Source organism: Equus quagga, chromosome 13 (genome assembly GCF_021613505.1).
Source record: "Equus quagga isolate Etosha38 chromosome 13, UCLA_HA_Equagga_1.0, whole genome shotgun sequence".
NCBI lineage: Eukaryota > Metazoa > Chordata > Mammalia > Perissodactyla > Equidae > Equus > Equus quagga.
The window spans coordinates 54,796,277-54,940,455 of record NC_060279.1 but is presented as its reverse complement, the minus strand read 5'-3'; the positions used below and the strand labels follow the sequence as shown (position 1 = coordinate 54,940,455).

General features: G+C 38.7%; 1 pseudogene; it reads left to right on the top strand.

Moving 5' to 3' along the window:
* Window positions 1-38,614: 38,614 nt before the first annotated feature.
* On the top strand, window positions 38,615-91,194 carry LOC124250203 (Y-box-binding protein 1-like; annotated as a pseudogene).
* Window positions 91,195-144,179: the final 52,985 nt, after the last annotated feature.

Sequence of the window (144,179 nt, the reverse complement as noted above, 5' to 3'; positions counted from 1 at the left end):
AGAAAAAATAAATGGCTCTGATTTGGGGGGAGTCAGGAAAGCGTAATAGGAGAGGTGACACTTGAGGACTAAATAGGAGCATTTTCGGTGCATGTGTAGGGGAGAAGGGGAAGAGGCAGGTGCAAAGTGGGGAGGCCGCAGAATCATAGTGGATTTAATAATCCACAAGTTGCCCAATTATGAGTGAAAAAGAGGGCAGGAGTGGAGAGAGAGAGCAAATGCTATTCCTATTCCTACATACTAGTACCTATGGCGTATACGCAGTTCTTCAGGTAAAGAAGCCATCCTTGACAATTAAACTGTCACCACTTACGGTAAAGATGATTGGCCTCTTGCAAAATGGCACAGAGTCCCAGTTTTTCCTTCCTCTGCTCTCCATTATAGCTTGTCCTCCCCCTGCCACTCCTATTGCCCAATAGAAGCCCCAAGGCCCTTTCGCAGTACTTGTTATGCAGAAGGCTGAATGATGAAAAGTTGTTCAAACAGCTTTCCACAAGCTAACTATTCCAAGCATATCTATTGACTGAAGAGATTTGCATTATGAACTAAGTCAGTGCAAAAAGACAATGGTAAATAGCAGCAAAAACAAAGAAATAGATCATTTAAATAAAGGAAAGGCCCTAATGCCACCGTGTATCCATTTCTCCTCAGAGGAACTAATATAAACTAATATGACAATATTACTTTCATTGTTTGAGTACAATGGAAAGGAATGCTAATTCTATGCCTCTAGTGGTCAAACAAGAAAACGAGAGATGCATTCAGCTGCAATACATCCAATTTTTGCTGTCCACACATTGTAAAATTCTGGCAATACAAAGATAAACAAGACATAGTCATTGCTCTCAAGGATGTAAACAATTCTTTAAAGGACACAAATAAGTAATTGCAATGCAAATTGGTAAAGTGTACAGAGGATGGAAATACAAAATGTCATGGGAGCATAGAAGAGAAAGGAATCATCCTACTGTATTTGGCTGATACTGCTTGGGGGAGAGAAGATAATTAACCATGAAAACTTAAGAGGTTACATTCAAGCCAGAAGGTTAATAAATGGAAATGCTGATGGGGCCTGCAGATGATCTGGGAGATGGAGTAGCCTTTCAGAAAGAGGGAATAATGTACAAAGTCTCAAGAACATGAAACAATATGACCATGGCAATTATTTCTACATACAGAAGGAAAAGGAGTACCAGCGAGGCCTGACAGAAAGAAGCCAAGTTATAGGGGAGGAGAGATGGGCGTTTAAGCTGAAAATACTGCATGGAACCAGTTTGTAAAGAGTCTGCTTGCCACACTAAGAAAGTTGCATCTGATCAGACGCTTTAAATGATCAGATTTGCTTTTCAAGAAGAACAGAAAAGTAGAGACAAGGTGAGACAAAAGGATTTTAGTTAGAGAGACTGGGAAGAAGTTATTTCAATAATTTGGGATGGGAGATGCTATAATCAGGATTCATATTAACAGGTAATTTTTACAATTTAATCAAAAAGCAACAGCTAAAGAATGTTTAGTAATGAGGTAGTGCTAAGCCTTTCTCCTGGCCTAAAGCACTTTTTTTTATCTAAGTAAAAGCAGTAAGAAGCTCCACAGGAATCCTGTCTTCAGGAATCCCACCATATTCTTAAGATCTTGAACAGTGCCTGGCAATTGGCAGATGTTAATACTATCTGGAAAATAAATGACTGAAATTTTATTTGGCGCCTGACTTAGATCAGGTTCCCCAGGAAGTGGACTTTGAGGCAGAGACTGGAATGCAGGAGGTGTTTGAGGAAGCTGCCTCAGGAGCAATACCTGTAAGGGGGCGAGGGGAGCAGGACTGCGCGGAGGGAGCAGATCAACCACGAAGACGGCTCGGCCAAAACTAGGTGGAGCGGGGCAGGCTCCTCAGAATTATCCCGTTCTTTCTGTACTCTACATCAACTAGCTATTGCATGAGGACCACCCACTTGGCTGAGGGAAATTCCCAGAGACGGATTCAGTTCTGAACGGTTAGCGCCAACCCTCCCGGCATCTGGAGAAATAAATGCCTCCTTCTTAAGCGGGAGGTGGGTCTATGTTGTGCACTGCAGCTTCCACTATATGTCAAAGTACAAAGGAGCTAACAAATGACTGGCTCAAGTTGATGACAGGAAGGGGCATAGGAAATCAAAATCCCCGTTCTTCTAGTTTAGATCCCAGGACAATACAGAGCGTTTGCAAAGCACCGCATTCACTTTGGACACTTCCCACAGTCCCTTTAGGCATTTGTTTCCTACCATAGAAGTCGAATATAACAGTAGTGCTTGTCTGACAGATAATTCCTGAGGATTAAATGAGAAAGTATATTGCATGAGGGGCCCGCCCAGTGGCATGGTGGTTAAGTTTGTGCGCTCCACTTCAGTGGCCCCGGGTTCGCCAGTTCCGATCCCGGGTGCAGACCTAGGCACCACTTATCAAGCCATGCTGTGGCAGGCATCCCACATATAAAATAGAGGAAGATGGGCACAGATGTTAGCTCAGGGCTAATCTTCCTCAAAAAAAGAAAAAAGATGAGAAGATAATATACTGCATCGTGCATGGCACGCAGTAAGCATTCACTAAATGATTAAAGGTTAAAATTATTTCAGAAGCCCTGGGATTACAAGAGTGATTTCCTCCCCATTTCTTTCCCAATTAGTCTCCAATAAGTTATTTTGGGGAAGTAAATTTTGCAAGTCCCAATTATCTGAAGTTCAAAGTTGCTTGGGGTCAGGAGCCCAGATTTTCTTCTACACAAATTCCAAATGTCTTCTACAAAGTGCATGTGAAATAAATAGAAATTCAAGGTTACCGAGAAAGGGTTAATTACCCTGATGAGCACGGTTCTCCTGTTCAAACATGTCACGGGAGTGGGGAGACACACGTTTCCACACCACCAGTCTGACTTCAGGGATAAAACATCGTAGGAGACCTGTGGGTTTAGAGAAGTCGCTTGAGCTCTCAGAACCTGAGTTTCTTCACTGACAGTAGGACCTTCCTCGAAAGGTCCATTTGAAGAAGAGTACATGAAAGGTCACCCACAAGCAGAAGACCAAGCGAACTGTCAGGCGGCGCCGGCAAGTTAAGGGCTTCAAATTCCAAATAACAACTTCTTTTTTTGTTCTTGGTCTCTGTTTAGTTTTCAGAGACCTGGTCCCAGTTCCAGTACTTAAATATTCTACCCATTGAGCTGTGTGGGATTACACCCCCAGTGATTCAAAATCAAACAAAATATCATGAAACCGCTTTACCTTATTATAAAGAGGAGGAGGTATTCGTTAATTCAACAAAAAAGGATATAAAAATTATATACAGTACATGAAAATAGTTGTACTGTATTGTATTACCTCTAGTTGGAATAAGGTGCCAAATCATTGGTTTTGCCAAGTCAGCTTCCTTGGACGCTAACGTTGGGCACTGCTGTACGGTTGTACTAATATTAGTACCGCCCTTGAGGGCAAGGATTATAGCATAAGACAAGCTACACTCAAAACCTAGCTCTGACACTTTACTAGCTATATGATGAATCACTCAAGAGCCCTAAGCCTCAGTTACCTTATTTACAAAGTGAACACAAGTAGTAGCATCAAATTCATTAGACTTTGTGATGAACAAATAAGATAGAGCATGTAAAGTACTTAGTCCAGAACCTGGCATTTGATAACTTACCAATGTAAGCAGCCATCATTTTATGAACACTGTGTTAGTTTTGTTAGGGCTGCTATAACAAAGTACACAGACTGGACGGCTTGAACAACAGGAATATATTTTTTCACGGTTCTGGAGGCTAGAAGTTCAAGATCGAGGTGTCGATAGGTTTGGTTTCTCCTGGGGCCTCTCTCTTAGGCTTGGAGATGGCCACCTTCTCACATGTTCTTTCCTGTCTGTGTGTGCGTCCCTGGGGTCTCTTCCTCTTATAAGGACACCAGTCACAGTGGATTAGGACTCCATCATAATGACTTCATTTTCACTTAATCACTTCTTTAGAGAACTTATCTCCAAATACAATCAGAGGTACTGGGGGTTGGGACTCCAACATATGAATTTTGGAGGGACAACATTCAGTCTATAACAACGACTTACTATTTGTTATCTACTGTGTGTCAGGCACAATGCCAGAGACCACTTTCTTCTGGACTTGCCCCAAGTGTGCTCTTAGCTTTACTTCATAAATCGTTTTAATCTTTAAGTCAGCTCCTTTAGCAGCTAACTTACCCTAATGGGGTTTTTTTTCCAAAACAGAAATAGAATTTTTTCCTAATTATTTTATGTACATAATAAATGTTCATTATAAAATACTCAGACAATACAAAATGCATAAAGATAGAAGGAAATCTACCCATAGCGCCACAGAAAGAAATAATCACTGTTTCCAATTTTGTCTATGGTCAGATGTTTTTTTCTTTTTTCTACTCACACATCACAGATTTGTTATTTTCCAAAGCTGGGATTATACTCTGCTTCTGCCCATATTTTTCACTTAAAATATTTTAGACATTTCTTTCATGTCAAGAAGCATAAATCTACATCACGACTTTAACACTATGTAATATTTCATGGTAACTCTGTTTTCCAACATTAACTTGTTGACAAATTTTTTGTTATTGTAAAAAAAGCTCCATGAACACCCTTGTTAAAGTATCTTTGCCCTGATCATTTCTTTCATATACTTTCTTAGATAAAAGAATAAAACATCTCTGGATTTGTTGATAAATACTTCCAGATTGCCCTCCAGAAAGATGGTCCAATTATGCTTCTTCTAAGTACTAATAGGTTGATCTAACTGCCAGGAAACATGCTGATTTTGCATTGACCGTCTTCTACTCCTGCTTCCTCCAACCATCACCAACCTTTTGAGCAGCCATGTGATATTAATCAGACTAATATAACATGGCCCTTCTCCCTCAGAGCGAAAAGGCTAAACAGATGATACAATTTTCAAGTAACACATGGAAACATGTATCTCAGTGCTAAATTGCACGTAGTACAGACGCTAAGCACCCTGGAAAGCTCAACTTATTTCCTTTGGCTTTTAGTCCCCAGTCAGGGTAGAAATGAAACAGGCCCATGAGTTGAAATGTGTTTAATACATTGTACTAAAGGAATACTAATTTTATGGCTCCACTTTAGAGATATTGATGCGAAAACAGCTCCCACCAACCACTCTCTACCTTCACGTGGGACTATGATTACCTTACCCAGTAAACACCAACCATATTGGTTTTCTTTATGTTTCTCTACTATCAAGCTCACTTCTAACCAAAGATCTCTCCACTTACTCTCTCTCACTCAAATGCCCTTCCCCCAGGTCATATCCCAATGGTTTACTCTCACTATTTAGGTGTCAGTGTCATTCATCTCACTCACGATATCCTTGGAAAACTCTTCACTGATAGCCCAAGTAAAAGTATTTTCATTCCACCCCATTAACCTATCACATCATTCTTTCTTTTCTTCCTAGTACAAACCATGGATGAGAATTATCTCGCTTATTGTGTATTTGTCTCACATCGGCCTCTACACAGTACAATGTAAGTTCCATGAAGACGGTAATCTTGGCTGTTTCATCCATCACTGCACAGAATCCTATAATCCTATCTAACATATTTCTTAAACTTTAAGACGCATTGTTTTTCACATTTAAACATCAAGGTGTATGTTACACTTAATGCCGTTTGTACTGCAACTGAGGTGTAATTAGCGTTGCCTGCACAAACTCAACCTTGACCACAGCTGCTCATATTGTCATCTCTTCATCGGAGTTTGTATATTTTTGAAACTATATGTGTAGAGCTAATTGCATGTAAAACATCTTTGAAAATATTGTGCTATGATTCAGCATTGAATCGAAAGATTGAACATATAGAAAGTCATGGAAACAGAGCACTAGGAACAGAGAATATGTTTGATATTAGTCAAACAAATAATTGTAGCAAGGGGAATGACCACATTTTATATTTTCCTTGAAAATAAAGGGAAGTGCCTTATGGGGACTTGAAATAAAGATTCCCACAGGAAGATTAATTTGTGTTACATTTTGCTACGGAGATACATGCAAAACCTGCCAAGCAATAGACTTAAAAATTATAAACATTTATACACCTAATAAAAGAGCTTCAGAATACATGAGGCAAAAAAAAAAAAATTATTGAACTTCAAGTAAAAGTAGATAAATCCACAACTACAGTCAGAAATAATTGATAGAAAAAATAGAATATCAATAAGGAAAGTATTATTTCAGCAAGACTTGAAAATCACGAAATTGACAGTTATAGAACATCCCTCCCAACAACAGCAGAATACACAGGCTTTTCAATTGCACGTGGAATATTTACAAAGATAGAGTATATTCTGTGCCATAAAATGTCTCAATAAATATTTGAAAATTCAGGTCATACAAATTATATTCCCTGAACACAATGAAGTTAAAATATAAATCAGGGGCCAGACCAGTGGCACAGCGGTTAAGTGTGCATGTTCCGCTTCAGCAGCCTGGGCTTCACCGGTCCGGGTCCCGGGTGCAGACATGGCACCTCTTGGCACGCCATGCTGTGGCAGCCATCCCATGTATAAAGTAGAGGAAGATGTGCACAGATCTTAGCACAGGGCCAGTCTTCCTCAGCAAAAAGAGGAGGATTGGCAGCAGATGTTAGCTCAGGGCTAATCTTCCTCAAGAAAAAAGAAAAAGAAACAAAATAGAAATCAATAACAGAAATACCTCTGGAAAATCCACAAATATTAAGAAATGAGTGAACACTGTTACAAATAACCCATAAGTCAAAGAAGAAATCAACAGAAAAATTGGAAAGTTATTCAATTGAATGAAAATGAAAACACAACATCAAAATTTGAAGGATCCTTCTTAAAGCAGTAGTTGGGACAAAATTTATTGCATTATTTAAGAAGGAGGAGAAAGAGGACCAGGAGGAGGAGGAGAAGAAATGTCTCAAATCAATGACCTCAGCATCTATCTTGAGAAATGAGAAGATCAAATTAAACCCAAAGTTAGCAAAAGAGTGAAAATAATTAAGATTAAAGTGGAAGTCACTCAAATAAAAAACAGAAAAAGAAGAGAGAAAGTCAACAAAACTAAAATCAAGTTGTTCAGGAAAACCAAAAATATGGATAAACCTCTACCAAGATTTTTCCCAAAAAGAGAGAGAGAACAAATTACCAACATCAGGAATGAGAGAAATAAAATCGCTACAAATTCTAAAAATAAGGAAATATTATGAATAACCTTATGTCAATAACAAGTTAGATGAAATGGGCAAATTCCTTGAAAGATACAAAGTACCAAAATTCACTCAAGAAAAAATAAATAACCTGAAGAACTCATATCTATTAAATAAATTGTATTTGGATTTAAAATCTTTCCTACAAACAAAATTCCAGGCCCAGATAGCTTCACTGGCAAATCTGCCAAATATTTAACAAAGAAATAATACCAATTCTACAAAACTATTGCAGAAATTTGAAAATGAGGAAATGCTTCCCAACCCATTACATGAGTCTACCATGATCCTAATACAAAAATAAGACAAAGATATTATAAGAAAAGAAAACTATAGACCAATAACTCTCATGGTCTTGAATATAAAAATTCTAAGCAAAATTTATAGCAAAATAATTGCAACACTATACAATAATAATAATACATCATGACCAACTTGAGTTTAACCTCAAAAATGCACAGTTGGTTCAACATTCAAAAATCAATATAATTCACCATATTTACACACAAAGTAAAAACCTATATGATCATCTCAGTAGATACAGAAAATACATTTGACAAAAATCCAATGTTAATTCCTGATTTTAAAAAAAACTCTCAGCAAACTACAACTTCCTAAACCCGATAAAGGCATCTACATAAAACTTACAGCTACCATCAAACATAACAGTAAAAGACTGAATACTTTCCCCTAAAAACAGGAGCAAAATAAGGATGTCCGTTTTCACCAATTCCATTCAGCATTGTACTGGAGACTCTGGCCAGGGCAATAAGGCAAGAAAAACAAATAAAGGAAACCCAGTTTGGGGAGAAAGAAATAAAACTGTCTTTATTCACACATGACGTGATTGTCTTTGTAAAAAACATGACAGAATGTGCAATAAAGCAACTAGAACTAGTAAGTGAATTTAGAAAGGTTGCAGGGTACCAGATCAACATACAAAGTCAATTCTATTTCTATTTACCAGCAACAAATAATTGGAAGTGGAAATTTTTTAATATATCATTTATAATAGCATCAAAAATATGAAGTTATTAAAGATAAATCTGATAAAATATGTGCAAGACCTGGACACATAAAACTACAAAACATTGTTGAGAGAAACTGAAGAAGACCTAAACAAATGAAGAGAGAAACCACGTTTGAGTCAGAAGACTCAATATAGTTAAAATATCAGTACTCCCCACACTGATTTATAAGTTCAATAAAACACAATCAAAATCCAAATAAACTTTTTTTTAGAAATTGACAAACATTCTAACACTCATACAGAAATACAAAGAACACAGCATATCCAAAACAACTTTGAAAAAGAAGAACAAGGGCCAGCCTGGTGGTAGTAGTGGTTAAGTTTGCATGCTCCACTTTGGTGGCCCAGAGTTAGCAGGTTTGGATTCTGGGCGTGGACCTACACACTATTCATCAAAGCCATGCTGTGGTGGCATCCCACATACAAAATAGAGGAAGATTGGCAATGGCTATTAGCTCAGGGCCAATCTTCTTCACACACACACACAAAAGAACAAAGCTGTACAATAAATACTATTATTACAAAGCCACAATAGTCAAAAGAGTGAGTTATTGCCACATAGATGAACAAATAGGTCAATATAACAGAATAAAGAGTTCAGAAATTAGACCAAATATACATAAACAGTTGATTTTCAACAAAGGCACAAAGATAATTCAATGGAGAAAGAACAATCTTTTAAACAAGTGGCAATGCAACAATTGGATATCCATATGCAAAAAAACAAGAATTTTGATACATACCTCATATCACATACAAAAATTAATTCAAAATGGGTCACTGAAAGTTATAAACTTCTAGAAGAAACAATAGCAGAAAATCTTTGTGACTTGGATTAGGGAAAATTTTCTTAGCTATGACACTAAAATAATGGTTCATAAAAAAGCAAATTCATAAACTGGACTTTGTAATTGTCAGTGTTCTCCAAAGAAACAGAACCAATAGGAGAGACAGAGACAGAGAGAGAGAGAAAGGAAAGAAAGAAAGAGTAGGAAAAAAAGAAATTTATTGTAAAGAATCGGCTCACACAATAATGGAGGCTAAGAAGTATCAAGATTTGCAGTCAGCAAGCTGGAGACCCAGAAGAGCCTGTGTATAATTCTAGTCTGGTCCAAAGGCTTGAGAACCAGGAGAGCTGATGGAGTAAGTTCTAGTCTGAAAGCCGACCAGCTTGAGACTTAAGAAGAGCTAATGTTTCTGTTTGAATCCAAAGTCAGAAAAGACCGAGGTCCTAGCTCAAAGCAGTCAGGCACGAGGAGTTCCCTCTTACTTGCAGGAGATCAGCCTTTCTGTTCTATTCAGACTTTCAACTGATTGGATGAGGGCCATGCACTTTGGGATAACAGCGCAATCTGCTTTACTCAGTCTACTGATTGAAATGTTAGTCTCATCCCAAAACATCCTCATGGACAGACCCATAATAATGTTTGTCCAAATATTTGGGCACCCCATGGCCCAGTGAAGATGACACATAAAATTAACCATCACAGACTTCATCAAAATTTAAAATTACTCCTCCTTGAAAGACACTCTTAAGACAATGAAAAGGCAAGCAAAAGCCTGGGAGAAAACTTTTGCAAAGCATATACCTGGTAAAGGACTTGTATTCAGAATATATTAAGAACTCTCAAAATTCAACAAGAAGTCACCAAGCAAACTAGTTTTTTAAAATGAGCGAAATATTTGAACAGACGCTCAACAAAGAAGATATGTGAATGGCAAATAAGCATGTGAAACAAGGTTCAACATCATTAGTCGTTAGAAAAATGCAAGTTATAACCGCAACTAGATATCACTACACATGTATTTAAATGGTTAAAAACTTTTTAAATGGCTATAACAGGTTTGGAAAGGATGTGAAGGAACTGGAACTTTCATATACTGCTAATGGGAAAGTAAAATGATAGGATCACTTTGGAAGTTGTTGGGTATTTTCTTTAAAAGTTAAATATGCAACTACCATATTGACAAATAGAAATGGCGAGCAATAGGATATATTGGAGTATATGAGGAAGCCATTTGGTGTAAACCTAATTCGGCCTGACTTTGTTTTTTCCAAAAGGGCCTGACTGTGGCCATTGAGCATGCATTGTATATCTGCCTTAAAACATTTCCTATGGCAAGAACAAATGGCCTTAAGATAAAGGTGCAACTTCCCCCACATTGGCATTTCCTTAGGGATAAGCATCTTTCCTCAGGCTAGGAACTGGTTGCTGCACTCACCTTTGACCACCCAGCTCACCTGTGACCACCCAGCTCGAGACCACAGACCTGCCACCCTGCTGTGCCCACAGAGACAGCAGACCTACCTGCTGTGTCCATCAATCGCTGTGCCAACAGAGCAGTCTCGCGACTATTGTAAAAGGGACATTTCAATCATGTGTGAAACATCCTGTTTGGGGGTATATAACCACCCTGTACACCTCACTTCTTTGGTGCCCTTTCTTCCTTCGGGAAAAAAGGCCCTGGGCCATGGTCCTCACATTTTAGCTCAGAATAAACTCATCCCAAATTTTCATTTATAGATTGGTTATGGATTATTTTCATTGACATTTCGATCCAACCATTCCTCTCCTACTTATTTACCTAAGAGGAAGAAAGCGTAAGTCCATACAAAGAGTTGTGCCAAACTGTCCATTACAGACATATTTGTAGTAGCCATAAACTGGAAACAACACAAAAGTCTATCAATGGGTAAATGAATGAACAAATTGGTATATCATACAATAGAATACTCCTCAGCAATAGAAAGAAATGAATTTTTAATAGACACTACAAACATGGATGAATCTCAAAATAATTAAACTGAATCCAAGAAGCCAGACCACAAATAGTACTTAGTGTATAATATCATTTACGTAAAATTATAGAAAATGTAAACTCACATATATTGACAGAAAGCAGATCAGTGGTTTCCTGAGAATATGGCAGGAGTGAGGGGGAGGTTTGTGCAGCTTGGGAGATGGGGATTACAAAGCGGCATGATGAAACTTTTGGGGGTGATGGATGTGTTCACTATCTTGATTGTGGTGATGATTTCCTGGGCGTAACATACATCAAAACTTATTGTATACCTTAGGTGTGTATAGTGTATTGCATGTTATTTATACTTCAATAAAGCTATTACCAAAAGAAAGCATGCATCTCTAATGTGCCAGTTTTGAAAAGAGAATGGATGAGAACAGGAAAGAGAGTATAGGTTAGTTCCCCCATATTATATATAAAAATATTTTACAGGCCTACCTCATTTTATGGCACTTTACTTTATTGTGCTTCACAGATCTTGCCTTTTTTTTTTTTTTTGAGGAACACTAGCCCTGAGCTAACAGCTGCCAATCCTCCTCTTTTTGCTGAGGAACACTGGCCCTGAGCTAACATCTGTGCCCATCTTCCTCTACTTTGTTTGTGGGATGCCTAGCACAGCATGGCTTGCCAAGCAGTGACATGTCTGCACCCGGGATTTGAACTGGCGAAACCCCGGCTGCCAAAGTGGAATGTGTGCACTTAACCACTGCGCCACCGTGCCAGCCCCAGATATTGCATTTTTTACAAGTTGAAGATTTGTGGCAACCCTGCATCAAGCAAGTCCATCAGCACTACTTTTCCAATAGCATTTGCTCACTTCCTGTCTGCATCATGTTTTGGTAATTCTTGCAATATTTCAAACTTTTTCATTATTATTATATCTGTTATGGTCATCTGTGATCAGTGATCTTTGATGCTACTAGTGTAATTGTTTTGAGGAGCTACAAACCACACCTACATAAGACGGTGACCTTAATCAATGTATTGTTTGTGTTCTGACTGCTCCACTGACCAGCTGTTGCCCTGTCTCCCTCTCCTTGGGCCTCCCTATTCCCTTAGACATAACCATATTGGAATTAGGCCAGTTGATCACCCTACCATGGCTTGTAAGTGTACAAGTACAAGGAAGAGTTGCACATCTCTCACTTTAAATCAAAAACTAGAGACGATTAAGTTTAGCGAGGAAAGCACGTCAAAAGCTAAGAGAGACCAAAAGCTAGGCCTCTTGCACCAAACAGTTAGTCAAGTTGTGAATGCAAAAGAAAAAGTTCTTGAAGGATCTTAAAAGTCCTCCTCCAGTGAACACACAAATGGTAAGAAAGCTAAACAGCCTCATTGCTGGTATAAGGAAGGTTTTAGTGGTCTGGATAGAAGATCAAACCAGCCACAGCATCCCTTTAAGCCAAAGCCTAATCCAGAGCAAGGCCCTAATTCTCTTCAGTTCTGTGAAGACTGAGAGAGGTGAGGAAGCTGCAGAAGAAAACGTTGAAGCTAGCCGAGGTTGGTTGAAGGAAAGAAGCCATATCCATAACACAAAAGTGCAAGGTGAAGCAGCAAGGGCTAATATGGAAGCTGCAGCAAGTTATCGAGAAGATCTAGCTAAGATAATTAACGAAGCTGGCTACTCTAAACAACAGATTTTCAATGTAGATGAAACAGCCTTATATCGGAAGAAGATGCCATCTAGGACTTTCATAGCTAGACAGGAGAAGTCAACGCCTGGCTTTAAAGCTTCAAAAGACAGGCTGGCTCTCTTGTTAGGGGCTAATGCAGCTGGTGCCTTGAAGTTGAAGCCAATGTTCACTTACCTTTCCAAAACTCCTAGGGTCCTTAAGAATTCTGCTAAATCTACTGTGCCTGTGCTCTATAAATGGAACATCAAAGCCCGGATGACGGCACATCTGTTTACAACATGGTTTACTGAATATTTTAAGCCCACTGTGGAGATCTACTGCTCAGAAAAAAGATTCCTTTCAAAATATTCCTGCTGATTGACAATGCACCTGGTCATCCGAGGGCTCTGGTGGAGATGGACAATGAGATTAATGTTGTTTTTGTGCCTGCTAAGACAACACCCATTCTGCAGCCCACAGATCAAGGAGTAATTCCAACTTTCAAGTCTTATTATTTAAGAAATACATTTTGTAAGAAATAGCTGCCATAGATAGTGATTCTTCTGATGGATCTGGGCAAAGCAAATTGAAAATCTTCTGTAAAGGATTCACCATTCTGGATGCCATTAAGCACATTTTTGATTCATGGGGAGAGGTCAAAATACCAACATTAACAGGAATTTGGAAGCAGTTGATTTCAACGCTTATGGATGACTTTGAGAGATTCAAAACTTCAGTGGAGGAAGTAACTGCAGATGTGGTGGAAATAGCAAGAGAACTAGAATTACAAGTGGATCCTGATGATGTGACTGAATTGTTGCAATCTGCAACCTCGTGATAAAACTTCATCATGTTACGAGTTGCTTCTTACAGATGAGCAAAAAAAGTGGTTTCTTGAGATGGAATCTACACCTGGTAAAGATGCTATGAAGATTGTTGAAACAGCAACAAAGGATTTAGAATATTACATAAACTTAGTTGATGAAGCAGTGGCAGTATTTGAGAAGACTGACTCCAATTTTAAAAGAAGTTCTACTGTGGGTAAAATGCTATCAAACAGCATCACATGCTACAGAGAAATTGTTTGTGGAAAGAAGAGTCAATCGATGCAGCAAACTCCATTGTTGTCTTATTTTAAGAAATTGCCATGGCCACTCCGTCCTTCAATAACCACCACCCTGATCTGTCAGCAGCCATCAACATCGAGGGAAGACTATCCACTGGCAAAAAAGGTTATGATTCACTGAAGGCTCAGGTGATAGTTCTTAGCACTTTTTAGCATAAAGAATTTTTTTTTCTTGCTGAGGAAGATTAGCCCTGAGCTAACATCTGTGCCAATCTTCCTCTCCTCTATATGTGGGTTACTGTCACAGCATGGCTGACAAGTGGTGTAGATTTGCACCCAGGATCTGAACCTGCAAACCCAGGCTGCTGAAGCAGAACATGCCAAACTTAACCACTATGCCACAGGCCAGCCTCCAACATAAAGTATTTTTTAAATTAAGGTATGTGCATTTTTTTAGACACAGTACTACTGCACATTTAATGCATTACAGTATAGTGTAAACATAATTTTTATATACAGTGGAAAGCCAAAAAATTCATGTGACTTGCTTTATTGTGGTGGTCTGGAACTGAACCTGCAATATCTCTGAGGTATGCCTGTATAATGAAAAAAATATGGCAGTAAAAAAGCTTACCTATAGAGATTCAATGAGTATCTTATACAAAATATCCTCTTTATATCACTGTCCTATGATATGAATTTCTTCTTTTAAATTAAAGATCCAGTTCATAGCTTAGCAAAAGAGAGTTTCTAGTTTCTGAGTTCTTTACATAAAAGATAATATTTAAAGTTATAAAATTAAAATCACATTGAATATAAATATCTTTAATGGATTTTATAAAAAGTAAAAAATATGAAATGATATATGAAGATACCCTAGTATGTTTATCAGTGAAATCTTTCAGATAGTTAAGGAAACATAATCATGTAAAATTTGTGTAAAGTATGCAAATTTAAAAAGCAGGAATATAATAATACATAAATCCATATCCCAAAGACAATTGCTCTTTGTTTAAAAACAAAACTAGAAAGATATCTAAATGTATTTAAACACATAATTGAAATCATAACCACTATGCAGTTTTGTCTTGAAGTCTATGTTGTCTGATATAAGCATGGCTACACCTGCTTTCTTTTGGTTATCCTTTGCTTGGAGAATTATGTTGCATCCCTTCACTTGAGCCTGTGTTTATCTTTGGAGCTGAGACGCATTTCCTGGAGGCAGCATATTGTTGGGTCTTGTTTTTTAATCCATCCAGCTATTCTGCATCTTTTGACTGGTGAATTGAATCCATTTACATTTAGAGTGATTATTGATATATGAGGGCTTAATTCTGCCATTTAACTTTTGGTTTCTGGTTGTTCTATATTTCCATTGTTTCTTTTTCCTTGTATTTCTGTCTGCCATTTAAGTATGGTGGTTTTCTGTGATGTGTTTCTCAGTTTCCTCTTTTTTTATGTTTCATGGTTCTGCTCTGGTTTTGTGTTTTGTGGTTACCATGAGGTTTGTATAAAAGATCTCCTAGATGAGACAATTTTTTTCCTGCTGATAACATCTTATCTCCATTAGCCTATGAAAGTTCTATCCTTTCCCTCTTCCTTTTCTATGTTTTTGTTGCTACAAATTATCCTTTTTTGTATTGTGAATTTCTTACCAAATTGAAGTGGTTATAATTATTTTCCATGCTTTCTTACCCTTTACCCTTTTTGTTATAATTGAGTGTTTACTAACCTATTCTGATACAGAGTTGCAATTTTCTAATTCTGTCTACTTACCACCTTGCTCAAAGCTTTGTATACCTTTGCCTTTTTGTTTCAGGTAGCAGGACTCCTTTCAACATTTCTTGTGAGGCAGGTCTAGCAGCGTTGAACTCCCTCAGCTTTTGTTTGTCTGGGAAAGCCTTTATTTCTCCTTCATATTGGAAGGATAACTTTGCTGGATACAGTATTCTTGGCTGATTGTTTTTGTCTTTCAATATTTTTAATATATCATTCCATTCTCTTCTAACTTACACTGTCTGCTGAGAGATCTGCTGAGAGCCTGATGGGAGATGCTGTGTAAGTTATTTTCTTCTCTCTGGCTGCCCTTAATATTCTTTCTTTGTCATTGACCTTTGGCAGTTTTAATATAATGTGTCTTGGAAAAGGTCTTTTTGCATTGTGATAATTAGGAGTTCTAGTCACTTCATGTCCTTGTATATCCAGTTCCTTCCCAATATTTAGGAAGTTCTCAGCTATTATTTCTTTAAATAAGCTGTCTGCTCCTTTCTCCTTCTCGTCCCTTTCTGGGATACCTATTATCTTTAGTTGCTTTTCCTAATTGAGTCAGATATTTCTTATAGCATTGCTTCATTTTTTAAAAATCTTTGTCTCTCTCTACTTCCACCTGAATCATTTCTAGATCTCTATCTTTGAGCTTGCTAATTCTCTCTTCCACATGGTCTGCTCTATTTCCAATGCTTTCTACTTTGTTTGTCATCTCATTGTGTTCTTCATCTCCAGAATTTCTTGGTATTTTAGAGTTTCAATCTCTTTAGCGAAGTATGCCTTCTGTTCATTAATTTTATTCCTGAGCTCATTGAATTGTCTGAGTATTCCTGTAACTCTTGGAGTTTCTTCATGACAGTTATTTTGAATTCTCTATTAGTTAGATTTCAGTCCTCTGTGACTTCAAGTTTGATTTCTGGAGAGTTGTCATTTTCTTTCTGTGTTACTGTATTACTGTATTTCTTCATGGTGTTTGATGAGTTGTTCCTCTGCTGGCACATTTGTGGTAATAATCACCTTTCTTATTTGGGTGAGGCTTTGGTTACTTTGATTCTGAGCTGCTTCTGGTTGTCTTTGAGACTTCGCACTTTCCATCCTCCACTATCTCTACCAGAAGCATTATCAGTGCCCTCCTTGTGCTGCTTGTGCCTCTGAGTGCTGCTGATGCCTTGCTGCTTACAATGTTGCTGCAGTCTCAGGTTTCACCACCAAGATCACCAGGCTGCTAGCACCAATGCTGCTCCCAGGCTCACCTAGGTCTCGTGTTCCCCCATTGGCTGTCTGCGGGCTCAGGTGCTGGTGCCTTGTGTACCACCTGTGTTGCTGCTCCTGAGTTCTCTAGGGGTGCCAGCAGTGCCACTGCTGGGGGTTCTGGGTTCAGAGGGGTTGCTGCCCTGGACCTGGGGTCTTGTATGTAGCCTTCACTGCTGGCAGGGCCAGTGTTGGTGGTACCACAACTAGGGTCTGGGTTATGGGTATGTCTGTGGCTCTTGAAGCCTCAGGTCACACATGCCACCTGCCACTGCTGGAGGAGTGGGAGGGAATAAGCCATGAGTACCACTGCATTTCCTGAAGCCCCCCATCACCATCTGCACTGCTGGGGATGGGGGGAGCTGAACCATGAGTGCCACTGTTGCTCCTGTAGCCTCTGATCTCTGCCTGTGCTGTACTTTTTGAAACCTCAAATCAGAGCACCACTGCCACTGCCTAGGGTATCCCCATTTTGGATTCAGTACTCCCTGCTGGAAGGACTGACATTGGAGTCACCACTGCCAGGGGAAGACGAGGAGGGTGCTCCCCTAGTTCCACTGCCTCCTGGAAGTCCAGTCCACCCACCTTCAGATATATAGATGTACAGATCTCTCAGGCATTCTGGTGTGCAGTGCAGGAGGTCCTTTGTTGGTCAATGGATGCCCTACTGGTTGTAACTCAGAGGGGAGAGAAAAGGGAAAAACTCACTGTGCATTATGCTGATGTCTATACAATCTTATATTATGATTTTTTTTCTTAATATTAAATCAAAATATTTCCTCAATCACAATAGAAACTCTGCGGTAAATTTGCTATTTAACTGTTTGCTCTGGGATGGTTTTAGTAAACTCTAGGTGTGTGGCTATTGTTCTTTGACTTCTTTAAAGCTTTGACTGCTCTTAATAAACAATGTAAATTGCAAAGATAGAGGCATGATCTTAATTCCACATTTTGTATGCCCGTCACCGCAGACAGCCAATGGGGGAACACGAGAGCATTAGTAGGACTAGAGAAAGTTTCCAGTATTTTCTCTGCAATTTGAAGTGTTTTCATGTTTAGTGTAAATAGTTGTAGGTCAGCATCTCAACAACTTTCCTATAAAACACAAAATAAAATATGTCCAAATGTAATATTTTTCAAGACTATTAAGTTCCAATGTTATTAAGCTCAAACTTGAACTAGTCCTGTAGGGTGAATTGCAAGAATAACACTCATCAATTCTGTGTGAATTCAATAGTATTCACTTGGACAGTCTGCATGCTTCTTGAATATTCCCAGGAGGCTCGTTTGTGCTTTGGATTTTTCCTCCATGCATATATACTTATTTATAAATTTGATATATATGCAAGTCTATTTATATAATATACATGATTAATACTTGGAAAAAAGATGTTTTTAAAAGATGAAATAAGCCATATTTTTAAAATAATTATTTTATGTATTATTGGAATAGGTAACCTTGTTATCGTCACTGAAAATATATCACTATGATTGAAAGGTCTGGCTCTTAATTCAACTTATTTCAACACTGTGTTTTAGTAGCCAGCATAACTAAATAAGCTATCTCCCACAACACAGAAATCTTTAAAAAGGGAAAAAAGAGTATCATCTGGTAGCCAAATAAGTCATGATGCTCATTGACCAATTGCATAGGGTTCACTCCATGTTTTGGATGTGTCATTTATAAATATCTTGCTAAGAGTGATGATTTCATACAAGCTTTAGTCACTATCTCAAGCTAAAATAAAAAGGATGTGGTATATTGATACTCATGTCTGCAATCCATTTACCAAGTAGTTTCCTAGAAAATTCTTTTTTTTTTTTCAGTCTACTTCTTGTTTGACTTGATTTGCTTGTTTGTAACCTTACTGTGTGCTCCAACAGGCTTGTCCTGGGAATAGAAGAAATGTGACTCTGTTATTCTCTAGCATTTGCTGTTTTCTCACATTACTGATGTAACTTGAAATTCATTTCTTTGCAGTAATCATTCTTAACAGCTTTATTGAGGTATAAGTGACATACAATAAACTGTACATACTTAAAATATACAAATTGATTAGTTTTGACATATGTATACACATGGGAAACCATCACCACGCTGTCTTCATTATGCAGCTTTATAGTAAGTCTTGAAATCAAGTAGGATAAGTCCTACAACTTTATTCTTCTTTCTCAAAGGAATTTTGGCTATTCTCAGTCTTTTGTATTACCATATGAATTTTAGAATCAGTTTGTCTATTTCCACAACAAAGACTGCTGGGGATTTTGATTGGGATTGCATTGATCTTTGGGTCAATGAGAGGATAATTCACATCTTAACAATTTTGAGTCTTCTTTACCAAATTTCTGTCTAATTTTCCTATCAAGCATTGAGAGAGACGTATTAAAATCTATGACTAAAATTGTGGATTTGTCTATTTCTTAGTTGCTGATCTATCAGTTTCTAGTGTCATGTATTTTGAAGATCCGTTATTAGGTACATAAACATTTAGAATTATTACCTCTTCTTGATAAACTAACCCCTTTATCATTACGAAATCACCTTTTCAAATACTCTTTCCATATTTCTGATGATCAGAGTTAGCATGGTATATGTTTCCATTCTTTTACTTTTAACCTGTTTGCTACTTTATATTTAAAGTATATTTCTTACAGGCAGCATACATAATGTCTTGCTTTTTTATTCAATCTAAAACCTCTGCTTTTTACTTGAGTATTTAGAGTATTTACATCTAATGTGATTACTCACATGATTACATTTCAGTCTTACGACTTGTTTTCTATCAGTCCTCTCTCTCATGTTCCTTTTTTTCTGCCTCTTTTTGTATAAATTCAATATTTTCAAGAAATTACTTTATCTCTTTTGTTGGTTTATTAGCCATAATTCTTTATCTGGTATTTCAGTGGGATTTTTATTGCTTTAGAGTTTATGGTATTCATTTAGGATTTATCATAGTTACTCTTCAAGTGATCTTATACCACATCCTACATACTGTCATGTGTCATACATACTGTCATGTGTCACTTAACAACAGAGATATTTTCTGAGAAATGCATCATTAGGTGATTTTGTCATTGTGCAAACATCTTAGAGTGTACTTACACAAATCAAGATAGTAGCCAACTACACATCTAGGCTATGCGGTGCTAATCTTATAGGATCACTGTCATATATGCAATATATTGTCGTTATGCAGTGTGTGACTGTAGTCATATCCTTGTAATAGTATAATTCCTATTCTCAGCATTCCCTTTTATGCTATTGTTGTTATATTTTTTACTTTTACATATGTTATAATTCCACACTATGTTGTTATTTTTGTTTTAACAGTCAATGATCTTTTAAAGATAATTAAAATTTATTTTTAAATTCTGTATTTGCCCATACAATTGAATTTCCAGTGCTCTTCGAAGTTTTCCTACAGCTCACTGATGCTGTATTCATTTTCTATTCTTGTTTGTGTCTTTGCTTTATTTTGTTTAGTTTCTACTGTTATGTCTTTTCATATTTACTAACCTTTTCTTCTGCAATGCCTAATCTGCTGTTAACCCAATCCAGTGTATTTTTCACCTCATCTCATATATTGTGATTTTCACTCTCAGAATTTCAACTTTGGTCTGACTTTATACCTTTTACATCCCTAATTAACTTTAGACCATATAGAATAGACTTATAATAAATGTTTTAGTGTCCTTGTCTGATAATTCTGATATATGTCGGTTCTGAGTTGGTTTTGATTGATTTATTTTTTTTCCTCATTTTGGATCATATTTTCCTGCTTCTTTGCCTGCCTCATAAGTTTTTATTGAATGCCAGACATGGAGAATTTACCTTGTTGGGTCTAGGATTTTTTGTTCCCATAAATATTCTTGAGCCTTGTTCTGGGATACAGTTAAGTTACTCCAAATGGTTTGATATTTCTAGATCTTTCTACTGATATTCATTAGGTAGTGCTGAAGCAATGCTTAGTCCAGGGATAACTATTCCCCACTACTGAAGTAAGACTCTTCTGCGTACCCTACCAAATGGAGAGTGTGGTGGGTCCCGTAAGTGTTCCATGACAGACAAGACAGAAGAAGCTAGTCCCCTGGACAGCCTATGGTAAATTTGGAAGATCTGGGCATGCAGTCCAACCCATTCCCTCCCCGGGGATAAGCTGAGATCTGGGATTTTTCACCTACTTGTTCTGCATGGAGCCTGAGGGAGGGGCTATGGCGACTGCTTGCATATTACTTTAAACCAGTGTCTTCATTCTCACTGGCCCCTAGGTATCTAGAGCATTCCAGGACCCATTGATGCTCCAAGACAGACAAGACAGAAACTAGTCCCTTGGGCAGACTCCAGAAAATTTGGAACATTGGAGGCATGATCCAACTTTCTCCTTCCCCAGGGAGAAGCTGGGATCTGGGAATTTTCGCCTGCTCACTCTCTTCTGAGCTGGGAAAGGGGCTATAGTGACTGCTTGCAAGCTATTTCAAACCACCATCTTTGTGCTCACTGGCTCCCAGGCTCCTAGAATCTGCCAGGTCCTATCAGTGCCCAGAGACAGGTGAGATGGAAGCCAGTATCTTGGGAAGCCCCCAGAAAAGTTGGAATCTTAGACTCGTGGTCCAACTCTTTCTCTCCCCGGGTAGAAACTGGGAGCTGCAAGTTTCCTTCTGATTGTATGGCGCTGTGCCAGGGTTATGGTCAGAGTGTCTTGAATTTTCCTACCAGCTTCAACGTGGCTGGTTTTGCATTTGCCCAGAGTGAAGAGCCTCTCAACTAGTTTACGGATTTCCCATCAGGGGAGTTTGTCTATACACTGCTGTTGAATCACTGTGTTCATGGGGAGAAGGAGGGTCCAGGGCTTCCAATTCCACTATCTTGCTGACATTACCCACTCTTTCCCTCTTAAATGGTAATGTGTATCTTTTGTGTGATGGTCAACAGATGCACAGAAAACACAATAAACTGAGCTAAATGCTATGAAGCCATGCAATGTGTTTCACTTAGAGCATTTAACCAAGGAAACTGATTGACTCTATGAGAAGGAAATATTTTCTTGAGAAAGTTAATTGACGAGTAGAGAAAAACTTCTCAAAGAAAAGGAAGTTTCTCTAAAAGACCTATAACAAGAAGAAGTGTGGAGCATTAGAACCTAGAGCAAGTGTGAGGCAAGATGGGGCCAGGAGGGTGGCACGAGTCTGATCATGCAAAGTTTGAAAACCTTAGGAAGTATTTCAGAGCTTATTCTGGGAGCAATCAGAAACCACTAAATGATGTTTAGTAGAAAATAGCACAATCAGATGTGTGTTTTGAAAAGACTGGTTTTTTGGTACCTTCTAGAAAATTGAAAGAAAAGCAAAGAAGCAGGATGGAAAATCTAGTGGTCTTTGACCTAAATTAGTATGTCGGAAGGCCTCTCAAACAAATATGGAAAGGGAGAAGAAAGAATGCACCAAGCATTCAGCCCCCACAATGCAGAGTTGAGATGCCCTTGCAGGAAGGGGTGAGGGAGAGAATGGAGAAAAGATAGGCCTGTGTGCGGGTAAAATTGCCCTTGACCGTAGAGTACAGCAGCCTAGGGTTCAAGTCCCGACTTGGCCGACTGCTAGCTATGAAATTTTAGACAAGTTAATTATCCCTATTTTATGGATGAAGAAACTGAAGCTCAAAGAGGTTAATCACACCTGCCTCACACACTTACACTGTAATATGTAAATTAATACCAGCCCCGTAATAAGTACACAAAAATGTCAGCACTTAGAGGTAGCGATATCATAAAACTAGTTGACTCAGAAAGATTAAGTGGCATGTGCCCCAGGTCACACAGCTGGTACACTTAAAATTATTTTTTAAAAATTACCTTTTTAATTTCCATAGATTATTTAGCTTAAGAACTATACCAATTTATACCCCCCACAAAAAATGCCAATTTCACACTCTGGTACTAATATTAAAAATTGTCATCTAAAAAACATTATTTTATTAAACAAGATTTTGAATGATTGTGTTCTATTTCTGGATTTCCTAGAAAAAAGGATTTATTTCATACACAGATGTTCACGTCTGTGGTACCACATAACTGTAAAAGTCTAGAGCAAAGTATGTGCTGAGAAACCGAATGTAGACTACAAGATTACAAAGTCCAGATATTCTGCTGCCGTGTGTGTTATGATCTATTATCATTTTGCTTTCATTTTTTGACATGACTTGATAAGGGGTATATTGTTACTCAAAATAATCTATACTTGCAACTTTAAATAGGGAACATGGCGATTACAACTACATGAAATCCTTAAAGAGTGTGTGCATGGTCAGTGGGCCTGCGAAGTCAATGCACATTACAGTTCATCCTGCAAACACGCTGTCCATCATCGAACTGACCGTCAGTGGAAAATTTGGGGGCGTGGCCGTTTCAGGTGGGGATCCTCCCCACTTTCACTCGATCTCATCTCTACACAGCACGTCAATTTCCTTGGAGAAATTCCAGAAATTGAACACCATGAAAAAATGTTTAGAATTAAAATGACTGTCTTCTCTGATTAAAATCCCAGGAGATTTGCCTTTTAGGGAGAAAATTTTTCAAGTGCTCTTACAGTTGGACATGTTTTAAGTTTCTTAATTATTTACATTTCCTATGTTTGATCCAATGTAACAACAAAACCAAATGAAAGCTAAAGCGCTCCCTTTTATTTGAGTGTAAGGATCAAAGTCCATGAGGCTGGAGGGTGATAGCTCCCTGTGTTTCCACTTCGATTCATTTTGCTGCCTCTAGACAAATCACATAAAGCCAAAAATTCACTCTGTTTGTAATCAACAGCTCAGCCTCTGATACCATCACAATTTTCCTGTAAATGTTGCCCACGTACTTGAAAAATCATCATCTTAAAACATATTTTTCAAGTGGAAAGCATAATTGCTGTAACATGAATTAGTCCGACTAATATTCAGACTGATGATGTTTATTTTGATGTTGTTCAGACATTCACCACACTCTTGGGTGTAACACGTGTCATAATTAACTACAGTGGAGCCATTTTAAAATGGAGTCGCAGCTGCCCTTCCAGAGATGCTGTCTTGCTGTCTTGAACCTTGGGCTGGGCCAAACCTTTGGACTGGGCCCAAACAGCAATTGTTCAAGACATCAGCAGGAGAACGGACATCCTGACCACAGAGACTTATGATTGTAAACTTTCTGAAGATAACATCAATAGTCAATCAATGTTCAGCCAAGACTAGCTCTCTGCCTCCAACTTCAACCAAAACTCTTTGTAATACAACTTCCCTTGCCTGACTTGTACTCCCTAGCAGGACACTCTTTGGGTTTCTACCTGAATCTGTGCTCCTGGAGTTGCAATTCTCTGATCCCAAATAAATGCTTTGCCTCTTAAATTGGTTTCTGTTTTTGTCGGTTGACACACGGATATGGAAGAAGAGCTGATTAATGATAATGGATGATCTAACTTTCAATGCTGACCCTGACCCTCGAATTTTTCTTTTTTTACAAAAAAATTTTTTTTTGAGGAAGATTAGCCCTGAGCTAACATCTGCTGCCAATTCTTCTCTTTTTTTGCTGAGGAAGACTGGCCCTGAGCTAACATTCGTGCCAATCTCCCTCCACTTTATATGTGGGATGCTTGCCACCGCATGGCTTGACAAACAGTGCGTAGGTCCACACCTGGGGTCCGAACCGGCCAACCCCAGACCACTGAAGTGGAATGTGAGAACTGAACCAGGCCGGCCCCCATTGAATTTTTCTTTTAGTTTAAAAAAGTGAATTCAGCACTTGAGTCAGGGTTATGTAAAATGGGGTTATTATTTGGACTAGGTGTTATCTAAGGAAGTTTTCAGTTGATGTTTTATGAATCCCTGACAAAGGTCATGTTGATAATAAGAGACAGGTCCCTGCCGTGGGGGTAAGATAGGCTTATGCAAAGATGAATCTAATCTTAAAGGTGTTTTTGTATGCATGGTATAGAAGATACAAGTATATTAAAATGGATATGTCACAAAGAGAAATTTGAAGTAGACAGGCAATTATTTTTTTCCTTCTATTGTTTTTTACTACCGCAGGCTTACAAAGCTGAATTAACCATGCTCCTCAATTGTTCTGTGCAAAGCCCCTCTCTTGCTTTACTTTACTTTTATTTTTATTTTTATTTTCCCCTTTATCGTCAGTGCCCGTTTCCTTTCTCCCCCTCTCCACAGTCTTGGCTACATATCTAACTTTGTAAAACATCTAATGTTATCTTATTTGTGTGTTTGTGTTTTCAGTTTATGTAAACTATGCTGAATTTCCTTAATTTATAATTCAAAACTAAGCCTTTAAAGTCTAAGTTTTACTGGATGTAACCAGTTCATTGATTGTGATTTTTTACTTATTCATACCAGAAATAGACACATAAGTTACCTCAAATTTTTCGCTACCACAAATATTCTGTAACCCAGTTGAAATCTAAATATCAACACAAAAACCGTGTTAGCAAGGCTTGAACTGAGAGAGTATGATAATCTTGAGCATATTCCGTTTATAGACCTATGTAACATTTGTAATGGGGTATATGACCAAGAAACAGTGATTGTTATCCATAGATCATGTCATTCTTAATTTTATTGCTAACTGCCAAATTGCTCTCCGAAATGGCTGTATCATTTGTTAATATCTCTGCCAGCAGTGCAAGAAGGTTTGTGCTGTTCTGCATCTTCATGGAAACATGGTGCTTTCTGGTTTTCCATTATTTTTTCAATGTAATGGGTGAAACGGTATCTCATTGTTTTACCTTTTTCCTATTATAGTAAGCTTGAGTAGCTTTTCTTGTACTTGTTTGCCATTTCAATAGTAGGATAAGCTAGGCCACGCTGAAATATCAATGGCATAATTCAACAAACGTTTATCATTTATGTTGGGCAATGCTCCAGGGCAGCTCTCCTTCTTGTGGTTGCTATAGGCGGCTTCCCACTCATGACTCACGACCTCAGTCGATGACCTCCAAAGCTGCCACTGAGGGAGACCGAGGATGGAGGAGGCATACCAGTTTGTTCTGGCCTTAGCCCAGACGTGACATATGCCACTGAGAGACCGTCAGCCAGAACAAGTTGCCTCACTCCAAGAAAGCCTAGGAAATGTGGAAGACTCCAAGAATATTGTGAGTACTGTCCGCCACAGCAATTTAACCTTCCCACGAGTCTGTACGCTTTGACATGTTACAATACTTTTTATGCCTTTATAGTAAAGGGGAAAAAAACATGTAAGCAATGACCAAGGAATGAATTTTGTGTGTCACTGCCAGATGTAATCATGTCACTCCTCTGTCCACAAGCCTTCGATGGCTCCCCACTGTCTAATATGCTGAACTTCTCGGCCTAGTTTTCTCTCCAGTAATAGTAGATCAAATTTAGCATGACTTTTCAATCCCATAAATTTTTGATCAGTTTTTATTCAATCTTTGGTAAATTGGAAGATAGTGAGGGTCCCTTAAGAATTGGTATAGAACTGAATGAAATTTAATAAGGCGCCTGACAGTTATGTGATTGCAATTTGTAGAGTTTTCATTTTATAACCTTAAGCAATATTGACCTCAGAGAAGAATAGACAGAATGAGGGACAAAAAGAATGAATACGTTATTCGTCTTTGTTCTAGTCTTCCCACTTGATAACTGCCCCAATGAAAGTCTAAATTAATTTCTGAATTAAACTTGCACCAATTTTCTTTTGAGAAAGTTGATTCACTACCAAGACATTTCATATACAATATGTAAGAAAAGACGACACGTAAATGGATTTTATAATGAGCATCTTGACAGATAATATAAAGGTATAGAAATAAACAAACAGAAGATAAATGTCATGGGATGATTATTAAGAGGACAGCCTGGGGAATTTGGGAGGTCCCTCTAACATAACCGGGTTTACTTTGAACCCCAAGAGATGGCCCTGATTCTCTCAAGCAGAAAGAATACATTTTGAAACTATGCTCTTCAATTATTTCAGTCGAGCACACAATACAAATAGCTCTTAGGGTGGGCTGAAGTATCTGGAAGTTTGCAGGCCTGTTTTTTTAAAAAAAAATTTACCTTTGCTAGATTTTTTAAAATGTCATTTCAATTATTTTTGCACAATAGCATTGGAGAAACAATGTTTCCTCTGATTAGCTTGACACGTGGTAATTTGGGTAGAGTTTAACTTTATTTATCTTTGACTAGAACAAATTGTCTCTCTGCCCTTGTTTATACAAAATGCTGTTATTTTCGCTCCTTTCATTTGTATAATCGGTGGCTTGGTTTCATCTTAAATGCTTGTAATTATGCACTGAGGCAGGCTTCAGCTGCGTCAGACTCACCGCTAAGAAAGCAAAATGGTGCGCGGAGGAGAGATGGGAGGAGACGGTACAAATATAAAACTTGTTAAACAAAAGCCAAGGGTAATTTTTTTTTTGAATACTCTGACAGAACAATGAACTAGCAAAGCGTTTCCAACACGAAGACAAAGGAAAACTGAAGAGGAAACATTTCCGGTGCACCTTGGTTTCAATTCGACTTCACATTGAAGAGCACTTCCCGAACCTCAAACTTCTATCTCTAAGTTTGGGTCAGAGAGACTCTCTAACAATTTGATTTCACTCTAACAGGAGAAGTTCACGTGTGAAGAGCGTTGGCACATTAAATGATGTTCAAAAATGGCAATCAGCCTTGAAACGTGTAAACACATACACTACTGTGAACGTAAATGTGAATTTTATTCCCTTAATTATGCTACACATAATTGGACCAGACTGGAGTAGATCATAGAATCAGACAAAACCTAGAGTCACTCGGAGGGTGCTTCCACCCACAGCGCTTAATTATTTTCTGCCTCCAACACGCTGTATTTTGATTCTGTTGACTTAAATTTTATTCAGTGTCAATTTGGCCTTTGTATGCAATATCCTCACAGATTATTTCCTATAAGGGCGCAGCGCTGAACAGAGAAAATAAGAAAGAAAAGGGAACTTATTGAGTACCTACACTCTTTTAAGCCTTTTGTATGTATCAACTCTCATAATCCTCACAATTAGCAAAATTTACACCTATTTACCTTAATAGTCATAGTTATATTTTTCTTTTATATTTTAGTTTTTATAAAATTAATAACGTCCCTCATATAAATTGTGGAAAGATGTTCAGACGAAATTACAAATCATCCATAATCTACAGTCTAGATATAATTACTATTAAGCTTTTATTCATTTTCCACGTGGAAGTCTTGGTTTTTAATGTAATTGGAATCACACAGGTTATGCAGTTTCTTGCCCTTCCGTTTTCACTGAAATTATATCATCAACATTTTCGGATGTCATTATAAATCCTTCATCCATGATTTTGAAGGGCCCATTATGTTTCATCATTTGGATGCACCATAATTAGTCTAACCTCTCTGGTATTTGGGGGGACATTTAATTTGCTTAGAATCTGACTTTCTGTGAAACCTGTATGCATCTGCAATGGAGGTACTGTGAACTGCTGTGGCCACAACCTCCCTTTTGATGCTATTGCTGCAACCCAATTGAAATCCAAAGGTGGGCGCAAAAAGTGTGCTAGCAGAGGATGAAGGGGCGGGAGAGTTTGGAGAGATATTTAAGAGTCGGCAGGCTATACAGTGCTCTGCTCTCTTATTTGCTCTATTATTCCAGCTGAAATTTAAAAGGGTAAGGCTCAAACATTTAGGCATTTGTGTACTGGGCTCCAGATCTTCCCGAAACCTAATCAGATTTGTGCACACTGTGGTAAACTCCTAGTATAGATTCTTCTGTTTTGGTAACATTTTTTTACTTAGATTGTTTTACAACTTGCAACTAAAAGAAGCCTAATACATATTTACTAATGAACAAACATATTTAATGTCTATAACAAAGACGATAACAGGTCCACTCTATTCTGAGCAGACCACATTGAGATTAGAGGTGGTTAGTTCATTTAAAACAGATATTGAAGAAGTAGGGTCCCTCTGCCCCCAAAAGACAAGAGACAAAGACATGGAAGTTTCCAAACCAGTTCCTACAAAGAATGGTAAAAATAAATGGAAATAGTTAGTTTGGCATACCAAGAGTTATCCATAAATGTTGAAATATTGTCTTGTGTAAGAAGAAATAAATTTGTTCTGTATGGTTACATAGCTAAGAATTTAGACCAATGCAACATAATTTTGTCTAATATAAGGAAGAACATTCCAAAAGAGTGGAATAAAACACAGATTGGGCTACCTTAGAAACTAAAAAGTTCTCCATGACTGGAATACTTAGGTACATACTCAATAATCGTTTGACGGATATGTTAAGAAGGGAGGTCAAAATATTGGTAAGAAAAAAAAAACAGCTCTATTATGTGACATTCCAATTGACTTCCAATTTTATTTATATATTTATTTATTTTTGGTGAGGAAGACTGGGGCTAACATCTGTTGCCAATCTTCCTCTTTTTGCTTGAGGAAGATTGTCACTGAGCTAACATCTGTGCCAATGTTGCTCTATTTTGTATGTGGGATACCACATGCTTTATGCCAGGCATGGGTCTTAAAGAACGGTGGAGGGTTCAAAAAAAGAGGAAACTTGTTTGTGGAGACCACGGTATAGTAGCATTTTTCATCTCAAGCATTTACATAAAATTACAAAGATAAATTTTAAGGATTTTGATATATTAATGAACACAGAATGTGTGATAGAAGTTCAAAATGCTCCAAAGAAAACAACTGAATTTCTTAAAATTTCAATGTAAGTGCAAACTCACTTATAGAAGTAAAAACCCAGACAGAGGCAGTCTTGTTGCAGTGTTCACCTCTTTCATAGTACGTAACTCTCGAGCACTCAATAAGAGAATCTTTGCTAGAAGACATTTTGTGCTTCTTTCAGTAAACTGAACCCATAGAAATGTCATGAGTTGGTGACACAAGAGCAAAGAGCATGAGCTTTGCAATTATACAGGCATGAGGTCAAATTTCAGCTTTGCTTTTACTGTTATCTTGTGGAAAACGGCATGACTTCCCTTTATTTCAAAATTCTCGTTTGTCAATTGAGAGTTGTTCTGAGGGTTAAATGAGAAAATATATTTGATGCATTTAGCACAGTTCTTGGAACCTTATAAGTGTGCATTACATGTGTAGCTAAAGTTCTTTAAAGAGTTCTTTATAAGAGTTCTTTAAAGGTCTGGTGAGTGCATCTGCCCATTAATTAAAAGTTTACTAGCTGTCAAATCTTGGCCTGATCTATTCGGCCACCACGATTACAGAGGCTAGAGATCTTCAGAAAATTCACGCAAAAAGTGAAATCAATGATGGCATCCAAATAAGAAGGAATATCCACAGTTAGAATTTGCAGCTGTGATGAACTTTTCATTCTGCTTTGTGAGGAGAAAAACCAAATCCATTTTTGCCATAAACAGATCTCTGTACGTTGCAACGTTGTAGTGTGAAGCGAGCGATGGTGTCGTCCAGGGGTTCATTAGAATAAAAAAGAGCCCTGTAGGAGAATTTGGGCTTCTCTGGACCAGCTGGGTTTCCTCTAAACCTGTTACCTACAACTGAGTTAAATAGCAGCCAAAATTATTTAATTCAGATCATTTATTTTGATAAAATGTCTTCTAAGTTCAGCTTCCTGGCGTTCAGACAGTCACTTTATTTAATTTACAACTCTGTTAGCTTGACAGCACACCAAAGATATAGCAAGACTTGGCAGTTGACCAGGGATATTGTGCACATGTTGAGTCAATTTTCAAAAAATGTTTTCAAATTGCAATGAATCTGTGCTGCACTTCCTGACATATAAATGATTGTAATGGACTCAGAAACAGGAAACTTGCGAGCAGAGCAAGATGCAAATGGTGGAATGGGATTAGAGAAAAGGTTCTTGACCTTCCAAGGAAGGGTGGGATGAAAGAGTAGGGGCTGAAAAAGAAGCACTTCAGCAAGAAAAACAAGTGTACAGCCAAAATCTCAGCCCCTCAATCACCATATCATCCATAAATTACGAGAACGACAGCGATGTAAATAAATTTTTTAAATATTGAGTTCCATTTCTATATGACAGATTAAAAAAAGGAAGTCCCAAGAAGTGAAATGACTCACCACTTTCCAAAGTGCACAGCAATCTTCTGACAGAACCAGAGATAGAACTAAACTTTTCCCACTTCAATGCTATTTCCATGCGACATTTTCAAAGTGATACTACGTCATGAGGACCATACCTTAGAAATGCACCTTCAGAAAAACATATGGCAGACACAGAAGCAGTAGGAAGTAAAACCTGATGGCTAAAGCATTAACACCAGCCACAACCCAACCTACATCAGATTTTTTTTATTATTATTATTGGTAGTTGTGTGGCCTTGAGTGGTTTGCTTATGTTTTCCGCATGCTGCTTTGGTTTTGTTTTCTCATTATTTCTAAAAGATTTGTGTATTAGTTGGTTGTATCAGCTTTTGTTGTTATAATATTAAATTATATAACAGCTGTGAGATACTTAGCATAGTCCCTAGCTCATAGAGGGTATTTCATAAAAGGCAGGTCTTATTCTGAAGGTCAGAGTCAAATACATTTTCCCAGACTGTTAGATCCAACAGATTCACTTTATTCTGACATGAACACTGAAAATCTTAACTACACAAGAAGGCAGAATCTGATATGTTCATTGACCAACTGGAAAAAGAAAGAACATCACAAATATAATATATTCATTTTCACACAAAGATGAGGTGTTGAAGCTGACTGAATCAGACATTTGATGTTAGGTGAAGATTTGGTTTGATTTTTTTTTCAAGTATGTAAAAGCAAAGAAAGAAGGTTTGAGAAACCCCCTGAGGGAATATGCAGGAAAGTGCTTGAGCAGAACATGACCCATCCAGGTCTACCTGTTGGTAAAGACCTTAGTCATGCTTACTGATGACCATGCAGAAAACTGAAGGTCAGAAATCTTCCAGCCTCCACCTGAGCATTCATAGCTAAACTGCTTGTTTTTAATATCAAATAAGACAATAGGAGTTTAAAATTCAAGTAAAAAGAACCTCTGGCAATCAACACACTCTTGGAGGAAGTGGGTGTTAAATCTGCCTGATGCAATTTTAGCCAGTCTACACCTTAAATCAGAATCAAGTCCATGCCAGGGAAGCATAGGTTTTGCTGTTGTCAATGATTTTCTTCCTTCAATACAAACTTGGAAGAACAAAAAGAAGCAGAGGCAAGAGTCTTCCATTTTTTGAGTAATATTCCTGCTTCTCATTTGGAAGATGAGCCTGAAGGAGCTAGATCAACACATTCTCCAGAGCTAAGCCACGGCAGCACCATGGGCAGAGCTAAACTACAAAAGCCTATATGCTGGGGAGAGGTTTAAAGAAATCACTCTCAATAGACTGACATTTTCTGTGTATTATTTGGAGATGATAGGTAAGAGAGGAAAAAGATGTGTACAACCTTTAATAGTTTTCTTAATATTCTGCACTTTCAGAAGTCAAGGTGGAAACAGAGGCAGGGAACAACAAATTTGTTAGTAGCTCTGTTCTGAATGACGTTACAGAATGGCTTCTGAATCCCCTCAACTCACTGTCTGTCTCAGCCACAAAGGCCGGAGACCCATTCTGTGAACCTCCCATCCATGTCCTCCTAGCTTGACCGCTCAAAAACTCCATTTTGAAAGGCTAGTAATAGAATAAAAACAGGTAAAAATTAAAAGCCTCGCCTCTTATCCTCTAGAAACTTGCTATTTAAAGTGAGGTTTTTGGAATTATTTGGCAGCTTGTTAGAAATATAGATTCTCAGAGGGGAAAATATTTGCAAATCATATATCTAAGGGGTTAATATCTAAAATATATAAAGAATTCATGCAACTCAATAGCAAAAAAAAAAATCCAATTAAAACATGGGAAGAAGATCTGAATATACATTTTTCCAAAGAAGACATACAGATGGCCAACAGGTACATGAAAAGGTGCTGAGCATCACCAATCATTAGGGAAATGCAAATTAAAACCACAATGAGATATAACCTCATCTGTTGGAACGGCTATTATCAAAAAGATAAGAAATAACAAGTGTTGGTGAGGATACAGAGAAAAGGGAAACCCTGGGCACTGTTGATGGGAAGGTAAATTGGTGCAGTCACTATGGAAAACAGTATGGAGGTTCCTCAAAAAACTAAAAATAGAATTAGCATATGATTCAGCACTTCCACTTCTGAATATTTATCCAAAGAAAACAGCAACACTAATTCAAAAAGATATCTGCATCCCCATGTTCACTACAGCAGTATTTACAATAGTCAGGGTATAGCAATGATCTAAGTGTCCGTCAATGAATGAATGAATAAAGAAAATGTGGTAGATCAGATAGATAGATAGATAGATAGACAGATAGATAGATATGCACACACAAAAGAATATTATTCAGCCATAAAAAGAATGAAATCTTGCCATTTGCAACAACATGTACCTTGAGGGCATTATGCTAAGTGAAATAAGTCAGAGAAGGACAAACAGCATACTATCTCATTTATATGTGGAATCTAAAAAAATACCAAAAAGAAAAAAATTCATACAGAGATGCAGAGAACAGATTGGTGGTTGCCAGAAGCAGGGAGTGGGGGGGTGGGCAGGTGGGCCAAATGGGTGAAGGGGCTCAAAAGACACAAAGTTCCAGTCATAAAATAAATAAGTCATGGAGATGTAATGCACGGTATGCTGACTATACTTAACACAAGACTGTATTGCATATTTGAAAGTTGCTAAGACAGTAAATGGTAAAAGTCCTCATCACAAGAAAAAAAATTTTTGGAAACTATATATGGTGATGGATGTTATCTAGGCTTATTGTGGTGATCATTTCACAATATATACAAATATCAAATCATTATGTTGTACACCTGAAACTAATATAATGTTATATGTCAATTATACCTCAATAAAAAAAAGAAATACAGATACTCAGGCCCCACTCCAGATGTAGTAAATCAGAATCTGTGTTTTAAAAGGATCCTCAGGTGATCCCAAGAACAGAAAAGACAGAACAGCATTACTTTAGATATTTCCATCATCAAGAGAAACACAACAGCCTTCCGCCTATTCCTCCATTATGTCCAAACACTGGCACTGGTGGCCCAAATTGCAAAATGGTTATTTGTTAATCGTGCAGGCATTAGACAAGCCCAGCAAGCAATCTGATCCAAATGCATCCAGAATGACTCTGCTCATCAGTAAGAGCACAATTTGTCCATTTATACCTGGCTTGCAGAAACCATAACTATTAATCATTTGCAGGCATCTCCTAAGTGGAGGGACCTGCAAGAGGCTGTACATTCATGATGATCATGGTTTAACGGTTTGTTAACACCCATATTTTGAATTCTACACTGACCTTACAATAACAGGCTTATATTTCCTGTAGTCAAGCTTGTGCCAGCAACCCTCATTCTTACTCATTAACATTGGCATTTCACGCCTGCAAAGATCTATCTTATGTTATACAGGACGTCTCTAAGATTTGCCCATGAGCTTCAACCGTGCATATGTTGTAGATGTCTATGAGAGAAATGCACTCTGGAAAAAATTTCAATGTTTATAGAAGAGAAAAGTCATTACTGATACATTCATACCTTGATTTCTTGTGTGGTAAATATTTCTCTTTTTTTTCTCTTTTCCGTCTCTTTTTTTCTTTTTCTTTCCAGCTTTATTCGAATGGTAAATATTTCTTGAATGGTTTCCACATGCCATCTTGGTAACAAGACACACCCAGACTTACAATTAACCTTGGGGAGAGAGGATAAATTAACAGATCATTATGATGCTCACTCACATGCACTAACTAGGGAAAGTTTAGGGTGATGTAAGTACAGGAAACATTCTCTAAGAAAATCCTCAGTGACCAAAGTTACCTAGAGAACATGACGTTTAGGTCAATGTGGACAAATAGCAACTATTTAATGAACAGAGAGAGGAAAGGAAAGAATGTACCAGACATGGAGGGAAAAAGCCAAAGTGTACAAATGCATAGAGGGAAGAGGGAACGTAAAACAACTGAGGTCACAGAGAAGGGACACAATGGATGAAGTCGTAGGGGTAGGCAGGGAACACACCACGAAGACTCTCACACACCAGGTCAATGAGTTTGCACACTGAATGACACAGCAGTCGGAGGTTTCTTAGATTTCTTTGGTTGCAGTTTGTGGGATAGAATGGAGTAGGGCAAGACTAGAAGGGGGGAGGCCAGATGAGAGAGACACAGGTTCAGAAGTAAGGAGGGGTCTCCTGACAAGTGTCTGCAGAGCGGCTACATAAGGCTCAAGAGGTAAGAACAGTAATGAGGAAACGAAGCAAAGACGTGGAAGCCCTGAGAGATCTGATTAGTGCAGCCCTGAAAGGATTAGGAAAGTCAGAATGGAACGGGAGCAAGAACAACCATGAGGTTGGTAAAGGAAAGGGGGAAGTTGGTGACACAAGGCAATTCAGGACCCAAGATCACGACTACTGGACAGGCACTGGCTGTTCTTTCGGGGCACGACTACTTCTCCTGGCTGCAGCAGACCCTGAAAGAGGACAAAAAGGGATGAAGAGGGTGCCCATTTAATTTTTTTGGATACCACGTCATCATTGCCAAAGAGTAATTCGAAGTATTTAGTAAAGTAAACACACACAAACACGTGCCATTTTGGGTGTAGAACCAAAGTTGATGAAAATATGTTGGTCTAGTGTGGGTTAGCCTGTCGTGGAACACCCAGGCAAATGCAAAATATTGATTAGCCAGGGTTGATGAAAGTCTGGTTCCAGTAATCCTAGTATTTGAAAGTTGCATCCTAACGTGAAAGTGTAAAATAACGAAGTCCACACACATTAAACGTGGACATATGTAGTTTGTTGAGATGTGCTTGATTTCCCACAATAAAACTTGTAAATTGAATTTTGAGCTACTAACCAAATGTTAAATACATCTTTTTGGCATAAAACACTTCTGTCATTAATTAATCCTTCGGTATTATGAATTCTCCCCATTCACACCCTCCCATGAAGACTGAGCAGACCAACATATGTTATGTGTGTGCTGTGTGTTTTGTTTTCTTAGAGCAGAGAACAACTGACTTGGAAGTGTTATTGTGATTTCTGGGAGGTAGATAACATCCAAATCCAACATTCTGTAACTCTAAACTAGTCACTGTCTCCTTTGGTGACATAATGAAAACATGATTTTTATTCTACTGCCTTAAAATATTGTGAAATATTTCATTAAGTTCTAAGAGTTAAACCTCAATCACTTTGGTTTAGCACCACACAGACAAAAACAATAGATTAATCTTTTGACCTGTTTAAACGAGAAAACCACGATGAATTTGAATAATGTATTAAATGTTTCCTTAGGTGCTTAATCTCTCTTTGCAAAGCTACAGTAGGAAGCAAACATCACGTCTGTAATGGGCCGAAGAATGTCCCCTGAAAAGCTTATGTTCACCCAGAACCTCAGAATGTGGCCTTATATGGAAATAGGGTCTTTGCAGAGATAATTTGCCAAGTTAAGGTTAGGTCATACTGTTTAGAATGGCCGCTAATCCAATGACTGATGTTCTTCTAAGAAGAAGGAAATTTGGACACAAACACATAGAGAGGAGAATGCCATGTGAAGACACAGACAGAACGCCATGTGACAACGGGGGCAGAGACCGGAGTGATGTGGCTATAAGCAAGGAAAGCCAGGGTTGCTGGCAACCCCAGAAGCCAGGAAGAGACAATGAAGGAAGCCCCCCTAAAGCCTTCAGAGAGAGCAGCGGCCCTGCCAACACCTTGCTTTCAGACTTCTAGCCTCCGGGAGCAGAATAAGACATAAATTTCGAAGACAATGCATTTCTGTTGTCCTAAGCCACCTAGTTTGTGGCTGTTACAGAAGCCCCAGGAAACTAACAAAATATCTTCTTACTATTGTCTTGGGTCAGTTAAATAACAGTCCTCTGGAGACTTCCTGAAGTACCCGCTGTCCTGACTTTGAGAACTAACCCTTCAAAATCTCCTGAGTGGAAAACATAGCAAAAGGAAGAACCCTAACCACAGTAAGTCCATCCAAATGAAATTTTGGTTCAAGGCGCATGTTGTTACTTCCTCCACCCTCGAACAAAAAGATCGATGCTCTTAATTAGAATCTCTGAAAAGTGATCAATTGTCCAAAAAGAGTGCCTCATCCTGACACCTGAAGAAGTGAGGTTGAAGATACCACAGGGAGATTCTTCAGTGCCCATCACAACAGCTTTGTGTTCATTTTCTGTTGCTGCCACAACAAATTGCCACAAACTGAGTGGCTTAAAACAACACCTATTTCTTATACCTGATTCTGTAGGTTAGAAATCTGGTGGGCTCCACTGGTTTCTCTGCTTCAAGTCTCGGAAGACTGGAACCAAGATGTCAGCAGGGCTGTGTTCCCTTCTGGAGGCTCCAGAGAAGAATTTATTTCCAGAGTCATTTGGTTGTTAGCTGAATTCATCTATATGGTTGTAGGACTGTGGTCCTGTTTTCTTGGTGAGTGTCAACTGGGGTCACCCTTAGTTCCCAGAGGCCTTTCTCCAGTCCTTGCACATTGCCCCCCTAGATGTCAGAACCAGAAACAGTGAGGTAAATCCTTCTCACACTGCCCATCTCTTCTGCCTCCTCTTCTTCCACAGCATCTCTCTGACTGGCTCTTCTGCCTTCCTCTTCTACTTACATTTTAGGGCTCATGTGTTTACACTGGGCCCACTCTGAGACTCCAAGATAACCTCCCTATTTTAAGGTCAGCTGATTAGTAACATTAATTACACCCACAAAATCCCTTCACAGCAGTACCGAGCTTAGTGTTTGACTGAATAACCAGGGGACAGGAATCTTTGGGGACCTCTTTAGAATTCTGCCCACCACAATGTAATAAAATGACTCACTCAGGGAGACTTCCTGAACAGCACCATGAGCAGACTCCTGGCACGACAAAAGCTGTGCTGTCTATCTTGTGGTTGGTCAGGCTGGTGGTCTGAATATCCTTGGAAATCCTGGATTCCAGCAGCATTATAGTGAGCACCAGAGTTCCCTGCCAAGCACTTCCAGAACCCTATCTCTGTCCTTTGTCACACTGGAGCTTCAAGCAATCTAACTACTAGCTAGAAAAATGCAATGAACTAAGAAAATACCCAAACAGAAAAAGGGGGGGGAGGAGGTAATTTTCTGCAACCCTAATATGATATAGTTGGGCAGCATGCTCTCATTTCTGGATCACAAGGGTGATTGCCATGAGCATGGGGTTCCAGTTTCTTTTCTGATACACCCAGAACTCACACTAACAGTAACGGAAGGAGCCCCAGTGCTGAGAGAAGAAAACCTGATTTCTGCGCTCAGGTTTATTACTTCACTGCAATGATGCTTTCAAGAGAGTGTTGCTTTAAGAACCGCCCATTTAATTTCTTAGACTTTGAAAACCTTCTGGTAGAGTAATCTCCTGACATAGGACACCTAGGAGACAAATTGAAATAACAAACCTTTTACTGAGTGGCAAAAAGAAAGTATTAAATGCTTGATTAGTTGTTCTTTGTCACTAATAGCGAATGCAAAAAAAATAAATAAAGCCGGAGACATGCTCCTTTCTCAGTCCTGTCTTCCCAGTCTGCCTTTCGCTTCTCTGTCATTGTGGAACATGCAAATTCCCATCCTACATTGGACACCCCAAACTGGCTTTAAAATTCTGTTTTCCTTACTGAAAACAAGGAAGGGTAATTGATTGGTTTGGTCTGTTGAGGATTTTCTCACTGAAATCATTTCCTTGAAAGATTGCTTTATAATGCTCCAGCTTCATATCATGTAAAGACTTTGAGCCTACATGCCCAGGTTCTGCCACTTTCCACCATGATGATGGCAGGTAAGTCATGGACACATTCCGAGCCTCAGATTTCTCAACTATAATATGGTAAATAAAAACAAGCATTTCTTGGACAGTTTAGAGAATTAAAACCCAGAAAATTATCTGGCACTAGGAGATGCTCAAACATTAAATCTCTTTGCCCTGTTCTGCCGTCTCCTTCTTTATCCCCTAATTAATCTCCAGCTTGTGCTTCCAGGAGTATTGCAAATAGATTATGAATCCTCCAAAAGCAAGAACTATACCAATGGCATTCCATGAAAAGATTCTTTGATTGGCATTCAAAAGATTTAGGCCCAGCAGTGCAAAAATGACCTTGATTAAGCCAATTGCCCTCTCTGTGTTGCACTTTCTACAGGTATAAGAGGTTATTTAACCACATGGATTGCCCAGCTCTAAAATGTCATGTTAACACCTATTTTTTTTTTTTTTTACCTCTTTGAAGATTCTACTGAGCAGGCAGCAGATATTCAATTAATGCTTGCTGATTTGCTGAATGAATGCACTCAATATGATAGGCATTGTGGCAATAGGTACCGGGTAGGAATGGGAATGGATCCAAGGCAAACCATTCTTAATTTTAACCAAATATTTCTAAGAGAATTTGAAAACGAGACAAAATTTCCTCTTGGGAGTTAGAAGATAGTAAATTATGCTAATGTGCAATTTTTCTCATAAAGTGGGTTTGGATACAGTCCAGTATAGCTTCTTTTTGTTCCCAGAGATGTCATTGATCTATTTCTCACTTTGGAATTGGGTTGCCATTCATCATGGAGAATTACATATATGAGAAAACAATGGAGAATTCCTAAAGGTTATGAAATCTTATAAAGTTCTTGTAGCCTATGATCTCACATGAACTTCTGAGATGGTAACTAGGAGACCTGGTGCATTTTCTTGGGGGTTATTTTTTATTGAGTTTTAGTTTACATAGAATCAATTGCTCATTCTAAGTGTACATTTGATGTGTTTTGATGACATATACATGCTCATAACTAACATCCCAATAGGGAAATAGAATATTTCCCATCATCCCAAAGTGCCAGGCACCTCTCCAGTCAGCCTTCCCTCTTAGGCAACTACTGCCCCAATCCGATCCTTAGTTTTGTATGTTTTCTAAGTTAAGATACAGAATATAGAATTGGCAGCTTTTGCATCTGGCTTCTTTTGCTCAACATGTTTTAAGATTCATCTATGTTGTTGTGTACATCAAGAGTTCATCCTTTTCATTGCTGACTAGTATTCTATTGTATAAAAATACCATAGTTTATATGTCCATTCACCTGTTGATGGACACTTGAGTTGTTCCCAGTTTTAAACTTTTATGAATGAGGCTGTGATGAAAACTCTTGCCCATTGTAGACATATTGTGTATTTCTCAGCAGTGAATAACCAGATAAAATTGCTGGGTCATAAGGTGGAGGTATGTTCCAATGCACTTTTGTTCTTTTATTCCTGAGGGTGACGCTCACAGAACATTTTTCCTTCTTCTGGCCTCTATCCCATTACAGGAAAGTTCACATTAATCTCCAAAAATAGGCAACATGTATTTAGCTCTCACTGTGGGTCAGGACCAGGGATAAGCTTTCTACATGCATTATCTCATTTAATCCAAACAAAACCCTATAATTATACCATTTACAAAGGCCCTAGGAGGTTAATAAGGTAAGCTGCTGTTGAGCTTGTGTGAGAGTTAGGACCCAACAGAAAATAACTCCAGAACCTGCATTCTTACCCATTTTACTATATTACCTCCTTTCTTCCACAGAGTTCTCCTCAACAAGAAGAACTATTGAGTCTTTGGAACAAAACAATGAGTGCTCTCTCAACCAAGTGGGAATGTTTCATCTCTTAGAGCCTCCAAACTGGAAGGCGCCAAGGAGCCTGACCCACGAAGATTCATTTACTTCCCCAGCTATTATGGTTACCAAGTGAGAGAGTGTTGATAGCTCAGCAGGACACCCAAACCTTCTAACAAGAGTGAAACTTACAATTGAATAATCCTGGCTAGGGGATAGCCCCATAAGATAATGGTTAAGTTGGGCACACTCTGCTTTGGTGGCCCAGGTTCACAGGTTCAGATCCCAGGCACGGACCCACACCACTCGTCAGCCATGCTATGGTGGTGACCCACATATAAAGTGGAGGAAGATTGGCACAGATGTTAGCTCAGGGCTAATCTTCCTCAAGCAAAAAAAAAAAGAAGATTGGCAACAGATGTTAGCTCAGGATTAATCTTCCTCAGCAAAAAAATTAAAAAGTAATAATAATCCTGGCTATAAATCTTCTATAATCAAGAGTATCATCTCTGTGAGATAGATTAGTACTAATTCACAATCTTTAGAGTGTATCAAAATCACCTGGAGAACTTGTTAAAATACATCTTTCTGGGTCCCACCACCAGAATTTTTAACTCAATAGGTCTGGGATGGTGCCCAAGAGGTTGCATTTTTAACAAGCACCCAAGTGATGTTGACGCTGCTGGTCCTCAGAAGACAATTTGTGTGTAGCACTGGACCAGATTATCTATATCACTGTAATAAATCTCTGGTGAGAAACTGAGTTTTAGTTAGAGAAAGTAGACTGAGAAGGTTATCTAGCCAATTAACAGTAGGCCTGGAGCTACAGGGTAATCCTTGAAGTCTTGACTCTTTATCACTGGTACCCAGAACTGGAATTTCGAGGACCAGTTAAATGAGAATGATGGAGATTTGCCTCCACATTTTGAGATAGAAAAACGATGATGATGATGATGATGGTAAAGATAGGTAGGTAGGTAAATAGAGATAAAGATGATATAACCTCAGAATGTGTGCCTTTTAAATGGAGCAAAACTTATTCTGAGAAAAACCCACGATCTTGCTCTTCCTTTTATGCTTTTACCACAAAAGAGGGAAACCTACAAAGGGTTTTGGTATTTTATGGGGCTGCATGTTATTATTCCTTTTTGAAACACTTTTTTCACTGGCCATATAGATCCAGCTTTACATGGAACCTTCATCTGACTTCCAGAATGAGTGTTTAATTTCTTTACCAAAGCAAAACTTTGGCGATTACTTGATTAATTTAACCTCATTCTTCTTTGTCATTAGAACAAATCTAAACATCTCAGCTGACAAACACCACTTTAGAAACATCCTGATTCTGATAAATGGCTTCCTTAAACCTTCTAAATTATTATTAGCATGGATGCTTGTTGCATTCGGAAGTCCTGCTCTCCTGAGATCCATGGAATGGGAACCAGAGTCCAGGTTGGGGAGGATTGCCATGGCTTCAGGCAGAGTTCAAGATTAGTATGCAGAATCTGTATTCATGACTGTGAATTTTTAAAGCCCTTTTCCTTTTTTTTTCTATTTTTCCATTTTCAGGTTCCCAAAGCTCAATTATTCACTGTTACAAAAACGGCCATTGATTATCTTGAAAATCCAAGGAGGAAAAAAAAAGGTAACGATACTGACTGTTCAGCTGCTTAAATAGTCAGTTTTTTATTAATAGTTATAATTGTTTTTCACACCTTACTAAATAGCATGAAGAGCGGAAAAGAAACAGTATTCCTGGTGATTTTTAATCAGGTTTCTATAAGTCTCAGTCATAAAGTAATTATTCAAACAAATGAAGGAAGACAGCATAATCCATAACTGCGGTAAATATCCATTAAAGGAGTAATGTCTCATTTTAAGATAAAGTACATAAACGGTACACAATTCAAGTAAAGCATCTTTTTTACGCACTTTACTACTTCATGAGAAACAAATTACAAGTAGTTCTATTTAATGATTACATGTGCATTTTGTACATTGCAAAATAATGCGCAATTACTATTTCTAATATCTTTATCATTATGATGGCTTATTGTTGATATTAATAATATTATTAACTATAACTAAAGCTCATTTTATAAAGCAGTTTTTCTGGGCAAAGTATTTTGCAGCGTTGCTAAAGACAGTCCACACAACCTTGGGATTAGAAAGTCTTCATTTCTTTTTGAAGAAACTGAGGCTCAGAGAGTTTAAAGACCTAGGCGTCAATCAGCCAGTGACTAGAAGGTCTGCCTAGGAATTAAATTACGGTCAGTCTGACTCCAAAACCCATGTTTCTAGTCCCTCCCACACTACCACCAGCTATGAAGTTAACGATAACACACTTGATGTAATAATGTTCAGTGCTCAAGAAGATGACAGAGGTGTTTCTCCATATGTTCCAACCCAAAATGGCATCTGGGGGTAGAAGAGCTTTGCATTCAGTATACCCTACACTCAGTTTCCTGTTTTCCTTTTCCACGCATCAACCCTTGGTACCTGATGTCTGGTTGACCAATGTTCCCACTTCTTTAACCTAATTCCTGTTCCTCTAACCTTACTGGCAAAGAAAAGCTGTACTTCTGCTTTGTCTGGGATAAACGTTTTACTATTAAAATACCACTCAACCTCTTGTTCTCTCAACAGTCTATCAATGTAGGTTTTGTCCAATAGCCAGACAGCTACTCTAATTATCCCAGGACAAGGAAGGGAATGCACGAAATGGAGGAAACCGTGAGTGAGGTTTCCCCATCAAGTAAACATCTTTCTTAATCATTCCTAAAGGTAGTCCCTATTCTTTCACCGCTTCCCTTCCACAATAAATGTTTCCAATTACTTCACCAATACAGGTCACTCTGGTATCATGGAAAGAAGATGGCCTCTGGAATTAGATGGACCTGGGTTACAATGCTAGTTCTGTTTTAACAGTTTTTTGGTTGGTTTTTTTTCTAGGAAGATTGAGCTAACATCAGCTGCCAATCCTCCTCTTTTTGCTGAGAAAGACTGGCCCTGAGCTAACATCTGTGCCCATCTTCCTCTACTTTATATCTGGGATGCCTACCACAGCATGGCTTGCCAAGCGGTGCCATGTCGGCACCCAGAATCTGAACCAGCGAACCCCAGGCCACCGAAGCGGAACGTGCACGCTTGACCACTGCGCCACCAGCTGGCCCCTGTTTTAACAGTTTTGATTACACCATTAACTTCTCTGAGCCTCAAAGGTCATGTTTGTAAACTGCTACAAGGAAATGTTTTGAAGATTTAAGATCAAAAATACTCAGATAATTAACATTTGTTCACTTCCCCTCTCCTTCTGGGGATGTAATAAAAAAAAAAAAGCACATGCTTAACATCAATAATATCTCAAAGTAGGGGAGAGAAAGACTGGAGGGAAATCAGTATAAAAATGATGCTAAATAGGCCAGCAACTCAACTGCCTCTGTTTCTTTCCTTCATTCAGAAAGTATTTAGGTTTGTCTACTACGCTCCAGGAACAAAGGATGACAGTAATCCAGACATGTAAAGACCTATAAGAAGAGAGTTCCAGAAGAGGGGGCAGTAGGCACAAGAGCTCAGAGATAGAAATAGCTGATAAATTCAAAGATCAGGAAAGAACACAGTTGCAATGTGCTGAACCTGGGCAGTGGTATGAAATGGCATTGAAATCAGGCAAATGCCAAGCTATGGGAGATCTAATACAGTCCCTTCTCTGGTCATTTTCTTAGATCAACATGGCTTTAGTTTTTACGGAACGACATGATATGAATCTTGCTTTACTTCTGGATGATCCTGACCCTGTCGCTTATTTGTTACAGTGGTCTGGTTTCTTTTACTATTGCTGCTGTAGAGATTCCAACATGAGTGCATATCACAAATAAAACGTATGACCAAAGCATTTTAGACTTTTCAGATGACCAAATCTGGCAGGACTGCGTAATGGTTAAAAGCATAGCTTCTGGAGTAGGAGCAGCCGAGTTTAGATCCCCAACTGAGGCATACACTGGCTCTCGGACACAGAGCAAGCCCCTTCACTTCTCTAATCCTGTGTCCTCTGCTGTAAATGGAAGCAGGTGGTTCTAAGAATTAAATTCTGCTACAGTGGACTTGGCACAGCACCTAACACGTAGGGCCCAATGCAAGATAGTTACCGATATTATCAAGACATACGCAGTACCACACTTCAAAATAAACCTCTCACTTGACTATTGCTCTCAAAAACCGGAAGGTATAGAATAGTCCTTATTTTTAATATGTTTGTAACTGCCAACATCTTTACCTATGCCTTCTCTAAATTAGGTAAAATTATGAGATAATCAAATTTAAGCAATGATGAGTTTCTCTGTTTTCGTAAAGTCTATCTTACAGTAACAGGCATGATTCTAAAGAGAACTGTGCAGTAATGTTTCAGCAACACAACCTTGGGCTGGAAGAGCTCTGGTGTGTGCATTTATTCATTCCGTCATTTCTCTATTCATTAAGCACCTGTTGTGCGCAGGACCTCATGTTATGTACTGGGTGTGATAGGAAAAGGGTAAGTCCCACTCCTTATCCTTAAGAGGCTCACAGTCTGACAAGTTTAACAGACATTAAATAAATACTTCCATTCAGTTGGTTATGATACCCAAAGAAGCACCAAATGCCAAAAGAAGCATTTTAGAAGTGAAGATGGAAGTCATGACTTACATCACACAGGGCCTTGGGAAAGGCTTCCTGGAGGAATCACACATGGACCAACTTTTAACGGGTAATTAGGAATTTGTAAAATAATGAAAGGAGAAAGTGTATTCTAGGTGGCCCTGGTTGGAGACCCAGTTAGTGGAAGAGTGGTGATGAAATGGGTCATAGGGTTGTACTCAGAAGGTTAGGCATGAGTGTAGGACTCCCAGGGGACATGGGAGGTGCAGGTTGAGAATGGAGAGATCAGACTTCCCATGGAAATGGTGGTCTTTCTGAACTCAGATTTGCGTCCAGCAACTGCAAAGTCCATATGAAGACCAATCGATCAGAAAACTTCTGGAGAAGACAGCTATTGGGGGACATCCCAACCCACCACCATATTTAATTCTCTCCTTTTTTATTTTGGAGACTCCAGAATTTGAAAGCTGTCTCTTTTCCATTTAGTCCAAATATGAAGCAGAAGCAAAACACTGGGAAGCCCGATTCTCTGGCTTTATTTCTCTCTTCCGTGCTGGGTTCTCAGTGGGTTTAATCTTTGGAGGACATTTTGAAGGCTCAAGGTGGATCACTCATCCTCTCTTCTCGAATAACACATGACACTGTGCCTCCTGATAAAGTCCCTGGGGGATATCAAGGTCAGCCAAGATGTCTATGTCCTCAAGAAACATATACTCAATGTGCTTTTGACTACACCCCGAAAGAGGCAACTGCTGTTCTATACCTTTAGAGCCTCTGTTCTCACTCGGGGAAATCCTGCAACACTCCTCTTAGATTTTCAGCTTAAACTGTGTATCTGGTAGGCTATCATGCCTCGGCAAGTCTGGAAGACAGTACTAGCGCAATCTCAAATTGCACAGTTGCCCGTTCCAGCTTTAAAATTAAAGGACTCAGGGTGGATCTCATTTCTCTAATCTCTACAAACAAACTCATAGAAGTCTTCCCTCCTGAAGACTTGTATAAAGCTGGTCTCTGAGTCATAAACTTGAGCATATGGCTTGTTAATATTAAACAGGAAAAAAAAGTTGTAACTAGCATTGGAAGGAAGACTAGGCTTGTTATTTCTCGATTTATACCCCCATCTCACATCAACATGATATGCCCTAGCCTATAGAACATACATACAATAGTTCATCTTCAGGCAGTATTTTTAGGAGACTTTTGAAAAAACAAGACAAGCCATCTTGTTTCTAGTAACAGTAGAAAGAAACCCTAAATTGTATTCTTAATTAATCCGTATAACTCTACCATCCATTAACGTGTCTAATTCCATTTTCCCAGATTGCAGGTTAAGTGTAGAAAAGAAAGTAAAGTTATAGAACATAAGTGATGTCTCACTCCCCTGAACATGTCTGATTATTTCTGATTCTGTTTCTAAGTTGCTTATATTAACTATCTCATCAGATAGTGTGGTAGACACAATAATGGCTCCCTACAGATGTCCATGTACTAACCTCTGGAACCTCTGAATATAAAAGAACTTGGCAGATATAATTCTGGATCTGGAGGTGAGAAGATTATCCTAGATTGTCAGGTGGGCCCAGTATAATTTCAAGGGTCCTTATAAGACTGAGACAGGAAGGGGGGAAAATAAATGTGCATATAGTTAATATTACCATACTGTACACTTAAAAATGGTTAAGATAGTAAATGTAACACTGTGTGTTTTTTACCACAATAAAAAGGGCAGGGAGAGGAGTGTTAGAGTCAGAGAAGGCAATGTGACAACAGAAGCAGAGATTGGGGTGATGCAGGGCTACAAGCCAAGGAATACTGACAGCCCCTCTAAGCTGGAAAGGGCAAGGAATGGATTCTCTCCTAGAGCCTCCAAAAGGAGCAAAATAGGCCTGCCAACACCTAAATTTTAGCCCCATAAGACTCATTTTGGACTCTGATATCCAGAATATAAGATAATAAAATTGTTTGGTTTTAAGCTCATAAGTTTGTAGTAATTTATTACAGCAGCAATAGGAAACTAATACAGACCATAATAATTCCTTCCATTTGCCCATCAGTTGGCATCACTTTCTTATATATTATACAGTTTTGCTCTTGTAACCTTCCTCTGAGTTGGGCAAAACTTTTATGATTTCCATTTTTTAGATAAGGACACTGAGCTTTAGCAAGTTGAATAAATGTGTCCAAGGGCAGACAATGCATTAGGGCTGGAAAGCAAATCTGATTCCTTGTCCAATCAACTCTTCACTACACACACTGTCTGAGATAACAGGTTGCATCTTCACCAATCCTTCCTTTTGTTGCCTTGTAGCTCTCTGAAGCTGTGAAATAGTAGTAAGGGACATCCTGGTCCTATTCTTCTGGAAGTTCCCCTTTGTATACCTGTCATGACTTATAGGCTTTAATGATATGCCCTCATCCCCTTTGTTCTGGACTGAATGTTTTTGTGTCCTCAAAATTCATAGGTTGAAGTCCTAACTCCCAATATGATAGTTTTAGGAGGCAGGGCCTTTGGGAGGTAATTGGATTTCTATGAGGTCATGAGGTTGGGGCCCTCATGATGGGATTAGTGTCCCTATAAGAAGAGGAAGTGACACCGAGCTCAGCCTTCTTTGATTGGAGACAACCTCCCCAGGGGTCGGAGGGGCTTTTCACTGCATCACTTCATCCTAAGCGGACAAAGGCCAACTGACTGACCACCACACAACTAACTCTGGGGCAACACCTTAAATGTCACTTTCCAGATAGAACAAACACAAGATTGGGTGTTGTATACACTTCATTTCATCTGATCTTCACAACCATCTGGCGAGGCAGGTGCTCCAGGAATGCCAGATTGATTGATTAAACAACCAATTGATTTGACTATTTTCTCTACTTTAAGACAAACTGCTTTTTGAGAACATCGGATTCTTAGCTGCCTTCCTATATCCAGGGCTTACCCATCAGCATTAGCCACGTTCGTAAGTTTTAGGCCTTACCTGCTTCAGCCTTTATGGTTACACATTGGAAGAATAGCAGGATGCCTTGCAATTAGATCTTTACATCAGAATAGATTTGATTTTTGACATCAGTGAACAAACCCATTTGTCTATCTCTGCTTTTCAGTACTAGAAATCCATCATAGTGATCTGCCAGCTGTTCGTTCACCCCAGTCATGGTTTCTTACTGAAAAATGCTTCCTAACCTCCAGCAAAGTCCTTGCGACATTTGTAGTTTGCGAGAAGCCGAAAAGCTTGCATTTTTAATGAATTCCTAATGTACTCACTCAAGCAAACAAGGAAATTATACCCACGCAACATTACATTTCAGACATTAATCATAATTGCTTAATAACACCAAACAAGGAGATTTTATTGCAAACTGAGACTTTTTATTTAACTTCAGAATCAGAATAATTGTCACATTTGCACATATTCCAAATGATATCACTACTTCCAAATGCCGACATTAAACAGTTTAGTCATAAAGAAACATTTTGTCAGCCAATTTAATTTAATTACATGGCATCATCATTTCACCTATTTCTCTAAAAACAGATATTTTAATAAGAGAACTGCAAGGAGGTTATAAAAATCTCACTTTCTCAATTGCCAAGAGAGGTCCCTGCTGAAAGTTAGCAGACACTCACGGATTCCGGGGGTTTCTATAGTTCTTCAATGTATTTGTTCTATCCCATTAGTCACCAGGTGAAGCCCTTCACTGATAGCGACGTCCTTCAACAATAGCCCCAGAAAATTTAACACTGATTGATGGTGGGTCACCTGGAATTGGTTGGCAGAATTTCCAATTTTCTGTTGGGAAATTGCTTATTTCTCCAAGTCTATTCCCATTTTTACAAGTGGACAGCAAGCTGAGATTATACATTATTATGTGTCTAAATATCAAATTGTGATGGATGGTGTCACACATTTAAAGAGAGTTAAGCATTTAATTTAAGATTTAAAAAGTTTCAAGCAGTTTAAAATGTATTTTTAATCTTTCTTGGGAATTCATGGGCTGATCCATATTGGGGGAAATATTGAGAGATTGCCTAAGGATTGTCTCTTCCATGAACTGTTATTTTCATGAAATTACCCTTTTAGATTCTCAAAGCGGTAGCACCATAACTTTCTTGTAAATATATCGAAGGATCTCAGGCTTATCAAAGAACTGAAGGAACGAATAGGTTCTTTTCAAAGGGGCACAGATGCTAAATTTGGCAGAGAGGAAAGTAAACAACCAAAACTCAAAAGCCACATTAAAACCAGAAGACAAAGTCTGCTATTTACATTAAATTGTTATTTGTTTGAAAACATATTTTAGGTGTCAACTTTAAAAGTGTATATTTAGGATGCTAAAATATTGTATATTACGATAACATCACTCTGCAAGTACTTTTGCACATAGAAACTCTATCAAATTCTTGAATTAAGCATTAAATAACTGGCTGCCTATGTAAAGATATCAGAGGCAACAGGTAACAATCCAATGACAAGTTTGAAATTTAGGCAATATGGGTCACTCCGCAGAAACAAACCAGCAAAATCTTCAAAATCCTAATGCTAAACACAATTGCTTAATCTATCTGAGGATTAAAAATGCCTTTATTACTTTAGATTATTTTACCCCCAAAAAAACTTGTAAAAAATAGAGAGAAGCACAAAGAACAAATTTAAAATATTTACAGAAAATTCAAAGAAAAACAAATCAAACTGAATTCTCTCCACTCGGACTAATTACCATTAACATTTTTATTTCTTCTTCATACACACACGAAAACACACAAATATGTACATATATGGAGGGAAAGTGAGAATAACACTGAACAGCAAAAAGCCTGCTTTGCAAATATACCTTTTCTTACAATCTGTTATGAACATCTTACCACATTTTTTTAAAACTACATACATTTATTTCTAAAAATACCATTTTAAAGGCTGCATAGAATTTCATTATGTGGTTGCCTAATACATTTGGTCAATAACTTACTGATGGACATTTAGCTTGTTTTGGCTTTGTTATTTATTTATTCATTCAACAAATATTTGTGGAATGTTTGTTCATTGCTCTGCCTTGTCCCAGACGGGGAGCGCAAAGACTCTGTTCTCATAAAGCTTACATTTCAGGGACTGAGGGCTAAAGACAGACAAGACAAACAATGCACACAAATAAATATGGCAGTTGGTGATTAAGTCCCACAATAAAACCATAATAATCATAATAAAGCAGGAGAAGACAGAGGGGCAGGAAGTAATAGATGGTCTCTACGATAAGATGATCTTCGAACAGGGATCTGAGTGAGTGTACGGCATTAACCATTTGGCAATCTGGGCAACAAATCTTCCAGATTTAGTGAAACAAAAGGCAGAAAAGGGAGTACGCTTGGCATGTTAGTATAATAAAAGGGAGAAAGTGTGAAAAAAAATTTTGTGTCTGAATCTTTACACATATATCTTTGGAAAGCATTCCCAGGAATATATTTATGAGATCAAAGATATGCTCATGGTTTCTTTATCAGAATTCTCTCAATATTTTCTGAAAGGAAATTTTTTTACTGAAATAGTTTTAAAAAGAAAGAAACCCTCAATGCTATAGCTCATTGCTTAGTGAAGTATTGAGAATCTCTGAGAATTAGTGCACTCCCAAGAATCTACTTTGTATGTTTCTGTCATTTACGTGTACAACCAGGCCTATCATCTGACGCTATTCCACAGTTGTTGGTGATAAATGTCAGCATGCATGATTTGCGTGACAGTTACTTTGCATATGTTCCCTACCAGACTATGAGCTCAGAGAGGATAAGACCCTGACTGCACCACCATACATGACAGCACTACACATTCCAGAGATTCTATAGCTGCGTGACTGATGTGGTATAACATTTCCTTTTTTATAGGAAATTTACTCCTTAAGCAGTAAGAACGGCGAGCACGCCGTGTTCGTCTTTGTCACCGCAGCCTCGAGCATACACGCACACCTCGCAGTACGTGTTCTATATGTAGCTTGGATGAATGAATAAATGAAAACATCTTCACTGGTATTGTAATTGACGCAAGGACTAGCTAATTGCCAAAGAATAATAATTAATTACTTGTAAATGTTTAGTAAGTTTAAAGTAGTTTAAACGTTTAGTAAATGGACCAATAATCTTCAGCCCCAGGAGTCTCTCTTTGTGATTTCTAGTTGCTTAGAGGTCACTCAAAGACCGAACACCACGGTCTTAAAAGTTCTTATCTTAAAAACCATTTCAATCCTATGTACTTATCCTACAGTTCCAAGTATGCCTAATAATACAGGAAACATAAAATACCTTCCAGTAATTATCAATCATTTGTGTCTATATGCATTGAATGCCTAGTACAGGCCAGGCCTTGAATGAGAAGCTAGAGATGGGGTATTGACATGGTTCACGCGCGTGGAAGGAAGACAGACATGGGCACATAGTTCCAGGAATATGATACTTCTTCCTCTAATTTTAGAAAGATGCAGTTTTTTTGTTGTTTGTTTTGCATTTCGGAGAGGGGATAAAAGAGGCAAGTGAAATTTACTGTCTACATAAACACCAAACTGGCCAACTGAGTAAAAGCAGCGCCTGAAGGCCCTGCCTGGTCCAGCTCCTGCCAACCTTCTCCATTTCTTCTGACACTCCCCACCCTTCACTCACTGATCTATTAAAACTAAGATATGTCAAGCCCTTTCCAGACTTGGGATCTTGGTATTGGCTGTCTTCTATGTTCATGCTCAAATAATCTGCTCCTGGCTTTTCAACATGGAAGGTCCTTGGTCCTTAGGAACCCACCGTAAAAGTCCCCTTATCAGAGACGCATTCTCTGACCATCCAACAGCGTGTCGCCTCTCCCCACATGGTTATTTCTCCTTCACAGCGCCAGCTTCATCTCCCATATAATTCTCACAACTAGCTGTGATGATTTTGTTGATCAGTTCTTGCTTCCTTGTCAGGTTCTCCCCCTGGAATGTGTGCACTGGTTACCACGTCTCTCTTGCTCATCCGTTTGTGGAATACACAGTCCTCAACGTCATATTTAGGAGTCTAGCTGTAGAGAAAAGTAGAAATTCCCTTTTTTTGGAAACTATGGCCGTCTCTGGTGCTTTGACTAATTACTGGTGGTGTAACTAGTCACACAGATACTAGTCGCAATTATAATTTTATTTTATTCAACATATTCATTGTCATTTGAAATTATACTATTTATTTACTTTGTTTCTCTTTCCCAACACCATGTCAGTTCCATGAGAGCAAAAATCTTGTCATAATTGCTCTCCTTATATCCCCCACCCCATCCCATGCTCACTGCACAAAACAGTACTGGACTCAAAGCTGGTCCTTAATAAATTTTTGAATAAAAGAACAAATGATTGAATGAGTGAATGAACAAATGAACTGTGCCTCCGTGTTGCCTACAGATTCCGTGTGTAAGATGTCTTTTTATTTTTGTCTGTTTCATCCACTTTAGCTGTACTGGGGTTACCTGTGTAAACACAGGCAGAATGCAGAAACCTAGCTTCAGTCAATGGTCTATATTTCTAGAATAAATCCAAATTACATGATGTTAACTTTGTGTCCCATGTTCCTCATACGCAAACTCAGTGAAGCAGATGCCATCACTCCTCGGACACCACCTGCAGCTCTTTACACACCAAGGACAGCTTCTTGTATCTCTTTCCCTGAGGATGCTTTTGGAATGTGGTAACATGACAGTGCTTAGGAATTAATGCCCCAGAAGCAACCCTCAACCAATGAGGGGTAAGAGTTGGTGGATAAAAATCCCCAGCTTCCTCGTCTCTCAGTGGAACAATTTTGAGGCATGTTCTATGCAAGATCCCCAGCGGTATTTGAGCCCTGCTTGCCCCTGGCAGACACCACCAATTAACAGAACTTTATTGCATTTTTCTCCCGTCCTTGTCTCACTTCAAATAGAGAACCTAGCATCATTTCTCTGAGAATGAACCCAAATCCTTGTCTCTGGGTCTCCTTTTGGGGTAATACAAGCTAAGACATTGGGGAATAATGTAAGTATCTATCACGTAAAGCTACTGAAAGGATTCATTGAGTTAATACAAGTAAAGTGCTTAGAGGAGTGGCCGGGATATAGTCTGTGCCCCATAAACGTTAGCTATTAGTATCATTACCCAGGTTTATTAGTTGTTATCTAGTATTATTTGTCTCCTCTGACCATTTCCCCTTAATTTTGTCAATCTTGGTTTTTTATTTGGGTCCACAGCTTGCATCTTGATATTTGTCTCAATCCCCAATCAATCTCTGAAATTTCTAGACAAAGTTCACCTATCTCCTTTTGAACCCACTTTTGGTAGTTGCCTTTCAACTTGTCTTTCTCTGAAATGAACTGACCTGGACCATCTCCAACAGCATCAGAGATAGGAAAGTGAAATTGGACAGATCGGATGAAAAAGACCTACATGACTGCTGAGAAATGGCTGCGAGGACTCAGATTTTCCAGTTTGGCCCTTTTTCCTCTGGAGAAATATATTACAAATGCAATTCCTAGGTGGGCATTTAAGGCCAATTATAGCAGGCCAACTGATCATGTGTATGTGTCACTGGGAAGCTCATTCTCCTTTCATACTGTGTCAGTGCTCTGAATTTCTTGAGTTAGTTTTGAACTAGGGTTCGTTCTAGAATAATTCCAGAATATCTGACTTTACAAAGCAGCCGTGTCAATTCCCTTAACCACGTCACGAGCAATGACTTCACTACATAGAACCCTCAGAATGCAGTCAGGTAGTCACCTTCTTGATGTTCATTTTTATCCCCTCTCCCAACCACCAAAGGCTATGAAACATTGTGAGTATGCAATAAATACATCTTGATGGATTGGTATTAAAATTATAACACAATAAATTCTTCTCTGCATGTGGATGATCTCTAGTTAGACTAGCTGCCCAAAAATTTATAATTAAAGTTACAGACATTAAAATAGATTTGTGATGGATTGGTCTGACATAATTGTGATGTGCATAATGAACATGACTTCATTGTTTTCAGTTTTTTTTAATTGTGGTAAAATACATGTAACACAGAATTTACCATCTTAACCGTTTTTGAGTGTACAGTTCAACAGTGTTAAGTACATTCACATTCTTGTACAACCAATCTACAAAGTCCTTTCATCTTGGAAGGTGGAAATTCTATACCCAAGAAACAACTCATTTTCCCTCCCCTTGAGTCCCTGGCAACCACACTTCTACTTTCTGTCTCTGAATCTGACTACTCTAGGTGCTTCACGTAAGTAGAATCATAGAGTATTTGGTTTTTTGTGTCTGGCTTATTTCACTTAGCATTATGTTCTCAAGGTTCATCCATGTTGTAGCATACCTCAAAATTTCCTTCTTTTTTAAGGCTGAATAATATCCTATTATATTTGTATCTACCACATTTTGTTTATCCATTCATCTGTCAATGGACACTTGGGTTGCTTCCAACTTTTGGCTATTGTCAACAAGAGAGTTATGAACGTGAGTGTGCAAATATCTCTTTGATACCCTGCTTTCAATTCTGTTGGGTATATATACAGAAGCAGCAATGCTGAATCATATAGTAATTTTATTTTTAATTTTTTGAGGAACTGCTATACTGTTTTCCTTAGTGGCTATGCCATTTTACATTCCCATCAACAGTGCACAAGGGTTCCAATTTCTCCACAAGGTGACTCCATTTTTTAAGCTCTCTGAATATTACCACATCTTGGACTCCATTTTCTTCTAAACTTCCTGATTATCTGTAAAGATCCTATTTACATAATTTTATTTACCTTTGAACAATTTTTAAAAACTAATTCACTGAGTGCCTACATTTGATCCTGTAGATTTCTTTTGTGTGTGTGTGTGTGTGAGGAAGATTGGCCCTGAGCTAAGATCTGTTGCCATTCTTCCTCCTTTTGCTTGAGAAAGATTGTCACTGAGCTAACATCTATGCCAATCTTCCTCCATTTTATGTGGGATGCTGCCACAGCATGGCTTGATAAGCAGTGCTAGGTCCACACCTGGGATCCAAACCCACAAATCCTGGGCCACCAAAGCAGAGGGTGCAAACTTAACCACTATGCCACTGGGCCAGCCTCCTGCAGATTTCTTTTTAATGAGTGAGTGCTAGCTCCTAACCTCTAAGATCTCTCTGACTGGTGTGAGAAACACAAAGATATTTGTAAATTACAATGTAATATGAAATTGCCATCAAATACATGTGTAAAAAACACTATAAGAACATGTACAAAGTGATTACCTTTGCTGGAAGAATGTCAGTTGACATTTCACAGAGAAGATAGCATTTTGTGTGGATCTAGACTGCTGAGAAGGAGTTTCAAGTTGAAAAGAAAGTGTAAGGGGAAAACATTGCAACCTGGCAAGGACATATTATATACTAAGGCAAGTGGGTTTGAGAGGCAGGGACAAGGTTGGTCCCAAAGAGTATTAAATATCAAGCAAAATTCTTTTTATGTTTATATCAACAATGCATGTAACTAAGATTTCATTCATGAAAATACAAAATGGAATGGACATAGAGTCTACTCATCAGAGGTTAGTTGCCTTCTGTGAGCCAAGCCCAACCCAGACCCAGGATTACAAAATTTAACATTGTTGTCAGAGCACTCTGATTCAGTCAGTCATCTGGAATTGGGACAGGGGCAGAAGACAGATGTCCCATGATCAATCTGATATGGAGTGTTTAAAAAATCTAATGAACCATGCTTCCATTAATTTGGTCATGTCACAGGATCATTGCTACCCTAATTAAGGGCCTCTCTGTAGGGGGCACTATGATAGACATTCCTGAGAAAGAGTCCTCACCACCCCTGCATGATTAAAATCAAAGTCACAGAAAACTGACGCAGACACATTCCAAGGATGTCTGAATGCAAAGTACCATCAAAGTATAAACCCATAGAAATGTATATGACATGGATACTTATATATATAAGCATATTTTTTTTCCGAAAAATAAGATATATATAGGATAGATAGACAGATGATAGATACTCTAATGAAAGAATGCATACTGTAGAATAGAGGATAAGTAGGTGTCATTGGCAGGTATGTATACTAATAGAGTGGATCAGTGGATCTTTGGGGAAAAGTTATTACTTCTTGCATTTACCAGGAAAGTTCAATCAAGGATGTTTGGGGAAAGTTCAATTTTTAAAGATAATCATCTCCTTTCTACACTTGGTTCATAAAAAGCTAACTATAAAGATAGAAAATCATGGATTACAGTTAGTTAGCATAATCTAGATAGCAGAAAAAGGCATTTTTCACATGTAAGAAGTAAGAAATTTACCAATGTTGTCAGGCACCTGATCATTTTTACCCATGGAAAGAAAATACGATTCACAAACCTTTCCATAATATTTGGGTGCATATGAGCTAACCTTATTTTCTCTGTCCCCAGAGCCAACGCTTGTGTAATTATTTGATAGATATAATTTTTTTTTATCAAAGGCGTTGGTGCACATCAGTGAGAACTTTCAACCACCTTGAAAATGACTTTTAGAATATTTCATTAGCAGCCTGCCTCTCAGAGCCTGAGTTGACATTCACGTTTCTTCATACCAGTCTTTCATCCGTAAAACCCTTTGTTCTGCTGAACAGTTTCCAGACAATGTGGGCAATCAGAAAAAAAAAGAAAGAAAAGAAAAGGAAAAAAGCATTCATTCCAGCATTTGATCAGTCTTATTCAAATCTCATCTATTAATAATCTTTTGAGATCTTTCTAAGAATTTTATTTCCTTTCTTTCAGTATCATCATATTATTTTCTAAAAAAAAAAAAGCTCCCCAAATTTAATGAAATAGAAGCTTAATATTTCATAGGAAATAGGTACAATTCATAGTTAAATTTTATCCATTCTTATCACTTTCAACAAAGTATATGGGAAAATAACCGCTGTATTCAGTTTGTAGATTTATTTTTAATTACAGAACATTGAATTTTCAGCGCTCAAATTATTTGAAAAAACCACTCAATTACTTAAATAGCATTTTAAACACACCAAAAAATAATAGGTTCAAAATGAAATAATCCAAACGGTCAAATAGGTATTTTTCAGTATTTTAATAAAAATAAAATGTTGAATGAGTATTTTGAGGAGCAACTTATTTATAACACAGCCTATAGATTCGGTGTGTTTTGGAACCGCAAAGACTTAGGACTATGGACAATGTAGAAATCCATCGTGTCTAGTCCCCATCACGCCAGAATCATGTTGGCTTCTTCAATCCTTCCAATATTTATGTGCAAAGTGTATATCATTTCAGCCGATCTACTTTGGAAGCTTGAAAACAAAGCTGTTCCTAAACAAGTAAAACATTGATGCATCCTGGCGTATGAAAATACTTAGTTTGTGAAATATGCACATTTTAGAAGCAGAAAATTCTGCTTTTGCTGCACAACTCTGCCTACCAGTCCTACTTTCGTAATTGAAACAACCATTTGGAGAGACGGTCTTAAGGGTTAAACGCAAACCGTTAAAATCAGAGAAACACTAAGCTCGACTTGATTTACCATCTTTTATATATTATGCTTCTGCCTATCATGTAAAGGACTCCAGCAGTCAGACTGAAATTCGCCATGACAAGTCATGATAGAGATTTTTATATCACCTTTTGTTCTTAGAACTTAGAATTTCCCAGTTTCACTATGCTTAAACATTTTGTTGTTCAAGCTACTTTACTTTTATCATACTTCATGATATTATGTATTGTGAATGAAATAAGAAACAGAATTTGGTTTCTAATAATGTAACTTAGAAGAGAGAAATGGGAATTGTCAAAAAATCGAAAGATTGGAAGAAGCAAGATTCTTTTTACACTTTTCTTCCCAAAAACATTACTGAGAACTTCTAAACATGTCAAAGTCTTCTTAAACAAGAGAATCATAAGTCATAAAGTACCTAAAAGCAACCGTGTACCCCAAGTTAGACAGGAAATATTTCTTAGTCAATCTGGAATTCAGACATTATAATATCAGGTTGGAGATGCAACCAGTTAAAACAGGAGGAAAACTACTAGAAAAGCCTTTCAAAGAAACTTCATGGAGAGAAACAGCTTAGCAATAAACTCAAATTCACACAAGAAATGTTCCAGCATTTGCGCAAAGCTGGTATGACTTGTCAAACAAGAATCAAACTCTTTCCTGTTAAGAAGGATTAAAACTCACTTAAGGAAAACTACTTATTTGAGGAACAAAAGGGGTGATCAAAGTGAGATGTATAGTATATAATGAAGACGGATGTGGCTATGCTGAAGAGCTAGATAGTTTTTTTAGCTCTCCTTAAACATAACCAAATTGTGTTCATGCGTCAGATTCTGCCTTTGGAATGTTTTCATGGTTTTGAACATTTGAACATTTTTGTATTCAATAATTTTCACTGAGCATCTTCTACGTTTCACACACTGAACTAGGCACTGAGCTTATAATGACATTTAAGGTACAATCCCTACTCTCCAGGGGGAGAGACAGTGTGCACAGAGCTTACGCGCATAAACAAGGTCCACTGAACATGGAGTGAAGAGAACATACATCCCTCACAGATTGGTCTTAACGTACGCCTCTATATTGATCTGGCCTTTATTGTCCTCACAATTCTGGAAAATTACAGGGAGACCATGGGAAATTCAGGCATTATTTTGAGTCAGTGACTTTGTGTATGAATAGGGTCTGCCATCTTAACTCACATCGGCCACCCGTTACCCAAAACTTATTTCCAGTCACTCCACAAACTCTCTTAACAGCAGCTCCTTCTCTTCACTACTGTTTCATCTTCAATTTACTCTCCACAAACTAACTTCTGCCCTGACCTCAGTGAGGGGTCAGTGACCTCTTGTGGGGAATTCCAACAGATATTTCTCAGTCTGTGCTCTATTTCATTTGTCCCTTTCAGATCCACTCCCATCTCCCCTCCAACCTGCTCTACACCAGAGGCTGATGTATAGGGATGACATCAACTGACTGGCTTGCTTCTCACTGAGTTTGGTTAATGGAGAGCAGAGGCAAGAGAAGCAAGGGGAGGAGTCAAGAGCGGGTCATTTACCCTCCAGCCCTTCCCTGCAAAGCCCCTCAATCAAAGGTCAGAGCTCCTTCAGCACAGTCTCCCACAGAGCTCTCTCATTGCCAGGTTCTGGTAACTGCTCCCTCTTCTTGCTCCCTTTAGGCTAAGGAGTAGTCATGTCGTCACCCTCTTCCCAGCCCTGATGAAAGGCATTATTACATGCAGTTTCCCTACACCTTGCCTTGGTGAACAGTCTCTTTATTAAGCTCTCCTCAAATTACCCAGTTCGAGTGCAATCTGTTTCCTGCTGGCAACCTAAGAAACTATGGTCCTTATCTTACTTGCCTGCTTTCCAACATTTGAGGCCAATGTCCATTCTCTTCTTATCTCTGACTCTATCTGCTTAATCTCCTTAACGAGTCTGTCTTAGTGTGGTCAAGAAAGAGTGACAACATTAATCTTCAGCAGCCCTCCCCCAGAAACACGTAGTCTGAGTAAAAACAATGTGCTTTGATGGAAACACAGCTTCAAGACATGTTCCCTATGTAGTGCCCTTGTTGCCACCGACACACACACACACACACACACACGCACTTTCACTCCAAGTTCATTTACTGCTTCTGGGCACTTCCAAAAAATAAATTCTGGATGCACTCAGTGGCTTCTCTTCCTCTGCTTATGTCTTAAATATTTCTTTCCAGACTTACAATTTCCATTTTCCATTCTTTCTCTGAAACTTCAAGTCTACGGCTTCAATTTCCATACAAACACTGAACACTTCCACATTCTTACCTCAATACCAGTCCTCTTTCCTGACCTCTAGCACCAAGTATCTTTCTTAGTACTGGGCAGTTCCCTTCAGGAGTCCTCAAAGAACCTCAAACTCAACAAATCCAAAACTGAACCATCAAGAGCCCTCCAAAACTTACTGCTCTCCTGTTCTCTGAATGGCATTGGTCTCTGCTCAGAATTCCAAGATGGAAATCTATAAGCTGTCCAAGATACCTCTCACTCGGTTATCCTTCACCCATTAAATAAGCCAGACAGAACCATGGGTTATATCTTCTCAAATACCTCTCAAATCTACCCCCTCCTTTCCTCAGACTCACTGCCTCCTAATTATACTGCCTGAATCAAATTCGCCCTTTCTATAATCCACCTTCCATACCACTTCTGATGTTCCTAAAATAAATCTTATCCTGTTATTCCCTCTCTATAATTCTTCAATGATCATATATTATGTAAGGATAATATATTAGAACTTTCCCAAAAGATATGCAAGACCCCTGCCTACATTTCTAGGCTCATATCTTCAAAAATACACATATATCATAAAATCTAGTCATTTTCAATTTTTGTTTTATGATCATGTATACCTATATGTGTATAGGTCTATTTCCAGACTCTCTATTCTGTTTCAGTGATCTATTTGTCTATCTTTATGCCAATAACTCACTGTCTTGATTATTGTAGCTTTATAAGTCTTGCTGCCACCAAGACATGCACATGCACACACACACACCCCACAGTCCAGGTGTTTAGTGTTGTACACCTCCCCATAAGTACCGCTCAACTGGCGTGTCACAAATTTTGTATGTTGTATTTTCTTTTTCATTAAGTTCAAAATACCTTCTTATATCCTTTTTTATTTCTTCTATGACCTATGGGTAACATAGAACTGTGTTATTTAGTTTCTAAGTATTTGAGGATATTCCAGATATCTTCTTGTCGTTGGTTGATAATTTAATTCCATGTGGTCAGAAAACATACATTGTGTTTTTTGAATCCTTTTAAGTTTATTGCGATTAGTTTCATGGTGCAGAATATGGTCTAACCAGATCAATGTTCCATGACTCCCAGGAAAGAATTCTGCTCCTGTTGGGTGGAGTATTGTGTAAACATCAATTAGATCAAGATGGTTGAATGTGCTGTTTAAGCCTTCCATAGCCCTATTGATTTTCAGTCCACTTTTTCAGTCAGTTATTGAGGGGAGATATTAAAACACCCAACTATAATCGTGAATTTGTCTAGCTCTCCTTGCAGTTCTCCCAGTTTCTACTGCATATACTTCAAAGCTCAGTTATTAGACACTTAAAAACATTGAGAGTTATGTCCTCCTGATGAATTGACACCTTTATCATTATGATATGACCTTCATTTACCCAGGTAATATTCTTTGCTCTGAATCCTACTTTATCTTATATTAATATAGATAATCTAGCTTCCTTTTAGTTAGTGTTAACATGATATATTTTCTTCTATTTCGTTTTAAATCTATTTATATCTTTATAGTTAAATTGTGTTTCTTATGGGCAGCATATAGTTCAATCATGCTATTTTATCAATCTGACATATCTGCCTTTTGGTTTGGGGTCTTTTTAATTTTAGTGTTTGCCTTAGGGTTCACTGTATATATCTTTAACTTATCACAGTTTACTTTCAAGGTATATATCACCACTTCATGTAAAGTGTTAAAACTTCACAATAGAATATCTTCATTTCTCTCCACTCAGCCTTTATCATACACTTTACTTTTACATATGTTACAAATCTCACAGTGCATTGTTTGATTTTTGTTTAAACAGTTAATAATCTTGTAAAGAGATTTAAAAAACAACAAAATAATATTATATTTGCCAATGTAGTTACCATTTCCAGTGCTCTTTATTCCTTTGTGTAGATTCATATTTCCATCTGACATGATTTTCTTTCTCCCTGAAGGACTTCCCTCGGCATTTCTTATAATGTAGGCCTGCTGGTAATTAATTATTTCAGCTTTTGTATTTCTGAAAAGTCTTTATTTTACCTTCACTTTTGAAAGGTATTTTTGCTAAGTATAAAAACAGGCTGACAGGGTTTCTTGTTCATTTATTTTTGTTTTTTTTCAGTGCTTCAAAATGTTATTCCTCTGTCTTCTCTACTATATTCTTCAATGAAAAATCTGCTGTCATCCCTATCTTCCTCTGTATGTAATGTGGCTTTTTTTATGGCTCCTTTAAGATTTTTCTCTGTATTGGTGGGTTTTGACCTACTTGATTATGGTGTACCTTGCTGTAATTTTCTTCATTTTCCTTGTGGTAGGGGTTATTTGAGCTTGTTGCATCTGTAGGTTGATAGTTTTCATCAAATCCGGAAAATTTTAACCATTACTTCTTCAACTATATTTTCACTGCACCCCGCCCCTTGTGCCCTCCAATTACATGTATATTAGGCCACTTGAAGTTGTCCCACAGTTCACTGATTCTTTTTCTCACTGTATTTCATTTTGGATACTGCCTGTTGTAATGTCTTCAATTTCACTCATCATTTCTTCTGCAATGTCTAATCTACCATTAATCTCATTCACTATATTTTTCATTTTGGACATTGTAGTTTTCATCTCTAGAAGTTTCATTTGGGTCTTTTTTGTATCTTCCACATTTTTATTTAACTTTTTAGTATACAGAATACAGTTATTAGAACATTTTAATGTTATTTTCTGCTAATCCTACTATTTGCTAGTGTCAGCTTGGTTTCAGTTGGTTGATTTTTCTCCTCAACATGGTTGTACTTTCCTGCTTCATTATCTGCCTCATAGTATTTTATTGGATGTCAGACATTGTGCATTTTACCTTTTGAGGTGCTGGATATCTTCATATTCCCACAAATATTCTTACACTTTGTTAAGTTAGTTGGAAACCGTTTGATCCTTTCAGGTTCTGCTTTTAATATTTATTAGACAGAACCAATGCCATGTTTAGCCTAATGCTAACTATCTCCCAACAGTAAGGCAAGAACCTTCTTAGTTCTCTACCCAATGCCCCATGAATTATGAATTTTTCCACTCCAGTTTGTGGGAATAGGCACTATTCTTGACCCTGTGTGAGATCTGAGTACTGGTCTCTTTAATCCTTTCAGGTGGCTTTTTCCCAGCCTTGGGGAAGATTTCTCACACACACATGTGTTTGATCAGTACTTACTGAAATACTCAAGAAATACTCCAAAGAGCTCTAGATTTCTCTGTGTGTGTGAAGCTCTTACATCTTCAGTACATTTTCTTGAAAACTATAGTTGCCTTTGTCTCTCCAAACTCTCAAGTCCATCTTCTCAACTCAGGAAGTCTTCTGGGCTCCACCTGTGTTTTCCCCTCCTGCATTGCAGCCAGGAGATTCTCAGTAAACTGGGACAATCATAGGGTTCATCTCATTTATTTCCCATCTCTCAGGAGTCACTGTCCTCCATTGCCTTATGCTTAGTGTCTTGAAAAGCATTGCTTCATATATTTTATCCAGTGTTTTTCTGTCTTTTTTTTTTCAAGAAGGATGGTAAATCCATCATCTGTTACTCTATTTTTGACAGAGGTGGAAGTCTCTCTGAATAACCTTATCTGAATCATTTATGAGAGCCCTAATATTACTACTGTTTTGAAGCTGACTGTGTGCTAACTTTTTGACACATTCCTTTCCATTCATTCTATTTAAATTTTCAACAACCCAGTCAGATAAATACTCTTATTATATGTACTTTATAAATGAGGAAACAGAAAAAGTTCAAGGGAATTTTTCTTTATCATCCAGCTATTAAATGCTGGAGCCATATTTCAAACTTAAACAGTTTGATTCAAGTTGATATTCATACCTGTGTATCACAACACATCATAAGACTAACCGCAAACTAAAAAATTTTTAATCATTGCACAAGAAATTTCTACGTCTACCTATTTTTCAAACGTTGGCAATGCAATGATTAATTTTATGTGTCAACTTGACTGGGTTAAGGAATGCCCAGATAGCTGGTAAGACGTTATTTCTGGGTGTGCCTCTGAGAGTGTTTCTGGAAGAGAGTAGCATTTGAATTGGTGAACTGAGTAAAGCAGATGGACCTCCACAATGTGGGTAAGTATCATCCAATCTGTTGAGCAGCAGAATAGAACAAAAGGTAGAAGAAAGGTGAATTAACTCTCTGTCTGCTTGAGCTGAGACATCTAACTTCTGGCTCAGATGTTACCACTCCTGGTTCTTGGGCTTTTGGACTCAGATCAGGACTTATACTACAAGCCCCCTGCCCCCTGATTATCAGGCCTTTGGACTGAGACTAAATTACACCACTAGCTTTCCTGGTTCTTGAGCTTACAGATGGCAGATCATGGGAATTCTTGGCCTCCAGAACCACATAAGCAAACTCCTATATTATATATATAATATATATCCTCTTGGTTCTATTTCTCTGAAGAACTCCGAATAACATAGGCTATACTTAACAATAGAAATATAGTTTATATCACCATCCAGCACAACACATGCATGCACACACATACACACACACACACACACACATCCTTAAATATATAACTAAACAAAACCAAAATTTCATGGCAAAATATTTACTGTTATTATCAGTGCTGATCTCTTATGTTTTTTCTATTTTATTATTAATTTTAATGTGATTCATTAAATTAATTTTATGATTAATTAATAGTTTTTGACTTTCAATTAGAAAAACAAAATGCCATAATGTTAATTGAATCCATTTATTCTAAGACCTCCTTCTGAGATTGCAATCTTTTTCCCGGCTTTTGTTTTTATTTTGTTTGATTGAAATTTTACAGTAATCAAGTAGATCCAAGGGCTAATTATAAGTTGGTCATATTTATCCCAAGCCTTGATATTTTGACTGATTATTAGTAGTATTTGCTATTGCTGTTATTTATTTATTTTTCAGTTTTGTGAATTTTATCACAAATTGATATGATGTGAACTGAGTGGAAATGTTCGCTTTTCCTAGGAATAGTCCTCAACCAGTAATTTCAAAAGACAAAAGTTCTCATATATTCTACCAACTTATTGCAACCTCCTCAAAAAGAGATTATTTTAAAAATTATTATTAGATTTTATCTAGCCTCAAGCATACTCAAATGAAACTTAGTCATATAGTTTTCTTATTTCAATATAATAAATTTAGGTTTTATTGTTTCTGATTGTGTGGTATATCATTGTTATTATTTTTATAAATTTATTGTTAGTTCAACATTTAATTGAGACTCATTGACTGTTATGGCTATTTAATTATCAACAAAGCAAAGAAAATTATTATTTAACTTTAATAAATGAAAATATTTAAGTGGCAGTCAATTAACTCTGCAAATAAAAGATATGCATTTTGATTTTTATTGATAAGTTACTTTCTATATAATAATTTTTCACTTAATGAGCTATTTGAAGGAAATTGATACCAATTACTATGTCTATTAAATGCCACCATTTTCAAAAATGATCCCTAATTATCTTGCTGTAGGCTATTTTGATAAATGTGAATAAAGTATCTGCATATTTCTTATACAGCTAATATATAGCAAGAATTAAATTGGGCATTCCTTGCTTATGTAATTTTCATCTAATTATACAGCCATTAGATATGTCTCTCAAATGTTCAATAATTCTCTCTTTACAATCAACTTATGTTTAATTAAAAAGCAGTGACAAACCTACTAACTCTGCATTAATTACTCACTTGTGATATAAAATTAATAGCAGGTCTAAATTATTTTAAGTGATTTAAGGATTTCCAATACACCCCCTCAACTTCAAAGTTGCTTAATTCAAACAAACAAGAAATAAAAACATTATGTTGATTAAATATTTTCCTGTCAAATAATAATAAGTTTGCTTTTCTGTTTATTTTAATCTTGGAATACAATATACTAACACTAAACTTACAAAACAATAAAGACAAGTCGATTGGGTTTGGAGACCCAGTTGACCTATGAAGCAGTGTGGAGAAAAAGCGTGACCCAAGAGGAACATTCATGATGCTCTGAACCAATAATAGTATTTATCTGGAAGTTGTTTAAATATGAGTAATAGAGAGTACACGGTTGGCAATAAGAGCAAAAATCAGTAACAAATATTGTGTGAGACACCAAAATGGAAGAGCGCTAAAGATATTAGTAAAACTTTTCTCTTACTTAAGATCAACTCTCTTAGCAAGTTTCAAGTATACAATACAGCATTATTAACCATAGTCATCAGGCTGTGCATTAGATCTCCAGAACTTATTTATCTGATAACTGAAAGTTTATACTCTTTCACCAACATCTCCCCATTTCCCCCACCCATCGGCTCCTGTTAACCACCATTCTACTCTCTGCTTCTATGAGTTTAACATTTTTAGATTCCACATATAAGTGAGATTATGCAGTATTTTTCTTCCTGTATCTGACTTATTTCACTTAGCATAATCTCCCCCAGGTTCACCCATGTCCTTACAAATGGCAGGATTTCCTCCTTCTTTATGGCTTAATATTCCATTGTGTGTATATATATATGTATGCATATACACCACATTTTCTTTATCCATTCTTCTATTGAAGGACACAGATTGTTTCCATATCTTGACAACTGTAAATAATGCTGCAGTGAACATAGGAGTGCAGATATATCTTTAAGATAGTGATTTTATTTCCTTTGGATAAATACCTTTTGATTAATATTTTCCTTTGGATAAGTGGGATTGCTGGATCATATGGTAGTTCTATATTTAATTTTTTGAGAAACCTCCATACTGTTTTCCATAGTAGTTGTTATCAATTTATATTCCCACCAACAATATACAAGAGTTCCCTTTTCTCCACATCTCACCAACACGCATTATCTTCTGTCTTTTTGATAATAGCTACCCTAACAAGTGTGAGGTGATATCTCATTGTTGTTTTGATTTGCATTTCCCTGATGACGAGTGATGCTGAGCATCTTTTCATATACCTCTTGGCCATTTGTATGTCTTCTTTTGAGAAATGCCTATTCAGGTCCTTAGCCCATTTTTTAATTGGGTTATTTGGTTTTTCGCTTTCAAGTTGTTTGAGTTCCTCTTTCTTAGTCTTTTCTACTGTCTATGTCATTACTATATATAAAAGCCAAGTTTCTTAAATTTAGTTATAAAATAAAAGGTTAAAACATTTTTTTAAAAATCTCTTACTGAGGGCAGAAAATGACAAGATCTGATAGCTAGAGTTGTACTTCATCTTGAAAAACCTTCCTCTATCCAATTCAGCATCGGGTTCCTTGGTCCTTGGCTGTTCTACTATCCTATAAGGCCCCACAAGCTTTCTTACGAAATCCTCATTACAAGAAGCAATGTAAGCGAATATCTGTTCCTTCCAACCAAACGACTTTTACACAATGAGATTTCTCTTTTTGACCACGACATTAGCAAATATTTACATAATCATATACAATGCCCAATCATGTTGATGTACAGTATACGCGACAATTCATATACTCTCAGTGGGAATGAAAATTGTTCCACTTTCCTGCACAGAAATTTTACTTGTAAGATTTTATCCAAAAATTATAACAAAGGATTGGTGTAAAGATTTAGTGAGGAAATTTTTCAGAGGTTTGTATATAAAATGCCAATAATAAGAGACTGGTAAAATAAACTGTAGTGTGATAGAATTCTATAGTCATTAAAAGTGGTTTTATAAATGAATTTTATTGCCCTAGAAATAGGAAAATGAAGTAATAAATGACAATAAAAATTATAACCCAATATGTATGGTTCCTTTTGTTAAAAATAAGGTGCAATCTTAAATATCTGTATACAAATATATAATCTAGATGAGTACTGAGGCCAACACGTTAAAAGTCATCTCATAGTGGCAAAATTGTGAGTGATTTCCTTATTTTTTGTGTCTGAATTTTCTAAATTTCTTCTCTAAATATGTTTAACGTGTATAATCAAAACAAACTGAGGGTTAGAAATATAAAAGCAGCAATTGTTCCTAGGTGTTAGGATTATACTTTTACCTTAATTCTCTATAATGAGCAAGTATTACTTTTATAATGGAAAATAAGTTTTATTTTAAAAAACAGCATAGGTATAATGTAAATGAAAGAATAAGTTTGATTCCACAAGAGACTTTATTAGGATTCTGATATACTATTGTTAAATCTTGCATGAACCATTCTGTTGTTAAAACACACCACTGTAGAAACAATTTTCCAAAAAGAAATAGTATAATACAGTCACGAGCCACATAGCAATGTTTCGGTCAATGACAGACTGCATATATGATGGTGGTCCCACTGTCCTATATATAGCCTAGGTGTGTAGTAGGCTATACCATTTTGGTTGGTGTAAGTACACCCTATGATGTTCACACAAGGACAAAATTGCCTAACAATTGCATTTCTCAGAACATATCCCCATCATTAAGTGACATATGACTATATAAGCTTATTCAGCAGCAAGGATTTTCAATTACAAATTGATCTCCATGAGCTTTGTAATACGCAAAGGTAATTTTCCTCTTTGGATATGAAAAACAAATTCCAAGCTATGTCATGGTAAATCCACCATCACTAGCATTGCCACCAGGAATTGCCATTTGCCGCCCTCGTTGAATAAATCATTCTTTTCTCTAGCCAGAAGTTTGATGGTAACTCAAATATCGTCCATATATCTAATTATATTGTTGCTAACGTCATCAATGGAGAATAAATTTTCTATATGCAACATGTAATATGAAAGTGTTCATTTAATAAGCAAGAAAAGTATTTTTTTTGGATGACTACAGGAGTACTTTCAATCTCATAAGACCAATCAAGGCTTTCTAATAGGCATACTTTCTAGAACTTCCAGTCCCTTACCATGTTTTTAATATAAAGTTTCACTTATTTCTTTTTCTTTATATAAGAGTCAAAAAATTCTAGCACTGTATCTGTACTAAATACATCTAATTTTTCTCCATAGACTCTCACAGATCTGTGCCCCCACACGCATCTATTCTTTTCCAGACTCCATGTTTCATGGATCCAATTCCTCCCCAGGACATTTTGATGGTTTGATTAACTCTCAATTAGAGTATATTTCAGTAGACTGATGTCATGGGTTTGATTCTCCAAATTCAATTAATACTGCTCTATTTTGAGGCTAATAGACAGGTGTTCTAATCATGGCCATCCATTTCACAAATGGTGGTAGTGACAAAGGGATTAAGAAAAACAGCACTGAACCAAAACTAACTTTTCCCAACTTACTGAAAAACACACAGTAGCATGGCTCCTTGAACACAGCAGTCATTCATTCATTCAACAAGTACTGAGACCTAGCATGTCCCAGGCATTCTTAGGAGTTCTAGAAATATACAAGTGAATACAACAATGTCACTGCCTTCATGGACATGCCTCTCATATTTTAGAATTGGCTTTCAATGTTGTAAAAGCTCTAATTGTCAGAATCTTTAACTCATGTCCCAAGGCAAGAATGTTCTAACTGCTCATTTAATTCTTAGTGGATTTTTAAAATACCTTGGGGCATCCAAAAGAGACAAGATGAGGATCCCCATACACTTTCCTCTCCGTTCTCCAGCATTCAATTCTCTAAGAAGCTACCTGCTTTAAGCAGAGAAACTTTATTTTGGGTTCAACACACTGAAGTTCTGTATAAGATTTCACTTGGCAATTAGGTTCCATAAGAGAGAAAAAGCAGGGCCATCCTGGTGGTGTAGTGGTTGAGTTCACATGCTCTGCTTTGGCAGCCTGGGGTTCGCAGATTTGGATCTCAAGGACCTACATATCATTTATCAAGCCATGCTGTGGCAGGCATCCCACATATTAAACAGAGGAAGATGGGCACAGATGTCAGCTCAAGTCTAATCTTCCTCAACCAAAGAAAAAAAAGGAGGGACAAGTTACAGCTCCTGTATGGGTGAAAAGCAAAGACCCCAAAGACAAAGATTTAAAAATGAACTTCGAAAGAATCAGATGTCACAAAGTCCTCAGAGTATCACTGTTTTCTGAATTGCAGATCCCCTTGGAGGATATAGCCCTATGCCTGCACAGACTCTAAGAACTTCTGGATAGAAGAGAATCAGTGACTAACACACCTTAGCCCAGTGCCCAGGTACTTAGTGCATTCATAAAGATGACCCGCTCTGAGCTACAGAAAAGGGGTTCCCTGAATTCTACTCACTTCTCCTATCATATAGAGAAGGTTATTACTATTAATTTTGCCTCTGTACTGAACATCTCTTACGCATTGCTTCAAATCATATCAGTCTCATCTCTTTTTCCAACATCAACACTGTAAGTAGGTTCATGCAGATCCAACCTAACAGCACATTGCTCATCCTTCTTCAGGGATCGCCAAAGCTGTGCTTGACACTGACATAGGAGACACCTGAAATGCACCCTTCCCACCCCTGCTACCTCAGATGGTTCTGAGTTTTGAGACATTCATTAAGATTTCAAAAGTTCCCAAAGAACCAGCCATCCTATATCTTGGTCAAGTTGGTTACACATCCTTCTATTAATGGCCCTTCTTTCCCTCTTCCACTACCTCTATCCCTCACACCTGCTCCCTCAGATCACATTCCCAAATTAACAACCTACAAGTAAGCCTTTGATTTCAGCTCTGATTTGGGAGGACAGCTTCTCTGTTGTCTTAGAAGGCAGCTTAAGAAGTAACATCAGCAATATGGCAGACTAGGAGGTCTCAACACTTGTTCCCCCATAAAAATATTGATTAAACAACTACCAATGAAAATAGCTCTGGGAGAGTTCCTAAGCACAATGAAGAAGATGCGACAAGTGGAACACAAAAACTGAGGATGAAAAAGAAAAAGAAAGAAAGAAAAAACCCTAAGGATGGCACATGAAAAAGCATAGGAAGCATTTACCCATGTCATACTAACCCCTAGTCCAGCATAACTCTTCCTCTCATCAAGGAAAAAGAGAGCAAGAGACCCCAGCAGCCTTCACCATGAGGACCCAAGCTGCCCCTGCCACCACTGTAGACACCTGCAGCCTTGGCCACCAGGGAACCCCATCTCTCTCAACACTGACATCAGCTCATGGAGCTGCCTGGAGTTGACCCTACTGCATGCTCCCACCACCGCCAGGGCCAAAGCCACCATTATATCCCCAAAGGTCAGAGCTGCCACACTCCACCTACCTGGTACCCTTGTACTCACCCAGAGGTGAAGGTCTTTCCCTACGTAGGCCATCCCATGAAGTCAGAAAGAGGTGATTGCTCCTTCAAATATGCTGACAGGAACATGGAAAGCTATAAGGAACATGAAAAATCAAAGAAACATGACATCACCAAAGGAACACAGTAATTTTCAAGCAACTGATCCCAAAGATATGGAGTATCTACGGATTGCCTGACAAAGGATTCCAAATAATTGTTTAAAGAAGCTCAGTGAGCTATGAGAGAACACAGACAACTGAACAAAGTCAGGAAAACAATATAGGAACAAAATGAGAGGATCAACAAAGAGATAGAAATCAGAAAAAAAAAAAAGAAATTCTGGAGCTGAAGACTACAATAAATAAAATGAAAAATGCAACAGAGAGCTTCAACAGCAAAGTCAATCAAGCAAAGAGAAAATCCGTGAACTCAAAGTCATTTGAAATTATCCAATGGTAGGATAAAAAAGAAAAAAAGCTTAAAAAAGAGCACAGAAAGCCTACAAGATTTGGATCCTGGGCACTGACCAATACACCACTCATCAAGCCATGCTGTTGCAGCATCTCAAATCAAAATAGAGGAAGATTGGCAGAGATGTTAGCTCAACAACAATCTTTCTCAAGCAAAAAGAGGAAGATTGGCAGCAGATGGTATATCAAGGCCAATCTTCCTCACCAAAAAAAGAAAAAAAAGGAAAAGCAATGTACACATTATGGGAGTCCCAGAAGGAGAAGGGGTGGGGGCATAAAGCTCATTTAAAGACATAATGGCTGAAAATTTCCAAAATCTCAAGAGGAAAATGGATATCCAGATTCGTGAAGCTCAAAAGTCCCCAAATGGATTAACTCAAAGAATATTTCTTTGGTACACATTATAAACAAACTGTCAAAAGTCAAGGACAAAGAAACTTTTGACAGCAGCAAGAGAAAAACTACTCATTATACATAAGAGAACCCACATAAGACATCAGCAGATTTCTCAGCAAAAACCTTGCAGGCCAGGAGAGAGGTGGATGATAGAGTCAAAGTACTGAAAGAAAAATTGCCAACTAAGAATACTGTACCTGTACATTTTTCACATAAACCAACCCAAAGTAGATTAGAGATTTAAACGTAAGACATGAAACATAAAACTCCTAGAAAAAAATATAGGGAAAAAGTTCCCTGATGTTTGTCTTGGCAATTAATTTTTGGATATGACACCAAAAGCACAGGCCTAAAAAAGCAAAATTAAGCAAGTGGAATTGCAACAAACTAAAAAGCTTCTGCACAGCGAAGGAAATGGTCAAGAAAATGAAAAAGCAATCTATGGAATGGGAGAAAATATTTGCAAACCATATATCTGATAAAAGGTTAATATCCAAAATGTATAAGGAATTTATACAACTCAAAAGCAAAAAAACAAGTAACCCAATTTAAAAATGGGCAAGGGATTTGAATAGACATTTTTCCAAAGAAGACATACAAATGGCCGCAGGTATATGAAAAGGTGCTTGATATCTCTAATCATCAGGGAATTGCAAATCAAAACCACAATGTGATATCACCTCACACCTATTAGAATGACTATTATTTTTTTTAAAAAAAAACATAAGTGTTGGTGAGGATATGAGAGAAGGAAAGCCTTGTACACTCTTAACGGAAAACAGTATAGGTTCCTCAAAAAATTAAAAATAGAACTACTGTATGATCTAGAAATCCCACTTCTGGGTATTTATCCAAAGATATTGAAATCAGGATACTGAAGAGATACCTGCAGCCCCATGTTTACTGCAGCATTACCAACAATAACCAAGTCATGAAAACAACCTAAATGTCCATCAATGAATGAATAAAGAAAATGTGGTATATACATACAACAAAATATGATTCTGCCTTACAAAAGAAGGACACCCCTCCATTTGGGACAATATGGTTGAACCAGGAGGACCTTATGCTAAGTGAAATGTCAGACTCAGAGTGACAGTACTGCATAATCTCACATATGCAGAATCTAAAAAAGTCAAACTCGCAGAAGCAGACAGTAGAATGGCGGTTGCCAGGGGCTGACAGATGGAGAAAACGGAGAGATGTTGGTCAAAGGGTACAAACTCTCAGTTATACGGTAAGTTCTGGAGATCGAATGTACAGCATGGGGGCTATAATTAACAATACTGTATTGTATACTTAAAACCTGCTAAAAGGGTAGACCCTCAGTGTTCTCACCACACACACAAAGAAGAAGACAGTAACTATATGACGTAATGGATGCATTAATTAGCTTGATCATGAGGATCATTTCATGATGTATACATATATCAAATTATCGAGTCATACATCTCAAATACACACAACTTTTAATCAGCAAGTATGCCTCAATAAAGCTGAAATAAAAGAAGGCAGTTTGATGTAGAGAGAACATAGCCCACATCGTCCTGCAGATCCTGGGATCCAACCTTAGTTAACAAGGGATTCGATGCATGGCTCTAGACAAGGTGTATAATCTAGGCACCTTTTAAGAAGTGTGAAGAATAAATAAATAAGGTTATATAGTTGTTAGCTTCCAGACTGCAAGATCCCTCTCCACCACACAAACGGCTTTTTTCAGCCAGTTGTAGACTCCACATAGACAACGAAGTAGAAGTTGAAGCATACAAAATATTCTTCTGTAGGGGCTGGCCCTGTGGCCAAGTGGTTAAGTTCGCGCGCTCCGCTGCAGGCGGCCCAGTGTTTCGTTGGTTCGAGTCCTGGGCACGGACATGACACTGCTCATCAAACCACGCTGAGGCAGCATCCCACATGCCACAACTAGAAGGACCCACAATGAAGAATATACAACTATGTACCGGCGGGCTTTGGGGAGAAAAAGGAAAAAAATAAAATCTTTAAAAATATATATATTCTTCTGTAAACAGTATTTCCTCTTCTTTCCCAGAAGTTTACTTGTTTACATTGGAGGCTTTTTCTCCTCTAGAATTAGATAGCCTTGGCTAACTTGCTTTGCAGACAATGTTAGTGCCAAGTAGTTACTATTTTAAGAAGATTTCAGATTCTGCAACTCATGCCCTTTTAATTTTTCAAAAAAATATCTAGACTTGGCAGTAACTCTTTCAAGAAGATCCATAAAGTAAGAAGTGAAAAGAAACAATGGTTTGAGAAGACAGCAGGAGCATAGGAGTGTGACCAAGGGGCAGCAGGGAAAGAGAAGCATTGCTGAGAGTCACTGAGGTCCCAGCTGAGGCTAGCTGGCAGCTAAATTCTGGCCAATTTAATCAGCAAAGTTCTAAGAATGTGCTTTCTCTGATCTCACCAAAGCATTGTTCACTGGCTTCCTATTCTTATCCCTATCACAAACAGCACTTATCACACTAAAATGTAATTATTTCCTTATCTTCATCATTCATTAGAAAACTGTACAAAACATGGGGAACCTTCTGCCCAGAAAAAAAACTGGTGTTTAAATGTCCAATATTTTGCGTATACTTACAAGAAGTCCATTTACCTTGAAATTAAGGGTCTCTGTATTTGACTATGAGCAATCGGAGAGAAGAGCTCAAAATACATTAAACTTTGTATCTCCAACACACAACGCCTGGTACATGGGATCCATTCAAAAGTATTATTGAGAGAATTGATGAAGAAATGTTTTTCAACTTGGAAAGAGAATGGAATAAATCATACAAGGGCTAAGGTTTGGAGGAGCAGGAATCATGAATAAACAAAAGGATGAGGAAGTGTTAAGACAAAATGAATTATGTTGTGTGAAAAGGCAGATAAATGATGTAAAGGCAAAGAAGATTGATGGTGTGAGACTATGAACAAGTTTGGTGTATATGGAAGAGAGCAGAAAAACCTGGGGAATACTGTGGTCAGAGAAAGCAATCTCTGACATTGAAGATATTTTGAATTATTGTCACATGACTGTCAGCAACAGAAATAAATTCTTTGGGGAGTGAGTAAATTAGTCTTCGTATACAAATAGAAATATATACTGAAAAAACTATTACAAACTCTTGATATATAATGAGTAGATCAGTAGATCTCATTTATTCTATAAAGAAAAGACTTCAGAAATAGAACAAAGAATCCTAAAATTCATATGGAGCAACAAAAGACTCTGAATTGCTAAAGCAATCCTGAGAAAAAAGAACAAAGCTGCAGGCATCACAATCCCTGACTTCAAAACATACTACAAAGTTACAGTAATCAAAACAGCATGGTACTGGTACAAAAACAGGTGCACAGATCAATGGAACCAAATTGAAAGCCCAGAAATAAAACCACACATCTATGGACAGCTAATCTTTGACAAAGGAGCTGAGGGTATACAATGGAAAAAAGAAAGTCTTTTCAACAAATGGTGCTGGGAAAACTGGAAAGCCACATGTAAAAGAATGAAAATTACCCACTGTTTTTAACCATTCACAAAAATAAACTCAAAATGGATCAAAGACCTAAAGGTAAGACCTGAAATCATAAGGCTTCTAGAAGAAAATATAGGCAGTACACTCTTTGACATCAGTATTAAAAGGATCTTGTCGAATACCATGTCTTCTCAGACAAGGGAAACAATAGAAAGAATAAACAAATGGGACTTCATCAGACTAAAGAGCTTCTTCAAGGCAAGGGAAAACAGGATTGAAACAAAAAAAAAACTACCCACTAATTGGGAAAAAATATTTGTAAGTCATATATCCAACAAAGGGTTAATCTCCATAATATACAAAGAACTCACACAACTCAACAACAAAAAATCAAACAACCCGAGCAAAAAACGGGCAGGAGACATGAACACATTTCTCCAAAGAAGAAATAGGAATGGCCAATAGGCACACGAAAAGATGTTCATCATCACTGATCATCAGGGGAATGCAAATCAAAACTACACTAAGATATCACCTTACACCCATTAGAATGGCAAAAATAACCAAAACAAAAAGTAACAAACGTTGGAGAGGATGTGGAGAAAAAGGAGCCCTCATCCACTGCTGGTGGGAATGCAAACTGGTGCAGCCACTACGGAAAACAAAAAATTAAAAATAGAAATACCATATGACCCAGCCATCCCACTACTGGGTATCTATCCAAAGAGCCTGAAGTCAGCAATCCCAAAAGTCCCATGCACCTCTGTGTTCATTGCAGCATTATTTACAATAGCCAAGACATGGAAGCAACCTAAGTGCCCAGCAACTGATGATTGGATAAAGAAGATATGGTATATATATACAATGGAATATTGTTCAGCCATAAAGAAGAATAAAATTGTCCCATTCACAACAACATGGATGGACCTTGAGGGAATTATGTTAAGTGAAATAAGCCAGATAGAGAAGGACAATCTCTGTATGACTCCACTCATAGGTGGAAGCTAAACATGTAGACAAAGAGAACAGATTAGTGGCTACCAGGAGAAAGAGGAGGTGGGGGTAGGCACAGAGGGTGAAGTGGTTCACCTACAACACAGCTGACAAACAATAACGTACAGCTGAAATTTCACAAGGTTGTAAACTATCATAAACTCCATAAAAATTTTTTTTAAAAAAAAAGAGAAAAAACTTCAAATGAAAAAAATAGTAGGAAGCAGAAGTAAGACTATTTCACAAGGTTGTAAACTATCATAAACTCCACAAAAATTTTTTTTAAAAAAAAGAGAAAAAACTTCAAATGAAAAAAATAGTAGGAAGCAGAAGTAAGACTTTATCATCCTATGATGCTTTATCAAGTTATCCCTACTGAGGTTCAATCTTAATTATTTTCTGCAGCTTAGAACAGTGACCACTAGGAAAATAACTGTGTGATGGATTTTGTTCCTGTACAATAATTGTTTATCTCTCTAAAACATAGAAAATTCAGAATATAGCCAACCATCCTTCCATCTGTCTACCATCCAACCATCCAATTATTCATTGAACAAACATTGCTTACCAGTACATCCCAGAGTCTGGTACACAGGAGTTGCTCAACGAATCAAACACTTGTGAACTGAGCACCGCGTTAATGCGAAGTTTACAAAGATGAACAAGACGAACAAGGCACCATCCGACACTGAACACCTCGCAACTTAGAAGAGAGAGTTGAAGATGGAAACAAGTAGCCATAATGCAGTTTGAGGGAAATGTAGCTAGGGTGTACACCTTCATCTTTTTTTAAAAAATATTTTATTTTTTAAGATTATATAAATTCAGATTAATTTTGGGCAAATGTGGAAAGATATTAGCAAAAATCATAAGCATTTATAAACAATAGAATAACCAAGTTAGGCCAAGTTTTAAAAGTAATCTTTATACCTAGGTACAGTTTAAAGACACCTTATAAAACTGACTGTCTTATCCATCAGATCTTAACTCTGGCTTTTTCTAATGGGGCTAAACAGGTTACACAGACTTCATTTCTGGGCAAGACGTGCTGTGATGTGTCTTGAGTCAGTGCTGCAAATGCCAGTCAAGGTTTCATACCAACAGACGTCCTCACCCAGCAACTGCGGCTGACTGAGAATAAGCCTTTTAAGAACTTGCAAGGCATCTTTTTTTTTAAATAGCTAAAGAAAAAAATAATAAAAATAAAATATATTTATAACTGTGGCTTTCCAACTTTTATCTGCATATTTACTGTTCAAACCATGTCCCGTGGGTCTCTCTCTGAGCAAAGGGAAATATTTCTCTCCTCCACGTGACGAGGATGCCTGTATTTCTCTCCATTCCCAGCTCCAGTAGAATGTCGACTTGTGATTAACAAGGAGAACAAATCATGGAGAAATGGGCTATTTTTCCACATGGCATGTTTCCCCATGACTGCCTTTTTCCTGGTCTGGAAGAAAAGTTTCCATGACAACCAAGTCGCTAACATTCGCTCCCCACCGGCTGACTTGCTTGCCTCCCAAATGATCAGCTGGATATTGTGTTAAAATTATTTTACAGAGACTGGCTAATCTGCAGGGATTATTTGCCTGTTTATTTTTGAGAAACTGGCTCCTTGGCAGAAACTCCTCAAATCGGGCTTTCTCTTCTGGTCCTTTAAAAGCATAATCTCAACTAAACAGAAATGAGATTATCAACTAAACAGAAACGAGATTAAGTTAACGTTAGACATCACCTCGTGGGAAATAAATATGAATATGAACCTTCCTTCCCCGGGAAGGGCACGTAAGTGCTTTGAGGGCAGAGCTAAACTTTCTTCTTCTTCCCCTCCTATGTGCATACCACATGGTGTGGCAGGTGGTATCCATAAAATGAATGTTGAACATTCCATCACCTGAGCTTCTCCAAAAAGGGTATTTATGTTTAGGTTGATGCGTTGAGGCAGAATCAACCTCCTAGTAATGGAATAATCTTCTTATTCTTAAAAATATCTGTCTACAAAAAAGGTAAGAAATTTGCAGTAGAATATTATTACATACCAATTGTGAAGCCTGTGTATATAAGAAAGACTGGAAGGAAATACACTAAAATATTTACAATTGTTATGTTTAACAGGTGGAAGTATGGGAGTATTTCTTCTGATTTTTCTCAATTCAATATTTTGTTGCTGTTGTTAACTAAATGAATTTTTCTGTTGCATATTGTCTTAGTCCTTTCAGGCTGATAGAAAAAGATACCACAGACTGGGTAGTTTATAAACAACAAACATTTGTTTCTCACAGATCCAGAGGCTGGGAGTCCAGGATCAAGGCAACAGCATGGTCGCATCTTGATGAGGGTCTGCTCCCTGGTTCATAGCCAGAGCCTTCTCACTGTTTCCTTATATAGTGGAAGGTGCAAGGGATCTCTGTGGGGTCTCTTACAAGAACACTAATCCCAGGGGCCAGCCCTGTGACCGAGTGGTTAAGTTCGCGCGCTTTGCTTTGGCGGCCCAGGGTTTCACCGGTTCGAATCCTGGGTGCAGACATGGCACCGCTCGTCAAGCCATGCTGGGGTGGCGTCCCACATGCCACAGCTGGAAGGACCCACAACTAAAAATACACAGCTATGTACCCAGGGGGTTTGGGGAGAAAAAGGAAAAATAAAATCTTTAAGAAAAAGAAAAAAAAAAACCACTAATCCCATTTATGAGGGCTCCACCCTCATGACCTAGTACCCCCATGGTCCTACCTCGTAATACCATCACTTCAGGCATTAGGATGTCATCATGTGAATTTTAGGGAGACACAAACATTCGGATCATGGCAAGTATCTACCATGTTCAAGGTAATGTACTGTCCCCCAGGGTCAGAAAGATTAACAAGTCTCTCTCATATTCAGAAACATGAAAAGAAGAGATGAGCTAAGTAGAAGACCATTTGCTAGAAAGGTTATCTACCCTGACATGCATATCAGCTGGTATTAGGACTACATCCTGTGGTGTGATGAAGATCAGATGGGGTTGTGGAAAAGGGTGAACAAACCCTTTTCTCCTTCTCTAAAGACAAATCTGATCTTAGGTTAACTTTCTTGCTCTTTCTCCTGAAAACTTGATAACAAGGTAGAATCTCATTTGTATTACCAGGCAACATTATTTATGGTAAAAATGGCTAGTGATAGATAAATTGCTTCCATCCTGGAATAGTATGAATAAAGCACAAATATCTTGTGGGAAGCCACAACTTCATGAGACCTTGAATTCAGAGGCTCATACTTGGGCATATCCTTCACGGGGACCTGAAAGCTTTGCCTAAGCCTATTACAAGAGATATTGGTCCCTAAGAGGCATGAGGCTTCTATGCCAGGGCAGCAATTGCACCTGTCTAGTGTGAGTCTTGTCCCCTCACACCTAAACTCTCATGGCAGAGGGAAACAAGGAGAGGTGTGGGGGGTGGGGAGGACAGTCAAGGAGTGGATTGCTATAAGAGTTAATCCCTCTGAAAAGAAATGCCTGCCTGACGCAGCCCACCTGGGATGCCATCTCTATTTTGGGACCAATATCCATCTGATTAAACTGGTGTTGATTAAACAGCTCAGGTCTTGTGAGTCTGAATATCTAGTTAAGAACATCTCCGACTAGGAGTTGCAGAGTGTGAAAAGGACAGTCAATTTTAAAAGAGCTGAGACCATTTCCTCAATTATGTCTTCACCAGGCAACACATAAGCATGACCCCACATGAGCTCCCTGAAGGGATATGACTTTAGCGTCCGCAACAACATTCTTTATTTTAGTCAGTCCTGGAGCTAGCGGGAGGAAGTGTGTGTTTATTGAGTGATATACCCTTGGAGGACACTGAGATGTGCCACTCAAATCCCCCTTCAGAAATGAAGGGCCAATTCCCCAGCTGCTGGGCATGCTGCTGGCAGGGCAGCCCTCAGCTATTGGCCCCCTTTGGAGATTGATTGCCTTGGTGGCAGAGAGCCTCTTCACCCGATTACTGAGCAACACCAGTGTGTAAAGATCCGGTCCCCTCACCCCAACTCAAGAGCACTCTGAACGATTACCCCAGCTTCAGGGCTCCCCCATGGTACAGCTGATGCTTCCACGAGGCTGTGCCAAGTCTCAACCTCTCCTTCTGCCCAATATCCCCATCCCAAGAGGGCTCCCTGATAAATCTCCTGCATGTTAATTTCCATCTGTGACAACCCCTGATCAGACATGTTTATTAGGCATCTACCATGTTTCAGGCACCAGAATCAGTGCTAGTAAATAAGATAAGGTCTTCACTGACCGGAAGCTTACAACTTAAGGGGCAGACATGTATCCATTCAAATGTAGTAAAATAAGAGCTGTGATGGGTAAACATTCTGAGGACCACATGAGGTATTCCTAACTGAATCTCTGTACAGGTGAGAAGGGATTTGTGGAGGAAGAGATATCTACACTGGCTTCTAGAGGACAAGGAACTAACAAGTTTAGAAAAAAAAAGAAAGGCAGAAAGGTATTCCACATAGACCCATGTAGAAGGAATAGCACGTTCAAAGAGCTAGATGATTGCGAAAGCATGATGACGCTGTAGAGAATGCAATTTTTTCACTTCTTGTGGAGTACAAGGTAGGGGAGATGATATTCCATGCAAAGACATTTATTTTTAAAACTTAGTATTTAAAAGCATTGAACTTTATGCTAAAGAAAAGGAGAAGCATGGAAGGTCTGTATACATTTGTCCTTTACATATTTCTCTGCCTACAATGTGGAAAGTGGATTCAGGGAGAAGGGTAAGAAGACAGGAAGACCAGTGAAGAGGCTGCTGTAGTATTCCCAACAGGAGGGGAGGTTGGCCTGAACCAAAGTTGGAACAGAATGAGTGAAGAGAAAAGCAAATGGAGATACTTTGGCAGTAGAATTGATAAGCCTTGAAGATTCACTGAACTTGGGGTTAACAGAAAGAAAAGAATCGAGAGAAATCTTGAATTTCTGACTTGAGCAAATGGGCAGAGAAGGCAGATATATGAAACAAATATGACAAAATATGACAATCAGGGCAGGACGCTTTAGTGATTTCTAGATAAGTTGAATCTGACCTGTTTGTGGGATATTCAAATGGATATATGAAATTAGCAGCTCAATGAGAGGCTATGATTGTGTGGTGTGTGTGTGTGTGTGTGTGTGTGTGTAACACAGAAACCCTTAGAGTAACTCAGCTCCCTTCCTGCCCAGCCATATCTAGTATTTGGAACCTTCTTTTGGATCTCAATGGTACAATATTACCCAGCAGCTATGAGATAGGGTGTCATATTTAGAGAAGACAAAGCTTTGAAGTCAGGCTCACCCAAGCTTTTATCTCAGCTCCACTACTTACTTGCTAAAAAGACGTTGCTAAAAAGCAAGTTACACGTCTGAGCCTCACTCTCTCCAAAAATGGGACTGCTAGTCACACTTTACAGAGCTGTTATTATACCTAAATGACATTATATATGTAAAAGCATTTGGCACGTAGTAGGCCCTCAGTGATCCTTTTGACTCCCAACCCAAATGGTTTCTGGTAATCTTTGTGCGCTCTCTCTCTCCTTTTTCTCTCAGTACCTCCTGACTACAATTTCCACTTTAAACTCATACTGCTAATATAAAGCATTATTTCAATTACCTGATAAAGATAAAATCCTGCCCCCACCCTCCCTTTGTACTGTCGGGCCCTGCATGTGTTTGTAATCCTCTCTTGACCTTGTCTACATCTAATTTACTTCCTTTCAGACAAATGTTATCACAAGTCATGAATTGTTCTCACTTCATGTTCACTGCGAGCAGATAACCATTATCTCCAATGGGCCTGCTTGGTTTTATCTCGGTCGTTTCACATTCTGAAACTTTTTAATTATTTCATTTTATTCCTCTACATTTGGTTGTTTCTCTTCTGCATTGATACTTAACTAAAGAGACAAAAACAAATTTGTAATGTAATACGCCTTTTCAAACCTATCACCCCTGGAAACAAGCCGGGGCCCTTAAAGTTGGTTTTGATTGTAAAGTTGAATGACCATATCAAAATTCTCTGGCTGGTAAAGACAAGGTCTTTCAGATTCGTGCTCCCAGGGAGCTAAGTTAATTTCAGCAAGGGATCTCGGTCAAGTGAACCAAGGCTTTGGTTGGTTCCAGAAGCCAGGGCTCCTTCATTTGAGGGGCTATATAGGGTGTCCGGAGTAAATGGGATCAAAGGGTAGGTATCAGGCCATATCCAGAAAAGGGAACAATGGCCAAACTAGAGAAGAGAAAGCAGTTGCTTTATTCAAAGGACAGGCATAAGATGAGAAAAAAAAAAAAAAGAATTAATTCTCTGGAATTAGGTAAACATAAGACTATATGGAAAGGGTTTAGGTCTTAAACTGTGAGCATGGGACAGGGGTATTTAAGTACCCTCTTAAGGGATGACGGTCAAATATCTGAAATTAATACAACTCAAACTGCAGTAGATAAGGACACTTCCTTTTTTTCCTCATCCTAAGTTTGGCTCTCTGATTCCCTCCCAAGAAAATTATACTAGAGCCTATAAAAGATTGCCCCAAAAGGTCTCCTACATTTTATCCTTACCTGCCTCACGCTTTACCCTCTCACCTCCTCAACTCTCTACCTAGCTCTCTCAACTCTCCACTTCTTCTCCAGTTCCCATCCCCCACAGCGCGTACCCAAAAAATTTAGTTTCTCCTTTCTCTGCTCTTGATCGTTCTACCTGACTACAAATTTCATCTATCCTCTCCTCAGTTGTTTATTCCATATACCTCCCCGCCAATTAAGAGGTCTAAAAGGAAATACAAAGACAGCAGCAGCACACGCCTCTTCATCCTCCTCGTTCACGGTATAAATCAGCCCCAAATGATGGAATTGAGGAGGAAGGAAGCTAGCATTTTCTGAGCGCCATCCAAGTGCCCAGCATTTGAGTCCTTTACCTGCCTTACCCCACTGAATCCTCACGGTGTCCCAATTGTACAGTTGGGGACTGCAACTCCCTGAAGTCACAAAGCTGGTAGATGGAAAAGTTGGCATTTAGACATGGCCATTCTGGACTCAAAACTCCATTTTTGACAAATCCTGATTTATAAATTTCACTTTGATGGTGCAAAATTAATCATTCCTCCACAATGAGTGCCAGCCCTCCGTTATCTAGCTATTTCTCCCCTCGTGTCGATTCTTGTCTCCTTCTGTCTTTCTGGTCTACCATCAGCACAAAGTGAACTAGGAGAATCACATTACAAAACAAATAGCTCCCATGCCTCTTATTCTCAACTCTGGGTCTCCGGTATGCTTTGCTTGTCTTGCACATACGTTGAAATATAATGTATTTTGTGATGTTAATACTAGAGTGGCATTTAGAGACCCAAAACCTGACACTCAACTTTAAAATCCTATCATGAGATAAATATCCCCCTTCTGTGCCAAAAGGAAAAAAATCAAAATGAAAAAGCAATACATTTAATAATCATCCAAATGAACAGGAAGGAAAGGAGCTGTGCCGGCTGGTTTGATGCCACGTCACCTCTGCCCTGTCTGAAGCTCAGCCACCACTTCTGTCTTCAGCTGTTTATTCAGTCCAAGGGCCTCACTTCCTGCTTGATATGCGTCCCATGAGCTGCCCATGCCAGACATCCTGAAATAAATCACTAAATGGACTCCAGGCAAACTTCTTGTTCTCGTTATGAATTTTGAGAAGTGTAAAGAACTTCCCGTGGGCCACAGTGTAGTCCTTTCAGGTCTGCTAAGAAAAGGTCAGCTTTCCTTGGAGGATGTGTCCTTTGAAGGATGTGTCTCCAAAAGCCCAAGAACAGAGGGCAGTAGTAAGATCTCTCATGTTTACAACCCGTTTTGCAACCTGGTTCAGAGAAAAGATCACGGGCTTGGAGTCAGGAAGATTTGGGTTCAAGTCAAGTTCTGCCACCTACTCTATCTGCAACCTTATGCAATGTGCACTAATTTTGCTGACCCTCAGGATCTTCCTATATTAAGTAACTGAGCAGTTACTTACAGCGGAGGAACACTGAGGCAGTTCAATGAGATAATGTCTAAAGATATCTTCATGGTACCGCACATATAGTCCACATACAAGAACTGCTGAGGCCCTCCCCTCTTTGGAGAGCGATATCATCTTCATCTTCCTAGCAACCTTATAGAATAGAAAAAGGAAGCAGCCTGTTGCAAATGTTGATGAATTGAGATATGGGGAGGTAAAATAATATGCCAACTGCCCTTCAGAAAACTGAGGAAAATATTCTAGTCTTGCCAGGTCACCTGAATAATATCCCCAACCTCAGGATGTTTTTCCCGCTAATCTGGCTTCAGAAGCCATTAAAGGGGTACAAATCAGCTTCAGGCCTCCCCTAACTCCCCAGGGAGTTAGACAATTATAAAGCTGAACCATATTCTTTGCTTATGCAGAACGCAGGACCATTGGAGGACCTTGCAAGGATCCATTGACATAGGGTGAGGGACAGGGGAAAGCTCTGAAGAAGGAGTGAGGAGTCTTAAGTTCCATTGCTGCCTCCGCCATTAACCCACTGTGCCTTCTGCCTCTTCTCTCTTCCTCTGTTTCTCTATTTCACATCTGTAAAATGATGGCATGGGATCAGTTCAGTTGGTCTCAAATATGCTCTGCATCATAAGCATCTGGTGAACTTTTTTTGAATTAATACACTTTATTTCCAGAGTAGTTTTAGGTTCACAGCAATATTAAGGGAAAGTAAGGAAAGTTTCCCACATACCACTCCAGACACACACACTCAGCCTCCCCCACCATCAACATCCAGCACCTGTACAGTACATTTGTTACCACTGATGAACTGACACTGACACATTTTTATCAAACAAAGTCCATAGTTTATACCAGGGTTCACTTTTTGTGTTGCACCTTCTACGGGTTTGGACAAAGTATAATGACATGTGTCCACTATTATAGTATCATATAGAAGAGTTTCAATGCCCTAAAAATCTTCTGTGCTCTGCCTAATCATCCCTCTCTCCCCTACAACCCCTGTGAACCATTGATCTTTTTACTGTCTCCTTTGTTTTGCCTTTTCCAGAATGTCATATAGTTGGAACCATAGAGTATGTAGCCTTTTCAGATTGGCCTCTTTCATTTATTAATATGCACTTAAGGTTCCTCCATGTCTTTTCATGGCTTGATAGCTTGTTTCTTTTTAGCACTGAATCCACTGTTTGAATTTACCACAGTGGTGAACATTTTTTAAACAGAAAATCCCAACTGAGATTTACTGCGTCAAAGGTTCTGCATATATGTATATTTGTGTGTGTGTGCGTGACGAAGATTGGCCCTGAGCTAACATCTGTGCTAATCTTCCTCTATTTTGTACGTGGGATGCCACCACAGCACAGCTTGATGAGTGGTGTGTAGGTCCGCACCCAGGATCTGAGCCTGCTAATCCCAGGCCACCGAAGCAGAGTGCACAGCCTTAACCACTACACCACCAGGCCAGCCCATTTTGCATGTATTTTAACCAGGTCCTCAAGGTGATTCTGATGCACATCTGGGTTAGACAGTTGTAAAACTCTCTCCTGTTTTGAAAAAGTATATGCCTTAATGCTCCCTAGATTTAAGCTATTTATTTTCCTTTATGAGAAAATATTTATTTCCGCTAAGATGGCCACGTCGGTGCTCCATCCCAGCATCCTCATCAGTTGAAGAGCCCTAGTATGGGGAGAATATAGGAGAATCTGGGCAGAGCGGCTCCTCCCAACTGATAGAGGAAGTTTTGCTTTCAGTTCTTGATCAATTGGAAGCGGGGCAGGAGAGAAAGTTAAATGGTCAAGACAGTGGTGGAAAACAGGAAAAGTGCTAAGATAGCTGACATCTGAATTTCTGCCACATGGTAGTCACTCTGGAGAAATAGTCTCCTTAGCTTTATTTCTGTAGGAGGCAATATTTAACCATTTATAAGGAAACCAAGCCCAGAGACTTTAAGTAACATTGGCAGCTGAGAAAATCAAGATTCAATCTGACGTCTGCCTGTCTTCTTGTGCTATTATTTTACACACTCCAATCTGAAGTGTAAGATTTTTGAAGACCAGGACCACATGTCCCTTTAACCCAAGTACTTAACAGACACAAAGTACACAATAGATGTTTACAAAATATGTCTTAAATGGATAACTTTTCACAACGAGTATACTGCCTCCTTTTGTCAGATTAACTATAATAGAAAGTGAAGAAAAATTAGTTAATATTCCTAATGTTTTTATGTGATTCATTTTTGGTATCTATTGAGAGCACAGGCCTCAGACAGAGATATCTCTTAAAACTGTAGATGATTGAGTGAAGCCCATTAGACTCCCCACTCATCGTCACACTAGGTGGTGGTGGTTCATCTTCTAACCCAACCTGACACAGCTTTGGATCAACGAGAGCCAGGCTAATGGTGCCTGTGACGTGTCACCCTTCCAGAAGAACCACAGTTCCCATCCTGCTCTGCTTCAAACACATTTATAGCTCCTTTAGACTAAGCATCAGTGCCCTCAATGTTAAAAAGTCGACAATGAATAAAGAGGAGGGTTTGCCTCTAACTACATGGAGTGTGTTTCTTTAGAAATCCTCTCCGAGGGCTGCTAATGGCGTCTAGCTCATATTGTAGTCACACAATGAGCCACATTTGCCCCTGGGCCTTCTCAGTGTAGTAACACATTAGACATTTGGGATGTGCGTTAATTCTCTCATGCCATTCCCTGCCTTGTATCCCAAAGAGCTGGCAGCTCATGCTAATGAGGTCAAGGCCCCAAGTTTGATTTCTCATGGGCACAAAGGATTATCCCTCTCTTGTTTAGATGTGTAAATATCACTGAACCTTGCCAGTTCTGACTGTTTTTAATTCGTGGACAAATTCTTGTAGAAGAAAGAGGGTTATTTCATCCTCTGTGTCTCAATATCCTACTCGATAAAATGAGGCTAATAATAATAAATCCTTATTACCTATCTTGTAATGTCCAAAGAAGTATCTAAGAAAATAATTTATATGAATGTACTTAGTAAACGTTATTAACAAAAAGGAGGGAGAAAGGAAAGAAGAAGGGAGGAAGGGGCAGAGGAAAGTAAGGAAAAGCTTTGGTAAGGTGGTATTATTAATACTCTATTAGAGTATCATAGTGGCCTTTCATATTTTTTTCCTACCCAGTGCCCATCTGCCATTTTTATGATAACAACTCAATACTTTTCCCAAGAAGCCACCTCTTTTCCACTTGTTTTCAAATGTGGTTCTATACATTCAATAGATCTAGGGGTGGCCTATGTCACAATCCTGACCAATCATTTTGTTTCCATCTTTTGGCCACAGTGATTATTTCAGGATTGTCACAGAGCCGCATCAATCCAATGTCAGTCTCAGAACTTTTCCAAAGCAATTGGACAAGGGGCTTTCTCTGCAGACGTAGAAAGTGAAAAAGTCAGTTGGCAACGTCTTGGAGCCATCCTGAGTCGAGAAGCTGCCTGAAAATGAAACCAAAACAGAATTGCAGAATCTAGGAATGTAGAGACCTCACTCCTGATGATACTGTTGGAGCACCTCAATCTAGCTGTACCTGAAGCTGATATTTTTAATTGTCAGCCTATAAATTCCCTTTATATTTGGAGTCAGTTTAGAGTTGAGTGTCTATCACCGAGACTGGAAGAGTCCTGATTAACGTGATTACAGACAGCAGGAAAGAGTTTCAAATACCTCAGATCTGGAGTTGCACGTCTCTCAGCCTACGCATGGGAAAAGAACAAAAGCTGCACAGAGAGCTCATTTAAATCTTGACCCTACTAACTACTAGTGTGACTAGTTGTAACTGGGGTTGAGCAAATTACTTAATCTCTCTGAGGCTTACCTTTGCATGTGTAAAATGGAGAGACAGCTAACTACCATGTGGGATTACATAGAGGGTTAAATAAAATGAAATATCTTAAGAGAGAGGCGCATTATGTGGGCTTCGTACACTATTTCCCACATTCTCGATTACCTCTTAGAAACCCAGAGACGAGAGGGAATTGTATAAGTTCTCATGATTGTTTCCTTGAGGCTGTCAGCTCACTTACAGAGTTCCAGGTTCAGTTTTCCACTCACTTGAGTTCCATCGCAGTGTGACTAACCAGATTACTATCTTCAACCAGCTGCTGGTATTGTTTCATTCTCCATAAAACTCAGAATCCTTTCATCAGCTTAAGTATTTTTTAAAAAGGGGTAGGGGGGAGTTCTTCAGCAGAGAGAATATCTCAAGCAGTTGGAAGCACAGCAAGATGGAAAAAAGAAATCCTGTGTCAAGTCTCATTCTCCGGAGAGCTTTGTAAAGGCAGGGATCTGTTAATGATGTCACAGATGTGGTATTTTTTTAATATAACTTAGTCAGAAAACAAACAAATAAGGAAAAACCTGAGCTATTCAGGAGGCACAGAGTATTAAAAAGAGGACAGCAATAAGGAACTTGCACATATTAAAATAAAACCAAACTCAAAGATGATGGCTCCCAATTTCTATGCTTCCAATATGTGGCAAGCCCTCTGTGTTTGATCTGCAGCCCTCAACATCCTGTGAGGTGGCTGTTCTATCCCATCCTTTCACAGATGAGGCTGGGAAGAGTCTGAGAAGGCTCAGAGAAGTTACACATTTTGCCTGAAGTCAAGCTCTCTGCTCTCCATCTCCAATAGCAGCTTCCTAGCCCCAGCCATCATCCTTGCCCTCTTGACCTCGGGGCTGGTGTCTGTTTGGCAACCTGATAACCTAAGTCCCAAAGGGCATCGAGAATGGTCTTAACAAAAGTAAATCATAATAAATCAGATCATCCCCTACTTAATTAAAATGACCCAGTAGCTCTGGAAAATATGTTGGCAGCTTTTTAAAAACTAAACATGCAACTACCATATGACCCAGCAATTGCACCCAGGCATTTATCCAAGAGAAATGAAAACTTACATTCACGGGGCCAGCCCGGTGGCGCAGTGGTTAAATTCGCACGTTCTGCTTCTCAGCGGCCCGGGGTTCGCCAGTTCGGATCCTGGGCGCAGACATGGCACCGCTTAGCATGCCACGCTGTGGTAGGCATCCCACATATAAAGTAAGGAAGATGGGCACGGATGTTAGCTCAGGGCCAGTCTTCCTCAGCAAAAAGAGGAGGATTGGTAGTAGTTAGCTCAGGCTAATCTTCCTCCAAAAAAAAAAAAAGAAAGAAAGAAAACTTACATTCACAAGTAAAACCATATAATATTACTCAGCAATGAGACGAAACAAACTATTGATACATGCATACTGATATATATTGATGTTGAAAAAAAGCCAATCGCAAAAGGTTACATACTGCAAATTTCATATATATAATATTTTTGAAATGACAAAATTATAGCAATGGAGACCAGATTAGTGCTTGCCAGGGGTAAGGGCTGAGAATGGGGGTGGGAGGGACCTGGATGTGACCATGAAAGGACAACAGGAAGCCCCCTCATGGTGATGGAGCTGTTCTGTATCTTGACTGTGGTGATGGATACACGACTCTACACAAGTGATAAAGTTGCACGGAACTAAATACACACACATGCACATGCACACACACACAAATGAGTACGTAAAGTAAAACGGGAAATCTGAAGAAGACCAGTGGATTACATCAATGTCAACATGCTGGTTGTGACATTGCATTACAATGTTTCAAGATGTGAGCACTAGGGGAAACTGAGCATAGTGTAACACAGGATCTCTCGCATTATTTCTTAAACTGCATGTAAATTTACAATTATCTCAAAATAGAAGGCTTGATTTTTTAAAAATCACCCAACGTCTTCTCATCACATTAAAAATAACATTGCAGATCGATAGCGGGAGCAGAAAGCTGACCCCAGGGAGCTCCGAGCAGCCCCACAGCCACCACTGGTCTAGTTACCATCACACCCTAGGAGCCACCGTCATCATCTGTCACCATCATCATCAGTCGTCATCACCACAACCACGAGCAGAGAGGCCGAGACCCAGCTGTCCCATGCCACCCCTGCCTGCCCTCAGCTCTGTGACACCAAGCCATGCACCACAGGCAGACGAGCAGCGAGCAGATACGCTCAAGTGAGTGGCACCTGCCTGTGGGGACAAGAATGTCAGTGAAATGAAGTTTTGGGAAAAGTTAAATGGTTCAATGTAAGAAATAGATGTGATTTCATGAACAGGAATGACATCAAGCTAGATGTATTTGTACACCAGACTGCCACAAACAAGAACAACCCAGGAAGTACCTCCGCAGTGTAGGAGATGGAGAGACTGTGGAGGGTGATGTTGTTGAAGGAGCAAAGGACACAGAGGCAGCAAATGCTACAGGCCCTGGTGGAGTTCCAGCGCAAGGCAGTCACGATGCAGCAGACTAACCATGATGGAGGCACCTCTACCCACCTCGCAGGGGTCCTCCACGCAATTGCCAGCAGGATTACCAGAATAGTGAGTGAAGTGGGTAAGAATGAGGAATAAGAGAATGCTCCCAAAGGCCAGGCCCCATCTTAACTACCTGCAGAAACTCTGAGGGTGTCACCACAGTGTTCCGTCCCTCCTGTGTGGGAAGAAGTGACTCAGGGCACTGACAACCAGGGTGTGGGAGAACAGGGTAGACCACTGAGACAGAATATGCATCGGGGTTAGACACCAGGATTCTGCAGGGGCCCTCCTCACCAAAGACAGCCAAGAGAGGACCACAATGAGGAAGACGAGGAAAATCGAGCACAGGAGACCCAAGGCGGTACCACAGCAACTTCAACTACCAACGCAGGTGCTCAGAAAAGCCTAAACCATAGGAGACCAAAGCAGCCGATCCAGCAGCTAAGAATCGTCCGCTCCCAAGGCTGAGCAGGGCAAGGCTGAGTAAATGCTGGTTTACCATCTCTACCACCATCCGGTTTAGTCATCCAAGAAGAAGAAATGAACATGAAATTTCAGCAATAAGAAACGAACAAAAGATTGGAGCTGAAGACCATAAGTGCTTGCTTTTTGCCCGTTGACCAGGCAACTAGAACTTTCTGCATTATCTATGCAGCGTGGGGTTTTTATTATTTTTACCTAAAGATATCTTTTTAGTAATGACAAACGTGTTTGATCTTTTTTTAAGCCTGCTTTTTCCAAATACACCCTTACAGCTTTTTTTAATTGTTTCATATCCGGTCAAGCTGAGATTTTTAAGAACCTCATTTTTAATTTGTAATAAAAGTTTACAACTTGATTTTTCCAAAAAAGTCAACAAACTGCAAGTACCTGTTAATAAAGTTCTTAAATTTAAAGAAAAAAAATTTAATTAAAAAAAGAATAACATCGCATCACTTGCCCTGGCTTACAGAGCCCTATCAGACGTGGGCCCTTCTGATCTCTCTGAACTCATCTATTGTCGTGCTCCCACCCTGCTTTTGGAAGCATCGGAGGGCCTTGGCGCTAATTGTCTCCTCTTGCTGAAATGCTCTTCCTCTACTCACTGTGGGACTAGCTCCCTCTTCACTCAGTTCCCTTCTAGGGAAGTTTTCCTGACCACACACCCAGAGCACCAGCCACCCTGTTATATCACAGTTATCATTGTGGTATCTATTATTTCTTGTTCATTTTTTCATGCCATTTATATCTGTTTCCCTCCACTGGAAGGTAAGCTCCTTAAGCGCAGGGACTCTATTTGTTTTTCTCTGCTGTTATTTCCATCATCTGGAACAGTGTCAGACACACGTTAGATGCTCAATAAGTGTTCGCTGAGTGGATGTAGACATGCATAAATAAGTTGTGCAGAGTCGTCTTGTTTAACACCTAGTCATGTTCCTCTTGGCATTCAAGGCCCCCATCTATCTCCACTGAATTCAAAGCCTCCATCCAAATATTACCCCTTAATATTTTAATAAAATTCCCAATATCAGTAGAATAGCCCAGACCTGAAGGAGCCAAGAAATCAGAGAACAGACACATTCCAAAGATGGACAGAAGAACGCGGAAGAACTCAGGTCTAGGTGGTAACAGAAAGGTGGACCCCATGGAAAATCCAGGTAAATTTAGCAAGGGCACACTGACCTCCTTAGGTGCCAGCACTATGCTATACACTGCAGAGATAAGAGATGAGATAAGCCTAGTCCCAAGCATCCAGGTCGTCCCTGATGACTTTGAGAGGCCCAGCAGAAAGGGGCAGCATTTGAGTGACCTGACTGGGCTGGGCAACCTGAGCAGAGTGGCCAGAGCTAAGAGAACACGAAGATTGTCATCCTAAAGATGACAATCACTGGGCCCATAACCTAGTCAGCGACCATCCCAGTGGCCTCTATTCCCCTTCAGCTAGAAGAGGTCCACTTTTATCTGTATCATCTACTGGGCTTCTCTAATCAACATATGATCCCATAGTCAAAACCTGTTTGAAGCTATCCGATGTAAGGCAGGCCCAGATCTTGGGCTAGTTTAACAGCAAAGATTTTGAAAACATTCCATCATTTCAAGACAATATTTGCCTTAAACCTTTTCCCCTTCTGTCTTTAAGAAAAAGATAAATAAAAGCAATGTACTGACATTCTCATTTTCAAGTCCCTGGTGGGTTTCACTGTCACAGTCATCTGGGGTTATCAAGTTGCTTCCTTACCAATAGATGGCCAAGCTAGGCCCCGAACAGGCTATCACATCCTTCGCACATCCAACCCCAACTGGAACAGAGCTGTCTCATTCTTCAGAACAGAACTGAGGCTGGTATTGATTTCTCCATGAGCAACAGTGTTTAACTCTCCTGCTTCCAGCCCGGAAGCTTCAGGCATTTTTCCTGCAAGAGAGTAAGGCATCCCTCTTTCTCTTGTATTGGGGGTGTTTGTTCCCATGCTTTCTCAGATCTGCAGCAGGAAGCACCATTCATGATCTAAAAGGCGATACTGCAAAAGATCGGTGTGTCATGTGTTTACCACGCTCTCACATTCTCACCTGCCATCATGCCTTAGTCTTTACCAGGATTGGCCATTCTCAGTCACTAATTGACCAGACTAAATTCCCCCAAAAAAAAAAAAATGGTAGCCTCTAAGAAAGGTACAGGGTTCCAAAGGTTAATATAGGACATTTCAGTCCATTCTCTGACACAGCCCTCCCAGCAGCCCTAAGTAAGAGAGAAGGCAGGGATTTTCATACCCATTTTACAGATGAGAAAATTAATTCCACAAGGCATTTAGGGAGTTGAGGCTAGAGTTCCTAATTCTTCGGGCTCTATCTAGTCTACTGTGCTTCTTCTCTTAGAAACCATTTGGCTTTTTTTCCACCTGAAATGAAGAGTTATTTGAGCCAAACTGATCAAAATGATTGTTCCCTTTAATCAGAGCCAACTTAACCCATGTCTAATAAAATTTAGGTGGAGAAAGGCCCTGGTCTTGGCATAAATTTCTATTTCTCAAATCTGCACTTTCCCATAGGACTAACCTGAACAGTTCATTCTTCCATCCCAAAGACTCTCTCAGTATTGGGAAACATCCATCACTTTCTCCTGATGCAGAAGCTACAAATACAGTTTGGTCATAACTAACCCCATGTGGTAAAAAGAATAATAATGATAAATCGTTTATTTAATGTTTCTTACCCTGAATTTCCACACATTTCATATTACTTAATTCTTACAACACAATGAAGTAAATATTGGTAGTTTATTTTACAGAAGAAAATGAAGAGTGCAAAATCAGTCAAGTCAGATGAGGTGGCACACCCAATAAAGGACAGATCTGAAACCAACGGCTTTGTTAGCTCTAAAATCTATTCTCCTACCCTCATATCATGCTTCTCAGGCAGAGAGGTTGAGAAAGAAATACCTGTGTGTCTCCAGGAGAAAGGAGACTGTCCAATTCTCCCTTCTTTCCACAAATGTGTATCGAGCGTCTGTTATATGCCGGATATTAGTCTGCTCGCTGGGGCCACAGCAGTGAACAAAACAAAGTCCCCACTCTCCTGACACTGGCATTCTAAATGCAAACATTAATGGCTTATGAATGATTATTACTCCCCGCCATCCATTCTCCCCACAAAAAGAAAATAAGATCTCGTTACACACGCAATAGAACGAGAAATTACACCTCTAGTCATACTAAATGTGAAGGCAGTGCTTCTTGGTCTTTTTTATTCCAAGGTGCTAGTTAGGTACCTGAGCCATTATTCCAGTTCAGTATGTGACACAGATAAAGTAGGCTGGGCTTCTGCAATTCCCTACATGGCAGCTGTGTCTTAATTGCTTTTTCTCTTTCTCAAGGGAGCGCAATAGAATGCAAGAAAATATTCTGTTATTATAGGATAACTATGAATCCACAGGTAATTATTTCCAAACTATGAATGGTAACAAATTACTTGTGACCCACCTTACAAGAGAAGTAGGAATTGAGATACTATATTCTGGGCCAAGTTGCCATCACCAGGGATCTGGTAAGATTCCTGCTCTGGAGAAAGGAGTAACTTATTAAATCACCATAAACCATATATATTTCATCATGGATCTATATACGACATGTATTGGCTGCCAGTCTGGAAGTGCATAGCTTTCGGGATAAATTTTTTAATTTCTCCAGCTTAGCACACAATAGCAATGTGAGAAGCCAGAAATGGCTTCCAAATAGGGAGGGAGAAGAGGGAATCAAGAGGCGTGGAAAAACCTCCCCCAATCTCTTACTGTAGAGCCTCCTAGATGGATAAATGGGAGAGCATTTGTTCAGTGGGTACTTGCAGGAGGGGCTGAGTAGAGGAGCAGTGGTGGTGGTGCCAAGAATCTCCTTTCCTGCCCTGAGTGATTCAACACTGGCCCTGAATCGCACACCCCATTCAGCACAACAGAAGCCCTGCAGTTAAGCAAACCCACTTCTTACAAGGAAGTTAGCAACTGCCTGGTTTTGGCTAATCATTCTTCTTGGACTGCACCCTTACCATTAGTACCATGTTACATATTTGAGAAGACTGGTAAATTCAGTTTGTCCTCAATTCACTGCATTTCGAGCGATGGTTCAGCATCCTTTATCAATTAGGACTCTGAAATGTTGAGGTCTCCCAAAGCCTCCCTGAGGAATGGTGTTTCAGTAGGGCCACCAAGGAGAAGAAGCTACGCACATGAAAACGTACTGGAAGAAGGAATCTCAGAAAGAAGGAGCAGCATGTGCGAAAGCTGGGAGGGGAAAAGAGCAGCTGCTGAGAAGGCCGGTAGGTCAGGGGCAGGATACAGAGAAAGCAGGGAGATGGGCTGGAGATGGGGCAAGAAGGATGGGAAAACTTCACCCCTTTTTATTCATTTGTACCCCTAATTCTATTCTTTTCCCTTTTCTGCCCTATTCTGGGCTCTGGAAGGTGGACCCTTGCAAACTGCATCACCCAGAGCGCTTTGGTGGCAGGCTAATTGTTGAATTTGAACAGTAAGATGCAACAGCAATATATTGAAGTGTGGAGGGAGAATTCTGAATCCAGGATTTAGATAGCTAGATGGGGAGATAGATACACACACACATATATATGCTGGATCAAAAAATATAGTTAGATTGCATTTTATTCTGTGCCAACGAGATACCACTTGCAATTCTGAGTCAATTCCAGTTACCTTCATTTTATGGGGAACGTGACTAATCAGAATACTCCTAAGAAAAGAAGGAGGACTTTAAAAGTCCTACAAGTCATCTGATAACCTTTGTGGTAGATTTCTAGCTCACGCCAAATCTACTTCTTAAATGCTGCTTCTTTTCTAAATACTGTCAAATACATTTGCACAGAAGGGGAATTTTTCTTTTGACTGTAACAGGTAGCTTACTTATTTGTACGTGCAAATCATGCCTACCACTTCTTATCCCAATCAGAAGATTCTCAAATTGCGAATGTTTGCATGAACTGACAGGAGAGAATGAAAGATAATGAAATTTACAGTTTAAAACCAAGAACTCACCTTTTTACAAGTCTATTTAAAGATGTTCTGCAAACAAAGTAATGCATTTGCTTCTCATAAATATGCAGCTACAAAACAATGCACTCCATTAAACCTTTACCATAAGTAAGTAAAGTAAACCAAAAAGGGAAAAAATAAAGAGATAAGACAATACCTAGACTTTCACCTTTTTTCCAAAGAAAGGGCCATTTCCCAAACTAAATTCTAAGAAAGAAAAACATTTTTTTATTTCAGAGGCATTTCCTTCTCTTAGGGTGACAATACACACTCCTATGGCAAGTCTGCTTCTAAAAATGCCTTCGTATTGATGCATCTTAAGAGCATGAAGCTACAGCTCTGATTAGATCGCTAGTTGCAAACAAGAAGGCAGATGGAAACACTGTTCTATGCATTGTAAACATGCTGTACTCTGAGGCTTAAAGGTCCTGGGGACGTCACATTGAAGAGCATCCCTGCACGTCTTTCTTTCTCTCATTTTGGACTGAACTTAGAGTCCATGCTAATATCATTTCCCATTTCCTAGGAAAGAAATTAAAAGTCAGAAACGATTTAAATTACTTGAATTCTCTCCCATGAGAGGAATTTGTATCCCTCAGAAATGAATGTGGCTCTTTGATGGGGAATGCTTATTTGCTGTTGACAGCTTTTTAGTGAAAAAGATAGAAATCAGATTGAATTTCGACAGTGAGAAATTGAGAGCTTGTTCTGCCAGCAGGAGGCTCAGGACTCTAATTTTACCTCTGCAAAATAAAGATGAACCAAGAATATAATCTACCTACTTTTCAAAAACAAAACATAAAAATTCTTCATGGAGCCTGCTTCAAAGTAAGAAAAATTGCACGTAGGGCCGGCTCTGTTCTATCCGCCTTGGTATTAATACAATGGCTGGACTGTGTTCAAACGCAGAGAGAATAGATTCCAAATTCCATTATACTCTCTATTCTGAACTTTTCATTCGAACAATGAAGTCCACAGTAACCCCATCAAACTTCCTTAAACCAGAGGCCTGACAATGCCTGAATACCAAAATATCTCTAACACACAAAATTAAATTCTATTCTACACGCAAAATATCGATCGCCAAAGATACAGTTTTGCAACAGTGGTGATAGACAGATAGCCTTCATTAGACTCCAGTAAGCTCCTAATTACATATAATAAATCCAAACAGACGATACTTGTTTTGCCATAGAAATAAAATTCGGCTTTGGTGAATCTGTCAGATTCTTCAAAGACATTTAGTTTGCTAACATTCACATCTGAGACAACAGTAATGTTTACAAATTTCACATCCCAAATGAAGCCTGAGGGAGCGAAATGTTATAACAATTTTCCAAGTCAATATATTATGGTTGTGGAAGAGATTTTCGCTAATAGACATTTTTAACATCAAGGATGTTTCTGATACCACGACCCTGTGTGTGTTGTCTCAGGAAAAAACAAGGTAGATGCTATTATGGACTCAAAATAGGGTTTTATCAGGGAAGAGCCCCTGGGCTCTCCTTGCCCCCTTAACAAAACAAATAGAGAAAAGCAATAATAACAACAACTACTGTTACCACCAAGCTGGCAGGCAGAAGATCATGTGATGTTTCAAGGGACAAAATTAATCAAACACAAAAGTAAACATAATGAAAGGAAGTAGCACAACATGTTAAACAAAAACCCAAAGCAATTATAAGGATATCATGAGGAAAGGGCTACATAACTAAAGAAAAACGTAGGTGTGATATTTGATAGAGAAATGAAAATAGTGTTACAGATATGTAAAGAATATTCTGTTTCAGCAAGCGTAGGCTAACCACGTGCTTTCAACAATTCTAAAAGAAATTAACTCTACCTGTCAATCTGGCTAAAGAGAATAATTGAAGTCTAATTGAGCTTGTTAGTTCAAAATAACTAATTTTAAGTTACTAAATTTTCGTTGAAAATAATATCTGGATTTTAAAAAGATCTGAGGGATCATCCAGTTCAGTCTGAGAATTTTACAGCAGAGAAGGTGAGTCTACTGAAAAGAATCAATTGATTTCCGTTTCTGGAAATATAGTTGATTAGCCTGAAAAATCTCCTAAAAACAACTAGAAATACTGAAAAAAAAAATAAGCATCCTTCTAAAGTGTATGGGTTGGCCAGAAAGAAAATGATCCCAGATGGAAACATGGGAATAGAAGATTGAATGAGCAACAAAGAAAGAAGTTAAAAAAAATAAGGTGGGAGAATCTAAATAAATATTTATTGTCTATACAAAACAATAATAGTAATACAGTGTGGTATTTAATATATTTAGAAAACTCAATGACCTAAAGTTATCAATTCTCCCTAAATTGATCTGTAGATCTGATGAAATTTCAGGTGTGCATATGTGTAAAATGTATAGAAGTGCAAAGAATAGTCGAAACTTTGTTTTGAAGAACAAAGTTATTCACTTACACTACTAGTCATCAAAACAATTATGAAATTACAGCAATTTAGATAGTTGGTTATTGGTGCAAGGAAAGACTAAGGGACCAATGAAAGATTTTCTTTTAAGTCCAGAGGTGAAATTGCAATGCAGTGAGAAAAAGATAGGCTTTGTAATAATTGATGCTGGGCCAGTTGGATATGCAACTTTTAACGCTGACCCCCTACTTTACACCATATACAGAAATCAAATTTATATGAATTGTAGATCTAAAAGTGAATGGTAAACAGCAAGCTCTTAGAAAAAAAATTCTCATGGCCTTGGAATAAGTAAAAATACTATAAATGGGATGCAAAGTTGCTAATCTTAAAGGTAATTTCTGCCTTATCACATCACTTTGAATCCAGTTAAAGTCTCACACCCAGTGATATAGGATATGGATTCTATCCTGCTTGCCAACGGAGATAAAAGAAGCAACCCAGAAGTCTGGAAGAATTAATTCCCAATAAGACAAACTTTGACCAATAAGAGACAGAAGATGGAAGAAGAGAAAGAGCCAGTAGATAAATTCTCTTATCCTTTATTCCTCTGAGGTACTATTTTAAGGAACAGCTTCTCTGACCCAAAGCATCCTGTGATCTCAAGTAATTGATTCTGCTGAGCAAACAGCTGTGTCTCTTGCTTATGGTAAGACACAGCCCACTTTCCTTTGAATGCCTCTCATCTTAACCCAGCTCACTTTCTTTTTCCCCATCCCTTTAACTGCCAAGTGGATGCATGCTGATTGCTTCAGCATGAATCCTTGCCTCAGGCTCTGTATAGACACAGACCTGTGACAAATGCATTGGTGGATGGATAAATGAATAAAACATTTTTTTTCTTTTTTTTTGCTGAGCAAGATTCACCCTGAGCTAACATCTGTTGCCAATCTTCCTCTCTTTTATTCCCCCTCCCAAAGACTCAGTACATAGTTGTATATTCTAGTTGTAGGTCCTTCTAGTTCTTCTACGTGAGCCACTGCCACAGCATGGCTACTGACAGATGAGTGGTGTGTTTCCATGCCTGGAACAAAACCTGGGCTGCCAAAGTGGAATGTACCAAACTCTGATCACTAGGCAATCAGAGCTGCCTCAACAAATATTCATTATTATACCATGTGTGTCAATAATTATGGCAAGCATTATTGTAAAAGTCACATGTAACCCCCTAGGTCCAGCAATCATAATTGTGAAATTTTTGTAAATATATATTTATTGGTCCCTTTTAAAAAAATGTTTCAGCTGTCTTGAGATATAATTGACATATAACATTGTGTAAGTTTAAGATGTACATCGTGATGATTTGATATATGTATATATTGCAAAATGATTACCACAATAAGGTTAGTTAACACATCCATCACCTTACATAGTTACGTTTTGTGTGTGTGTGGCAAGAACATTTAAGATCTACTCTCTCAGTAACTTTCAAGCATATAAAACAGCTTGTTAACTATAGTCACCATGCTGTACATTAGATCCCCAGGATCTATTCCTCTTATAACTGGAAATTTCTACCCTTTGACCACCTTCACCTATTTCCCCCACCCTCCGGGTTTTAGAGACTACGAAGTCCAAGATCAAGGCTCTGGCAGATTCGGTGTCTGGTGAGAGCTCACTTCCCGGTTCATAGATAGCTGTCATCTCATAGCGCCTTCACATGGTGGAGGGGGCACGGGAGCTCTCTGGGGTATTTTGCGTAAGGGCACTAATCCCACCCATGAGGGTTCTGCCTTCTGGATCTCATCACTTCCCAAAGGCCCCAACCTCCAAATTCCATCACACTGGGGATGAAGTTTCAACACATGAATTTGAGGGAGACACAGACATTCAGTTTATGGTAGGGCTGATGCCAAAAGAACAGTTCCTGTGTAAATTATAAGGTCTCCAAAATAGAGGATGGTAAAACCCAGTGATGCCTTCAATAATATCTGTATCTACAGAAAGGTGAAATCCTTAAAATACCTTATTTTTTTTTCTGGCACCTCCTATCTGTGTGTTTGCAAAGTTCTTTTGTGGACTGGCTCAACTCTGGGAAAATAAACTTTGGGCTAAAGAAGGGTTTAATGACCCCGTAACATGAAAAAGAAAAGAGTGGCAAAAGTCAACCAAGTATGCTTCTAGGAAAAGCTTCTGAGTGTGTTTCCTTCTCTCCTTGAAAACAAGGCTAGGGAAAAATGTCAGGAAGGAGACAACTCTAAAGAGAGACCATGTATACCTGGCAGGGAGCAGTTAAATGTAAGGTTACGACAGTGGGAATAGGAATAAATGTCTTTTCAAGTTATCCTGCAACTTCTATTTTTCTGCAGAACAGACAGAGACAACTGCCTGATAGAAAAAATAAAATGAGGCACTCCTCCCCGCTGTGTGCCTATGAGCAGGAATATATGGGAGGCCCCATTTAGGAAACAATTCTCAGAATGTGGATTTTAGAAGAAAAGGAAAAATCAGAGGTAAGTGAGTAGTTAGCAGAGTTGTTAATTTTAGTTAGTGGAGTTTGGTTTTTAATTTAATCAAGTGGATTCAGGTTTGGAATTCATATTTGATTTAACCTAGGTCCTGTGTTGAATTTGCTATTCAAAAAAGTATATATATAGAGAGAGAGACACAAACATATATATATGTTGCTGTGTAAACATATATGATTTGTTTATTTTTACATCATTTATGAATGAAAGGATTCAAAGTTCTTGTTCATTTCTTGAAGCAATGATGTAGAGTTGAGGGAGCAAAGGCATTTGAATTCTGAGTCTCGTCTTAAAAAGATAAGAATAAACAAAATAAGATATTTTTGAAAAACACCTTGTGTCTGGCTTTTTCTCACTTTCCAATTCTCTGCTTGCTTACCAAAAGACTTGAAGTATTTTTTGGAGTGATAGGATTAAACAAAAGGCAGGCATGTTTCTCCATAGACTTCCTGTGTTCTCTCACCTCAACTTTTAATTAAAATATTGTCAGTTGGGGATAAGTGGAGAAAAATACGAAGGTGATTATGTACAGAAAACAGAAAAAGCATATTGCACCAAAGCATAAGCTATTAGCACTTTCTTAGCTATCTGATCATCTGAATTTAAAATCACATGCTGAGCTCCTGTGAGACATCAGCATCCAACTCTGCGGAGAGAGAGAGTCAACACCAAAGTAGGAAAAAGGAGCAGGGTGCCCTTGTGAACGGACAAAGTCAGAGCTAAGGAGAGGGTGTCAGTGGGCCTACATAAATCCACACATGCCTGAGCCCCATGCTGAGGGCCACCGATGGCTATACTGATCACAGTCCCTTTCAGGGTGCACACAACAGATACGAGTACCTGCAGAAGCAGAAGCCCTGGTTTTGCACAAATGAGGAGGAAGAGAAATTGACTTTGACCCATGAGTCCATGGGTCATAATTCCCACTGTGTGGCTTTGATGCCATGATTCAAGCAGTAACTTAAAGAGACGATGAAGTGTTCAAATAGAGCAAGAGTCAAGCTGGCCCCTGTCCCCATCACCTCTTCTCTTTGACACTCCCTGAGGCTTTCTAGAGAAGCCTAAGGCTCTCCAGAACATTTTGAAAATCACTGAGCTGGGATGTACCTGTTGTCAGTGCTTAACTCTCTCTCCAACATGCCTGACAGATTTAACTTTCTGTCAGTCCTGCCCACACTCTGCAAATGGGTGACCAGATTTCGGTTGGCTGAAGATTTCCATCTATTTTTGATCAACAAAACTAAAGGCATCTATTTCATTTGGCTTTGATTCCCTAGTTTAGTTGACTTTATAATGTTACATCAGAAATCCATAGGTTCATATAGGTGGTTACAATAAGGAATACAATAAAGGAACATTAATGAATATTTTTAAACATCTGCTATGTGAGAAGTGCTTTAAACAAATGGTTCATTTCATGATTAGATGAGTATTATGTCTATCATTCACAGGAGAAAACTGACCTGGATCATGCTGCCTAACTTCTCCGAGCCTCAACAGTTAATGAAGAGTGAAACTTAGTTTTGAAATCACACACACATGCTACACACACATACATACACACACACACACACACCCTCCTTTCCCCTACAAACGATGACCCATCAGGGCCCAAGGGAAAAAGAGTATCTTTCTTTAGATCTTTTTAAGCAGACTAACTCATCTACTAATGTTCAACTCAAAGAGAAGCGATGAATTTGAGCTGACGATTGAGTGTAGGCTTTGGTTTAAAGAGGACTTGATTCCTGTATTGGGGTTCTTAGTGGTAAGCAAAAGTGACTCTCATAAGTTGAATCACAAAATTTGCACACTCATCTCCACCGTTTACTAGATCTCTGTCTAGATTTACTAGATCCAGCAACTTACTCAGCTTCCTCTTCTGTAAAATGGGAGTCACACATAGGGTGGATGCGAGCTCTGAATTTGGTAACGGATGTAAAAAACGTAAAGCAATGCCCAATAAGTGTGAGTTCCTTCCCCTCCTCCCATTGCCAATGGGCAAAGAAATGCTGACCCTGAAGAGGGAGGAGAAAAGTAAGCAATGATGTGAGGCTGCTTCTGTGTGCTAATAGTATTGGCTGAACCAGAAAGCATCTCTACAGGGCAGTTTCAGGCGATGGGCCACATCCACAGGCAGCTCAAGATGTAGAGTAACACGCGTCTCCAGTATTTTCAACATTTTTCTTCCATCATGTTAAAGGGTGAGTGACACCAGCAGATGCAGAAGCCATTTTATTGGTGATTGTCACAAAATACCCTGAGTAGGCACAATAGCAGCTATTGGAGGAGAGGGCATTGTAGGGTAATTCAAATTAGCTCCCTTCACCCAGGTTTGGATGCCATCAGGAAAGTCTGGAAAGGGAAGGACAGGCATCTGAAATATTTGTGCTGGAGAATTTGCAGAGGTATACTGGCCCATAAGGACTTTATGATTCTAGGGAATCATTTAGTCTAGATGATGAGCAGCCATAAGATAATAGGGAATCTGTGGGACGAATCAGGAAGGGTAATTTCATACAACCTGCTTCCCCAGCACTCAGTCCTTTCTACCCTACATTTGTCAAGTGTTGATGCAGTTTCTAACTGAGCAACTCCGGTTGTCCATCCAGCGTTCAGATATTCATGTGGGGGAGTGCTTCCTAAGGTCAGACCGCAATCTTCTTTACTGTAATCAGAATCCACTGCTCCCAGATCTTACTTCTAGGGCAACATAAATCAAGACTCAGTCTCCACAGGACAACCTTTCAATATCCTGGTTCCCCATCCCTGGAAATGTCCTGGTTGGTCAACATTCTACCTAAAGGATCCCAGAAATGCTCACTTTAAGTAGATAAGAAGGGCTGAGGGACAGTGGAATTTTCACTTTCCTCACTTTCAATATTTTACTTCTTTTAACTCATTCTATGCACCCATTAATTTTCTGATAAGTTCTATCAGATCAATGATAAATACATTCATCAATGAAGAGGGCCAGAATTTATTGAGCTCTTGATATGTGCTTTAGGTGCTTGACTTTATTATTACTTTATTTAATCCTCTTTCTACAATGGAAAGAATGTGTAGTTCAACCATTTAGGAGTGAGCAAATTAAAGCCAATCTAAGGTCATATAGCTAGAAAAAGTTGAAGCTTTCCAAGGTCCAATCTAGGTCTGTCTGCTCCAGAGCTCTCGCTCAAGCCCACCAGTTCCTCACATTGTCCTCATCAAGATGAGTTACAAACCCAAACACAGGAGTTTCCGACATAGGGTTAGACAGACTTTGTTTGATTTTTTGTTAATCACCAAAGCACTATGACATACATCAATTCAAAAAAAACAAGTGTTTTCTGACCTTCAACCCTTCAGTGTGCTCAATCTCATACATGGTTGTATCAGGGAGAGAGGAAAAGGAGAAAAATGGGAGTGGGAGGGAAGATAAGAGAACCACCCTTGAGGAACTTTTGATGGAATTAGGAATTTGAAATAAATTAACTTAATTCAGGTAGAAAAACTTACCAACATAACATGATAAAATGTTAAGGAGCATAGGACCACACACTCACTCAAAAAGCGCAAAATCAACACAGAAATGAAGTAGTCTTGAAGGGACGCATTCCAGAGCTGGAATTTAAATCAGTTCTTAGAGAATAAGTCAAACAAGGATAGGCAGACAAGAAAGCACAGAAATTACTGTTATTCGGTCTACCAGCCAGGTTTTTTATTACATGCAACAGGAACCAATTCTAATTGGTTCTAATCTCTCTCTAAATGGAGAATTGCTGTGATGGAGGAGCTCAGAATTCCCCTGGGGAAGCGTAGCAATGCTGGGAGTTCTGAGTCCCCCCACAATAGCAGTTCTCGCTTTTCCAAGAGCTTCCTCACTTCAAGAGCTGCCACAGGAAATACATCCATGGGAAAACCGGGAAACACCAAGGTCTTAGGAAAGCAGGTTCTATTGGAATATCCCTAATGCAAATGAATTCTCTGTCAGTGAGCTACTGAAATTATCATGGGACTAAAGCACATAAAACAAAGAGAAACTCAAGTCACCAAAGACTGGCTAACAATAGCTCGACAGTCCATATATACATATATGTAGTGACCAATAGAGTAAGGAGATTAAAATTATTGGGACTCTACTCAGTGCCTATCGGTGTGTCAAGAATTTTACACATATAATGTTGTCAGCAAACTCATGTGCCCTCATTTCTAGTCATTGACTTCCTCTCTTTAAGCCTCACGTTACTTACCAGAAAACTGAAGCAAATGTTCTTACTCCAATTACCACACTGGATTTTTATGAAGATCAAATGAATGCGTGAACATAAGAAGTGTTTTGGAAACTTAAATGCAAGGGGTCATGATGGTGACAGTCACATGTGATGACTCAGCCCTCATCTGAGATCTCCAAACATTCAGGGCAGTGTTCTGTTCTTCGCTTGGCTGCTCCTCCGAGAATCTCAAGCTGGAAGCACACTTTTAAATGCAGCTCTGCTGGCTCCAAGACACAGATCCACTCTGTACAAGATAAATTGAAGCTTGTTCCTAAAAGTACAGTGGAAGCTGCCAAGGGAGAGACTCATCAAAGAGAGGACATCAAGATGTCACTCATTCTTCCCATCTGCACCTGTGATTGAGAAAAATGTTTTCTCTAATACAACTTGATATTTGAAAAGAAAATGACAAAACGAGATCCCTTCCCTTCATCATTTACATTTTGCCATAGGGGTACTAATGTGATCTAAGACATTTTGATTTATGCAATAGGTAGAGTGTGCCCAATGATGAAAATAGTCACCTTTATTCCTCGGAGATATATATAAGACACGTGTGCATAGATACGTATATACACCTCTATATATGTGTGTATATAGCTATAGAGAGACATTTCTACATATACATGTGTATAGAAACATAGAGAGAGACACATACATATATATGTATACGCTTTTAGTCTTCCCCGTAACTCACACTGCCCAAACACATTTGCTTCCTTGTTTCTTGAGCACACTAAGGATACACCTGTTTCGGAGGCTTTGCTTTCGCTGTCCCTTTGGGGTGAAATGTTGTTCTCCCCTGCGCTGCATGCTTCAGTCCTAGCCTTCATTCAGGTCTCTCCTTCAATGTCACCTTCTCAGATGGGTTACCTGAACATCTTATGAAAAATAACCCCGTTGGGTACTCTTCCTCCTGACTGTCTTATTTTCCTTCATCTCCCTTATCACCACCTGAAAAGAAGTCACATAGTGGTTTATCTGCTTATTGTCCATCTCCTGTACTGCGATGTAAGTTATACAATGCAGGTACTTCACCTATTATGTACCAGGCATTATTCTAGGCACTGAATACAGTGAACAAGATAGACAATGTGTGTTTTGAACAAAGGAGAGGTGGCAGCATTCCAGATTGAAAAAGTTTGAATGCATCCCCATGTCTTTCTCTAACCCCTAGTCTCAGGTTACCTCAGTACAGGCTCTCGGAAAACCATATTCTATTCTTTCAAATAACTTGGTCTATACATACTTGTGAATTTATTAGTAGATAAATGCCTATCTCCCCACTAGGGCTAGAAGCTCCATGAGAACAGAGAGCACATCTCTTGTTTTATTTATATGTGTTTCCCCAGCTCCTTATAGTGTGTCACATACAGCGAATATTTGCTGAATGAACGAATGTGTGCACTGATGAATATCTGGCAGTTACCCAGTTATAGCTAACCTTTACCCTCCGCTGTTTAACAAGGCAAAAAGCTTCCCCATGAAACAACTCCTGTTACTTAAAACAGTCATTTGTTTTTATCATATATCTTCGTTTGGAATCCAGGTGGCTGGGAAGCTTGATATGGAAAAGAGTAAGGATTGATACTTAGACCAGGATTTGAAAGCTTATCCTCTTATCTAATAACTTCATCTAATAGTTTATATATAACTCTCAGAGTTATCATACATAAAATGGACATACCAATACCTAGATTTTAACACTATGAAGTCAAAATAAATTCATCTACGTATAATCTGAATATAAACCATGGCCCCTGTGGTCCCGTCTCTGTGCCATCCAGCCATAAACTTAAACTTGGGAATTATAAAGGGAATCCACTCTTTACATGCACCTCTTTAAAGAATATTTAAAAGGATCAAATTCCTAATTCACAGTCACCTCTCAAACTTTCCACGACCACTTCCTATTCTCAGGAATTCTGAGGCCATTCCAGACCCTCTTGTGGGACTTTCCCAAACTCCCCAGTCCCTGTAATTCTTCTCTTTCTCCTTCTTTTCTTTCACCTCCTCATTATTCCACTTTATTTAGGCTTCTCTCTTCAGTCTCTCTCTCTATTCATTCCTCACATTTACCAATTGAGATCCAACTGCCAAAACAAAATAAAACAAGCAGAAAACCTCACTCAGTTTGCAGGAATGGGGCGAAAGCAACACTAAAAATATAATAAATATTATCCTTCAAACTAAGGGCCAGGGAAGGAAGGTACCTTTTATTCAGCTAAAACATTGGAGCTAAGATTAAAACTCAGGTTTGATTCCAAAGACGTACTAGACCTTACTGGGAGACTCTGAAACTCTTAATCTGCCTAAAAATCAGAATAATTCGAGCCCACATCCCAATCGATGAAGCAGAAGGAAGCTTAAGCTGCTTAGATCCTGTCTTCCCCTTTTAGGAGGAATCTAAGTAAAGGAACATGAGACATTCACATTTGTATTTATATTTACTCCTTGTAACTGGTGGCCTCCAGAAAGCGAGCTCAGTGGCAGCATTTCATTTAGCTGCAATCAGCTTGTTGCCATGTTAGCTCTGTTTAAAAAGGGCAAACTGTCTATGTGCTCCAGCCTGTTGCGTGGTGGGCCAATTTGGTGAGGTTTATCATCTGTCTCTAATAGCAGCGGGCCCCAGAAATGGCACAGAGCAATTTTCTTGTTTCATTTCCGCAGCACTTGAGAAAAATCTAGGGGCAATTTTTTAGTCTGAGGCAATATTTCTTAATGTTTTTATCTCTTAGAATTGCTACTTAATTCTCTCCTTGACTCACTTTCACATTTCAAGGGAGAGTCAACCATTTGGTAGCTCAGTTCCAACCAGGGGGAATAAAAGAGGGTCAGGGGGCTGAGCAAGGTGCTCATGGTAGGGGACCTGGGAAAGTGAGTCAGCTCAATCACAGGGCAATTTCTGGCTGAAAAACAGAACCACTTCTCCATGCTTTTATCTAGTGCAGATTTCTCTGCAGAATTATTTCTTTGACTAGTATGTGTTCAGTGCTCTGATTTTGTCTTAGTCATAAAATGTTAACATTTCCATCCATCTTTTTAAGGCTAGAAGTTGTTATACTGAAAGTATAGCAACTAATTCGCTCAAGCTCTCAACATTTAGAGATAACCTCTAATAACTTTTCATTGCTTGAAGTCTCATATATGACACACTCTTAATTGACGTAAAGTGGCACCTACTGTTTAACCTGCTACTTTCAACTGATATAACATAATCTTCTTTCAAAGCCACTTAATTTTCTTTCTACTGCCTATATTTTAATAGCTCCACCAATCTGGTAGTTTATTTAGTCCACCATCTGTGGTTGTTCATGTATTTTGTTTGCAAATCATTCGCTTGGACACGACACACCAATCAATACCCTTGTAGCTTAATATTAAGATGCCATTGAATAATTGATAGGAGTTTTTGAATTGTTCTCATGAGGTAGAGATCTAGTGTTTACCCTTTGGCAACCAAAATTGACCCCAGGACTTGGAGCCCCACTTGAAGTTCCAAACTGAATCGACCTTATCATTCAGCCCTCATGCAAGCCCCGATGTCCTGACAATGGTTGATTCCAAGAAAACAAGAGGTTGCTGGCTTCCTAACACCTGTCAGTGAAGGAGTTCCAGGCACAATGCAGAGAGATGTGGTTTGTAACAAGGGGTGGCTGAGTAAGTTCTCTTAGGAAGAAAGCCAATTTTCTCTATTAACTCTTCTCTCTAATGCCACTAATGTTAAGATGATATGGTAAGGAGAGAAGGAGAGACATGTAACAGGAGGGTAGTGAGAGGGCGTGGGAATGAAAAAATAAAGGTAAAGGAGAGAGAGAGGGAGGGAGAGGGAGGAAAATAGCTAGTTCCACCTTCTCTGTTCTCAAAATAGGTCTGGGGTCCTTTTAATAGCGTGGTGAGGTTCAGCCATTGCAGCAGCTTTTAGAAACCATAGACTTCAAACCCTTCCGGGTGTTGATTAAAAAAGACATGGACTAGGGAAAAATTACATGGATTTTAGAACCCACTTTCCCAAATCCCCACTTAGAGCTCTTTTCACTCTACTTTGCTACCTTTTACAAAAATTTTAAACTAACATTTATAAAGGACTTATTGACACTGAGCAAAAGCAGATTGCATATATTATTCTATTATTTTTATTGCAGTAACATTGGATTATAACCTTAGATAGCTTTCAGATGTACATCATAATATATTTCGAATTCTGTGTAGATTACATCATGTTCACCACCCAAAAACTAGTTATAGGTTCACATGTGTAGTGATGGAATATTATTCTATTTAATACCACAGCATTCGTTTTCAACAGCCCCGTGCGCCACCTGAGGCAGCCCATATACTGTTCCTAAGGTCTCCTAGAGCACATTGGGGAGGGAGCTATATTTGAACACCAGACTCTGGTTCTCAAATGCCTTCTCACACACCATGATTTAAGCTCAACCTTCTTGTTAACTATGCTAAGAGCAAAACCACAGATGTTTCTCTTCCAACATGATAAATAATGTTGTGATTTTCTGGGAGATATATTTTTAAAACAAGCCCAAAAGAGAGCTTTATAGAAAATGCAAACTTTTCTAAAATGAAAGCTATTTTCAGCAAAATGGAAAATCTCCTATGTATATTATAAGTAGTTTGGTGTATGAAAACAAGATTTTGGCAAGAAACGCTTGGCTCATTACGTATCCTCAATTCAAGGGTTGTGCCCAAAGACAGTCAAGAGTTAAAAAAAAAAAAAAAGACAAAGCACTCCTAGGAATTTATCAATGAAAGTATAGATCTATGACACCTTGGCTGGAAATTATTTATAGCTCAAAAATATGTCATCTCTTCTTGGCTATTTTACATTCCCATTTAGGAACTTTGAAAAAAAGAGAGCAGAAAATAGTGATTGCAAATAGTCTGATTATCTTGACAACTGCCGTACAGCCTCTTAGGCATGACACTCCTGCAAACCTCTTCAACAACCCCATGAAATCTGGAACATCACTTGGTTCCACTACCTACAGGGAAATACAATTCTCATCAGGAGTTACCTGGGGCTGATGCAGCTGACAAATGTTATCTAATCAAGTCTATAAGCATCTCAGACAGGTGCATCTCTCCCCCAACCTAGGAAATCACCCTGAATAATTCATTATCTACTGTGGTTCTCTAAGCCAACATACCTGAGGGAAAAAAGCCATGTTGTAGCACTCTTTACGTGGAAAAAGGTAAGCACTTTAGAATTCTCAAATTCTCATAAGAAACATCAGAAATCCCTTTTTTTTTCTGTTAAAAATAATCAGTATTAGGGAAACGTGGGCCTTGCTGCTCCATCACCAACTTGCTAGCTGATTTCCACATCTATATCTTGGCTCTATCCTGCTTCTAAGATAATCCTCTCCATTGGTTTAAACCCATTTCTAAAGCAACATCCTGTTTCCACACCCAATTTCACTGCAGACATGAACACATTTGCTTGGCAGCTCCTGTGGATGGTGCCTCAGATCATTTCCCTGCCTACGCTGGAGGAGAGTCTAGGCAGGTTCACAGCTCTCCTTCCTGTTCAGCCTCTTTGCTCCCACCCACACCCTCACTTTCCACTGTCACGACTGGAAACTGGTTTGCTTTTGCTTCAACCTTTCAGATCTCAGACCAACATAGGCAGGGGATGTGCTCCTATCTCGGTAGGACCCAACACTAAGCTGTCTTCTTTTATGAGTGGTTCTCAAATGTTAGTGCACACCTGGAGAGCTTGTTAAAATATGGATTTGGTGGGGGCCGGCTCCGTGGCCGAGTGGTTAAGTTCCCGCACTCTGATGCAGCGGCCCAGGGTTTGGATCCTGGAAGCGGACATGGCACCACTCATCAGGCCATGTTGAGGCAGTGTCCCACATCCCACAACTAGAAGGACCGGCAACTAAGATATGCAACTGTGTACAGTGGGGGTTGGGGGAGAAAAATCAGAAAAATAGAGAGAGAGAGATTTGGTGCCCCACCTCAGAGTTTCAGATTCAGTAGTTCTGGAGGGAGGTCAGAAAAGTACTGACTTATAACAAGTTCCCAGGTGATGCTGATGCTACTGAGGATCACATTTTTAAGAACCCCCAAGTTATATTAATGTTTCCCATACTGGCCTATCCTTAAGAATCACCTGGGAGTGCCTGGGGAAAAAATGCAAAGTCTCAGACTCCTTTCCCTGTGGATTCCCATTCAGTAAATCTCTAGTTTTCGCAAGCTCTCCAGGTGTTTATTATAAACAGGTGTCGGGGAGGAAGACAATTCCTCTGCTCTCTAGGTCCTTCTGGCTGGTCCAAGAATTAGATTGACATGAGACAGAGTAACAGGAGAAAATAAGACAAAGTTTAATAATATGTACACATGGGAGAAACCCAGGAAAACTGAGTAACTCTCCAGAATGGCCAAAGCCACCACCTTAAATACCATCTTTAGCTAAAGACAAGGGAAGATGTTGGGGGTAGTAGTTTTGGGCTTCAAAAAGGAGGAAGGCAATTTACATGGAGATGGAAATGCAACTGTTTGACAAATAAGTCTTTCCTGAGCCACTTATAGACAATGTGACCAGAAAGAACTTTGATAAAAATAGGCTTGCTGGTGCCTTTCTATCACACCTATTTTACATTATACTGTAGTTATCTTATGGTTCTAGCTCCTTCCTGGAACAAGCCTTCTATCTTAAATTCTTTAAGGGAGTTAGGGGAAAGATCAAAGTTTCTTTCAGAATCTTTTGTTCTTAAAAAAATGGCCAAACCAAAGAGACACACTTTAGGGTGTCCAGTTCTGATGCCCCACATAGGCATATTGAAGTTTTTGAGTTGTCAAGAGCAAAAAATAGTTCTGAAACAACAAGTTTAGCATAATTATGATTTGAGGAAGATGGGTGATGCAGGTGAAGAATATCTGCTACAATAGATCACTGGCATTCTCAGAGTTATCATTTGTAGATTTAACTATTCAGTAGCAATTGCCCTAAACTATAAGTTCTTTGAGGGTAAGGTTTTATGTCTTTCCTCCCAGAGTTGCACCATAAAGACTAGTATAAAGAAGAAACAGTGAGAGGGAGGAAAGGACAAAGACTCCCTCCTCGACCAAACTTTAGTTAGGCTCCTCTAAGCCCACTTCTCAACTAGGCCTTGAACTTGGCCCACCTTTAGCAAGAATCCCACTAAGCCAGTTTAGCAATAAACCCCCACCCCTGATACCTGATCACGTTCCTCATCCTCCATCCTTGACATCTAACTCCTTGGCCTGTCTTTAGCAAGAATCCTATTAGGCCAGGTTAGCAAGAACTCTCTATCCTTGATGTCTCCTCTTGGTAATTTTCCATCCACTGACCCCCTCATTCTGCTCATTGGCTATATATACCCACTTGTCTTTGTTACACTCAGAGTTGAGTTCAATCTCTCTCCCCTACTGTCATAATCTTGAATAAAATTTTCCTTACCATTTTAACAAGTGTCAAGATAATTTTTCTTTAACAGAAGGAGGGAAGAAAGGAAGCAGGGAGAGAGGAAGAAAAGCAGGCCAATACGTATAGTAATTAATAATTTTGTGGATACTCAAATAAACTCTTGTGCCATAGGAGGGACCAGTCAACCTTAGTGAATAGATCTCATTGACTGTCTTTCTTTCAAACCCAATGCTTGTTATCCCAACTCAAATGCATTACATTCAGAAAAAAAACTACATTCTTTAAATAGTGTTATTTGAAGTATAAGGAATTTGTGAATATCATAGTCTCTATTCCTGCAACTACTGAGATTGTGGTCAGTGTGAACCCAAACCCTGGTGAACATTAGACTCATTTCAGGGAAATTTTTAAAGTATATAAGCCAAGGCCCAACCTTACAGTAATTCTGATTTAATTGGGCTGGGTTGGGATACAGGCATTGGTAGTTTTAGAAAGAACTCTAGATGCTTGGAATATATAGCCAAAGTTGAGAACCACTATGATCCACTGTTCTAAGAATCAGCATCTTTGTTTTGTGTTAACATGAAAAGAGCAGAGAGTGACAAAGGTTCCAACTCAGCCATATCATACTACATGTATTCCATGGAGCAAGCAACTTAATCTTTCTAAATTTCAGTTTCATCATCTATAAAATGAGGATAAAATATCTCATTCTGTTACTCATGAAGAGTAAATGAAATAAGAGTATCCATTCATTCACTCCCTTCCTCTTTCATTATTCATTCGTTTAACACATATTGATCAACCACCACTCGCCAAGCATGGTTATAGGTCATGTGAGGGGCAGTGACCAAGACAAACCAATACATCTTTGCCATCATAGGACTTAACAAAGTCCTGGAAATGTAGTACATGTTCAATCAATGCTTATCACAAGTGTACCCAAACTGGAGATAATGATGGTCACCTACTCAACATGAAATGATAGAATGAAAGGCAACATGCTTTATATATTTCTTTGAAATATTCAAATTAATAATTATAGTTGTTGTTATGGTTATAACTGATATCATATTAATATGACCAATAGTATAAATTTGAAGATTCATCTATTTTTTTCCATTTTCTGACCATAACCCAAAGAATGATATAGCCATGGGATCACAGAACATGAGGACTGAAGAGGATCTTAGAGATCATCGAATAAAACTCCCTCATGGGATAGAGGAGAACTCCACAGCCCTCTGAAGTGACGTTTCCTTCTATTAGACTTGGTTCTTTCAGGTCAGGCGTGGAGTGGTTTTCATCAGTGAGTACTCCACAGTGCTTGGTGAGTGCCTTACAGAGTGTAGATTCTGAATAAATGCTTGTTGACTAAGACAATGAATGAAAACTGTATAAATAAAGGTCAAGGTTAATCTTTGTTTAAGGAATGCACATTGAACATTACACAGCCAAGTGGGCAGCTTTTCAATCTGGTATTTTAAAACATGTCAAGAAACCCATAAATATCTCATCTGCTCTGAAATAGCACCATATGTAAGCATGGTATAGCATTAAATAAATTTTATAACAAATAAGTCTCTTTTCAATGAAAATTAATAATTTGCCTTTTCCCATTATTTTTAGTTATCTAGGTTCTTAGCCTTTACTTAATGATGATGCACTTGATTAAATAAAATGAAAGAAAAATGAAAGTTCTTTCAGATGTTAAAATGAATAATGAGTTTAGACTTAATCCAAAAGCAATTTAACTTTAAACATTCATATGAAATTAAATGAGCCATTGAATTTGCTATATAAGCAAGCATTAATCTTATCAGGCTATGAAAACTAGAAAGTTATACAGTGACCCATTAATTTCAGAGCCTAATACAAGGTCTGTTTAATGCCTACACTCCATTAAAAAGTCTTATTCCATAATATAAGTGCTTTTTCATAAAAGTTTAAACCCCAATTCATTTTTTTTACTGTTCCAATCATGTGATAATCGACTCTGACAAGATTATGGCTGCAAATCTGAATATGATATGTAACATTGTCATGTGAAACAAATTTTGCTCGTGGCCAGCTTCCATCAAAAAATAGGACATTTATATCATTGGCAAGAATGCGAGCATAAACGGTTACAGCCCACTCCCCCTCCATCCAGGAGTGTTTCCTTTGGATAAAGTAGTTTATAATTCTCCCATTATGGGGATAGACATCCCTGTTACACAGAAGCAAAATTGTTTCAGAGAATTACACAAGCCAAAAGCAGCATTCCAGTACACACAAATCATATGCTATAAGCAGATACATTTCAATGTTGAAATCAAATAGCATATGTTTATTTTTATGTATGCAAAATATTTCTTCATATAAAAAAACTGAATCATAATTTCTTCAGAAATTTTTATATCCCAACGTTAGGCTCTATGTGCAAAAAGCCCATTTTATAGTTGAAACCATAGCTGAATAAAGGGTAAGGAAAAAATAAAGAGCAACATTGTTGTACTAATTACCCTATAAAATATTTAACTAAATGGCAAATATCTAATGCCATTCTATGTGGCATTTCATTAATCAATGTTGGAAGATACGGGGCAAAGGAGAGAACAGGTAGAAAAAGTGAAATATATGTTTTTCACTGGCAGGCAGGGTCACTATCAATTTTATTATATGCCATATGACAAACTGATCAATTATTCTTGGTAAGAAAGAGGGAACAACGGAAGTGGAATATGTTGAGAACATGATCAAAGTGGTGTGGATTCACGTGTATTACTTATTTCATTGCATTGAGGTTAGATGAGGAAATTACATAGTTTATGTATTTTAAATTCTTATTAATAAATATTCTTATTATTTAGAGACTGGCTAATAATTCGCCAGTGGTCTGACATTTGATATTTGAAATTTACAGCAGGAAATTTAAAAAATGAAGTCCATTAATAATGAAGAAGGATTTTGTGGTGTAGGAGAGCAAATCGTTGCAGATATCTTTTAAGCATGATTTACAATAAATATATTTACAATATAAATCTGTTCATCTTTTGACTGCCATCAAGGTCTTTATGATTTGTTTCCTAAATACAGAATATAGGGGTTTTTTTGAGTCACGCATTCGGCCTTGTGGCCATTCACATGATTTGAGATGTAATAGTTTAACCCCACCCCTATGTATGATCACCTCCCTGGTCTAGTGCATGACTGGCTGCCAAAATGATACAGTCACTCAAGACCTGCGCCCACAAACGTAGTAGCTTAGGCCACTCCAAGGGCTGCCCCACCCAGCCCAGCACAGCAGTCCTAAAGGGAAGTTTGAAGGAAGCTTAGCAAAGGTATGTTTTATTTCTATATACTCATCACAAAACAGAAAGCTACTTTCACAAATTCTAAGTATTCACAGACACTAAATGAGAAGTACCTTAACATTTTGAGTTCTCCTAAAAAGAACAAGGAAGATATATAACTTGTTGCTTTGAAAATAGATAAGCATGAGTTTTGGAGTTTAAAACAAAGTAAGTAAAAGTTAGAGTTGAATATCAATTACACTTTTATCTATGATACCCGGGAAGTTATAACTTTTGTAAATGTTTCCTAATTTGAGAACTGAACCCCTTTCACATTTCAAAGGAGGCCTCCTTTTGTGAGTCTTAGCGGGACGCAAGGCTTCCCAGTATCTTACCTATAAAAAGATGGTAATTTATTGGCAATGTAGGTGGACATGGTTTATAAACTCTTACATACTATGCAGAGACAATTTATCATCATTACCATCAACCTGATATTTATTGAGATGTATCTGCTCTAAGAACCATCATATGCATGTGATACTCTCTCTCTCTCTCTCTCTCTCACACACACACACACACACACTCACACATTAATTTTACTTAACCACTATAAGTATGCCATACTGAAGAAAAATACAAGTGTAACTATATGGCTATTAATTTTTCTGCTGACAAAATTTCCAGCAACAAGAGATATTGCCAAAAACACACTGGCCCCTCTTTTAAGATAGACAGGACAATGTAGTTGGACTTAGCAGAAACCAGGAATTAAAACAGACCCATGTTAATTTCAAGCTTCATTAGAACTTGAACAAACACGGCTATGGAGACCACCTGAGAAAAGGATACACTTAGCCAAACACTCATTCACCATTAACCACATTCTGTGTGTTTACCACAGCAATACACACCCCATTATCCTATGGACTTCTTGCTTGGAGTAAATCAGATTTTCTTTTGCATTTGTCTTGAATCTTACCCCAAATTAAGATAATCAACTAAAGATATCACAGTTGCTTGACTGTATCAACCAAAACTTTAAAATAATAAACTAATGATTGATAATAGATAGATATGGATCAGTCAGTCAATAAACCGATCATACCTGATACAGTTTTAGCTACTTGATTCTATGTAAGGTAAGCTGTTGAAAATTTCATTCTCCAGCCTGCTCCAAATGAATGATTTCTTAAAAACATGGCCTCTGAGAAAATTTACTTTCAACCAATAAAGCTTAAACAGAACAGTCCTTGAAGGCAACTCATTAAATTTGGCACATTTAGGGTGAAACCACTTCCTTAATGTGGAAAATTGTAACTAAACAATAAGGCAAACCATGAGGAAAATTTTGATATTTTTCATTAGTCTTTCTTAAAGGCATCATAAATTATGTATTTTTAATGAAATTATTAAAATCGCTTTTTTGCAAGTCCTTCTTAAACTCTCGAGTTAAAGGTACTCTACATAAAGATCATTACTTTAAAATGGTGTGTTAATCCAAGATTAAACATTCAAGGATGTTGTTAGGGAAAACACCTATGTGAGAGAAAATGAAAAGGCAGCTGAAAAGGCTGGGAAAGCCATCAGAGCATGATCCCATCTGATCCCAGATGAAGGAGAGGGGAGGGGAGGTTGGGTCAAGGCATCCTAGACTGTTATGCTGTCATAGGAGGTTTTGGCAAGACCATCAAGGAGTTCTCAAGCCAAAGTCACCATCAGAAGAGTCCCACGTCTCCTTGGAATGTGCCCACCTTACTATCCCTGCCACTCTCATTCACTGTCAGGGAGCAGCAGGTGGGGAACATCCTCTGGATACACAAGCTGCTATGGATTTCAGAGCACGGCAGCTGGTGCCTTTGGTCAATTACACTTACCGTTGGCAAGGCACAATCTCATGGTTGCCACAAGGGGTGAAATACGTATGTCCAATTAAACATATATTTTACATATTATCGCATATATATATTTCATATATATATCCTTTTTGTTTATTTTATTGATATGATGATTAATGTGGAAAACAATTACATACTAGTTAATGAATGCATGGGGGGATGTGCTCATTTGCTCCATATTTTCAGCTATTATCTTTGGTGAGACCTGTTCTTTGAAATAATGGTTTGGTGATTGAGTGAAACATACTCTCTCCATCTCTCTCCCAGCTCCATGAGGATAAAGAGTTGTTAAAATATTTTATGAATGTCTGAAACACAAATTGGTCTGTGTTTACCAATGGGCGGGATAAATATTGCATTAAACATTAACTCATAAGGGTGCAGACACTCTTGTCTTTCATTTCATTGCTCAGTGTAGCTGGGGTGGTAAATTGACTATGAGTCTGAAACCTCAAGGTTGCTTCATCATTGTTCTATTCCCCTATATATTTCGGCAATCCAGAGGGCGATAAGGTCCTATAGTCTAGATTTGGGATTCAGGAAAAATGGCAGTCTCATTTAAGCCTTAAGCCTAAGATGTGTGCTCCAAACCTGCTTTCCTAAAATGCTGTTCTGAGGAGCACTGAACTCTAGTCCAAGTAACTGGTGCACTTTGTTTCCTTTTCACATTCTTCAGTGTGTTCACTTCCATAGGAACTTCAAATAGAAGGAGATTCTTGGGTCTTGGCATGTAATTCAATTTCAGTACTAACCAAATTATAACTTAATATTACCAAAGTTTCATTTATAAATAATATACTAAGAATGATATCAGCAAGATAGCAGACTAGGAGATTCCAGCCCTCACTCTCACATAAAAAACAATGATAAAGTCAACTATCCATGGATGAAAATAGCTATGGGAGAACCCTGGGTGTAGTTAGGGGGCTGAAGTGACCCCCAGAGACTGGGAATGGCAACATATAAAGGGGTAAGAAGCATTCTGACTGCAGAGCTTCATCCCCTAGTCTGGCATGTCATAGTAAGGAATCTTGTTGGCCATCCATTCCTCCTACGGGGTCAAAGGTGGAGTGGAGGACTTCAGCAGCCTTTGCTACTGAGGATAGCAGCAGCCTGAGCTACCCCTGCAGAGAACTCACACAGTCTTCACGCAGACCCCAGCTGCTGAGTCTGCCTGGAGCCAGATGCACTGCACCCACCAAGAGCCACTCCTCCCCACTTGGAGTTAGAGATTCTGGTGCACCACCATCCCAGTCTTGGTAAGCCATGGCCCCCATGTCTGAGAACTGACACCCACCACGAAGCATGTGCCCACACACTGTCTTGGCACACACTAGCACCACCAAAAATGCACCCACATGGTCACTGGACCAGGTACCTGTTGCAGCTGCACAGGTGCATCCATGGGACCAGGCACCTGCTGCAGCCACATGTGCATCCACACACCCACCAGACCCAACCTGCATGCCTCCTTGAGACTGCATCACTGCACACTCCCAGAACTGGCATCCCCATGCATCTCCCAACCTGGATCCAAACGTGGAGTCCCCACTCACCTCACCCAGCTGATGTCCTTGTGCCCACCCATGAGAGGAGGTCTTTTCCTACCTAAACCAGTCCATAATATTTAGAAAGGACGACTACTTCTTGAAATGTAAAGATGACAATGCAAGGCTACAAGAACCATGAAAATCCAGCAAAACATGACACCACCAAACGAACTCAGTAACACCATAACCAACCCCAAAGAAATGGAGATCCACAAATTTGCCAGACAAAGAATTCAAGACAATTTTTTTAAAGATCAGTGAGCTACAAGAGAATACAGATTTCTATGAAATCAGGAAAACAATAGCTGAACGAAACACAGTGTTCAACAGAGAGAAATCATAAAAAAGTATTAAACAGAAATTGTAGAGCTGAAGAATACAATATCTGAAATAAAAAATACAATACAGAGCTTCAACAGTAGACTCAATCAAGCAAAGAAAGAATAAGAGATCTCAAAGATAGGTCATTTGGAATTATACAGACAGAAGAGAAAAATTTTAAAAGAATGAAAATGACAAAGAAAGTCTATGGGATTTATGAGATATGCATTGTAGGAGTTCCAGAAGAAGAGAGAAAGGGGAAGAAAGCTAATTTAAAGAAATAAGTTGAAAACTTCCCAAATCTTAGATAAAAATCAATGTCCAGATTCATGAAGCTCAAAAGACCCAAACAAGATCAACCCAAAAAGGACTACTCCAAGACACATTATAATCAAATTGTCAAAAGTCACAGACAAGGAGAGATTTCGAAAGCAGCAGGAGAGAGGTTACTTGTCACATATAAGGGAACCCCATTATACTATCAGTAGATATCTTGGCAGGAACCTGGCAGGCCAGGAAAGAGTGGGATGGTAAATTCAAAGTTCTGAAAGAAAAAACCATTAGACAAGAATTCTATACCCGACAAATTTTTCCTTTAAAAATGAAAGAGAGACAGAGTCTTTCCCAGACAAACAAAAGCAGGGAATTTGTCACCCCTGGACCTGCCTTGCCAAAAAATGCTTAAGGGAGTTCTTGCAATTGAAATGAAACACACTAAACAGAGCCTGAAGCATATAAAGACATAAATCTCATGGGTAAAGTTAAATATATAATCAAATACAGATAATATAATACTGTAATGGTATTACGGTAAATTGTGTAAATTACTTTTAACTCTAAAATAAAAGTTATGACAAAAATATTAAGAATAATTATAATCACAAAAGTTTATTAATGGATACACAATATGAGAAGACATAAGACTAAAGGAAACAATGTGTGAAAGGGGAAGCAAAAGTGTAGAGTTTCATATGAAGTTGAAGTCAAGTTGTTATCAACTTAAAATAGATGATTATAACTGGAAGATATTTTATGCAAGCCTTGTGGTAACCACAAAGAAAAAACCTGTAATAGATGTTTGAAAGATAAAAAGAAAAGAATCAAAGCAAATCGTCACAAGAAATCATCAAATAATGGAGGAAGACAGAAAGAGAGGAGGAGGAGAACAGAACAGCAAAACAGACAATTAAGAAAATGGCAATAGGATGTCCTCACCTATCAATAATTCCTTTGCATTTAAATGGGTGAAACTCCCCGATCAAAAAGCTAAGAGTGGCTGAATAGATTTAAAAAACAAGATCCAGCAATTTCCTATCTATAAGAGACTCACGTTAGATTTAAAGACACATGTAGCCTGAGAGTGAAGGAATGCAAAAGCATATTCCATGCAAATAGTAACCAAAAGAAAGTAAGAGTGACTTTACTTACATCAGAAAAATAGACTCTAACTCAAAAACTGTCTTTAGAGATGAGGGTCACTGTATAACACTAAAAAGGTCAATATATCCACAAGAAGATATAACAATTATAAAAATATTTACCGACATCACAGTACCTAAACATACAAAGCAAATATTTATGACCTGAAGGGAGAAGTTGACAGCAATACAATAATTGTAGGAGACCTCAAAAATTTGCAAACTATATATCTGATAAGGGGTTAATATCCAAGATTTATAAGGAACTCATACAGCTCGATAGCAATAACAATAATAATAATTTAATTTAAAATGGGCAGAGTACCTAAACAGACGTTTTTCCAAAGAAGACATACAAATGATGAACAAGCACAGTGAAAAGGTGCTCAACATCACTAATCATAAGAGAAACACAAATCAAAACCACAATGAAATATCATCTCACACCTGTTAGGATGGCTATTATCAAAAAGACAAGCAATAGCAAGTGTTGGAGAGGATATGGAGAAAAGGGAACCCTTATGCACTGTTGGTGGGAGTGTAAATTAGTGCACACATTAAGGAAAACAGTATAGAGTTTCCTCAAAAAATTAAAAATATAACTACCATATGATCCAGCAATCCCACTTCTGGGTATATATCCAAAGAAATGAAATCAGGATCTCAAAGAGATGGCTGCATTCCCATGTTCACTGCAGCATTGTTCACAATAGCCAACACTTGGAAACAACTGAAGTGTCCATTGACAGATGACTAGATAAAGAAAATATGGTAAATATATATAACAGAATACTATTCAGCCTTTAAAAAAGAAGGAAATCCTGGTATTTGTAACAATGTGGATGAACCTGGAGGATATTATGCTAAATGAAATAAATCAGACACAGAAAGAAAAATGCTGTATGATCTCACTTACATGTGGAATCTAAACAAATCAAGTTCATAGAGGGCAGAGAGTAGAATGGTGGTTTCCAGGGGAAGGGGAAATGTGGAAATGTTGGTCAAAGGGCACAAAGTTTCAGTTGTACAGGATGAATAAGTGTAGAGATTAACGTACAGCATGATGGCCATAGTTAAGAATACTGCATTGTATACTTGAAATTTGCTAAGAGTGTAGACTTTAAGCGCTCTCACATGAGTAAAAAAAGATAACTATATGAGATGATGGACTTTAATTAGCTTGACTGTAGTAATCATTTCACAATGTATATGTACATCAAAACATCACATGAAACACTTTAAATACATACAATTTTTATTTAAAAATAACTAATTATGGGGCCAGCCCGGGGATGCAGCAATTAAGTTCACACATTCCACTTTGGTGGCCCGGAGTTCACCGGTTTGGATCCCGGGTGCAGAGCTACCTACTGCTTGTCGAACCATGCGGTGGCAGGCGCCCCACATATAAAGTAGAGGAAGATGGGCATGGATGTTAGCTCAGGGCCAGTCTTCCTCAGCAAGAAAGATGAGTATTGGCAGCAGATGTTGGCTCAGGGCTAATCTTCCTCAAAAAAATAAATAAATAATAACTAACTAATTAATAAAAATGAAGAGCTATTTCTAAAGTAAGTAACTATAGGTAGATTAAAGACTTAAATGGATCTAATAAGAAAAATTAAAAAGCTAAGCATTTGAATTAAGATGTGAGTTAAAAAACAATAAATTTAGGCAAAATGGGTGGAAAGAAATGAGCAGAAATTAATTAAATAAAAAATAAATTATGAGGATAAGAACCCCATAGTGCCTTTATTGGTATCCATACAAGACAAAATGTTCAAGAAAATAATCTGCACACAAAATTTCCAATAAATGTAAAGCTTTCTTAAGAAAAATGATAATATACAAACACAAAGTGGAAATTATTAATACGATATAAGTATCTCGATCCATATTAAATATCTAAATGTTATGACATACTCAACTCATCTGAGGCCCAGGTCAGTATGATCACAAGTTTTACTACAATGTGGGAATTCCTAGCATTTTGATGAACACGTTATTGGAGAATTAATTATGTAACTCATTTTTTATGTCTTCTTTTTTAGAAATTAGGTTTTTAAATATCTGTCTAATCAGGAGAACTTTCAAAACCAATCAGAGTGAAAGGCTGGTGTTTAAATATATTTATCCTCTGAGGCAGGTGTTCTCATTGAAATACTATACCCTGATTCACAAATATAAGGTCAATATAAAATTGCAGGATGAGGAAAGGGAAAATTTTAAAGTGGCAATGTACGTGATAAATTGAAATACAGTATTCGCATATTAAAACCTAGCATTACCATGGGCCTTTCTTCACAGGGCACCCTCAATTCTAGTTTTGTACGGATTTGCGAATTTTCATAAATGACTATCTACATAAACACACACACACATATATACATAATTTATCCACAGAACTGTCCCAGAGAGTAGTCGTTTCAATGGCTAAGTCATCTTTCATGACAAGCTGTAAGTGCCTACCAGTATCCATGGTCCTTGTAACACAACTAAACTAGATTCCTCAGACCCATACATCTAGATGAAACCACACGACAGAATTCTGGACAATAGGATACATGTTTAAGTGATATAAGCCACTGCCGGGGCTAGACCCCTAAAACCAGTATCATGCTGGTAAATATTTCAGGACCAGCTATTGGGGAGAGTGGAGGGTAGTCCTGGTTGGTAGCATTTGCCAATTTCCATAGTATAAATACTCCCACCATGGCTAATTTCAATGTACCAACCTAACATTACCAAACACAGAGTTGGGAAAGATGTATTATGCGCTATTTCCACCATAGAGACAGAATAGATGTAAATAACCTCAAGAGCATAGATACTAGTAAAATGTGGTAATATAATTAGTAAATGCTTAGCTTTATTTTTAGTGTAATTTATTTAATTGTAAGTTTATATGATGTAATTTTTCATCATGGTCATAGTTAAAAATCTACTCAGAAAATTCCTAAAACTTTAGCAATTGGCTCTCACAAGCCAGTATGAACCAGTTCCAGAATACCACTGCTAAAGTCTTCTATGTGATACTCCATACTCTTGTACTTTCCCTGTTCCCGAGCCAAATGCCTAGGATTCAGTTAAGTTTGGGAGTCCACAGACCCAAGAGGGAGCTTGGGTCTTTGATTGACTGCGTGGGGCTGAGCTTGCCATCTCTCCTGATCCTGACTCACGTTGGACTGAGAGGAAGAAAGAAACCTTTAATGTGTTTGGCTCCTTGACTGTGGGGCTATGTGTTGCAGCAGGTGGTACTGTACCCTAACTAAATACACCTTGGAAAGACAAGTGAATTCTCTCATTCATTGTTTCCCATATTTGGTGAATCACCAAACCCAGCTGAGAATATTTTATAAAATAAAAATTCCTGAGCCCCCAGACGTTAAGAATTTTCAGGTGTAAGGTCCAAAACTTTTGGGTTGGAAAGTCTTGCTGAAGATTAGCCAGATTTGGGACCCACTGATCCAGTTCATCCCACTTCTCCCCAGTTGTCTTTACTAAAGCATCCTTACAGCTTTGCAGGAGGAAAGCATTATCTAAGATATATGGGGCACAACTGGAATAAGCCTATTTCAAATTTGAAATTTGGTTGAAGTTTTCTCTTTCATCTTAAAAATGTATTAAAATTCTGTTTTGTTCGATAATAAATCTATTTGCTGTGATACTATAAAAATGTTTTAAATTACTTTCCAGTAAGATTTCTTGACTCCCTCCCTATTCTCACTCCCCAGAAACTGTGAAGTAAAATTGGTGCTTCAAGGAGACAAGCCTGGTGGTGTCATATAATCCAGTGCTACATTTGAGAACCGTATCAGCATTCCAGTGGACTCTCCCCTTTGGAGGTGCCCCCAATAAGCAGTTAACAAGACCCTCCTTGAACACCTCCAGAGACGGGAAGCTTATTACTACTCAAGACAGGCAGCCCTTTTCATCACTGAATACTTCTGAATATTTAAAAGCTCTTCTTCATAAGGAGCTAACATCTAAAGCTGTTATTTCCAGGCTTTAGGTTTGTTCCTTTTGCCCACAAAAAGAACAAATCTAATTCCCACCCATCTGATAGTCCTTTAGTCTTGTAGGACAGCTATCATGTTTTACTGTCTCTGATTTTTCTATTCCACAAGCCTAACAGATTATAGAAAAACAAAAACAGGGAGCCACTCTCTTTGCCAAGGGAAACTAAAAAGGGTTTATAGGAAACATTTAAATCTGGTCTTGTAGTAAAAGTAGGAGTTTGAGAGGTGAGGAGGGAAGTGGGTGCCAGAGGAGGAAACTGAGCAAAGTTCATGAAAGAATTGACATGTTCAAGATCAACCAGAAACTGAGTAAGGACATGTCGTAGATGACGATGAGAAAGGTTGGAAGGATAAAAGGGTCTATTTCTCTGTTGCAACAGCAGCATCAGCATCACCTGGGAAATATTAGAAATAAAATATCCCACGCCCCACCTCAAACTTATGGAATCAGAATATGCATTTTAACAAGATTCCAGCGTGATTAGCATGCAAGACTGAGAAGCACGGAAGTAATAGAGAATCTATACTAGAGACTTGGCAAATGCTTCAGCACTCAGGAGAGGAGAGAAGAAGAAAATTTGATATTCCAAACACAAACCGTTCACAAATAGTCATCGTGGGAAAAATCATAACTTTTTAAGTTTAGTATTGTTTTCATCTTTTATTACATATGAAGTATATACCATAATATTTTCGGTGCTTACATTCCCTAAAGCTTTTAGCCCGGCTCTTTGTTATGTCTAAGACTTTGAACTTTATCTTGTAGGATATGGGGAATCATCGAGCCAGAGAATGACATGGTTAAATCTGAATTATAGGGCTCTCCCTCAGGCACATTTATGGATGGCGGAGTGGGAAGAATGGAGCTTTCAGAGTACTGATAATTTTGTGTAGTTTTGTTTGATCCACAGTCTCTCGGAAATACAGGATGGTGTATAAATGTTCCTTCCCTCTTCTGTTATAAAAAACATTCCTTATTTAAACAATCTAGACCATCTCCTCTCATAGTATGAATGTGGTCTCCTGTCCTCTGACCCTTTCAGATTTCTTTGTGCCTCTGAGTGTATCCAGGGTTACAATGCCAATCCTCTTATCAATTTCAAAAAGGCCTTTGTTTCTAGTGCAAAGATGTCACTGAATCTGTTGGCCTTTGGACAGGTTCAGTCCATATGAGAGAGCCGTTGACCAGGGTTAGACAAGGACTCTGAGTTTGACGAGACGTTTTCTTCTCTGTGGTGTCCCAGACCCCAGAGTGTTAGAAACAGTGCAGACCTACTTATTTCAGAATAACTGCAGCTTCATAGCCGCTTCTGTCAATTAAGGGAAAGAGATAAGAGAGGGAAAGAGGTCAGAAGAGACACAGTGATAGATCTATATTACTACTCATGCTTGCCCAGTATGTCTGTGGGGACCCTCTTCTCCCCTCCTCAGTCTCTATGGCCTAGGAGGAACCCCCCCATCTGCCATTCCAGGGGGGACAGATGAGGTTGGCCCCGCCAATGACGGCAGAGCATCAACCACCCAGTGACAGGTTCAAGGTAGGCATGCACCAAACCAAAGCAAGAGCCTTTTGCAGAAATCATCAGGGAAAAAAGTCTTCCTCATTCACACTGGAACTTCTACACTCCAATCATATGTCCCTAGAGCTGCTGGTACCCATCTTTGCCCCGCTGTGCCCAGAGCCACTTGACAATGAGTTACCCACAGAAGAAAGCGGAACCTCAAGATGAAAAGGCAGATTTCTGATGACATTAGGAAGTCCTGCCTAGTTCAGTCATGCATCAAGACCGTCCTAGAATTGGACTTCACTGTTTATGAGCCAATGAATTCCCTCTTAACTTAAGCGAGATAGAATTTGATGTATGACATTTGGCATCAAAAAATTTTTTACTAATATAGGGAGATAAAAAGGGAAAAAATCTATTCAGGCAGATGACATGGATTGAGTTTGAAGCTGCCCCTCCGTGTGTCACGGAAGCAGTGATGCACACCTATGGGGGAAGAGCGCAAAGCCAATATAGGCAGCACGTGGGCTGATTAAAGGTTGGCATCTAGATCTGGACTGCCTGGGTTAATAGCCCAGCTCATTAGCAAGTTGAGTGATGCTGGGTAAGTTATTCGACCCTTCTATGTCTCTGTTTCCTCCTCTATAACTTGGAGTGAGTGACAGAACCTACTTAATAAGGTTGATAAATGAATTAAGTGAGGTAACAACATGAAGCACTTAGAAGAGTGACTGGCACTGAGAAAACATATTTGTGATGGCTATTATTTTTTAAACCAACCTTCCTTTCTGTCTTCTTTCCTTCTTTCCTCCCTCCCTCCTTTTCTGAGTCCAATATTTCCTCTTCTAAGTCAGAGACTATACAATGTTTTGGAACCAGAGGTGGATACACCTCAGTCTGGTGGAGAAGACCCTATGCCCTTTATGAGCCTGGGTTTATGTGCCATGCGTGCAATGATTAGGATAGGAAAACTAAGAACTCACAGAGAAGGCATTCCTCCCCCATCACTGGGATGGTCAAGGAAGCTTTAGGGAAAGGGATCTCATACGCTTCAGTCACTGCAGGGCATGGTGGTGATGACATAGGAAAAGCTCTCCTTAAGGAGATTTATAGGAACATCCCACATCAATTCTCTCCTTACTAAGGCATGAAGCATCACAGTGTGTGCCAAGTGCAAAGCTGTGTAGGTAGTGTGAGCAAAACAGATGCTCAGATTAACATGATGTATTATTCCTGAGAAAATATGTTTAAGCTGGGTTGAGCTTTAAAAAAAAAAATCTCTAATTACTGCCAACTCTAATTCTCCTTGAGAATTATGAAAGTTTGGGCTTGTGTGTCAATAAAAAGGCTTAAGTGGGATCCTGGTGGTTCCAGTCTCAGGGTGTAAACAAATCAAGTCAAAAGGCAGAGTTAGGGTTGTGATTAACATGAAACAGTAAGATCTCCAGGGTGTTTTGATCCATGAAGGCGAGTCATCTACATGCCTCCAGATAGTGGGAGGAATCTCCCCAAAGCCTCACCTCTAGCAACAGACACCCCGAAAGGGAATGAGTTGCCAATTTCTAGACAGCTGAACCACGGGGGCCAAATGCTTTTGTTTGTAAGAACTATTCTGAGCTATAACTCTAGAGCTTTTGAGCATTGCAACTGGGAGATACAAAACAGATAAAAAGATGAGTGTAGACACACACGTATGTATTCACACTCATAGCCCCACATGTCTATCACGAATATACAAACACGGTAGATTCACCCAGACAAACATGCACACAGTGTATACCACAGGAATACCAACACTCACAATATTACATTCATAAACATATGCCCTCCATACGTCAATACCAAATACATGTGCCACTGCCTACGTATGTCTTCCACACCGACACACCCAAGACACTGCCACTATATGTGCCAGACCAGATAAGCCACACCAAATGTAGATATCAGCCCCACATCCCAGTCATCCAAAATATGCATCTTGATATACACACACATGCACACACACACACTAAATTATACTCCAAACTTAACAGACTTCATTTTTTTTACTTTTAAGAGATGCACAGCATGATTTTTTTTCAATTATTGTCTTGAGGTCATATTGGTTTATCACATTGTGTAATTTCAGGGGTACATTATTGTATGTCAGTTTCTGTATAGACTGCATCATGATCACCACCAACAGTTAATTTTTATCCATCACCATGCATATGTGCCCCTTTACCCCTTTTCCCCACCCCCTCACTCCCTGCCCTCTGCTAACCACTAATCCATTCACTTTATTCATGTGTTTATCTTCTAAATATGAGTGAAATCATACTGTGTTTGTCTTTTTCCATCTGATTTATTTCGCTTAGCATCATACCTTCAAGTTCCATCCATGTTGTTGCAAATGGGACAATTTTGTCTTCTTTTATAGCTGAATAGTATTCTATTGTGTATATATACTGTACCTTCTTTATCCATTCATCAGTTGATGGGCACTTGGGTTGTTTCCACATCTTGGCTGAATATGTGAATAATAATAATATGTGAATAATGCTGCAATGAACAGAGGGGCGCATAGATCTCTTTGTATCGTTAATTTCATGTTCTTTGGATAAATACACAGTAGTGGGATAGCTGGATCATATGGTATTTCTATTTTTAATTTTTGCAGAAATTTTCATATTGTTTTCCATGGTGGCTACACCAGTTTGCATTCCCACCAGCAGTGTATGAGGCTTCCCTTTTCTCCACATCCTCTCCAACATTTGTTATTTTTTGTCTTGGTAATTATAGCCATTCTAGAAGGTATAAGGTGATATCTCATTGTAGTTTTAATTTGCATTCCCATAATAATTAGTGATGTTAAACATCTTTTCATGTGCTTGTTGGTCATCTATATATCTTCTCAGGAAAAATGTCTGTTCATATCCTCTGCCCATTTTTTGATCAGGTTATTTGGTTTTTTGTTGTTGAGTTGTATGAGTTCTTTATATATTTTGGAAATCAATCCCTTATCAGATATACGATTTGCAAATATTTTCTCTCAGTTGGTAGGTCATCTTTTCATTTTTTTCCTGGTTTCTTTTGTCTTCAGAAACCTTTAGTCTGATATAGTCCTATTTGTTTATTTTTTCTTTTGTTTCCCTTGCCTGAGCAGACATGGTATTTGAAAACACACTGCTAAGACCAATGTCAAAGAGTGTACTGCCTATATTTTCTTCTAGGAGTTTTATGGTTTCAGGTCTTACCTTCAAGTCTTTACTCCATTTCAAGTTAATTTTTGTGTATGGTGTAAGATAATGGTCTACTTTCATTCTTTTGCATGTGGCTGTCCAGCTTTCCCAACATCATTTATGCAAGAGACTTTTCTTTCTCATTATGTGTTCCTGGCTCCTTTGTTGAAGATTGGCTGTCCATAGATGTGTGGTTTTCTTTCTGGGCTTTCATTTCCATTCCATTGATCTGTGTCTCTGTTTTTGTGCCAGTACCATACTGTTTTGATTACTATAGCTTTGCACTATATTTTGAAGTTAGGGATTGTGATGCCTCCAGCTTTGTTCTTTTTTCTCAAGATTGCTTTGCCTATTTTGGATCTTCATTGTTCCATATAAATTTCAGGATTCTTTGTTCTATTACCATGAAGAATGTCATCTGAATTCTGATTGGGATTGCATTGAATCTGTAGATTCCTTAGGTACTATGGACATTTTAACTATGTTTGTTCTTCCAATCCATGAGCACAGAATATCTTTCCATTTCTTTATGTCATCATCTATTTCTTTCAATAATGTCTTATAGTTTTCAGTACATAGGTCTTTCACTTCCTTGGTTAAATTTATTCCTAGATATTTTATTCTTTTGGTTGCAATTGTAAATAAGGTTGTATTCTTGACTTCTCTTTCTGCTAGTTCATTATTAGTATATAGAAATGCAACTGATTTTTGTAAGTTGATTTTGTACCCTGCAACTTTGCTGTAGCTGTTAATTATTTATAATTGCTTTCTGGTGGATACTTTAGGGTTTTCTCTATATAGAATCATGTTGTCCACAAACAGCAAGAGTTTCACCTCTTCTTTGCCAATTTGGATGCCTTTTATTTCTTTTTCTTGCCTAATTTCTCTGGCCAAAATGTCCAGTACAATGTTGAATACACATGGCAAGAGTGGGCACCCTTGTCTTGTTTCTGTTCTCAGAGGGATAGCTTTCAGTTTTTCACCATTCAGTATGATGTTCACTGTGAGTTTGTCATATATGGCCTTTATTATGTTGAGATACTTTCCTTCTATACCCATTTTATTCAGAATTTTTATCATAAATGGACGTTGGATCTAGTCAAAGGCTTTCTCAGCATCTATTGAGATGATCATGTGGTTTTTATTCCTGGTTTTCTTAATGTGGTGTATCACATTGATTGATTTCTGGGTGTTGAACCATCCCTGTGTCCCTAGTATAAATCCCACTTAATCATTGTATACGATCCTTTAATGTATTGCTGTATTCAGTTTGCCAATATTTGTTGAGGGTTTTTGCATCTATGCTTATCAGCAATATTGGCCTATAATTTTCCTTCTTTGTCTTATCCTTGTCTCATTTTGCTATCAAGGTAATGTTGGCCTCATAAACTGGGTTAGGAAGTATTTCATCTTCTTCAATTTTTTGAAATAGTTTGAGAAGGATAGGTATTAATTCTTCTTTGAATGTTTGGTGGAATTCTCCAGAGAAGCCATCTGGTCCTGGACTTCTGGTTTTTGGAAGCTTTTTGATTACTGTTTCAATCTCTTTATTTGTGATTGGTCTATTCAGATTCTCTAATTCTTCTTGGTTCAGTTTTGGGAGGTTGAATGAGTCTAAGAATTTATCCATTTCTTCTAGGTTGTCCAATTTTTTTGGCAAATAGTTTTTCATACTATTCTCTTATAATACTTTGTAATTCTGTAGTATCTGTTGTAATTTCTCCACTTTCATTTTTAATTTTATTTATTTGAGCCTTCTCTCTTTTTTTCTTGGTGAGTCTGCCTAAGGGTTTGTTGATTTTCTTTCTCTCTCAAAGAACCAACTCTTAGTTTCATTGATCCTTTCTTTTGTTCTTTTAGTCTCTATTTCATTTTTTCTGCTCTAATTTTTATTATTTCCCTCCTTCTGCTGACTTTGGGCTTTGTTTGTTCTTCTTTTTCTAGTTATGTTAGGTGTAATTTAAAATTGTTTATTTGAAATTTTTCTTCTTTGTTGAGGTAGGCCCATATTAACAAAAATTTCCCTCTTAGTGCCACTTTTGCTGCATCCCATAAGAGTTGGTATGTTGTGTTTTCATTTTCATTTGTCTCCAGGTATTTTCTTTCTCCTTTGATTTCTTCACTGACCCAGTGGCTGCTCAGTAGCATATTGTTAATCTCCCCATACATTATGCCTTTACCAGCATTTTTCTTGTAGTTGATTTCTGGTTTCATAGCATTGGGATCAAAAAAGATGCTGGATATGATTTCAATCTTCTTAAATTTTTGAGACTTGCCTTGTTTCCCAACATATAGTCTATCTTTGAGAATGTTCCATGTGCACTTGAGAAGAGTGTGTATTCTGCTGTTTGGGATGGAATGTTCTAGATATATCAATAAAGTCCATCTGATATAGTATTTCATTTAAGGCCACTGTTTTCTTGTTGACTTTCTGTCTGGATGCTCTATCCATAGATGTAAGTGGGGTGTTGCGGTCTCCTACTATTATTGTGTTGCTCTCAATGTCTCCCTTTAGGTCTGTTAATAGTTGCTTTATGTACTTTGGTGCTCCTCTGTTAGGTGCATATATATTTATAAGTATTATGTCCTCTTGGTGGAATGTCCCTTTTATCATTATATACTGCCACTCTTTGGCTCTCATTTATTTTTTTAATCCTGAAGTCTGCTTTGTCTGATATAACTATGGCAACACTTGCTTTCTTTTGCTTGCCATTTGCTTGGAGTATCATCTTCCGTTCCTTCACCCCAAGCCTCTGTTTGTCTTTAAAGCTGAGATGTGTTTCCTGAAGGCAGCATATTGTTGGGTCTTGTTTCTTAATCCATCCAGCCACTCTGTATCTTTTGACTGGAGAATTCAATTCATTTACTTTTAGAGTGATTATTGACATATGAGGGATTAATACTGCCATTTTATCTCTTGTTTTCTGGTTGTTCTGTATTTCCATTGTTTCTTTTCCCTTGTATTTCTGACTGCCATTTCAGTTTGGTGGTTTTCTGTGATGATTTTCTCAGTTTTCTCTTTATTTATGATTTGTGTCTCTGCTCTGATTTTTTGTTTAGTGGTTACCATGAGGTTTGTATAAAAGGTCTTGTAGATGACATAGTCCATTTACTGATAGCCTCTTATTTCCATTAGCCTAAGCAGTTTCCATCCTTCTCCTCTTCCCCTTATCAAGTACTGTTGTCACAAGTTTCTCTTTTCTTTGTTATGAGCTTGTGACTAAATTGAAGTGTTTGTCATTATTTTTGATGCCTTCCTTCCTTTTGTCTTGTACTTTATACTTAAGTGTTTACTGACCTATTCTGGTATAGAGCTACAATTTTCTGAGTCTATCTGTCTATTTATCTCCCTGCTGAAGGTATTCTAAGCTTTGCCTTTTTGTTTCAGGTAGGAGGGATTCCTTGATCATTTCTTGTAAAGAAGGTCTAGTGGCAATGAACTCCCTCAGCTTTTCTTTATCTTGGAAAGCTTTTATTTCTACATTTTATCTAAAGGATAGTTTTTCTGGATAGAGTATTCTTGGCTGAAAGTTTTTGCCTTTCAGAATTTTTAATATGTCATTTCACTCTCTCCTAGCCTGTAAGGTTTCTGATGAGAAATCTGCTGAAAGCCTGAGAGGAGTTCCTTTGTATGTTATTTTCTTCTGCCTTGCTGCCCTTGATATTTTTTCTTTGTCATTGAATGTTGCCAGTTTTAATAGTATATGCCCTGGAGAAGGTCTTTTTGCATTGATGTAATTAGGAGTTCTATTGGCTACCTGTACTCGTAAGTCCAATTCCTTCCCCAGGTTTGGGAAGTTCTCAGCTATTATTTCTTTGAACAAGCTCTCTGCTCCTTTCTCCCTATCTTCTCTCTCTGGAATACGTGTTATCCTTATATCGCATGTCCTAATTGAGGTGGATATTTCTCAAAGAATTCCTTCATTTTTTTAAATCTTAATTCTCTCTCCTCCTCCACCTGAAGCACTTCAAGTTTCCTATCCTCTAAATTTCTAATTCTGTCCTCCACAATGTCAGATCTATTTTTTATGGATCCTAGATTATTTTTTATCTCATTATTTGTGTTCTTCACATCCAGAATTTCTGTTTGGGCTTTTTTGTAGCATTTCAATCTCTTTCGTGAAGTATTCCTTCTGCTCATTAATTTTATGAGCTCATTGAACTGTCTTTCTCAGTTTTCTTGTAATTCATTGAGTTTCTTTATGATAATTATTTTGAATTCTCTGTCATTTGGATTGTAAATTTCTGTGATTTCAGGATTGGTTTCTGGAGACTTGTCCTTCTCCTTCTGCTCTGAGGTTTTAATGTAGTTCTTCATGGTGTTTGATGAAGTGATGCTTTGCCAGCACATTTGTAGTCGTATCAGGTTTCAGATTCCACCTGCCACTTCCGGGGGGCAAGCAGAAGTTGTGTTTTCTGATCCTCTCCCTTCTGCTGGACGTTTTTCAGGTAGGGCTACTTGGTGTTTGTGCAGACTGGCCACAGCTGCTATGCAGGTTGTACTCACGTGGGCAGGACCTCTGCAGTGGGTGAGCAGGTCGGGCACCATCGGCAGGGCCTCTATGCTTGGCAGGGGACTGGCTGAGCTGCTGCATGCTAGACAGGAGGGGCACCTACACAAGGGCTGAGCCGCCACTTGGTGGGTCCTGTGGGTTGCTGTGCTCTGTCAGCAGGGTGCCTTCTGAGCAAGCCAGGTGCCCTCTTGCCTGCACACAGCATCATTTTTAATGAAGAGAGAAACAGGAACAGAAGGAGGAAATAATGTCAATTTAAAAATCACCAAGAATGACTGGGCCATCAAAATTCAACAGTTTTTGCAAAACCAGCCTAAAGGAGTCCCAGGAGATATTCACCACATTGAATTCACTGTACGCCATGGATGAAGATAGAAAGGGTCTGATGAAGGAGCCTCCACAGAGCTCTTCATAAGGCAGGTCCTCTGAATGTGAAGCTGGTGTGACAGTAACAGTGAGAAAGCTATTCTTCATCTTCCCTTGGCTCCCTCTTTATGCCTTTTCCAGGAATCTACAGCCTCTGAGCAGAGTCTACTGGGCTCAAACCCCTAACAATGAAGTAAGGCCTGGTGAGAAGGGCAAGCATTCTATTCTTGCCCCAACAGTGACAGCAGCAATACCCCACAACAAAGACCATAACAATTTAAAATTAATCCCCTGCCATAGCTGTCATAGTAGTATGTTGTAGAGAAGAAGAGCAGGAGAGATTCCATTGAATGAGCAACCACCATGCAATAACCCTGGGCTGAGTGTCCCAACTACATTATGCCATTCATTCTTCACAGCATTGAAACTTCCCTAATATGGACCCATTCTACATATTCTACATATCAGACTGAGTAGCTTGTCCAACAGCACATGGTTTGGGATTAGGTTTGGACTTAGGTCTCTCTGGTTCTTGACACTTAGCTCCTTCTCCATTTTTTTATCTGGCCTGTTATTACTATAATTGGCATCATGTTCATACACAGAGAATCAGCAGCATAAAGCCAGTGGGCACTCTCATGAAAAACAGGAAAAGGAAAATCTTTTTACCACTTCATTCATGTTAAACCAAAAACATAATTAATACTTATTAATTTTTAAAATGCTGTGAGTAGGTTACCACATTGGCATGTGAATGTGTTATTTTTGCCAAGGGAGTCAGCTGGTGTAGAAACAACTACTTCTGCAAACTAGTACATAAGTGTCACTCTAAGAGAAAAAGCATAAGGCATCCACTTTCCTCACCACACTACAACTTTCCCTCTCATTTGTCCTCCTTGAGACAAATGTGTCTTTAACCCCTAGTGCTGGGCACTCAGTACGCACATGATACATGTCTGATGAGTAAATGATAGACGGAATGAATAAAACATATTGTTTTACATAAAACAATGGAAACTTATGGAGCCCCAAAACCTGGCAGCAAGATCATTTGCATGAAATGGCACATACTGAGCTGGGTAAATAACCCACGGTACGAAGACGGAAATGACAATGCTGATATTGCTAACTCATCATGCAAAAACTTTGGTCCTTTGAAATCAGAGCATCGTCTCTAAGGAGTGAGATGATAGATTTCTTCTCAGGAACTCTGTTTCTGATATCTGAGAGCGATCAGCTGTCCTTTTTGTTTTTGTAATCCTACAAATATTTACAGGCACAGGTACCACAATAGTTAACAAGAGCACAAAGACTAGATCCTGCCCAAGGGTTGAATTTCTAACAGGAAAAGATTTTTTTAATTATGGAAAATTCTCTGGTACACAGATCCTCTAAACTGCTAGCCTTGAATGCAAGAATGAATGAATGAATGAACTTAAAGTAGAAGGGAGCGTAGGAAAGGAGTGAGAAGAGAGAGAGAAAGGAGAAAAGGATAAACAATGAAATGAAGGCACACATATTAATTATTACTAAAAGCCAAGCACTCTGCTTAAAACGTTTCATGCATTATCACATTTGATCTGAAAAACAGCCACTATTACTATCCCCATTTTTAAGATGGCTAAACCAAGACTCAGATAAATTAAATTACTCACCCAAGGCTCACACAGCTAACAGGTTATGGAGCTGGTTTGGGTGGCACTGGAATTCTTGACCCAATACTCATTCTATCTATGGATGTTGAGTTTTCTCTTTAAGGCAATAAAAAGAAATTAAAAGTTTTTCTTGTTTGGTTTTGATTTTGTCTAATGCAAGGGAAGGATTAGAGTTTTAGGGGCGTCAATCTGTAAGCATTTTAAAGGACAGATTGAGAGACAGCAGCATACAACCCTGGGAGACTCCAGGCTGGCTGCTACGGGGAAGCCAGCAAGGGGCATGGAGCCTCTGCCTAAAAATATTTGATGGAAATTTTCCCAGGAAATCAGTTGAAGAAATATCAAATACATGGTAAAAAATCAATGTAGACGAAGTGGGAATGAGGATGGAGAAAAAAGGTTTAGATTCAGCAAAAATTCCTAGAATGGGGAGGAATTTCTGGGTGTCTCTATACATTTATTAATTCACTGAATGCCTACAATGTGGATAGATATAAAGGGAAAAAAGAATCAGCAAAATCAGGCCCCATTTTTGTGCATCACAGAGCCTAGATGGGAGACTAAAAAATAATTTCAATTGATAGAAGTTTTTGATATGTGACATGATAGTGAAAAGTGCAAGATACCCCAAGTGGAAGAAAGAGGGACCCCAGCTCTGAGGAGAGAGAGGAGAGGGTCCAGGAATTCTTTGCACAGGATGAGAGGCTAACTGTGTTTTGAAAACTCAAAAAAAGTCATCAAGGTAAAACTGGAGAGAAAGAAAGAAACTAAAGTTTAGAAGGCAATGGACATGCAAAATAGAAGCTTGATTTCCACACTCCAGCCCCGCTTCCCACCTCTATTCCTTCTTTGCAGTCGGGACCAGGCATCGGCACGGTGTACCCAGCAGCCTCTACCTGGTGGTGAGAAATTGCTCTCTGCTTGCTGAGAACTTATTAAAGCCATTTGGGGCTATGGCCTCCTATAGGAACTGCCTCCCTGTGGCCTCTAGGTATGTTAATTTCATTTTGATCTGAGAGGATGAAATATAATAGGAGAATGATTTAAACAAAGGTTAGAGCAAGGATTGTCCCCCTTTGCCACTTGAGCAAATATTCCATGTGTCATTTTTATTAATGCTCTCGGAAGAAAAGGATTTTACTGGCTATGAGTGGGAGCTTAAGAGTCTTTTCTGGAGTTGCCGCTTGTGCTGTGGGAAATTGCATTTGCACTCTGGGGTTCCTGCATTGATGGAATGTATTCATTTCCTCCTGAAACAAAAGTAAATAATTCTGAAGGGAAACCAAAAAGTTCAGGCTTCCAGGACCACCCTTGTTTATCCCCTAGATGTGCAGAGAATCCATCAGGTTGGAAATTGGCCAGCTGTGAGCAGTACAGGTGTTTTTTAATACTTGATGGACTACGCGGTCTTGGCCCATGATGGCTATCACATAATGCATACGGTTATCAGGACCACCACGTAGCGTAACGCGGGCGGATGTCACAACCCAGAGCTATACAGGCCAGCAACACTGGAGAGAAAGGTCCACTGTCCCTCTTGTTAATCTTCTAACACAAAGTTTTGTTCTAAATCTAAAAAAAAAAATAGGTCAACAAATACATTTGTGTGTATGTGTGTGTGCGTGTGTGTGCATGTGTGTGTTCAGGTACAAATGGCTTAGCTGATAAAGATCACTTTCACTGAATTACTCTAGGTTCACATATCCTGCCTCCCCTACTTTCTCAAGATGAATCCTATCTTAAAAGATACAACTGTTTTATGCACCATTTATGTGGAAAATCTGACCTGCAGGCCATTCGTGCCAGTTAATTAATTTTCTGTTGCTTGCCAGGCAGCTGTCACGGAGGTGGAGGATGTTCTCATTTTATGCCTGACTTGTGTAGGAAGGGTTCTTCGAATTAGAATGCGAGAAGCCACTCAGAGCTAGCCCCTAAGGGAAAAAATTGTGAGGCTGGGAAATATTCTCAGCCCTCTGCCTCCCTAACTTCCCATCTGCCTTATATGCCCTCTCTCACAAAATCCTTGGGTGATAAGATTCCTGTGATAAATTTTCCTCTTTCCACCTATCAAAAAGGGCTTCTTTCCACTTATGCATTCTGTCAGTCCATCAGTCAATCATCTGTTCATCTGTTCATTCTTTAATTTATTCATCCATCCATTTGGTCATTAAACTCTCATTTTTCTACTTCTACTTGCAAAGGACCATTCTGAGCTAATTCTTCTTGTCCACATAGGACCTGTGTGTACTTTATTCACAGTACTTCCAAAAACAGGTAATGTGAACATGGTGCCGTGTCTGTCTTCCACGTGAGCAAGAACCAAGCTCTTTCCCTTCCCTCTCTGAGCCCTTGCTATTGTCTGTCTGGAGCACTGTTTCCCTCACTCTTTTCATCTCTGTCCTTCTTTCCTTTAGGACTCAGCTTAAATGCCACCTCCTCAGAGGTCTAAAACACCTTCTCATTATATTCCCTCTTAATACACTGGTTTCTTTATTCCTTCACAGAATTTATCACTATGTGTATCTTCTATATTTCTTTATTTGCTTTCTTTATCACTATTCCAATTGGCTGCTGCTCCACAACAGCAGGCACCAAGTTGGTTTTCACTTTCCAATGCCTGGAACCTACAGTGCATTGAAAAACATTGCTACTCAATAAATATTGTGAGTGACCAAATGGATGAACACTGTTATCTTTGCATCTCCAACTAACAGCTCAGGATTCTGCATGCAATGGGCACTTGGTAAATGTTGGCTGCTCAGAAATAAATAATAGCTCAAGATTCTTCATGAAATAGGCAGTGGATGTATGTTAGCTGCTCAGAAATAAACGGATTCTGTCAAATGCAGGCTGCGAATTGAAAATATCTGGAGATGAATCTATTTCTATTTTCCATTTTCTATTTCCTTTGACGCTAGTCTCTCTCTCTCTCTGTCTCTCTCTCTGTCTCTCACTCTCTTTCCCTGCATCCCTCCCTCTCATCACTTTGTTGCCTGAGATTCTCTGGAGCCATTTGAGGTTCCAAATGCTACTGTGAAGCCATCCTGGGTGAGATGGATAATGTTTCAGCAAAGCATAAGCCATGAAAGTACGACCAGCTGAGTTCTTAACATTTTCCATGATAGTTTCACATTTATATTAAAAATATGGGTAAGAACGGACAGAATGTGTAATTTTAAGCTGGGAGTCACTCACCCGCTTACTTTTGATATATTGCTTCAATTGGGCCAAGAAGGAAATTTTGCAAAATTTGAGTGGGGAATTTGACCCGAAAACTTAATTCTCCAGTGTCCGCCATGGGACATTTAGCACTCCCCCTTCCTCTCTGCCCATTAAAATAATCTGTGGTTCTTGAGTTATGAAACTAAATTAGGTTTCAAAAATGCAGAAAATATTGCTCATTTTTTGAAACAGAATGTTAAACAGAGTTGGACAAAGAAAGCTGAGGAAGATAGATGTCTCAGAAGCCATTGGTAGTAATGGGTGATGCCTTTCTGCTCCATTCCAAAATTTCCCACTTGCTGTGAGTTCAGGAGAGAGGGGCCAACAGAGGACCAGACTGTTAACACATTTTGTCTTGTAAAATTAAGATTACACCACAATAGGCAAAAACTGAAAGTGACCTAAATGTCCATCACCTGGCAAATGGATAGACAAAGTGTGATCAATCCAATGGGATGGAATAAAGTGGACTACTATTCAGCAGTAAACAGGAATGAACTACTGACACAAGCTACTTCATACATGAACCTCAAAAACATTATGCTTGGGGCTAGTCTGGTGGCATAGTGGTTAAGTTCACACACCCCGCTTTGGCAGCTGGGGGTTCACCAGTTCAGATCATGGGTACAGACCTACACACGGCTCATCAAGTCATTCCGCGGCAGCATCCCACATAGAAGAACTAGAAGGGCTTACAATTAGGGTATACAATTATATGCTGGGGCATTGGGGAGAAAAAAGAAAAAAAAAGAGGAAGATTGGCAACAGATTTTAGCTCAGGACCAATCTTCCTCACCAAAAAGCATACTTAAAAAAATTATGCTAAGGGGGCTGGCCCCGTGGCCGAGTGGTTAAGTTCACGCGCTCCACCGCAGGCGGCCCAGGGTTTCGTTGGTTCAAATCCTGGGCGCAGACATGGCACTGCTCATCAAACCACGCTGAGGCAGCGTCCCACATGCCACAACTAGGAGGACCCACAACGAAGAATATACAACTATGTACTGGGGGGCTTTGGGGAGGAAAAGGAAAAAAATAAAATCTTATAAAAGAAATTATGCTAAGTGAAAGAAGCCATACACGAGACTACACATTGTATAATGCCACTTATATGAAATGTCCAGAATAGGCAAATTTACAGAGACAGAAAGCAAAGTGGTGGCTGCCAGGGGCTGGGGGCAGGAATAGGGATTAATTGTAAGTGGACATGAGGAATCCTGTTGGGGAAGTGAAAATGTTCTAGAACTGATTTGGGTAATGGCTACATTACTCAGCAAAGTTACTAAAAATCATTGAATGGTACTCTTGAAATGGGTAAATTTTATAACACATAAAACATACCTCAATAAAGTTATTTTTTAAATTTAAGATTATAGTTTTTCTTATGCAACCATACTGCATACTTAGCTGAAATTAGTACTCCTTTGATGATAATAAAACACAATGAATTTTTGCCTGCAACTCTTTTGATTTACTTATTTTTTTAATTAAATACGTCTCTGAAAAATAAAATTGGGCCAGTTTTTTTCAGAATATTAATTCTGAAAAATGAATTCCCTAATGAAAATGAATGGGCTGAAAAAGGTTGTTTCTGAACCAAAGTTTTTTCTGGAAGATTTTAAACAATAAAGTTTAGAGCTTTTTTTCCCTTCAAAATGAAATATTTGTCCTTTCACTTGGTTCATTTCACTTGATTTCAGAGATTCTAATTTCTTCTGGGCTAATGGGAGTGGTCAGGTTTTTGTACATCTTCTCAAAGGGAATTAAATTTGCAATTATTCCTGGCATACCATGGACTCTTGCAAACCCATGTTTCGTGCACTCTTCAGATCCCTGTTGCAATTAGCATATTTTCAAGGTGAAGTGCAGATGTCAAATTAATGTGGAAGGCACCAGGATTGCCGAAGGGCCCAGGTCAATTGGTATTGGTCTAATTGGAGAACACGGGTCTTTCCTGTGAAAAGGATCCAGGGACTCACATCAGAAACAGAGAAGGTCCTTCATGTGTGAGCTGGGGCGGGGGAAGAGGAAGAAACTGAAAACGCAAAAGAGGACTTGCTTTTATAGACAAAGTTAGGATTCAGAGAAGAGAGTGAAATCACAAGGTAAATTTTATTATTACTTCTATTTAGTTAATATTATGTGCCAGGCACTGTGCATTGTATATGCATTACCCCATGTAAGCCTGACAAAAACTCTCTGGGTAAATTATTATTCTTTTTCTGCGGGAGAGAAAGACCCAGAAAGATGATATTATTTGCGATAAATGATTATTGAGCACTGACTTTATGCCAAGCACATTTTCCATGTTTTGCCTGTTACAAAATTTACCTCTCACAGCAACCCATGAGGTAGATGTTATTATCACCTGCATGTCGTGGGTGAGGGAACTGAGGCAAAGGGAATTTAAGAAACACACCCAGGGTCCCAAAGTTAGCGAACCTCATGGGCACTGAGTCCACGTGACGCAGGTCCCCACACTTAACAACACTGCTTCATGCAAGATGGTTCAGCCAAGGGTGAAGCACTGAACTTTTTGAAAGCTTGTGAAAAGGCTGTGGACTCCCCGGCCACCAAGCCCTTGTGTATGCTGTTCGTGACTCCAAATCCAGATCCTTCTTTCAGGCTTGTTTTTTTGTTTTGTTTTGTTTTGTTTTGTTTTCCCAAGTTGGGCTCCATGGAGCCACTGGGAGAAAAGGAAAGGAGAGGATCTTATCAATCTTGAGTTTTTTAACAGAGCAGCTCTATTTACTGTTGTATCAGTTAGGGGTTCTTATGAGATTTCATTTGAACAAAAGGAGCTCTGAAGTTATAAAGAAACCACAATTTTAAAGCCAATATAATAATCATATCTTCCTGAGGGTGATTTGGTACCATCAGACAGAAATGAGAGGAAATGTCCTTGGGGCATTAGATTTGGGATTGAGTTCTGACTCTGATCTGTACCAGTTGCTTGTGATGTGATAAATCCATCTCTTCAGTCTTCTGTTTCCTTACCAATTAAAGGGGAACGGTACTTGTTTATCTTGCCGATGTTACAAGGATGTTATGAGGATCAAATGAAGTAATCTGTAACAAAGTGCTTTGTAGTCTATAAAATAATCTTGAAATAATAATAAATACAAATGATTTATTGAATCCGTTTCCCGGCATTGTGCCGGGTAAGCTCCTTTACATGGATTATCTTCCACAAACCCCACAGCAGCTCTAAGCAATAGCTACCATATCATCCCTATTTCATAGATAAGAAAGTAAGGCTTACAGAGGTTAAGCAATTCACCCAGGTGTCAGAGCCACGAAGGTAGGTAGTGGTGCTTCTAGAATCAGAAACAGCTTCTGAGTCACTTTTTTTAATCACTCTTTTAAAGATGTATGTTATTGTCACCTCTTTTAAGTATTTCAAAGTGAAATTGATCATTCTTACTTCTGTTCTCTAATGACGTATTTGTACCCGTTTTCCAGAAACTCATCACAATCTTTCTTGCACTCAGAATGACGTGGGTTCTGGCCTGACCCTCACCAAGCTAAGTGCCTGGAAGATAGGACTGTGTGTGTCTGTACCCTCCAAAACTCCACACATTTTGGAAGAGGGTGTTCTTTTCTCCACAACTTCCCTACCAGTTGGAATTTAACCTCTTTGCACTCAAATCCACGCTGGGCTCCTTGTCATTCCATGGCAAGTTCTGCCTGGCTTTCTCTGGACTTGTGCCATTACACAAAAATTTACATCTAGTTAAAATGGAAAAATAAAAAGAATAATCATAATAACAATAGTGGTTTATATTTATTGAGCGCTTCCTGGATCTGAAGCCTGTGCTAAGTCCCTCACGTGTAGCATCTCATTTCATCCTTACAAGCCTGGTCTCAACCACCCCTTCCTCCATTGTACAGATGAAGAAGGTGAGACTTACCAGTCAGATAGCTAAGAATGTCACTGAGTTCATTTAAAACTAAAGTTTGCTGACCTCACAGCCTTAACTCTCAACCCACAAACTACGCTGCTGTACTTTTCTAGAATTCCTCCCAAAATTCTCCTCATTCCTCGAGACACATTTAATATGTCAGCTTCTTGCTGAAACCTCCTCATTCCCAATCCATTCTCAGTCTCCCCATCATTAATTCCACCCCTACACATACTCTCATTTTTAGTAATTGTCTTTGCTGTCCACTTGATTGTAACACGCCACTTCACTGCTGCATTTCTCACAGCACTAAGCATCTAGACATACGGTGTCTAGTATGGACTCAACACTCAGCATTAAGTTCTGAATTCTCCCTCTGCCATTCATTCCTTCATTTATAATTCAGTAGATTTGCTATATAAGAGAACAGCTATACGGTCTTCTCCCCAGCTCCCAGAGCAATGTTTCTTGGTTATGTCAAATAGAGCTGTCTTAATTATTTGACTCATCTTTTAACTGTGGGTTA